The sequence below is a fragment of the Mus musculus genome, chromosome 10 (assembly GCF_000001635.26).
Source record: "Mus musculus strain C57BL/6J chromosome 10, GRCm38.p6 C57BL/6J".
Lineage (NCBI taxonomy): Eukaryota > Metazoa > Chordata > Mammalia > Rodentia > Muridae > Mus > Mus musculus.
Genome location: NC_000076.6, coordinates 117,394,313 through 117,538,491, shown reverse-complemented (window position 1 = coordinate 117,538,491; position 144,179 = coordinate 117,394,313). Strand labels below are relative to the sequence as shown.

General features: G+C 45.3%; 3 long non-coding RNA genes and 1 pseudogene across 5 annotated transcripts; 2 read left to right on the top strand and 2 right to left on the bottom strand.

Moving 5' to 3' along the window:
* Positions 1–77,697: 77,697 nt before the first annotated feature.
* On the bottom strand, positions 77,698–81,978 carry Gm51783. 2 transcript variants are annotated; one of them, XR_003948948.1, is made up of 3 exons: positions 81,315–81,978; positions 80,430–80,600; positions 77,698–78,487 (listed from the first exon to the last, which is right to left on the bottom strand). It is a non-coding gene; the product is annotated as a predicted gene, 51783 (long non-coding RNA). The 2 variants fall into 2 exon arrangements; XR_003948949.1 differs by lacking the exon at positions 77,698–78,487 and adding an exon at positions 79,863–80,214.
* Positions 81,979–91,056: 9,078 nt separating this feature from the next.
* Positions 91,057–92,469, top strand: Gm32141 (predicted gene, 32141). The gene is made up of 2 exons (NR_152734.1): positions 91,057–91,174; positions 92,166–92,469. It is a non-coding gene; the product is annotated as a predicted gene, 32141 (long non-coding RNA).
* A 15,906-nt stretch (positions 92,470–108,375) lies between these two features.
* Gm9002 lies at positions 108,376–108,874 on the bottom strand (annotated as a pseudogene).
* Positions 108,875–120,386: 11,512 nt separating this feature from the next.
* Positions 120,387–137,706, top strand: Gm40770. Of its 2 annotated transcripts, XR_001779648.1 has the most exons (5): positions 120,387–121,045; positions 121,604–121,671; positions 122,572–122,662; positions 124,627–124,766; positions 128,298–129,553. It is a non-coding gene; the product is annotated as a predicted gene, 40770 (long non-coding RNA). The 2 variants fall into 2 exon arrangements; XR_872063.3 differs by lacking the exons at positions 120,387–121,045; positions 121,604–121,671; positions 122,572–122,662 and adding an exon at positions 136,959–137,706 and having other exon boundaries at positions 124,040–124,766; positions 128,298–128,487.
* Positions 137,707–144,179: the final 6,473 nt, after the last annotated feature.

Here is a 144,179-nt window from a genome sequence, read left to right as displayed (position 1 = left end):
CAAACCAGTAATTCTTTTGACCTACCTTTCTCTCTCTCTCTCTCTCTCTCTCTCTCTCTGCTTATTCTTCTTAGCATTTTTCTGTGCCAACATTTCTCAATAGATATAAAGCATCAACTATCTATGTATAAGTTAATTCTACCTCTAGAATATGTTTCTTTGAGATTTGTTGACTATCACTTCTTAGGAGAATTGTAACAGCAGCTGCCTCCAATTTTCCTGACTACACAGTTCCCAGAATCTTGCTACATTGTATTCAAATCCTGAAATTGCCTCTATTTAAATGCATTGCCTGGAATTTTTTCTACTCTATAACATTCTATGAATTTTCATCTTTGCCTTGCAATGTAAAGTTTCTAAAAGCACTGTGCATGGTGTGCATACCTTTAATCTCCTAACTGACAGGGCAGAGGCAGGGAGATCTCTGGGAGTTTGGAGGCCAGCCTGGTCTACATAGAAACTTCTAGGCCAGCCAGGACAATACAATGAGACCCCAATCTCAGAAAAATAAAAGAGAAAGGAAAGCTACTCTTTGCTCTAATTCTCATTAGATGTTATATGAATTTTATTTTATATTTGCATTTTAGCTGTTTCCCATTTACTCTGCCATCTCAAGATTCAGAACAGTTTCTGTTTTCTTATTAGAAATAATTCCAGTACTAGAAGACAATTCTTAACCTTATAATTTAGTAGTACTCCAAGTTAGTCATCTCTGCTTTTCTACAGTAAAGAAATTAGATATCCCATTAGTTTTTTAAAAAAGAAAAGAAAACCCCTTTTTGGAGAGGCTCGCTCACATCTGTCAGAAATCTCTTACATCATAGAATTAAGTGACTCCAGCCATATATTCCGTTCTCCAGGAACTTTCAGTGGTGACTCAATATCCAAAGTATCCAGTAAAATCATCCCACGGTAGACATCAAGGCCCAAAAGTCTGGCCCCAAATCGCTTTTCCAGGTTTGTTTCCCAGATGAACCTACATCACCACTCTAGCCTCGCTGCCCAGTATGGGCCTTTCTTGCTTTCCTGTCCCTAGTCAATCAGGAGTGCACCGGTGCCCTGCTGCATTCTGGGAGATGCAACACACCTGCCACTTCCCAACACACCTCCTAAGCCCCTCCCACCGAAACGCCCTTTTCTGTTATCATTTCCTTTCATCTTGCCCATTTCCACCCCTCTTCCTCTGTTACGCTTAGGTTATGGCACCTCATCCCTTTCTTGCCTGTAAACCAGCGGTTCTCCATGATTGAGACCTACCGTTGGAGGTTGAGCAGCCTTTCACAGAGGACCGCCTAAGACAATTGGAAACCACACATACATTGGGATACATAAGAGTAGATACATAATTTACAAGTAGGAAGTAGCAACAAAAATACTTTTATGGTTGGGGTCACCACAGCATAAGGTCTGTCTTAAAGGGTCATGGAATTAGGAAGGCTGAGAACCATTGCTATAAATGCAAGGCAGATGTGTCCTTCTATAGCGCAGGTGTCCCCAACATGTTTGCTGAGCTGTACTGTCAGAGGACACCTAACTACTGAGTGAAAGTACCAGAAGCGAATACCCGATTTCTAAATATCTGATCTGGCATATTGGCTCAGCAGAATTAACCAGAGCGCAGGACCACAAAAATGCATGGCACTATGGTCTGCATCGTAAAATATTTTAATGTTCCTGATCAACTTCCTTCTTGTTGCAAGTAATCCCTCCAGATGTCAGCCAAAAGTAGCCCTGGTTGATCACTCGTATTAGAAACAAGACTCCCAATGCTCTCACAGGTCTCTGCCATGTCCTTGCATGACTGTAGGGGTTGACCTCACGGGGGCAGCAAGGGAGGGAAGAAAAGACAGATAACACAGACACCGAGACAAGCTGGAATCAGATGGACTGGGCAGAAGAGAGATAGGTGGAGTTTCTGTTTCTGGGCTTGGGGTCTGAGCAGGAGAACATGCGGGAAGAGAGAAGATGCTGTGGCATCAGAGATCATGAGAACTGGCCATGAGAGCTGGCCTGACTGAGTGACCAGTGACCCAAGCAGGACATGGCAAGTCATGTCCCAGAGTAGACATAACAGCACAGAGGGTAGACATCGGCCCAGCTCTGGTGCTTTAAAAGCTTATTAGACAGGGCTGGTGAGATGGCTCAGTGGGTAAGAGCACCTGACTGCTCTTCCGAAGGTCTGGAGTTCAAATCCCAGCAACCACATGGTGGCTCACAACCATCTGTAACGAGATCTGATGCCCTCTTCTGGAGTGTCTGAAGACAGCTACAGTGTACTTACATATAATAAATAAATAAATCTAAAAAAGAAAAAGCTTATTAGACATATAAAAGTGCTGTGTCTTTTATCTGGGAACTGAATGGTCAATGCCTAGGTAGCAACCCCCAACTGAGATTAAATATGTACAGCAGCAGTTCCCCTTGAGCCTGCCCTTGAACACTTAGGTCTGTTTTGCTCGGAGAGAAAACTGCTTACGTGACTGGGAACTTATAGTTCCCCAGGGTGGCCCTTGGCAAATGATTTCCTGGTTTTAGCTAAAGTAGGAGCGAGTTGGTGTGAAATACTAACTAGCTGGCCTCCATATGAGAGAGACTGAGGTGCGATCTCTATTTCTGAGCTGTTCTGCTGAGGAGCTAGCAGAGTTGGGACTTCATAGCTAATCACCTTGGCTTGCACACTGCCATCCCATGATGTCATAGCTAACCACCTTGGCTCGCACACTGCCATCCTACGCCCTATTTCTCCTCAGGTTCCTCCTGGTGGCATTTTCCTAGAATGCGAACTGGGAATGAATCCTCACCTCAGGGTCTTCTCCTGGGGTGTGAGTTTTGCTGCAGGCCATAGAAGACTAAGCAAGAGTTAACTTTGCTCAATGAAGATCAAAGTCAAGTGGAAAGTCTCAGTCTATGGACAATTTACTTTCCTAGGTGACTCTCTTTGGCTAACAATCCGAAGTATCCAGAATTCAGAACGTCTAGTACAGATAACAGGATGTGTGATATGGAAGGAATTAGATCCATGACAGTCAATAGTAAGTCGACTGTATTGAGAGAGACCTGGAAGATTAGGAAGAAAACCTCTGGGTGGGTGTGTGACAGTGTGTCTCTAGGGCTGATTAGATTGTGAGGACTCTGTCTTAATCAATGGTATAATCCATTGATGGATTCAAATTTTGAATTGGGGGTGGTAGGTCTGGGGAAGGCGGGGTGACGTGAAGGATGGAACGTGTAAGGCGTGCCTTTGGAAGGTGAATCCTGGCCCTCGTCCCTTCCTGTTTCCAGGCTGTTATGGGGTGAGCAGCTTTTGTTTCAAGGGTCTTTCTGGATTAAGCACTCCAACCAATGCCAATCAGAACGGGAGATCTCACTAGTGGACCAAAGGCTCCCTTCCCAGGTCTAATTTGTATTCTCAGTTTTTTTACTCTAAAACCACAAGGAGGGGTGAGCAAACAAGAGAGTGAGATTTTCCTGAAGCAGATGCGGCAGTCAGAGGGTTACGAAGGGCAATGGTCCTTTGTTTCAGATATTTTTCCAGGTCTTCCTGTTTCGGTAGTTAGTGAAGTCGTGGTTGGTAATTAGGTGGTATGGGCAGTGCTTTAAGTAGATCACTAAACAAATTAACTAATAAGTATCTAATAATTTGTCTTTTTTTTTTTATCTTATTCTACTTCGTTTTCCTCCACAATGTACTAGTCCCGTGATGTTTCTACATACAGAAGTCCTGAAGACAGTGGAGCTAACTGACCAAGGACCGGCACCTCTGAAATGTGAGTGAATGCTTTCTCCTGAAGTTGTTGTCCTAAGGATTCTGCCATGCATGAAAGCTCTGAGCAACACGTTGATATTATGTTGGTATCATCCACATGTAGCCTCATTTCCTGGGTTTTCTTTGTTCACTTGTTTTTTTGTTTGTTTTTGTTTTTTGTTTGTTTTTTGTTTTTTTTTTAGCTGCCCAACTTTTCAGATAGAAAAGGTGTGTGGAAATCCCTGCCATTGTGGGGAGCTCTTGTTCCTGCTTTCATGAGTGATGTTTGACTAGATCTACTTTCTTAATTGGAAAAAAAGAAGAAGAAGATTGTTACTGCAGCAAAGACAGGGTTTAGAAAGCAAAATGTGGGCTGTCAAGGTGGCTCTGTGGGTGGAAGTCTTTACTGTGCAGGTCTGATAGTGGAAGTCTTTGCTGTGCAGGTCTGATAGTGGAAGTCTTTGCGGTGCAGGTCTGATGGAAGAAGTCTTTGCTGTGCAGGTCTGATGGAGGAAGTCTTTGCTGTGCAAGTCTGATGGAGGAAGTCTTTGCTGTGCAGGTCTGATGGAGGAAGTCTTTGCTGTGCAGGTCTGATGGTTCCAGGTCTGATGGAATGGGCTCAGTTCCTAGAACCCATGCTGGAAGGAAGCAACTGGGTCCTAAAAGTCTCCCTCTGACCTCCACATGGGACACACTCCTGTTCACATTGTATACGCCCCCTCACACATGCAGTACACAAATAATAAATTAAATATTTTTTAAAAAGAGGTAAAGTGTCTGTGGAAAACATTGGAAGTAAATGTCACTTCACGTTTGCAAGAATGCCCTCACATCCTGGGACACTCATATTTCCTAATTGCAGAAGTGTTTTCTGTGAAAGAAACGGAGAAGGGTTGGGTCTCCATCAAAGACAGGGCTCTCTTCTCAAGTACTCCCTGTTGAGTGATCACGTGACACCAAATACTCGTGCAACTGCTGCTGGGAGCACCTGCTGTTGGAGCTCATAATGTCTCTGCCCCTGTGGGAAAGAGTGCTTTGCCCTTGGTTGCACTCCCAGAACCCAGCACGGTGTCTGGCACAAGCAGGTACATCCACCCATCCTGACTATACATGAGAGCCAGAGACGGAGGCTGGGCCCCTGGAATCCTAACCATGTAGGGCTTGTCTTCTTGAGATAAATGTAGGTCAGAGGATGCTGGAGTTCAGTAGGTTTCCTTGCAGAGCATAATTGTCCTGTGACTGCCACATGTTGTTTCTTTGTGCTGGCTGGGTTTGTGTCAACTTGACACAAGCTAGAGCCATCTGAAAGGAGAGACCCTCAATTGAGAAAATGCTTCCACACTATCCAGCTTGTGGTGGTTGGAATATGCTTGGCCCAGGGAATGGCACTATTAGGAGGTGTGGCCTTGTTGGAGAAAGTGTGTCACTAGGGGGTTAGGCTTTGAGACCCTCCTCCTAGCCACATGGAAGCCAGTGTTCACTTATTTGCCTTGAGAACAAGATGTAGAACTCCCAGCTCCCCCAGTGCCATGCCTGCCTGGATGCTTCCATAATTCCTGCTATGATGATAATGGATTGAACTTCAAAACCAGTAAGCTAGCTCCAATTAAATGTTGTCCTTCATAAGAGTTGCCTTGGTCATGGTGTCTGTTCACAGCCATGGAAACCCTAACTAAGACACAGCTGTAAGGCATTTTATTGAAGAGATTTTATTAAAGAGGCCCAGCCTCTTGTGGGTGGTGCCATCCCTGGGCTGGTGGTCCTGAGTTCTATAAGAAAGCAGGATGAGCAAGCCATGAGGAGCAAGCCACTGAGCAGCACCAATCCACGGCCTCTGCATCAGCTCCTACCTCCAGGTTACAGCCCTGTGTGAGTCCCTGTCCTGATTTCCTTCAGTGATTGAACAGTGATGTGGAAGTGTAAGCTAAATAAACCTTGTCCTCCTGACTTGCTTTTGGACATGATGTCTCATCACAGCAATAGAAACCCTAACCAGAGAATAGCTGTTTCCAGGCTAAGTGTGAGCGAGAAGCTTCGCAAAAATCCCAGGAGACACAATTGTCATTAGACTTAAGGAGTCTTTGGGGAACGCTCAGGGCTCAGCCTTTGAGAGTCCTGGATTATAAAAGAAACCAATTGGAAGAGGTCTAAATTCACTGTTCTGAAACCTGTAAGGCTGAGCCGTGGCTAGGTCAACCGTCCTATTTTATTGGAAGTAGGTCTGTGGTACAGAACAACGGGCACCAGACTGGAAGAGGGGTCTGGAAGGTTGTCGCTGCCTACTGTTCCTCTTTGTACTTTCCCTTCTGTGCAAAGCAATGCCATCAAATGCCACGGGAGTTAGATGCCACGGGAGTTAGATGCCATGGGAGAGATGCCTTCCCTCCACCCGTGGCCCATGTCTTTGACTGAGCCACCTGGCTCAACCCATTAATAGAGCTCTTTCTTCAGCAGTGTGTGGGGGTGGGGGGGGGAGCCACAGAATCCAGACATGAACCAACAAAACAGCTTGCCATCAGGGTCAAGCACTTGGAAAACAAAGCCCTAAGCGAAAGAAGAAACTGGGGCCTTCTGTTTCCACTTAATTTGCATGCTACATCTGCGGGGGGTGGGGTGGGGGGGGGCTTGTGAAAAACCACTAGTTTCAATGTTCTCCTCTGCTCTATCTCATACCTTAACAGTTTCACTGATCTCTGGTTGCCAAAGACTAATGAGAAGCAGTGAGTTCCTCCCCCCGCCCCCCCACCCCGCCCAGTGTCCCAGATGTTAGGAGAACAGAATGCTGCCCAAAGGGAAGATTACGCAAGGCTTCATTTTAACTTATTGCTAAAGAAATGACACACTGCTTAGCAGGTTGTTGTAAGTGAGCATGATGCTCAACTTTACCTGCCCGGTGCACTGAATGGTAGTACCACATGACTGCCATGACTCTGCGGGTCTTAGATTTGCTGTCCATGTCAGGACGTGGCTTCCTGCCTTCTTTGGTGTGCTTGGCATTGACCCAACCACATAGTCCAGAGTCAGAGTTTGGAAAAAGAAAAACTTCCTTCAGATTTACTTTTTCGTTTTTTGTGGGTTTTTTTTTTGTTGTTGTTGTTTTTGTTTGTTTGTTTTTGTTTTTTCCCATTTGTCTCACTTGGCTCCAAAACAATTAAAAAAAAAAATGCCGTGAGCCAATGTTCAAAGTATACTGCCACCACTATGTCGCTAGAAAGTGGCTTGGACTCTCAGTTTCAAAAAGGGAAAGAGTCCAAGTCCAAGTTTCTATTGTTTCCCTGGAGCAGCTTTGGTCTTAGCTAATTGCCCTTTTTGGGGGGGGGGGGACACTACCTTCTGCTTTGAAAAAAAAAGCCATTTAGTTGGCGCATGTTGGGTGTGAGTGTTTTAAAATAGCCACAAATCTGTAAATTGACAAAGTTATAAATGAGGTTGCCAGCTTCCCTAATTCATCAATCTTTCCTCCCATATCTGTTTCTTGAGCACCTATTATCTTCCAATAACCACGTGCCAACTTAAGCTAAATTTAACTTTACTTCAAGGTAAATGTAAATTTACTGTCACCTTCCAGACAGCGCCTATTACGGAAACATGAACAACACTAGATCCCAAAATAATCAATCCTCTTTAAATGTTTTTATTCCGATTGATTAGAAGCTGACTGGCTCTATGAGAGAAGCAACAGGCCTTTGATAAAGAATTATGCAAGCTTTTCTTCTCAGATACCTTGCCCTTATACTTCTTTCCTCTTGGTAATCATTGGAGTACACAAAAGATGACATAAGCAGGAAGCCAGAAGATCCGATAACACCGAATGCCCGCCCCTCTGTGTGTGTCAGGCACCTTTAGGTGGTTTCCCCAGGATAAGGATTTCTGATGAGAAAATAAATAGTAAACGAGGCGTCTGTGGAACAAAAGCGTCCTGGAGGAAGGAGGCAACCCCAGGGTCATGAATGTGGCTACTAAGTTTCTTCTATGGTCATTATATTATGCGTTGTTTCTTTGTTTCTTTTTCTTTTTTCTTTTCAGTGCTGGGGATTGAACCCAGTCCTCTCACTGATGCTCTGTCTCTGAACTGCATCTCCCACATAGATTTTGTTTTAATTCACTTTACATCCTGATCACATTGCCCCCAGTCCCACCCTTACAAATTCTTCCCCCCCCCGCCCCCCATTAACCTCCCTCAGAGAAGGGGAAGCCCCACCCTTGGTACCTTCCCACCCTGGACATCCATTTACAGTAGGTGTAAGCACATCCTCTCCCACTGAGGCCCAACTAGATAGATCAGTTAGGGGAAGGGGATCCAATGGCAGGCAACAGAGCCAGAGACAGCGTCCACTCCAATTGTTAGGGGACACACATGAAGACCAAGCTGCACATCTGTTACCAATGTGTAGGGGGCCTACTTCAGCCCATGCACATTCTTTGATTGGTGATTCAATTTCTGTGAGCCTCCGTGGACTGGGTTAGGTGACTCTGTAGGTCTTCCTGTGGTGTCCTCGACACCTTCCCACCCCAACCCCTCCCTGCCCCCCCCCCACCAGTGAGCCCGATCGTTCATATTCCGTTTGGATTTAGAAGCACTAAGTAAGCCACATAAGTGGCGTGAAGAACATAAAAACACTTGATATCCTTTGTCAAGGATGTACTGAGCAGTAAATAGCAAGGAAGGGACTGTGCTTGGTGCTCAATGTATTCGAGGTGCCTGGGACTCCGGTTCTGCCTCTGGAAGCACGCAGTCCAGCAGGATCCGCAAACAGCATGATGTGGTAAGTAGGTCTGTTGGGGGGGGGTGCCCCCTTCTGTGGCCATGAGAGGAGAAGGGAGGATCAGGGAAATTGGTAGTGGGGAGGTGACTCTGAGTCTGCCTCTGGGAAGAGGAGTAAGTGTGAGTCAGAGGGAGGAGGTGAGAAGGACCTGAAGGCTTGGGATTATTCAGAAGGAAAAGCTGCTTCCATAAATCAAGTAATGAAGGTAACTAGTGGGCAAAATACTATTAATAGTAGGATTTACCTGTCTAGGAAAGATACTTTAATGCAAATGTATAAAGAGACTATCAACAATGTTTCAAATAGGACAGCCAGGGCTACATGGAAAAACCCTGTCTCTAAATAGATAAATAAATAAATAAATAAATGAATAAACGAATAAACGAATAAATGAATAAATTAGAAAGCCACCAGGCAATATCCAGTAAAGATGTGTGTGCCCAGAGAGATCAAGTTGGGATTGAGCTGGAGACCGTAGCCGAGCTGCCTCCTAAACATTACGGTTTTGCCCAGCCTTGTGTTGCTCTGGGGCTAGGGCGGAAAAGCTTCATTTTTTTGCATGGAACAGATGTTAATGGTGTCTCACAGCTGGTGAGTGATGAGAATAAAATGGCTGGCTTGCCTTCATAAGATATTGACATTACATCCTTAGGGCTCAGCAAGTGTCATAGCAGTTGAGGAAGAAAGATCAGAAGAGGCAGAGGTGGACAAAAGAGCCCGTAAAACAGTCTCATGGATCCAGCACAACTGTAGCATGCGTGTCTGTGTATGTGTTTATATGTATGTGTGCATCTGTGTATATATGTATTTGTTTGTGTGTGCATGTGTGTGTTATCTGTGTGTATATGTATTTGTCTGTATGTGCAAAAGTAGGTGAGATATAAAAGGGTAAGAGTGATTATGAACACACGCATACCACACATGTACATAATTACCAAAATTAAGTAGTAAGAATGTGTGTATACTTTGACCTACTATCCCACTCCTCCTGAGAAGTTATAAAAATAAAATAAAAACCCCATGGGCCTACAAAGACGTGTATCACAACCTTTCTCTTGGTGGGGAAAGCCTAGAAACAATGTGAATGTCAATGAACGGGGAAGAGTCCGGTGAACAACTGTGGTCTTGCTCACACCATGGATTAGCAGGAGGCTCTAAGAAAGACGGAATCACAGCTGTTCAAGTTGGTTAAAAAAAAAAGTCTAGAAAGTCACACTAACATGACCCCATCTTTGTAAGAAAAACATAAACCTGTATGAAATGTATGTGTACAGATGTGCTTGCATTTAAACAGGATTAGACAAGCACTGACAACACTTCTGGGGATACAGATGTGGAAGTGACATCGTTCTCCTTGGAAGACAGTTTGGGTGAGAAAGGGGAACAGAGAAGACACAGGGAGACACATGGGAGAGGAGTGGGGATATAGCTCAGTGGCAGTGTGTTTCCTACTGTGGACCAGGCTGGCTTTGAGCTCAGTGTGTGTGTGTGTGTGTGTGTGTGTGTGTGTGTGTGTGTGTGTATGTGTGTGTGTGTGTATGTGTGTGTGTGTGTGTCTGCCTGTCTGTCCATCTGTCTAAGGAGAAAGATGGGGAATAACAAAAAGTTGTGATTACATTTGAGCATCTGTATATAAATATATATGTATAATTCATATGTGTACGTGTACACACATGTAAGTAAAGACAAACTGTGTTGCAGGATTTTCCCTGTCCAGTCACATTAGGGCAGCAAGAGGCCTGTGACTGGAAAAGGGAGGCAAAGCTAAGAGTGGCAGAGACAGCGAGCGTCTTGGGGGAGAAGGAGGAAGGCAAAATGGAGGCAGACATGAACCAGCGTGGTTGGAACCAGCCACAGGTAGTTATGGTATCATAACGTTAGGATAATTGGGATAAAGCTTTTGTCATTATCAGTTTGCTCTGAAATTGTATTGGCGTCTTGTAAATTGTGATTTTATTGATACATAAACCTGATTGGTTTAAGATAAGGATAAGGTTTAAGATTGGATAAGATTTAAGAATTTTAATTCTACCGGGTAATTGGGTGTTGTGATGGCTGACTCTGGGGTGTGTGGAGCTTTGCGTGGTAGCAAGAGGAACTCAGGGGCGGGGCCCTCCCGAGAGTTGGTGGGCAGAGAGACCACCAAGTTGAGATCACCCGGCTGGAGCTCTGTGGCCTGCAGGAGCAGCACTGGCATGGGAACCTGCCGGTTCTCTCTCTCTCTCTCTCTCTCTCTCTCTCTGTTTTTTTTTGGGGGGGAGGGGGGTTGTTGTTTTTTTTGTTTTGCTTTTCGAGACAGGGTTTCTCTGTGTAGCCCTGGCTGTCCTTACTCTGTAGACCAGGCTGGCCTCAAACTCAGAAATCCGCCTACCTCTGCCTCCCAAGTACTGGGATTAAAGGCATGCGCCACCACTACCCAGCCGGTTCTCTTTTTTAATATTTCCCTTAACAAAACTGAGGTCTATTCCAGGCAGATTAACAACCTTGTATGAAAATCACCACTTTTACAAAGGATTTTAGTGCAAGTGGAGGCCATAGCCCATCTTTTACCTCTTCTGTCCATCGTATCTTATGTTCTATGTGTCACCTCTAAGAATAGTTAGTAACTCACCCTCCTGTTCAAGTGGACTGATAGCTTTTCCTTGAAGAGTTTCCCTCCCATGTCTTGACACAGCTACAAGGATTTCCTCCCCACAGGAGGAAGATCGCATTCAAGTCAGGGCTATTTGAATGGTGTAGGCCTCTGCATGGGCAGCTGAAACCCAGAGGAAGACACTAGTCCTACTGAGCCTTGACTCACTGCTGCCAGTTGAATCTGTTTACTTGACTTCTGGATGTCAGCAGTCCCGGGAGAGGCTCTGTTGTGTGCCTTGGAGGAAAGATAAACATATGAACAAGAAGCTTCATGAAGAACCTTCATGCCCTCATGCCAACTATGTGATGTCCTCTGTCCCCGGCTCCCCTGGGGGCTCTTGAAGAAAAGTGTCCCCTGTGTCTAACTGAATAACACACCTTTCATAGACACCGGAATGTGTTTACTAAATCAGTTTTATAGACTGCTTCCTGAATGTCACACCTGTTGTGGCCACAGTCATATGAATTATCACTTCAGATGAAATATAAAGCAATCATTGTTAGCTTGGAAACCGGGCTGAGGGACAGAGAAAGGGGCCAGCCAGCCTGAACCGCAGTGGTGACATAAATTCTTAAACACAGGCGAGAACCCAAAACCACATCCAGACAGAGACGGTGGGGGAGTGGCCTTAAATACATGAAGTTGGATAAACACAAACAAAAGGGCAACATGAGGTAGGGAGGGAAGACGTGGACCAAGGTACGAACATTACCCAGGAGCCTCTGCAGCAGATGAGGAAGGGTCTGGCCACTGCCTGTTTACTGTGCCGTTGATGACAACCAAGGGCTTTGCTGTTTTGGTGGGGGTGGTTGTTACAGGTCTCTCTATGTAGCCTTGAACTTATGTTTCTTCGGCCTTTGTCTCCTAAGAGCAAGGATCACAGGTCTGGGCTACCCTGATCAGCTCTTGCAGCTTGTGCTATGATATAGTGGTCTAAGATGTGAGCTCTAGAGCCAGGCTGTCTTTGTAGGTCTGTTCTGCGCTGGTCAGCACTCTCTGGACCCCTTGCCCCTCGGTTTCTCCACCTGTATAAAAGGTGACAACGATGATGATGCTATGTATGATAAAAGGCTACTATCAAAGATAAAATAAGTAGAGAGAGAGATGCTAACTGTCTGCACAGCTCTTGTACAGTAGGGCAGCCACTGGGAGTCAGCCATTACTGTTTCCTGGAAAGAGACGGTCCCCATGCACACAGGCACACCGATAACGATTAGCAAAGAAGAGAGGCTATACATCTGAAGGCGAGTGGGGATGGTTGGGAGAGACGGGAGAGAAGGAAGAGAGGCTGTAATTACATTATAATCTCAAAAATGGGTTTTAAATATGAGAAAAGAAAAAGTGATGGGTAAGCAGAAGACAGCAGGCACCCTGGACCCTTTTCCCCGAGGCAGGTAAGATAGTTAAATATTTGGAACAAAGGGGGAAAAAAAGCATGTAATGTCTGCAAAGCCCCTGAGACGACTCCCTGCCAATCCAGGAAGTTTGCTTGCCAGCTATTTAAAGTTTTTTGTTAAAGGATGCTGTCTCAAAAGTGGAGGGAGACTCAGGGCTGCCTTTTAAAAGCCAATGGCTGAACTTCTCCTGGTTTATAATTTCTGACCCAAAGTTACTGAAAGTGAAGAGAAAGCTATCAACCTCACTGGACGTCTCTGTGGTAATGTGTGTGTGTGTGTGTGTGTGTGTGTGTGTGTGTGTGTGTGTGTGGTGTGTGAGTGTGTATGTGTATCTCTCTATGTATGTATGTGTGTGTGTGCCTGTGTGTCTATTTCTCTGTGTCTGTGTGTGTGTCTCTCTGTGTGTCTGTGTGTGTGTCTGTGTGTGTCTCTCTCTGTATGTCTGTGTTTGTCTGTGTGTGTGTGTGTGTGTGTGTGTGTGTGTGTGTGTAAGAGAGAGAGAAAGAGACCTACCTTAGATCACCTTGGCAGAGAACACAGGAAATGTCTGAAGCCAGCTCTGTCTGGCGTAGGAAATACAGAGACAAGAAAAGCCTTTTGAGTTTTGCCTTTTCCCACCGTGATGTTCTTCTTTGCAATGATCTATTGAGGTTTGGATGAAAGCGGTTGAACGTTGAGCCTCGGTGGGTACGCATACCTCATATTGTAGAGTTGAGTATTAAAACATCTTGTCCACTTGACAGGAAGTGTGTACTAAACGCTTTCAAAATACACTCTAGGTTCTCAACACAGCTCACTGGTAGAGCATTCACCTGGTATGTGTTCTGTTCTCAGTACCACAAAACAAACACAAAATGCTGGGCGTTGTAACACTGTAATCCCAACACTTAGAACAGAAGGCAGGAGAATCAGGGGTTTAAGGCTATACTTATCTATATAGTAAATCCAAGGCCAGTCCAGCCTTTAGGAGACTCTGTCTCAAAACAAAACAGTAAAATATTTGCATTATTTTTCCATCAATTCTGTTTCTAAGAATTTATTCTGGAAAAAAAAAAAGTAAACGAGCAAAACATTTAAATGCTATTCCAGAACATTTCCTGTAAGCTTATATTTTAAAATGACATTTATTTATGTCTGTGTTAATTATGTCCGCAAGTGTGCGTACTTAAATCAGAAAACAACTTCCAGGAGTCACCAGTGGGTCCCAGGGATCCAACTCCCATGGTGCGTCTTCGCAGCAAACACCATTACCCACTGAGCTACCTCTGGCTCTGCAATCTTGGTTTTTTTTTTTTTTTTTTTAGTAATCAAAAGTTTCAAACAACATACATTTTCAACAATAAGAAGGTTGTTGAATAAATTATGCTTCACGAAATTTTTCAGGCTTCTCAAGAGACTAAAAATGTAGTTTTAGGAAAATATTTATTGGTGTCGGAAAATGTTCATAAATTAGCAGCAAGTGAAATACGAGGATGGTCTCCGTGGGAATGAGAGGAATCCGCACTCAGACCCCCACTTCACTTCTGCATTTCCACATATATGGAGTGCTTGCCACATGGGAAACTGGCTGTCTATGGGGTATAGCGGAGATAGAAAATGGGAAGGAAAAATAAGTGCCTGCCACATGGTCCTAACCCTTAACCACATGTTTTCCTGGTCAGGCATTCTCTCTCCGTGTTGTGGACCAAATGTTTTTGTTCTTTTAAAATTCATGAGCGGAAGCTCTGACCCTTGGTGTGATGTTATTTGGAAATAGCCTTTGGGAGTTTTCAATGAGGTTAAGGAAAGGAAAGAAATGAAGGAGCGAAAGAGGGGAGAGGAGATGTGGAGAGGGGTGGACAGAGAGGAAAGGAGAGAGAGACACACATAGAGAGAAAAGAGAGACAGACACACAGGCAGAAGAGAGACAGAGAGAGGAGGGGAGAGAGAGAGAAGAGAGACAGACACAGAAAAAAGAGAGATAGATAGGCAGACACACAGAGAGAAGAGAGACAGAGAGGAGGGAGACAGACAGAAAGACAGAGATATAGAGGGGGAAGAGAGAGAGAAAAAAAGAAAGGAGGGGAGGGGAGGGGAGGGGAGGGGAGGGGAGGGGAGGGGAGGGGAGGGGAGGGGAGGGGAGGAGAGGAGAGGAGAGGAGAGGAGAGGAGAGGAGAGGAGAGAGACACACAGAGAGAAGAGAGAAATCCTCTTTAAGAAAAAGGCATGTGAGGACATGGAAGGATGAGAAGAAAGCAGCATCTGTCTGTATCCAGGAAGCGAGCCCTCACCAGAACCCAGCCCTGCTGGGCTCTCGGACTTCCATCCTCCACCAGTTATCCAGTTCCCTGGCTGTTTCCATTTGTTTCAAAGCTGCACCTGGTTTCCTGGTTACAAATTCCCTTACTAAGCCGGGGATGCCACAAAGAAGATGCAATGGAGTAGGTAGCCTACAGGACAGCAATGTACTTTCTCACAATTCAGGGGCTGCCAAGGTCATCCAAGGCCATCCACGAGGTCATCCAAGATGGAGATGGGTGGTGACGGATGTGATGGAAGGCGACTCTCAAATGATCCTGGATGGAAGACTTCAAAATATTTCAAGTTTGATGAGGGGAGCCAAAGAGTCAGAACCACAATGATCCTACCCCTGGCCAGAGCTCACCTCTGTACACCCAGTACCCCATACTTCTTTTTACCTGAAGTTGCTGGGCCCCAAAATACACATATATATGTTAATGCTGATTGGTTCTCTGGTAGACCGTGGGTCGTTCCTTCTTTCTCTCTCTTTCTCTCTCTCTTTTTCTTTCTTTCTTTCTTTCTTTCTTTCTTTCTTTCTAAAAGGTTTTTGCTATGGCTGACCTAGAACTCTCTATAGAGAACTCTCGCTCCACAGAATTTTTCTCAAACTTATAAGACTCTTCCTGCCTTTGCCTCCTCAGAGCTAGAATTATAGGCATGAGTCATCATACCCAACATATATGTGTGTACACACACACACACACTCACACTGATGTCAACACTCTTGCTGTACTCTGTATCCTGGATTCTACTTCGTATGGAACATGGTCCCTCCTTGAAGTCTTGATGGATGAGTAACAGAGTTGGGAATCACCTGGAGATGAAGGTGCCAAACTTCGGGGCCTTTCTTCCTAGGAAGTCAAATCCCAGCTGAGCTCCAAAGGCTCCCTCAGGGTTGGGGAGAAGGTGGGTCAGTACACTGTTGATGCCTTGGGGCAGAGGACAAAATGTCTCTCTCCTCTCCTCTCCTCTCCTCTCCTCTCCTCTCCTCTCCTCTCCTCTCCCAAGAAGACTGCATCCTGCGGGGTCTAGGGGGCAATCAGGAAAGCCAGTGGAAAGTTAGGAATCCATCTTGGTCAAGGCCAGGGAAGCCTTCCTAGGGAAGAAGACATCGCCTCTAAGATCATTCAAGATCCAAGGGAGGTTGACTCCAAATAGAGACTCATGGCCAGGCACCAGCTCACATTCTTGTGACTGGTAGTAGTGTGGTTTCAGGTTTGGTTTATTCACCACCAGCCACTTCTAGCTCTCCATCCCACAACCCCACAGAGTTTCACACCCACGAACATGTGGACACCACACCACACCTTCTCATTGAGCCAGCATATATTACTGTGCCCAGGGTCAGAGGTCACACTAGTCAAGTCATAACCCAAGCTGACAGATTTCAGAATTGGTTAAGTTTCCAAAGAAAAGAAAGATTCCTGGACTCGGGGTGCTGCTAAGAGACAACAAGCTCAATGTCTGCCCAAAGTCCCCAAGATCCCAGGTTTCATCTCCAGTCCCCGGGGAGTGGGGAAGCCTGCCTTTGCACTTAATATGTTGTGTGACCTCAGGCGAGTCGGTTCCCTTTCTGGGCCTCGGTTTTCTTACGAATCTGTAAACCGAGCCAGCTGAATCATAGTACTCATAAAATTTCTTAAACTGACTTGTGACTGAAAATGTTGGCTTTTCAGGGGTGCATGAGAGGAAGGTGGCTTGAGATCAGAGGTTCCAGGTGTGCACCTCATTAAGGAGAGAGGCAGGGGCCGTGCTAGAAACTTCCATTTTCCCTCTCCAGCAAACCCGACACGTTTTAGAACGATACCTTTTTCTTTGAGGGGTGGGGATGACGTAATTGTCAGTTCCCGACTTAATAGGTGCTTTGTGAGTGCTCCTTGAGAACCGCCTGCCTGCGAGGGTGGTGATTAAGTCAGGGAGGACCTCAGAGTCACCGGAGCTCTGAGAGCTCTGCAGGGAAGTGACTCACTTAGGCACCCAGTAAAGGTTTACGAAGCGTGTGCCTGAGTTATGCTCAATTCCAAGTTCTGAGGCAGTAGAGTACCCAAACTACTCTCCGTCCTAAAACTCACTGAGATCGCATTATTTACCCAGAGGTTCTTGGTGGTCTCTTCCTCAGCAAACAGGAACCTCAGTGCAAGAGTCTCAGGCTGGGTTCACGGCACACGCGTGCTGCTGATAGAGCCTCAAGGGGGCATCTATAGGTTTTAAGAAATGCCAAATCTTCAGCTATCTAGTGTCAAGTTAAAGAGATCTGATGCCAGCTTCAAATCAGACCAACAGGGAGTCCAGCTGTCTGTCTGTGTCCTCAGCTTTTTGCATGTGTTTTCAGAATGTTGAAATTCTCTCTCTCTCTCTCTCTGTTTTCAGTATTTCTGAGTCTATTTCACATTGCAGTGGTATTCACAGTGGATCTCTTAGCCATCTTTCTCTTCAGTGCCGGGGATTAAACCCAGGGCCTCGATACCCACTGAGCTACACCTCCAGATACTGTCCACTGAACTTCCCTAACTAACCCATTACCTCGCCGCTCCAATCAATTCTGTGTTTCCCTTTCTGTGTTTCTCTCCTGGCTTTTTCTGTGCAGCTACGTAATTTTTATGTAATTGGATTTTATAGCTGACCTATGATTTGGGGGGGGAGGGAGGCTCCCTGCTTTATCTCTTCCACATTATGGCTGAGACTTGATCCAAACATTACCTTACTATCTTTATAAATGTCTACTTATAATGGCTTATAATGCCCTACCACATAAATAGATGCACGTGCTTAGAAAAGATACACACTTTACAGAACTGTCCTCAGGCAACCCAACCCCCCAGTCACCTACCTCCCCACTTTTGTTAAATTCAGGTTCTGGGATGCGCTGGCTGGTCTTACGTCAACTTGACACACAAACTAGAGTTATCTGAAAGGAGGGAACCTTAACTGAGAAAATGTCTCCATAAGATCCAGCTGTAAGCCATTTCCTTAATTAGTGATTGATAGGGCAGGGCCTATAAGAAAGCAGACTGAGCAAGCCAGGGGAAACAAGCCAGTAAGCAGCATTTCTCCATGGCCTTTGCATCAGCTCCTGTCTTCAGGTCCCTTCCCTGTTTGAATTCCTGTACTGGCTTTCTTCAGTGATGAACAGCAATATGGAAGTGTAAGCCAGATAAACCCTTTCCTCCCCAACTTGCTTTTGGCCATGGTGTTGAGTCACAGCAATAGAAACCCTAAGTAAGACATGGGGAGACCCAAAACTCTCATTTTGATGTGTAAAAATTTACTCAGTGACAACTGGATCCTTAGGACAAATCCTACCTTGCTTTTCCCTTGAACAAAGATGATTTTTGGAAGAATCCATATTTTAATTATTGACATCAATAATGCTGATGGGGTTTTATAGCCCCCCCCCCCCCCCCGGTGGAACAACTAGGAAAGAAGGGAAGGCTTAAGGGAAAGAGAAATGGAACAAAGGCTGGGCAGATGACCCAGTCATCCAACCACCTCTGGCTTGCTTGGTAGTTTTTCCTAGTTATTACCGCTGTCTGTGTTTTGAATGGAAAAGCCGAACTCACTGAAGGTTAGCGTCTGGCCAAAGGTCAAAACGCCAGCCTATGGAGGAGTCTGCCTGAGAATTCCTGTCTCCTGGCTCACTGCATTGAAACAATGTTTCTCATCAGAGCACTTACACCATTCATCCAGAGCCTCCTGGACTCCCACAGCTGGGCTGACCTCCCAAGCTGAGACCACAGGCTGTTTCTAGGACGAGTTTGCTGCCACTGCCATTCTCAACCCTTCCCATCAAATCAGGCTGCTCCATTCCAAAGTTAAAGAACATCTACCCACTCCTCATCCTTCAGGGGTGACTCACCTTCCCCCTATGCCCGCCTGCAGGCCTGACCAAGAGAAAACAAGGGAACAGTTTGTGACTTTACGGGCCCTTTGAGGTAGGAAGAAATGCTGGGCAAGGCAGTGTAATGTGAAACAGGGGAAGGGAATCAGCTGTCTGGCTTTGACCAGCAAGGCTCTCAATAGCCCATGCAGCGCATCTGTCCATATTAGGAAAGCGGATCCCCTCTAGGTGGGTGCAGCCTTATATGAGAGATGGGGGGTCGGGGTGGGGCTGGCACCTTTCTGAGTAGTAAATGACTTACACAGCCATATGTAAATGTTCTTTCCATCACAACCTGAGGCTGCTCAATGTTTCTGAGCCTGTTTCCCTAGCTTTAATATAAATGCATAATAAATAGGCCCTCCTACTTCAGGAATCCTGAGAGAGTCAAGTGAGCTACAGCGTGTTAGGCACATCTCGGGAGTATACAGGGATTTGGTAAAATGGTAGCAGTCATACTTAGCTGCTAAAGCTATGACTTGGCTTTATAAAGGGGGAAAAAAACCTTTCTCATGCTGTCTCGGAAACCTTGATTTGACTAGAAATAAACTTCGTAAATGGAAGACAATTATGAAAAAAAGGGGAGGGAGGTTGGCAACAGATTGCTTGTTATCATTTTAATGTAAATGGATTTTTTTTTTTTGGCTTGCATCATCTGAGGCAGGCATATCTGATACGGATTTCTAATTACCTGTTTAGTTCAGGAGTGGGTAATTTCTAAGTCCACACCCTGACACACCTGTGCCTTTGGAGAACACTTCCAGTTCCTTTGGATGTCTTGGGCATCAGGATAGACGACCTTTTTTGAGTCACTTGGTGAAGGTTGCTCTCTGCCTTCGTGCCAGTGAAGGTTGGAGCCGCACAGTGACTAACTCAAAAGCAAACACGGTGTCGCATAGCCTCGTAAATGAGCCTCCTCAACTGGCTTCGGGGAGAAAATCCTTTTTAAAGAGCTGTCTTGTGCTCTTCAGTCCAGGTCAAGTCCCAGCATGCTCTGGGGCAGCTCTTTGCTGGGATGAGATACACTGACTTTCATTCTTTTATCATCTTGGTTGGAAGGAGGCATTCATAATTTAGCCCAGAGAGAGAAAAAAAATTCCTGACAATGAATAAATAGAATAGGGTTTGTGTGTTCTTAAAAATCACCAGAGGGCAGAGATGAACTGTCAGCTCACCTAAAACAGGACGCCTGCCTCTTCTAGATGAATTGGCATTGTCTTCCAGGGCGCATATCTTCCATAACTTAGCGTACTGCTTTGAAAGGCAGCCTGTTGTCCTTAAATAGCTCTGTGGTTCTCTTGCTGGAGTATTCATTTCAATTACTCTCATGGAATATTTTAGAATCAAGTAATTACACCAACAAACAAAGTGTAGACTAATGGGTAAGGACCGCACTGGAGATTCCAAAGGGAGCCCACTTCACTTGCAACTCTAAATGAAGTGACAGGGACAGTTAAAAAAAAAAAATCATCCGGAGAAAACTTTAACAAAGTGTTTGGGAGCTGAGGCAGGAGGATGCTGAGTTCAAGCCAAGCTGGGATAGCTATGTGGTGAGACTGTGTCTTCAAATAGGCAAAAACGAACAAACTCAATAAAACAGAAAAAAAAAAAAAAAAAAAAAGCAAAACCCCATGCCACCACTAACAACAACATCAAACAAAACAACAACCAAACCCGTAAGTAGAGAACACTGGAAAACTCATAGACTCAGTGTTTCTGTGGTCTCCCAGCTGTGGTTCCTTAGCTTCTCTGCTGCTCAGAGCCTAATGAGAAGAAAGCAAATTTGGAAATGTAAACACAGAATTGGTGACCTGAGCAAGACCCTCCGGGCTTGGCACTGGCGACGGCTTCTCTCACAGATATCTGTGCTTGCAGAAGGGAATTCTGGTAAGCGTTTATTTTCTGGTCAGAAGAAGAGAGGAATCTTGTATCTGGCTTGGAAGAGGGGGCGGGGTGGGGGGAGCAGCGGCGACAGTGGGGGGAGGGGGTGGGGGGGGGAGATGCCAAGGAAACACAAGGGGAGAGTATGCTATCCTCTGTCTCTCGCCCACCTACCTCCAGACAGCACTCACAGCGGGTCGGGTCAGCGGGTCGGGCTGACTGGAAATGCTGACACAGACCAGAAAACACACACCACACGTCTTTTCAAGCCAGGGCCTTTAGGGATTCAGCTAACAAATGCAACCTTCCAATATCTACTTTGCTTTAAAACCAATCCCAGCTCTTGTATTTGAATGCAAGGTGACCAGAGAGGCCAGAAGGCTTCCTTCTCCGGTAGGACATTGTCATAATTCAGCATGAGTGACTGTGTGTCCCTGTCTGCATTCATGGGCTAAGTCTGGTAAGGTCCCAGCTCTGGCGATTAGAGCTATAAGCGCTAGTAAATGGCTTTAACAGAAACAAGCTCATTCAATCTCCATCCCCCTTGGAGATCAGAGCCCTGCTGAAGTGGTGGGCCAGGGACCATAAGTCTTTCAGTGACAGAGTCAGCGTGGGCTGGGCTGGGGCACAAACTCTGGTCCTTCATGAGTCTGGCATTCTGGCTACCTGAGGAGTCTCGCCCCACACCACAAAACACATCACATTGAGTGTTGTACGGATTTATTGTTTTTAATGTGTCTTACCTGTATGCTTTGATGGGGTCACACATTGGTGTTTTATAATGGCATCGATTATGGGTGCTGTGTGCCTCTGTGTGCCAGGTGTCTGAAGAACACTCTCTGATCATGTGTGTAGCTCTGAGGTAGAAAGCTTGTCAGGTATGCTTGAAACCCTGAAAAGAAAAAGAGGAGGAAGAGAAGGAGGAAGAGGATATAGGAAAAAAAATCAATAAATTAAAATCCTGAACCCAATAACAATCAAATTTTACTTCTAAAATTAATTTAGAAAACTAGGCATACACATCCTTGATCCCAGCACTTGGGAGGCAAAGGCAGGAGGATCTCTGAGTTTGAGGCCATCCTAGTGAGTTCCAGGACAGCCAGGGCTACACAGAAAAACCCCACCTCAAAACAAAAACAAAAGCAAAAACAATAAAATAAAATCAGAAGTCTTAGTTGGTCTGGAGAAGTAGCTCCACGGTCCGATGCTTGCCCAGTGCGAATGCCATTCTGGGTTCAATCCCCAGCGCGCCAGAGCAAAGAAAAAGAAAGCTAGTAGGAATTTAGGGTGTCAAGAGCTAGGTATACGTGTGTAAAGAGCTAGGTATACGTGGGACATAGAAGAATATATCAGAGGTCATCGTCTTGTTTTTTAGCCTGAGATGGGAACCCTGGAGGTCAGACTGGGGGTTGCCATACTGAAATGTTTATTTATTCATCTCTGCCCATCTGTCAGACCCATGTAGGGAAATATGCAAACCATGGAGCCTGAAGCCCCACCCACTGACTGGGGTCAGACCCATGTAGGGAAATATGCAAATCACGGAGCCTGAAGCCCCACCCACTGACTGGGGTCGTTGGAATTAGAGCTCTGTTTACATTTCTTCTCCATGCCTACAAATGTATGCAGCTCCATTGGGAAAGTGCTTGCTTAACATGCATGAAGCCAGGGGTTCCGTCCCCAGTCCCCCCCCCGTCCCCCCCCCCCCCCGCATACAACCTGGTAGAGTGAGTGGCACACACTTGTGATCCCAGCATCCTGAGGTAGAGGCAGGATGGTCTGGAGGAGCTCAATGCTAGACTGCATGACACCCGTCTTTAAAGGGAAAAAAAAAATTCCAAATAATTCTAATGTATACCAAAGTTAATTTAAGGAAAACCCAATGAACCAGGAGCCCCTGCAGAAAGCAGGAAATGCCCTCTAGTGGCCAAGAGAAGCCATGTTCCATTGTGCATGCCTTTAGGCCCTAGGACTCAAGCTGGCCACTTAAGGGAGATGAGAGTAAGGTATCTATGGCAAAGCATATTTTAGTTGACCAGTTCCACTGAAGTGCCATGGAAATTAAGGTATAAGACCTATTGATGCGGGGACCTTGCTCTCGTCCCACCGCCGGGGATCACCTACCATGGTGCCTGACCCACTGTGGTATAAAGCCTAAAACGAAGGCTCAGTAATATCCACTGCCTTGACATCTGGTAAAATCAGGAGGGCTGTCCCGAATGGTCTAGCTGCGAGCCTCTCTCCTCTTCTTATTAAACTGGGTAGGCTGGCATTGTGCTTCTGTATTCCTGCACAATGGGCTCCCTGCTAAACCATGGAATTACTCCAGCAAGCCAGGCACGTGCGCCCTGGGAGCCAGGGGTCCTCTCTCCCTCTTGATGCTACAACCCCTCCAGAATGTAGCCGCTGTGTGGCCCTGTGTGCCCTACTGAATGTTCTACCCTCGGGCTGGGAGTACAAGGGACTAATGTGGTATCGGTCCCATGTGCACAGTGCAGCCTTGTGTGTGGCCGGCCAGCTTCATGGGCTTAGGGAGAGAGCCATGGGGTAAAGAAGAGCCACTCGAGATGGCCATGAAAGGTGCTCAGTAGATATTTGTTAAACGGAGGAACGGATGGGACCAAATGCCTCTCTACAAGTATAACCGTCTTTATGTTACTGAGTTATTGTTCATTCAAGTAAACAATGATAGGTACAGATTGATAAGTGAATGATTAACACCCCTTTAGGAGTGCGTGAGAATGTGAATGGACAGATCTAAGGGCCCAAGTGTGCACACACAGAGCACAGATGTCCATATATAGAGCATTTCTTTATCGCTTTCTACCTTATTCTCTCTCTCTCTCTCTCTCTCTCTCTCTCTCTCTCTCTCTCTCTCTCTGTGTGTGTGTGTGTGTGTGTGTGTGTGTGTGTGTGCGTGTGTGTGTGTTTGTGTGTGTATGCAGATGTGCATACCTGTGAATGTAAAGGTCAGAGGAAGGCATTGGGCATTCCCCCTCTGTGATGGTTTGTATATGTTTGGCCCAGGGAGTGACACTATTTGGAGGTGTGACCTTGTTGAAGTGGGTGTGTCACTGTGGGTGTGGCCTTAAGACCCTCACCATAGCTGCCTGGAAGTCAGTCTTCCACTAGCAGCCTTCAGATAAAGATGTAGAACTCTCAGCTCTGCACCATGCCTGCCTGGATGCTGCCATGCCCCACCCCCCACCCCACCCCCGCCTTGATGACAATGGACTGAACCTCTGAACCTGTAAGCCAGCCCCAATTAAATGCTGTCCTTTGTAAGAGTTGCTTTGGTCATGGTGTCTGTTCACAGCAGTAAACCCTAACTGAGACACCCTCTCTGCCTGTCTCCTTCGACGCAGGATCTCTAGCTGAACCTAGAACTTGATTTTCTGTTTCTGTTTTTGTTTTTCCTTTTTCCAGCTAGGCTGGCAGAGAGAAAACCACAGCACTCTCCCTACCTCTGCTCACTCCATGCTGAGATTACGGGTGAGCTTGGGAGCACGCCTTGTTTGTGACACGCATGCTGGGGTCGGAATTCTGCTCCTGTGTCTGCACTTCTGAACTATCTCCTCGGCTCTCTCTACTTTATTTTTTTGAGGCAGGGTCTCTGCCTGAATCTGGGGCTCACTAGCTTGGCTAACCTGTCTAGCTACCATGCTTCTGGAAACTTCCTCCCTCTGCCTCCAAAGTGTTTGGATTATAGGCATGCACTGCCGTGTCCAACCTCACACACAAAAGCTAGGGATCTGAGTTTAAGTCTTTATCTTACCTCATCTCCTCTCATCCTATTTCTGCCACACCACCTCCAGAGGATCTGTGTGACAAGTTCCACAGACTGAGGTGATTGACCTCAAAAGGGGGAGGCCTCCTGGAACCTGTTGTAGAACTCTTCGTCAGAGAAAAATTATGGAGTTGTTCTTGTGGCAATCTATCTGTTTTGTTTTCTCTCATTCCTTTTTTTATTTACATGTTCCTGGTAGCCTAGGGCAAGATCGTAAATGGAGAATAATGGGCAAGAAACCATCCCTAGAGATAGGGTCACTAACATGACTTTATCCCTGGGGAAACCATCACTTTACTTTTAAAATCATTTATAAAACTATGATAACAGATAAAAACTTTCCCAACAATAAAATTTCATATGGCTACAGGAGTGTCATTGGAGATGGGTTTTGGTATATGGTAAAGAAAGCCTTAATTTAAAAGGGTTAAAATAGTTTAAATTTACACATTGAAGATTTATAAAAAAAATCAGGCACTAGATGTTAAATAATAATTGACCATGGGGCTGGAAAGTTAGCTCAGCGGTTAAGAGCACTGACCATAAAGATTTATTAACCTGCTCTTGGAAATATGCCACCAGCCTTGAATGATTGCCCCCACTGCATCCATCCTTTTAGAATTGTTATATTTTGATGATTTATATAAATGATGTTACCTGTTCTGTTTATGATTCACTGAATACATAGTTTAGAGTTGTAATGCTTGGATGATTTTTGTGCTTTACTGTGCCAAATGATTTTTGTTGATATTTGTGATTGTCTCACTGGATATAATTTCTAAGAAATGTAATGTTTGCTATTTTAATGTTTAAAATTCCCTGCTTGAGAGCTGCAAAATACACTCAGATTCAAACTGCCTCTGTGTTTGTTTCTGTTTGTCACCACCGAATCCTTACCCACCTAGCTTCAAGGACCCTCGTCACAGGGACCCCCATATCTGACTGGGGTCTGTGGCATATTTCTACAAGGATTATTGCCCAGAGGAGACCACAGATTCCTTAAGGAAAAGGACTGTTTTGATTTATTTTGTTTTTAGATTTTCATAGTTCAACACCGAACTCACAAGAAGCACATGTCTATTCAGTAAGTGAATAAACACACAGCTAACTGAGTGGATTTCCCCAAAGCGCATGCGAATTCATGGTGCTGTAAACACTCAGTCTAGAAATCAACCCAGCAGATATTCATCAAAGTCTTCCATCAAATAGTGTCTTAGTTAGTGCTCTGACAGCGAAGGTTGGTCATAGGCTAGGGTTATAAAGACAACAAAGAGACAGTCTCTGCTCTTTTGTTTGTATGTTTTTATGTTTTGAGACAGGAGTGGGGTAGGGATAGTCTCAGTAAATATCCCACGCTGGTCACAAATTCACTGCAATCTTCCTGTTTCAGCTTCCTAATGCTAGAATTGTAGGCATGTATTGCCATGCCTGGTGCTGTACTTGCCTTTAAGGAGGGTGATGGCTAGTTTCAATTGTGGCCTGGAAAGGGAGTTATCTACATTGTGTTGGCCTGTAGGTTTGTCTGTGGGGCGACTGTCTTAATTAAGTCAAGTCAAGTGGAAAGAACCAGGCCCCTGTGGGTGGCACCATTCCCTAGGTAGAGGGAAAGTGGAGAAATGGAGCTGAGCACAAAGAAACAAACAACCACAGCCATTGATCTGGACCTCTGTTGTCACGCTCTGACTACAGCATGGTATTGGGTTTTCTTCTGTAAGAGTGAGATCCCATAGGACTTTTGATAATAATCAAGGAATTCTGTACTTGTGTTGCCAAACATGGCAGACATTAGTCCCCATGAAGTTATTGAACACTTGAAATGTGGCCAATGGGCCTAAAGAACTGCATTCTCGCTGCACTGGGATGGCTGCATGTCTGACAGCACTTACAGAGCATGTGCTCCTTGTCCTAGGTGCACTACCCTTGCTATAATAAGACACCCTGGCAAGAAGAAGCCAAGGAAAGTAAAGGTCTGTTTGGATTCCAGTTCCAGTCCCAGCACTTCACTGTGGGGCAGTCAGGGCAGGAACTTGCACATCTACAGTAGTCAAGAACAGAGAAATGAACACATGCATGCTGCTTGCTCAGCTCAATTTCTCTACTTTCCCTCTGCCTAGGGAATGGTGCCACCCACAATATACAATATCTATCTGTCTGTCTATCTATCTATCTATCTATCTATCTATCTATCTATCTATCTATCATAAATGTAAATACATTTATAAATACCTTTAAGTATAATATAAATATATCTTACATTTATTCCCTTGCTGAAGCAAACAGTGTTAATGAGTTCATTATAAGCATCAGAGCCTATTTTATTGCGTTAAATATGCCATGATTTATCTATTATACCTGTGGTACAAATCTGGCTGGTTTCCAGTTTTCACAATTACCAGCAGGGTTGCGATGAACGTTCTCATGTTTTCTTATGCAAACGTGCAGATCATATTACTAGTAGGACTCTGAAGCCTGCGGTTATGCACACCTTCAGCTACTGTAAATATTGAAACGTGGATTTCCAAGGGCACGGACCAACTCCCATTAACACTGTGTGAATATTCTCATTTCCTCCCTTCCTTGTCAACACTCAGTATTGTCAGGCTTTTTCTCTCTGTCAATCCAATAAGAGGGAGTATGTTATAGCGTGATATCGCCTAGGACATCAAAGATGTCAAAATAAGGGAAAATACTGGACTAATAGTTGTGGCATTGAGGAAAGAGGAGCCTAACACAGTTTTAAGTTTTTGTGTTGTGGTGAGATATTTGCCACTAGGACCACAGAGGTAACTGGCCTTCAAGATGAGCAAAACTGTGTTCAAAAAGGTGTAAGATAGTTTTTTTGGGTTTTTTTTGGGGGGGGGGGGTTTGCATCTGTGATGATTTGTATATGCCTGGTCTAGGGAGTGGCACTCTTAGAAGGTGTGGCCCTGTTGGAGTATGTGTGTCACTGTGGGCGTGGGCTTTAAAGCCTGTCATTCTAGCTGCCTAGGAGTCAGTATTCTGCTAGCAGCCTTCAGATGAAGATGTAGAACTCTCAGCTCCTCCTGTACCATACCTGCCTGGATGTTGCCATATTCCCACTTTGATGATAATGGACTGAGCCTATAAGACAGACCCAATTAAATGCCCTTTATAAGACTTTCCTTGGTCATGGTGTCTATTCACAGCTGTAAAACCCTAACTAAAACAGCATCTTAAACCATCTTGCCTGCATTGGCCACAACAAGAAGAACTTTTTTAATTATATGAGTGCACTGTAGCTCTCTTCAGATACACCAGAAGAGGGCATTGGATCCCATTACACATGGTTGTGAGCTACCATGTGGTTGCTGAGAATTGAACTCAGGACCTCTGGAAGAGCAGCTAGCTACCTCTCCAGCCCCACAAGAAGAACTTTTAAGTAGGACTTGACCATCAGAACATGTCCAGCACATTTGCAATGTGCTGTAAATTTCCCCAAACACAGAGTCACATCCACATCTGTCCTTTTTAGGGTCCCCTCTCTCTGCTGTTTTTTTTTTTAAGATATTTATTATTATATCTAAGTACACTGTAGCTGTCTTCAGATACACCAGAAGAGGGTGTCAGATCCCATTACAGATGGTTGTGAGCCACCATGTGGTTGCTGGGATTTGGACTCAGGACCTGAGGAAGAACAGTCAGTGTTCTTAACCGCTGAGCCATCTCACCAGCCCTCTGCTGTTTTGTCTTAACTTAATTCCTGATGGAATATAGTACTGGATAGTAGAAGCTGTGCCAACCAGATGTCTGTTGGTGGGATATCTTAGCAAGCCAAAGGATTGCCATCTTGATAAGAGGCAAGGACTGTAGTCTCTGTCGTGACATACTTGGGCTTGGCTAATTCATGTAGATTTTATAAGAGCTTGAATCACAGAAAACGATCCCATACTTTAGGAACATATGACTATTTGATGTTAACAAGATTTTCCAGTATGATTCTAGTTAATACTCAAGGGACCAAAAGGAACCGATCCAGAAGGGCTTTGGAGCCCGGGGCAGTGGGAAACACCCATGACTCCATTTTCCCCCAAAGTAGTTCTTTGATGGAAATAAAGTATCTCTTAGCAACCTTTCATTATTGACTGTCATACTCGTGGGAAAATTTTGAGAGAAGGCCGACTTTACCTGTGGGAAATCCTCCCGGCATACTAACTTGAGATTTTTAAATTGTCAAAATGTCAAGGAATGTTGTTTTTGCCTCTTCACACGAACCAGAGAATTGTCACAGAGGAGGAGGATCTGTCAGACTCTGCAGTCAACAGGGATCAGAAGAAACATTTGAGACTAGAGCTCAGATGAACCTGTTGTTTTCTGTCTACTGCTCAGAATTCAACCTTTGGTTTTCTTTTCCGGGAAGATTTATGTCATCTCTGGTGTTCTTTGAGGATAGTGGCCTATAAAAAATAATATATATTTTTTTCATTCAAAAAGCTGGTTGTTGGGTTTTTTCCATGATCTTCACAAGTGGTGATGCCAGGGTTCATTCCACAGTGGAGCAGACGGCCATGAAACGCTAATGGATGTTTTCCCTGGGAGATGAAGGGAAAAATGGTATTTATAGTTTCTTTGGAAAAGCATGCAATTTAGGTGCATTAAAAGCAGAAATTAAAGGCTGAAAGTTGTATTAAAGTTAATGACTTTGACAGTAAACTATGTAGGCTCAAATCTTATTTTCTGCCATTGAATAATTTCCCCATCCTCCCTGTATCTTCTTTTTATCACGGCTGTGAGGCTGCTAAGTGGTTCTGAGACTCACTGACTCAGCAAATGCCTTCCCCTTGATGCTGTTTATCCTTGATGCCAGGGAGAGAGGGCTGAGTAAATATTGTTCCCGTTCTCCTGGCTTTCATTCTAGCGTAGATGGTGAGCTTCAGATAGATGAACAGAGCCATCGGAACTGCCTTTAGATCTTGCTGCTGTGGGGTTGCCTGGGAAGGCCTGCACAGCTGACATCTCAGCTGGTTTGTGAATGACTAAAGGCAGTACGCTCTGGGAAGACAGGTGAATGTGTGATCTAAGAAAAGGGAAGACAAAGAGAAAGGGCTGAAGTTAGATCCAAGTAGGCATGCCTGAAGAACAGAAGGAAGTCCAGGATGGCTGGAGTGATGGAGGAAAAAGACAGAAGCAATCTATATCAGAGCAAGGAGCTTGCCTTTATCCCTCATACAGCAGCAGGGAGCCATTACACTGTTGATGTGGTTATTTTATTATTATTATTATTTATTGATTATATGTAAGTACACTGTAGCTGTCTTCAGGCACTCCAGAAGAGGGAGTCAGATCTCGTTACGGATGGTTGTGAGCCACCATGTGGTTGCTGGAATTTGAACTCCGGACCTTTGGAAGAGCAGTCGGGTGCTCTTACCCACTGAGCCATCTCACCAGCCCGATGTGGTTATTTTTAACCACGTGTATTTGGAGTGTATAGCATGAAATTCTTATACACCTATACATAGTAAAGTTATTACAATAGTCAAACAAATTCATGTGCCTGTCACCTTTCATAATTATGGGAGTGGTGTGTGTGTGTGTGTGTGTGTGTGTGTGTGTGTGTGTGTGTGTGTGTGTGTAAAAAACACCTAAAATATTTGAGGAGCAGAAGAGATGACTCATTCAGGAAAGTGTTTGCCAATCAAACGTGAAAACCTGAGTCTTAAAAGTCAGGCATGATGGTGCATCCAAGAATACAGGCAAAGTGAGGCAGATTCCTGGGGCTTGTCAACCAGCTAGTAGAGCCAAACTGGTGAGCTAGAGGTCCAGTTAGAGACCCTCTCAAAAAACAAAGTCTAGAGAGATTGGCAAAGACATTTGATGATGATTTCTGGCCAACATATACACTCAAACACATACATACATTCACACACTCACATACACACACTCACACTCTCACACATATACACTCATACACTAACATACACTCTAACACTCACAAACATACACTTACACACTCACATACACTCACACATATATTCACACACATACACTCACACACTCTCACACTCATACACTCATATACCCTCACATACTCTCTTCTCTCACACACACACACTCACACACACTTACACACACATACATACAGTCACACATACATACACTCACATACTCACACTTATACACTCTTACACACTGACATACTCACACACTCACACTCCACATACACTCACACACATACTCTCACACTCACACATACATGAAGTACACACACAAGAGCACAAGGCTCACACAATGCACTATGCATTCCCTCTTAGCAGATGTTTAGATATGACGTGATTAATATAGTAACTGTGATATGCATTACACATCTAGGCTTTTCCATGCTCACAAGTGCAAAGGTGTGCATCCACCTTTACTTTCCCTTCCCCTCTTTTCTCTTCCCCTCATAACCATGGTTCTACTTTGTTTCTGTTCATTGAACTCTTTCATAAAGAACTCTTCATTACATAAGAGCATCGTGAAGATGCAAATCTAAGCCACCATGAAGTATCACCTCACACCTGTTAGAAAGACTGTCATCAAAAATCGAAGGGATAGCAAGTATTGGCAAGCTCGTAGGGAGAAGATAACCCATGCACACTGTTGGTGGGAATGTAAATTGGTTCCGCCATTATGGAAAACCGTATAGCAATTCGTCAATCTGACTGGCATTGAGAAAGAAATGCATGAAGAAATTATTATATAAGCATAGTGTACTGGCTGGTTTTGTATCAACTTGACACAAGCTGGAGTTATCACAGAGAATGAGGAGACTCCCTTGAGGAAATACCTCCATGAGATCCAGCTGTAAGGCAATTAGTGATCAAGGGGGGAGGGCCCCTTGTGGTGGCACCACCTCTGGGCTGGTGGTCCTGGGTTCTATAAGAAAGCAAGCTGAGCAAGCCAGGGGGAAGCAAACCAGTAAGTAACATCCCTCCATGGCCTCTGCATCAGCTCCTGCTTCCTGACCTGCTTGAGTTCCAGTCCTGACTTCCTTTGGTGATGAACAGCAGTATGGAAGTGTAAGCTGAGTAAACCCTTTCCTCCCCAACTTGCTTCTTGGTCATGATGTTTATGCAGGAATAGAAACTCTGACTAAGACACATATATTATATGAATATTATTCAGCACTTAGAACATAGGCAATGCAACCTATGACAATATGGTTGAGTCTGAAAGACTTTGTGCTCGACTAAAAGAAGCCAGACACAGAACGCCAAGTTTGTATGAGCTTGCTTACATATAGAATCTAAAATAAAGAGCATTGTTGTATGAAAAAAGACCATTTGGATTTTCCTGGGAGAAGAACACAGCCCAGTAGACAAGGAGTCAGACAATTCTTATGAGAGTACACTGAAGTTATCCACCAGGGATTGTGAGGGTCTGGGCCTGGGAACAATGAGGGAAGAGAGAAGTGGGTAGATTTTGAGTATGTTTTGGAGGCAGAACCTTCAGGATATGGTGACCGGTGGATATGAGGACTAGAGAGGAGGAGCAATGGTCACTTCTGTGCTTTTGGCTTGACCAACTAGGCTGATGGCTGTGGCAGCAGTTAGGTTATGCATTGTCATTGGTCCCAAACTCACTTTTCTGGTCCCTGCATTGTGATGACAGGGGACAGGAGACTAGAAACTACTTACAGCCTCACCGGCTGGTTCTTTATTAGACTCCATCATGTATACAAAATATACTGTACAGTCGTGCACATGAAAAACTTACAGCATGAAAACCAAAGAAGGGTGGTTGCCCCTTTGCCTCTTTCTTATGATTATCACACTGATCTGCCTCTGTTTTCCTCTTAGCAACCTCTTCTATCAAGAATTTCCTCTCCCCCCCCCCCAGACAGGGTTTCTCTATATAGCCCTGGATGTCCTGGAACTCACTCTGTAGACCAGGCTGGCCTCAAACTCAGAAATCCACCTGCTTCTGCCTCCCAAGTGCTGGGATTAAAGGCGTGTGCCACCATGCTCGGCTCTTTCCTCGTTCTTTCTTATGATTCTTAGACACATAAAGCTGGTTCAGTGGTACCGCACTTGCCTAGCATGCATGAGGTTGTGGTTCAACTCTCAGTATGGAAGAAAGACAGACAGAAAAGAAGGGAGGCAGGGAGGGAGGGAGGGAGGGATGGAGGGAGGGAGGGATGGAGGGAGGGAGGGAGGGAGGGATGGAGGGAGGGAGGGAGGGAGGGGGGAGAGAGGGAGGGAAGGAAGGAGGGCAACTTCCATGAATGTGTCAAGCATAACAACCTCTGATGCCACCGGGCTGTGAATCTAAGGAGAACAGCTAAGACAAAATGAGAAGGTGCTACAGTCACCAGAGAGAATAAGGAGGCAAAGAGGGAGGAGAGGCAAGTGAACTGAGGATGCCCCCTGAGAGTCAAACATAGGGAATTCTCAGTAAGTCCTTCAAGACTGAAAATTATCCTGGAGCCAAATCCTAAAAGATCAGAATGCTAGGTAAAGTTCCTCTGAACTAAAAACAAAAGAAAGGGAAACATCTGATTTCTGGGTGTTAAGGAATCGAATGCCCTATTTCTTATGTAGAAAACAGAGAGACAGTCTGATCTACAGTTCTTAGCGATGTGCAGAGAAGTCCGAGGCTCAGTGCTCCATCAAGAATCCACTGAGCAGGTCCAGTAACAGGACCCATAGGCAATTCTCAGGGTGAAGATTGGGACCCTTGTTTTTTAGCACAACCCACAATAAGCAACACACTCTTTGCCTTTACTCCTGATACTAGGGAGGCAGAGGTTTCGGAAGGTAGTTTCTGAAGGAACTCTGTGAGTTCGAGGCCAGCCTGATCTACAAAGGGAGTTCCAGGACAGCCAGGGATGATATGTAGAGAAACCCTATCTTGCAAAACAAAAAACATAAAAGGGGGATGGAGAAACATACTCTCCTCTGTGTATGCTACAGCCACTCCTGTGGGCTCCCAAGAGCAGGCTGACACATTTTCATAAAATTTATCAGCCAGTTCTTAAACTCACTCACTATTAAAAATCGAATTGCCTAAACATACCAAGAAATAAGTTAATCTGAAAACACAAGTTACAGATCTTCCAAACTCACTGTGCCCTCGTTCTGTTTTTACTGTGCCATTACAACCTCTGGCTTTGAGATTGTATTTCTCGAACCTGTGTACAGAAGTATGAGATAATGAAATGCGACATCATAATTCTTTCAAACTGTATTGATGCCGCAGTGATAACGTGAAACAGTTGTGGTGGGAAGATTTACATCACAGAAGCAGGCAAACACTGTAGCAATATAGTTTCTTGTATTCTGCCCAGGAAAGTGACCCCAATCTAGTTTGTACCCAGATACATTTAAAGAAAACAGGATAAAGAAAGTGATACAGAAAATACTAACGGTGCTGGTTGAGTTCTTAAGTGTCCATAGCTGTTACATTGTGACTATCACAAACTACTGGCAAGGTATTTTTCCACTGTTGTATTTGAAATTGTATCTTATTGCACAGGGACTCACTGGGTCATTGATGAACCAGTGAGGTTCAACGCCTCTTCATTGTTTCCTATTACTCATTGGCACAAATGCAAATGTCAACTGATGTTTACACATGAATACTCGCTCATCACTAATACGAGGGATTTCTTTTCTGAATTGGTGAGTCGTCAAGATTCTATTCTCTGTCTTATTTCATTAAATTAGAGTTGATTTGCAATTAACACTTGAGCTATAAATACAATTGGGGCAAAAATCAGTGAAAGCTTTCCTTGAGAATCAATTGGCTACAATGAAATTTACAATAAAGCCTACTAAATAATTATTGGCTGTAAATTGTGGCTAGCCATCCTTTATAACAGTAAGATTTATAATGAATGTATGCATATATCTCTTCTCCCACAGAACCTGGTCATTAAACACTTTCCAGGGCACCACTACCACAACCCACACACAGTTTTCACAAAGAACACAAATACACTTACCCTACATACCTTCTGAGACTCTACAACATTTCATTAAAGATCAACTCATGTTTGGGCTCTCAAATAATTAATTTTATAGCCCACCAACTGCTTATCATCTGAAGTCTGAAGACGTCTTGTCAGGGAGGTCACCAGCCGTAGGTTCTGAAGGAAGTTTTGGAAGAGATGTCCTCAGAGGTGGTGACCAAGTGGCCTTTTTTATACCAAGAGCTTAACAGCAGCAACTCAATAAATACGAAGCAGAAAACTTAAACACACACACACTAAAAACACAAACCCCTATCAAGGCAGAATTGGAAATCTGAAAGCGAGACTTTACAATAAAGACAATTTGGCAACTTTTCATGGTTCTGATAACAGACGCCTTCATTTGCAGCTTTTGTCCCGAAAGCCTTCTCTGTAACTCAGAACCTGTCGTTCCTAATAATCCTTACACGTCCATTCTCCACATCCATGGAGGTGAGCACGGTTGTGGAAAACTCTCCACTCCTGCGCATCTGCCCAAGTAGGTCGGGGTTGTCGCCAGCACACTCAGCTAAGCTGGCCATCGGTAAAAAGACTTCAGCACTTATAGAAAATGACTGTATGAGTCCACCTGACCACCCTGCTAAAAACAACGAAATGCGTTAAGATCTCCACTGCATACGAAAGAGACCAAATGAATCAGCCGTCTGCAGTTCCCCTACGATAAAGCAGCAATCTGTCTGTCGCTAAATTGATGGGTAGGGACTAGAAGGGGCTCTTTGCTTTTGAAGATTTTGACAAGTCCTTGGGGAAAACTTAGCCTCGTGGGGCTAATATGTGGCCTTTTGACAATGTCAGCCAGCAGCCCCTTTTAGAATTCCTGTCACTGTAACAACCCCTATGTGGCTAGATAAATGGCCTCAGGCTCCTCACCTCCTGGGCTGCCAGGGTCCTGGGGCCAACGGCAACGGCAACCAAGCAGCAAAGGTTGAGAAGGCAAGCTGAGTTTCTCTAAATCTGTACAGAAACTTTGATTTTTATAAAAAAGAAAAGAATGCATTTTAACCTTTCAGGGAGGGGGAGCCACTTGAAAAACACAGCCTTTTTAGAATAATCTCTTATTCAATCTTGAATGCAGAGTCTCTTCAATCTCCGATGATATCCATTCCGGGTTAAGGAACTCACAGTTGGTCAAAGTGCAGACAATAAGGGTCTGTAGCGAACTTAGCCACAAATGGGGCGTCTGTCACCCCTCTACCACCACTACGGCCTCAGGGGCCATCACAGAAGGGTGGGAAGAAAGATCGTAAAAGCCTGAAGCCAAGGTAGAACCATATCATATTTTCCGGATGTGACCATTTCTCCCAGACATGACCATATCTTCTGCTCTCGTGAACTCACCACAGTTGTGACTACCTATACAAGCCCTGCACAAAAGCAAGCCAGTCAAGACTCTCACTTCAAGGAAGAGGGGTTCGCCATCCCCTCCCTGTAGCAGAGGACCTATTGGCCATTGATGGCTTCTGGCGGGAGGGAGAGTCAGTTTTCTTTATGGGTGGTGGGTGGCCCCTGGTAGATAGCCCATGCTCCACTGGATGGCCCCACCCCCAGGAGTACATAGGCAGCAGGGTGGACTCCATGGGTTATGGGGGAGAGGGGAGTTGGAAGGATGGAGGAGCTGGAAGGTACAAAATTCTCAAGGAATTAATAAAAATACCGTCTTTAAAATAATATAACTTAAATGGAAAAAAAAAAAAAGGAAGTCTGCTTTAGGACAACCGTTTCCTAGTAAAGACTCTGCAAAAATAGTGAACAAAAAAGACCCGTTCAAGACCCCTAATCACCGAAAGTCCAACTCCTGAGCACTGTGTGCCTCTGAATCCTCTCTATCAGCTAAACGATACTCACAGATTGCAACGTCTTATCAGAATGCTGGAAAGCTGGGCACATGGGTCTTGTCAGAGGAGCTAGGAAAGACATAGTACATCAACACTGTTCTTTTATGGGTTCACTCTCAGGGCAAGCACCGGAGACTTTCAAGGGAGGACAAACTGAGAGAAAGGTTGCTATAAAGATGGGATGTGGGGGGACAGACTTGATTACCAGGGTCAGGAGATACCCAGGGTGGCCCCACCCTCTCAGAGGAGAAGGGGAAGGGATGGGGTAGGGACTCTCCGAGTGGGGGGACTGGAAGGGGGTCAGCAATCAGGATGTAAAATTGATTGATTGATTGATTGATTGATTGATTGATTGATTAAAAGGAAAAAAGATGTAGGTGTTCCAGTTCCATGGGTAAAGATGCTTGTGGCCTAGCCTGACAGCCCTGAGTTCAGTCTCTAGAACCATATGGTAGAAGGGAAGACTCCATTCCCAAACACAGTCTTCTCATGTCCATGCTCACATCATGGTGTGACACACATACACACAAACACACACACACACACACACACACACACACACACACACTGATCTGGGCATCATTGGCACAGTCCTGTAAACTCAGCATATGACAAGCTAAGGCAGGTGTATGGTGCACTATCTATCCAGGCAACTTAGCAAGATCCTACCTCAAGGCAGAGGCAAACAGATGTCTATGAACTCAAGGCCAGCCTGGGCTATGGAGCAAGTTCCAGGACAGCCAGGGCTACACAGAAAACCCTGTTTGGAAAAACAAAACAACAACAACAAAACCCCACCACCATCATTAGCAAGAGACCCAAGGGGTAGAAGAGACCACAGTGCTCTGCCCAACCATAGACTCAAAGCCGTGACAGGTTCAGCCCCCAGAATCTATCATTGCCCCACTTCGTTTTTTTTTAAAGATTTATTTATTTATTCTATGTATATGAGTACACTGTAGCTGTGCAGATGGTTGTGGGCCATCATGTGGTTGTTGACTTTAGGCCCTCTGCTCACTCGGGTCAGCACTGCTAGCTCAGTCCCTGCTCGCTCCAGCCCAAGGATTTATTCATTATTATAAATAAGTACACTGTAGCTGCCTTTAGACACACCAGAAGAGGGTCTCAGATCTTATTACAGATGATTGTGAGCCATCATGTGGTTGCTGGTATTTGAACTCAGGAACTTCGGAAGAGCAGTCGGTGCTCTTACCCACTGAGCCCTCTCGCCAGCCCCACCCCTACTTCTTAATTAGATAATTGATATTTTCTAGATAGCATGCTGGGCAAAAGGTCTATCACCAAAACACATCCCCAGCCCAAGCAGTTTTGAGAAAATTCTCTCTTTTTAGCTCTTTCCTGTATTGAAATGCGAAGACCTGCAGTTGATGGAATCCAACCATATGCTGTTTAGCATGAAACCTTCAACACCCCACAACTATCCTAAGATTCACACTGAAGGTGAGCTACTCTCTACTGCTCAAAGTAAGAGCTGCCTGCAGTACAGGCAAACTAAAAGCCAACATGCCATGCCAGCTTCTAGATAACAAATTCATTTTGAGTCAATAATTTATGGAAAATAAAATATTTGGAGAGCCAAAAGCTGGCTGTCTTTCCAAAGCCCAGCGGGATCTAAGCACGTCAAGTTGTCCCTTCTGGGATGGACTTAGTCACTGGCCCCCAACTGGAAAAGGACACCCAGCATAACTTAGTAGAGAGGGCACTCCTGCAGAAGGGCTGTGGCCACTCTCCCTTGGTTCTCAACTATTGATGCATGGCACCTTCCATTGTCTCTGGATTGTTTGAGTGTTGTTGGACATCAAATAACCATCTGGCACCAGGCGAGCTAGACATTTTAACAACAGAGATATTTTAGACTTCTGAATAAGCTGCCCTACGGGTTGTAAACCACAGACACAATGCAGGATGGCCATCTTCCCTCTGGCTATAGATTCGAAGTGTCATGTTTTGGTTCCAGTCCATGGATCTCACAAAGGGTAAGAACACCACGGTAAATGGATATATCTGGGAAACATGAAGGATAAACACCCGCTGTGGGGGGAAAAACCATATGCTGTTTAGCATGAGTTCCTGTTTCTGAGACTCTAGAATAATATAGAACACAACTGAAGTTTGTTATACTATAAATACAACAGCTCTTTCCCAATTACAAATAAATTTACCCCCAAAAAATGGATGGATGGTTTTCCTGTATCTTTAATCTTTATATTTCTCTATGAATGTGTAGGTCAGTGAACTCAGTGAATTTCAGGGAGTATAAACAAATGGTAGATCTGGGATTTGCTTTGAAGCACTAACCTAAAGGCATCCCTCATCACCGATACATGAAATAAGGACAAATTGCAGATAATTGTGAAAGTTGAGAGGCTGGTATGTGGGAGGCTCTCATACTTTTTATATTTGTTTGAAATATTTTTTTTTTTAAAAAAAAGTCGACGTGATAGGCCCAATGATCAAGAATTAACATCTAAATGCTGTATAAGGCTGGAGAGATGGCTCTGCTATTTATAGCACTGGCTGTTCTTGCAGAGGACCCAGGTTCAATTCCCAGCTCCCACACTGTGGTTCACGACGATCTGTAACTCTACTTCCAGGGGCTCTGGCTTCCTCTTCTTACCTCTGCATCACCAAGTAGGCATGCGGTACACCCACAGGGGAAACATCCAGACACAGAAAATAAATAAGTGGTTAAAAATGAAAACTCTTAAACACATTGACTTAGAACCTCACCCCTGCTCCTGTGTGTGTGTGTGTGTGTGTGTGTGTGTGTGTGTGTGTGTGTAACACATATGTGCTTATATCCACATGTATATAACATGAAAGCAGACCAGAGGATGATGTCAGGGAGGAAACAGGGCTAGGGAGGTAAATATGAGGAGAGTCTTGATTACATGTAGATGCAAATCTTGTATTTTAAGACATTTTAGGCAGCAAGCTGTTTCAGCAGTTACAGGCACTTGCTATAAAATGCCAACAACCTGCGTTGGACCCCCAGATCCACGTAAAGACTGAAGGCAAGAACTGACACTTCAAAGTTATTCTCTAGTCACCGTGTAGCCACCGTGTGACACACTCAAGCCCCTCCCCCAATAGTAAATAAAATAAAAATGAAAATATCGTTTGTACCAACAACAACTCCTAAACGCTAGACTAGAGTCGCACATTAGAAGACCATCTGACCAATCTTGCTGGCGTATTTTGGTTAAAATGAAAAACAGTGTGTGTGTGTGTGTGTGTGTGTGTGAATTTAATCAAAGGAAGTCTCTCAAAATGGCATGGCCTTTACTTGGTTAACTTGTAAGGTGGAGTCGAGGCAGAGGAAGAACGGAGCAAATGCTGAGTGAAGGGTAGGTGGTCGATCCCACTATTCAACCAAACAGTGTGGGAGGGGCCTCAGGAGGAGAGGCTGGGACCTCCTACGGATGGAGCAGAGGCTAGCCCAGAGGAAAGATGTTAGGAATGAGAGGGAGGCCAGGCAAGATCAGAGACAGAGAGGGGAACGTCTATATTCTCCTTGGCATTTTCACAGAGCTTTCTACTCGGCCCCACAATGGGATCCTCCCGACTCGGAAGGAGTCCCTGCCCTGTGGAAGACCTAGGACTGGGCTCTGCCCCTTGTCAACTCCTGTAAGGAAGGCAAGTCGTTTGTCCCTTTCTCATGGGGCTTAGGTAGAGGGGCTCAAGAGGCTTAGTTATTTAACCTGTGCAGAGAAACAGGATCCAGCTGCTTTGGAGATTAACTGCAGGGGCCCATCCTGAGGTGTACAAAGGAAGGCTAAGTCTCTCACCAGGGCCAGGAGATTCACTGAGTACTTGTCTAGGACAGGGCACGGTGCTGAGAAAACCCTGGCACAGAGGTAGGCTAAACATCTCTCCTCTCACTGTATATAGCTATTCACACAAAAGACACTACGATCTTATCTCCTTATAGAATGTCACTGATGAAGAGGAAGAGCCCCCAAGGGCCTCCAAGACACCTGATTGTCTCCTTGTACAAAGAATTTTTTTGTCCATAACAGAGGTAGGAAAAAGTGTCAAGTGCCAGTATTTCTAGCCAGGACAGGCTCTGAGCGAAACCAACATGCCATGGGAATCTGTTTTCCTGTCTATGAATTCTTCCCCGGGCACAGGGTGGTGTGTGCCAAGTGAGCTAAACCCTTATCTCCCTTGCCATCTACACACCGTGCTGCTAAGCACCAAACTGCTGCTACCCGCTGCATACTTCACGTGCCCCCTCACTCTCCAGTCAAAGCTGACGGGAGTTGAGCTATTATCCATTCACAAGGCGTCACCAAAACCAAACAGTTGGAAGCAAAGTCCAGAAGGGAGCCGTGGCACCAGATCAGGATGTTTGAAGGGCACCGAGGATGGACAGGAGGGTAGAACTCTCTCCAGCTTGGAGAAATCTTACCAAGGCTCTTCTCTGTGAAGATCAAATGGGGTAGTTTTCTGTTTTGGTTTTTAGCTTAGATATAACTTATCCATAGAGTAAAAAGTGTATTTTTAATGTGTGCAACGTGGTTAAAAATGTATGTAGTCTATACCTATGTAACAACCATTCTGTCCATAGGTAAACTGCTTCTGTTCTCCTGTGGTGCTCAATCAGGACCCCTACAGTCTGTAAGCCCTCGAAGGTAACGTCAGTCTGCGGTCCTTCTCCATGGACTTGTTGACCCCGAGCTTCCTGAAGACGGGATCGTGAGCTACTTATGGTACATGTTCTTCTGCTTTGGCCTTCTTTCCCTGGATACTAAGCCTATCGGTTCACAAGCCCTGTTGTGTGAGCACGGATTCATTCTTGTTATTACTGTGTGGCGGCCCATTATACAACCATCCTAGAGTTTATTATCCCATTCTGCTATGGTTGAACAGGTGAGTTGCTTACAGCTTTGTGTTATTAAGAAGAAAGCACCAGGGCTGCAGAGATGGCTCAGAGGTTAAGAGCACTGACTTCTCTTCCAGAGGTCCTGAGTTCAATTCCTAGCAACCACAAGGTGGCTGACAACCATCTGTGATGAGATCTGACGCTCTCTCCTGGGGTGTCTGAAGACAGCTACAGTGTACTTACATGTAATAAATAAATAAACCTTTGGGCTAGAGCAAGTGGGCCTGGAGAGAGAAGAAAAAGTGTCTGAAGACAGCTACAGTGAACTTACATGTAATAAATAAATAAATCTTTCAAAAGAAGAAGAAAGCACCATCAACCTTTGTTGTATATGTGTTTTCTGTTGAGTAGACGACTTCCTCTTCCTCTTCCTCTTCCTCTTCCTCTTCCTCCTCTTCCTCTTCCTCTTCTTCTTCCTCTTCCTCTTCCTCTTCCTCTTCCTCCTTCTCCTCCTCCTCCTTCTTCTTTTTTTCCTCTTGGAAATAGAACCAGGAATGAAATCGCCAGACTGTATGGTGATTTATAATTGACCATTTTCTTGACTTAGTACACTTTACACACCCATCCAACACACATGAGCGAACGTTCCAGTCTGTCCACATTCTCACACTCACTTGGAATTGTCATCCTTTTTTTATGTTCGCCATTCCGTGGGATGTGAAGTGCTGTTCAGCAGAGGGAGACACCGGGGAAGAGCCTCGCCGGCCTCCAGCTCCTCAGTTACCTCCTTACATAAAGCACTCTTTAGTCAAAAAATAGAAGTAGACTACGGATGTTTTAAAGTGTATTTCTCTGGAGCCCAGTGATGCTGACTGGGTACAGCTCTGTATGAACACAGTAGTCACTTAGGATCCATTTCCCAATGAGAGTCACAATGGTTTTAGAAGTCCGTGGGAGGAAATCAACTGCTTTCAGCCTTATTGTCCTCTGCTCTGCCGCTTTATTGTGTTCAATAAATACTTGTGAATTTCCCTGACAAAGTGAGGCTTTCACTCAGTCCCCACTCTATATTCTCCTTAGAGTGCAATCAAATGAACAAGAAATAATGGCACGGCATGCTGTGGCTAGCTCTGGGGTTTCGCCTCATTGAATCCTGGTTTCCCTGAGAACTATTCCAGACTTGGGTTCATCACGTGTGTGTCACGTGATGTGACCCCCTGCGTCTATAAGTTCCATTCACGCACCAGGAGAGCAGCCCAGCACAGAGAGAGGCTTAGAAAGCTCCACTATAGACAGAGAGGACTGGAGAGGATATGCACAGAGTGAAGCAGGAAAGCAGTCAGCGGGCAGTGCAGCAAAGAGACACACGTGGTTCTGGGGTTCCGCTCCTGCTTCCATGGAGCCTCGGCTGCTTTCCTTCCTCACGCCTGTTCTTGGTTCTCTGAAATCCCTCAGAGTCGCCATTTTGAGGGATGCTAATGTGATGGCGCTTTTATTACTCCCTCACACAACTCACTGTGTGAAGGAGCTCTCGAGCTTCCAGGGGTGACCTCCATTCCAAGGCCCCGCCTTCAGGCATACCTTGCAAAATGCTAAATGTTTTACATTAAATTCAGTAAATGATAGGAACGAAATTAAAACTAGGAGAAGACAAAGAGAGAGAGAGAGAAAGAGAGAGAGAGAGAGAGAGAGAGGAAGAAGAAGAAGAAGAAGAAGAAGAAGAAGAAGAAGAAGAAGAAGAAGAAGAAGAAGAAGGAAAGGAAAAGGAAAAGGAAAAGGAAAAGGGAAAGGGAAAAGGAAAAGGAAAAGGAAAAAAAGAGAAAGAAACCATAGGGTCTCAGTTACATTTTTCTTTTCCCTATTGTGGTTCGTTGTTTGTCAACTTAACACAGAAAAGTTATCTGGGAAGAGGAACCTCAATGGAGAAAAAAAAAAAAAAAAAAAGAATGCCTCCATCGAATCTCCTATGAGCCAGTCTTTAGGGCATTTTCTTGATCAGTTTGATAGGAGAGGGCCCAGCCCGCAGGAGGCAGTGCCAACCCTAGGCAGGCAAACCTGGGTTCTATAAGAAAGCAAGCTGAGGCTGGTGAGATGGCTCAGTGGGTAAGAGCACCCGACTGCTCTTCCGAAGGTCTGAAGTTCAAATCCCAGCAACCACATGGTGGCTCACAACCATCTGTAACAAGATCTGACGCCCTCTTCTGGAGTGTCTGAAGACAGCTACAGTGTACTTACATATAATAAATAAATAAATCTTTAAAAAAAAAAAAAAGAAAAGAAAGAAAGCTGAGCAAGTCATGGGAAACAAGCCAGCTAGCAGCATCCCTCCATGGCCTCTGCATCAGCTCCTGCCTCCAGGGTCCAGCAGTGACGGACTTTGATTAAAACATATAAACCAAAGAGATCCTTTCGTCATAGGCAGGTGACTAGAGACACTGTATTTGACCGCGGTGTTTGTCACAGTAATAGAAGGTGGACCAGGACGCCCACTGTGTGCCTTTGCTGCAGTCTTTATCTTCTTTAACTTTCTTTTTCCTCCTTTTTTTCTTGGCTTTGGAAAGCATAGAGTGTCCTCAGAAAAAGAACAGCCATAAAACGGTCTTGCAGCGCGAGTTGATGTTCTCCAAACCCTGGGCTGCTATATTTTTGTTTCCTATGAGAGAGGAGCCCTCTGCAACTATTGACTAAAGAGAAACCGTGCCTTGGTTGAGAGTTTGTCACCTTGTAGAGATAAAGGAATGAACCAGGTCCTCCATGAGCCCAGCCCAGTTGAGAGAGTGAAAGCAAACAAATGGGGGTCACAGCTCTAAATCTTAAGAAACGTGTCTCTTGTACTATTCAACGAGTTTCACAGTCTGGTGGTCTGGCTGTAACCCAGACCTTTGTTTGGAAGATCTCACGGGTCTGTGTACGCAACGTTATCACTATACCACGTGACCGGACCGCCTTCCCCAATGTTACAAAGTGTAAAAAGGCCAGCGGTGAAATCGATCTGAGATTCCAGCCCGAGAAGAGGAGGAAGAGGCAGCTTTGAAAAGCTTATGCTGTGCTCCAACAGAAAGAAAAATCTGGATGAAAGCGCAGACCACAAGCGGCAGCGTGGCCCAGCTTTCTCACATGTATCGTATTTGATTCCCTCGCTTGGTTTTTAATTCCTGCACGTATACACCTCTTTCCGTTGAAAAGATTCTTTCCTGCCTGATGTTAAAGGAAGGTGGGGGAGACCTTGGTGAGTGGGTGTTGCCTCAAGGATGCTTGAGGAAGCCTTGGAAAGTTTTAGTTATGAGAGGCAGGCTTTTAAAGGCTGAAAGTACCACTTATTAAACTCACCCTCTCCATCCCCCCCGCCCCTCCCCCCTGCCCCCTCCCCCCCCCCTCCCCACGCGCACTCGGCCCTGCAACCGGATCCTGTGGTTTCTGCTAGGAAATTCCATCCCATCTTCTGAGAGGCATTATCTTCTTTAAATGAGTAAAGCGAAACAAGAAAAAAAAATCCTTTCTCAGGTACTCCCTTTAATCCTTAACCTACTTAGCCTTGTGTCTTTCAAGTATCAAAGGGAATTAGTGCTGAGGTATGTGAACATGGGTCTGTTGAAAAAGTTACTCTGTATATAAGGAAGGTATTAGCTACAGGCTGAAGTCTTTTTCCTGATGCCAAATGTGTGTGTTAGTTCCCCTAAACAGAATGGAGCCAGAGGCCAGACAGCTTCTTAGTTTAGGGTCCTCAGTGAGATTGTCCCAAAGATACATCCAAATATGCTGCTTAGGACATTACAAAGTGTCAATCAAGCTTTGACATTTCTTAACTTTTGAAATATTTTTCTAAGTAATTTTCAAACTTGGTTGTTTGTTTGTTTGTTTTAATATTACCCTTTCTTTCTGGAAAAGACATGACTGGGTAGCAGCCTGTGTCTAGTATAACCCTTGCCTTCTCTCATCCAGAAAAGTTCAGAGTTAGCATCACATTGCTGGATCAGAAACTAGAGGCCTTCAGTCACTGGTGATAAGACTCTATCCATCACTTATTGGCTCAGCCAACCTTTAGGTCTTTGTTTAAATGTCACTTTTGTAGAAACACAAGATTCTCAACAGGTTTGTGTTATCATATTGTAATAGGTTGACTATGCTTGTCTTTCGCCTCCTACTACCCCCTCCTTCAAATGATCAGACCCCACAGTTTCTCTCCAATGGAGAAAATATTCATCTTCATTAGTCAACACACACTTGTGTAGTCGGTACTTAACACATATCTATTGGTGGGATGCATGCAGTCAGGAGGGACAGACACTTGAATGCCGATGCTCAGCCCACTTGCTTCTTTTCTTTTCTTCTTTAAGATTTATTTATTTTATATGTGTGAGTACATTGGTGCTGTCTTCAGACACACCAGAAGAGGGTATCAGATCTCATTAAAGATGGTTGTGAGCCACCATGTGGTTGCTGGGAATTGAACTCAGGACCTCCGGAAGAGCAGTCAGTGCTCTTAACCACTGAGCCATCTCTCCAGCCCTTTTCTTTTCTTTTTATTAAGTCTGGGAACAAGCCTATCGGATGGTACCACCCACATTCAAAGTGAATCTTCGCCCCTTTGTCTACTATTCACAGGGAACACCCTTACAGACATTCCCAATGGCGTGTCTCCTAGGTGATGCTAAACCCAAGTAAGCTGACAATGAACGTTAACCATCACAACTTAATTTAGTCAGATGTGGTGGCACACACCTTTAATCCCAGCACTCGGAGGTCAGAGGCATACCAATCTCTGTGAGTTCAAGGGATGACCTGGTCTAGGTAGCAAGTTCCAGGACATCAAGAGTTACATAAAGAGACTCTGTCTCAAACATTAACAACAACAAAAATAAATTTAAAAAAATTTAAAAATAATTTAGAAAGATGGATGTTGTGTGGCACTCTTCCTAAGAAATACATGAACAAATCCCTACTCACTTCACATAGGGAACCAACAACAGAACAAAGTGCCACCAAAGGTCAACTTGGTGAACCATGAGGTTTATAGGGGTTACATACAGGAGTATGGGTAGGAGATATTTACAGGAGCAGAAATTACTCAAAGACAGCTGCTTCACCAAAGCCTGCTCCAGCATGGGTGATAGATAGCTCATGAAAGGAGGAAACCAGGAGTGAACTTCATAGCCTGCAGCTCAACTTGTTAGTGAGAGTCTCTTCTAGGAAGCTGGCCTCTGCTTCTTCTGGACAGTCAGCTTGTCTGATGGTGTCTCTCAGGAATGCTTACTGCTTACAGCTGCTTGGGAAGGGTGCGGAATCTGCTCAGTTTCAGGGAATTCCTGAAGCTACTTAGTTGGTTTCTTCCTGAGCTTAATGAGCTTCCCTGAACGGATGAAACACTTCTCCCTGACTTTGAACACCCCATTTCACCTCCTTAATGACATTCTATCTCAGTGACTCTCAACCTTCCTAATGCTGTGACCCATTACCACAGTTCCTCATGTTGTGGTAACCCCCAACCATAAAATTATTTTCATTGCTACTTTATTACTGTAGTTTTGCTGCTGTTACAAATTGTAATATAAATATCTGTTTTCCCACGGTTTTAGGCAACCCTGTGAAAGGGTCATTCAATCTCCCAAATGGATCATGATCTACAGGTTAGGAATTGCTGTCCTATCTTAACATAGTCTGTTTTTCTCACTTCCCCTTTAAGATGTTTTGTTTTAAGAAGTCTTTAAATTATAAGAAGGTTTTCATCTCAGAGGAAACTGCTACCCAGCAATGGACACCACAGGTTACTATCAGGGTTTGGTCCAGAGGACATAGGTACTCCTACTGTAGACCTAACAGGATCAAAGCTATAGGAAAATGGACAATGAGATACAGGACAATAGAAGGGTCTCAGGTTTGATTGACAGGTTTGGTGGGAAGCCAAGCACACTTAAGAAGATGTAGCAGTATCATTGAATGAGTCTCTAGAGCCTACACAAGACAGTGTGGGCCATGCATCTGTGAAAGAAACAGAAATGACTCAGACATACATGGCCTTATGGTCTCTCCATAAGAATGCCCTGCTCCTGTTGGAAGATGAATCCTGGCTTCTTCTGTTGTGCCAGAGAAATGTTAGTGATCCCCAAAAAACAGACAGGAGCTGATCTGATGCAACTCACGGCAGGGTATTTATTATATTCCAGCTAGCTCAGTGCCCACCTCCCCAATGCACCACCATCATCCAGGACGGTTTTGGTGATGGGGGAGCCCCAATGTCTATTGGGGCAAGACTTTGTAGTAAGCAGCAAGCAGGAAGTACATGTGCAAGCATCTCATTGGAGAGCTACTGTGCCCTTTAACATAATTGGCTGGTACAGGAAGTCATATCATAAACTTAACTTCTGTTTCCCTCTGCACTGGTGGTCATTAGGCAAGGGGTGGACTTGTAACCTGGAGTGTAGATTTGTTGAGAGAATAACCTGGAAACGCTGGTCTTGCTGGGGAATAGCCTCGAGACTGGAGCTAGGCTCAGGTTTTGTTGGGGGACAACTTGGAAACTAATGGTAGATACCAACCTGCTAGTTTACCTGAGTTTAAACTCAGGCCAGGTTCTCTAAAATAAAATCTGAACTTAAAAGATTTGGCATCTCACTTCCTCACAGATGAAGTTTTCTGAAAACGTGTGGTAAAGAAATATTTTCTTTCAAAGAAGGAAAAGGGATGAAGTGGCCACCCGGGAGGTGGCGAGGTCTGGTGCTAAAGGAAATAAAGGGTAGCGGGGCAGCCCTGACTCTTGCGCGCGCTCGACTCGACCAACAAGAACGACGCTGCAACAGGATCCTTCTGCACACGTTTATTGGGAGAGCTTGATTGCAGAGGCGAAAAGACTTTTTGCCCAGAGCTGGTGCTGCTTTTATAGGCCTAGGAGAGGCGTGTCTCATACCCTGATTGGTTATGCACTAAGCCTCATTTGCATGTTCCTCATCTGATTGGCTACTCTCTCTCAGTACCTCACTGAGCCTCATTATCATACCTCATTTGCATGTCTCACATCCGATTGGTTATACTCTCAGTACCTTACAGAACCTCATTATCATGCCTGGGCCAGGCAGTGTTTTTGCAAAAAACTTTACTGCATATGTACACATTGGTTGTTTGTTCAATCTTATGCATGGTGGCCAGCAGTAGTCAGTGCCACTCAGCAACGGCACATGTGGCTTCCCACATCTCCCCCTGTTTGTGTTTTAATAAAATGAGGCTGGACTAGGCCTGTGCAATTATGCCCATCCGCCGTGGCTCCTGTTTTAGGTTGTTCCTCTAATGTCACAGCCTTACCCGTCATAGGGTAACCCTATCGCCACCGGGCCCCATGTCTTAGGTTGGACTGTGCAAGAGGAAAGTTGCCCGTCTCTGGATACCGCAGTGCTGTGTGACAATAACTGCTAAATGACCTAGGGCGAACTCTGCAAAAGAGGCCAGCCAAAAATTGAATTAGTGGGGAAATCATGATCACCCTATTGATGAGCAAGGGCTGATCAATGATCGTTGAGTCTCTCTCATCTAATCTCATGCTGACTAATTCTTGAGCATAGATAACCAAATTTCAGGGGAGGAGCCGTTTTCAATAGCTAAAAGTGCCTGAGTTATAATCACCTTGTCACGTTTTTGTTGGGTTCTGAATTTGCATACCAACCAGAGCATGAACGCCAGTCCACAGCATATGGCAGCACCAAACAAAATCCCTCCCACCCATTCCTTAAAGTAAGAAAAAGCAGAGGTAAACCAAGAGGTAAAGTCTCCGAGGGTCCCATTAAGGTTCAGGATCTGCATCTGCAGTCTCGTCTGCAACCTCTCCAGCTCCTGCGACCAGTTCCCTTTCAGGTAATTTGATAGGTCTGTACTTTTAATAAAAGAATTATTAATATACTTATTGGGAGTAATGCACACATGCGATGTGGATGCCACACAACTCATTTGTATGACATCCATCATCCGTTCCATATTATGTTGTAAAATATCCACTCTCTGATTCACTAGCATTAACCCTGAGGCGATATGAGAATCCACCTTTTGCAGGGTAAGCAATGCTTCAGAGGATTTTTCTGCTATCTGACTTATGGTGTCAGCAGTATTAACTTGATGGGCCATAGCAGTTCCTGCGGTAACTGCTGATGCCGCGGACATCACAATGGCTGTAATAATGGCAGCTGTGATTCCAAAACCTCTCTTTTGCCGAATAAGACTTGTTATTGGGAACTTCTCTGGATCTGCCTCAACAGGCACAGGGACAAAGATTGGTAGATGAACCACTAAGGCTAAGAATTTGGTTCCATTCCAGCATTGCGTCAAAAAACAAGTAACATTTGTACAATCTAACCATTCTGTATTATTTTGAAATTCAGCCAATATAAAGAAAAATGGAGGATTGACACAAACTTCTACTGGAGAAGTAGTCATATTTCTGATAATTCTATTAGTTGTCACATTATCTAAATGAGTAGAGGTATTGGAAAGAGTGGCAGAAACATTCAATATCTCATGAAAGGTTCCAGTCAGCAATGCAAAGGCTGACAGACTGATACTAGCACCTGCCTCATTGCTTAAAATCCATTGGTAATATGGCCAAATATTTTCTTTCCCTGTAGCATCTCCTTTATCGTTCATTATAGCAAAATCTAGTGGGGGTGACAAAACAAAACCCTTTGCTATTTCTTTTCGAGGAAAAATTTTTGATTGACAAGGTGAAAAAACTATAGGAAATGCGAGGTCCGGATGACACCAAGGCATGCTGCGTATAGCAGTAGCATTGCCAACAGGCCATCGTGATCTTTTGGGAATGGTCACCTTTCCCTTTATCATAATAGTGGTGATGTTTATAGGTGAAGTTATATTATTTTCAACATCACCTGAGCCTGATTGCGCTCCTTGAGCAACTTGCGTTAAAGCATTAAACAACACTCCAGAGCTCACCTTATTTTGGCTAATGGGATCTGCCCAATTAGAGATAATCTTTTTCTTTAAAAATATACAGGGTGTAAAAGGTTTATCCACATTATGCACAAAGCATAGTGTATAATTCAAATGAAAACTAGTACTATTATTCACCCGTGGCTCTTGAGGAGTTTGTCGTGGACAAGGCGCATCCAAATAACATTCTGTTGCAAAAAATAAAGGCAAGGTAGAAGAATTGGAATGTACCGGTAAAGGTACTGGCCATGATCTTACTATGGCCCACAAAGGTATACTTATCCCTGTCTCAATCATCAGGAGCAGGAGAATCATCTTGGGGTTCATCTTGCTCTTTCACGGTCCTTGTCAGTCGCGTCGGGACCCAAAGTGGATTTTCTTCACCCTGTGGGAAAATACAAATAGCTCCCCGGGATCTGATTAAAATAGGATCTGGGCCATACCATTTATTATCAAGGACATTTTTCCATTTGACCATTTCATTGGGCGATTGAGGCCATTGTCCGTGCCTTTCAGCTGGTGATCTTCCAGCATCATCCAATTTTAAAAAATTAAGAGTAAATATTGTAAGGGATAGAGCCATCTTTGGCGTCATAGCCTCTATTCCCCCTTTCTGTTTTTGCAAATATTGTTTCAGAGTGCGATGGGCTCTCTCAATTATGCCTTGGCCCTGTGGATTATAGGGCAATCCAGTAATATGTTTTACTTGCATTTGTTTGCAAAATTGGCTAAATTTAGAAGAAGTATATGCAGGACCATTATCTGTCTTTAACACTAGGGGCTTGCCCCATGCAGCCCAAGCCTCTAAGCAGTGAGATATGACATGAACTGCTTTTTCCCCTGTCAAGGGAGAGGCATGTAGGACACCAGAACTGGTATCGATGGATACATGTACATATTGTAATTTCCCAAAAGATGGGATATGCGTTACGTCCATTTGCCAAACATCTAGGGGTCGCAATCCGCGAGGATTAACACCCACGGAAGGTGCATTAACAAATTCTACACATTTACCACACTGTAGGACAATATTTCGGGCTTCTTTTTGTGTGAGCTTAAACTTTTGTCGTAATGTAGAAGCAGGGACATGATAAAGTTGATGAAAATTTTTTGCACTTTCTATAGAACTTTGTGATAGGAAAACCATGTCTCTGGTGGCTGAGTCAGCAATTGCATTTCCCTTAACCATAGGTCCAGGTAATGATGTATGTGCTCTAATATGTTGAATATAAAAGGGATGCTCAAGCATCAAAATACAATTTTGTATTTTCATCAAAATTTCAGATACAGGACTGGACTGTTTAAAATTTCCGGCAGTCTCTAATGCTAGAACCGCATTAACTACATAAACAGAATCAGAGACAATATTTATGGGCATAGGAAATCTTTTAAAGACTTCTAAAACCACCAAACATTCTACCAATTGAGGGGCTCCTGGTGTAAATTGCAACCTTACAGCCTTTTCATTGATTACATAACTTCCAACTCCTGTTTTGGATCCATCTGTATAAATATCAATGGCTCCCTTTATAGGGGTATTAGCCGTTACCTTTGGAAATATTACTGGATGCAATAACATAAAATGTAATAACGGATGTTTAGGATAATGATTATCAATTAAACCAGAATAACTGCATCTAAGAATGGCCCATTCATCTATAGCAGCACACAATATTTGCATTTGTGCGACAGCATAAGGGACAATTATGCTATCAGGCATTTTTCCAAAGTGAGTGATTGAAGTTTTTATCCCTTTGTGGGCCATATTTGCTACCATGGTGGGATAATGCTCTATAGTTTTATTAGGGGATATATGTGGATGTATCCATACTAAAGGACCATTTTGCCATAACACAGCAGTTGGCAGATTGATGGTGCGTAATATGCATAGGCACAAAGGTTCTTGCTCATTTATACGAGTTAACTGTGCTGTTTGGATCGCCTTTTCCACTTTCCTAAGAACATCAGAAGCCTCAGGTGTTAATTGTCTCAATGAGGTAATATGTGAGTCTCCTTCTAAAATTTGAAATAAAGGTTTTAATTCCGATTTAGGGATCCTTAAATAAGGTCTAATCCAATTTATATCTCCTAATAATTTTTGAAAATCATTTAGTGTCTTTAGATGGTCTTTTCTAATACTAATCTTTTGTGGGGTGACACATTGTAAAGTAATAGTGGCTCCTAGAAAATGACTAACATTAGACTGCTGTACCTTTTCTGGTGCAATACTCAAACCATTATTTTTTAAAGTTTCATTAAGCAAGCCATAAGCTTGCTGTATACTTTCTTCTTCAGGTCCACAGATTACAATGTCATCCATATAGTGACAAATTTTTAAGGAGGGGAAACCATCCCTAACTGGTTGTAAAGCTTTTCCTACATATAACTGACATATGGTAGGGCTATTTGCCATTCCTTGGGGTAATACCCGCCATTGGTACCTTTTATCAGGTTCCATATGATTAATAGAAGGCAAGGTGAATGCAAATCTAGGTTTATCTTTCTTATTTAATGGAATTGAAAAGAAACAATCCTTAATATCTACTACTATAATTCTCCAATCCTTAGGTAGAGCTGAGAGTAGGGGGAGCCCTCTTTGTACAGGACCCATAACTTGCATTTGTGCATTAATGGCTCTTAGGTCATGTAACAATCTCCATTTACCTGACTTTTTCTTTACAACAAAAATGGGGGTATTCCAGGGTGATTGAGTGGGTTCCACATGTCCCAGGTCTAATTGTTCTTGTACTAATCCTTTAGCTGCTTTTAACTTCTCAGAGGGTAAAGGCCATTGAGGCACCTACACCATGTCCTCCGTATGCTACGGGATGGGCACAGGCTCTTCAGTGGCCCCTAGAAAAAACCCAGCCCTTTCTTGTCTGCCTTTACAGTGGCTTTAACTGGTGAAATTCTACCTTGCAAAATTTTTCCAAGACCTAGTCCAGGTATATATCCCATTCCTTTCATCATTTCCTTGCTTTTCTGAGAGTAATCATTAGTCAATATAAAGTTCATAGCTGATAACACATCTCTCCCCCACAAGTTTACAGGTAAAGGGAGTACATAAGGTTGAAAAAGCCCTGTCCTTCCTTCTTTATCTTTCCATTGTAAGGATTTTGCACTTATAGTTGGGGTAGCTTCATATCCTAATCCTTGTAAGCTATGTGACGATTGATTAACAGGCCAAGAAGCAGGCCACCACTTACTAGATATAATGCTTTTATCTGCTCCTGTATCCATTATACCTTGAAAGGTTTTTCCTTCTATTTGTAAAGATATGTACTTTATTTTCAAAAATACTCTTTCTACCCTTTGTACACTGCTTTTGCATATTACCTGTTTTCTTATGTTGTTTAGAATAACTCCAACCTTGGGTTTCCAATTTTTAAGCTAACTTTCTGTTATAAGCAAAAGGCTGCCTGCCCCTTTAAAAGCTCCATTTTCAATCAGCCCTCAGCAGGGCTTTTTCAGCTGTACTTGACTCCCAGCCACTGTTCAGCTAACTTGTCAATTTTTGCTGTGCAGACTGAGACTGCTTTTTTATTTTTCAACATGAGACACAGAACAACAATCATTCAATCATCCAAGCAAAAACAAACACGAGTTGACAGACATATAGACAATTTGGTGCACCAAAAAACAGAAAATAGAACACAGATATCCTATTCGAAGCTAAAAATATTTCCATAGGAGCCAGAGAGGAAGCAGGACGTCTCCCGTTTTCTGTCTGTCCCTAGGAGGGCTCTGAAATAGCTTATTTTCATTTTTTTTTTTCTTCTAGGAATTCTGCACAGTGGCTGCTTCTAATAGTTACTCCTCTTTCCCTGAGAGCTATCTTTAAGCCTTTGATGAAGGCTGCCTCTTTAGTCAAAGTCCTCGAGAGGAGGGTAAATTGACTTAATTTTTTGTTCTTCATTTTTTATATTATCCTTTATATCTTTATATTATCCTTTGTATCTTTACATTTTAGCTTCCTTTCTTTTTCTCTTTTTATATTTCTTAAGTTACTTATTTTTCTGCGCGCGTCTTCTTTTTCCTTTCTGTTTCTGATATGCCTTCCTGGTACTCCTACAAAGTCGCTGCCCTTCCTTAACAGCTGGTCCCACACAAACCCAGCAACAATTACCAGACCCACTGCGTAAGAAAGCATACCTCTCAGAGACTTACCTTAATTTCTTTATACTTACTGGTACCACCGTTCCTCAGCTGAAGAGTTCTGAATCCACGCAGTTGAATCCTTCTCAGCAGTCTGTTTTGCAGGAACCTTTATTAACACCGCTCCCCAGCTGAAGAGTTCTGAATCCACGCTGGATCCTTCTCAGCAGTCTGTTTTACGGGAACCTTTATTAACCGCTCCTTCCCCGCGATGCAGTTCTGAATCCTCCCTGTAGTAGGGGGTCTTCGCTCGTGCCTGAAGATGTTTCTTGTCCCGGGTTTTCGGCACCACTTCTTGCGCGCGCTCGACTCGACCAGCAAGAACGACGCTGCAACAGGATCCTTCTGCACACGTTTATTGGGAGAGCTTGATTGCAGAGGCGAAAAGACTTTTTGCCCAGAGCTGGTGCTGCTTTTATAGGCCTAGGAGAGTCGTGTCTCATACCCTGATTGGTTATGCACTAAGCCTCATTTGCATGTTCCTCATCTGATTGGCTACTCTCTCTCAGTACCTCACTGAGCCTCATTATCATACCTCATTTGCATGTCTCACATCCGATTGGTTATACTCTCAGTACCTTACAGAACCTCATTATCATGCCTGGGCCAGGCAGTGTTTTTGCAAAAAACTTTACTGCATATGTACACATTGGTTGTTTGTCCAATCTTATGCATGGTGGCCAGCAGTAGTCAGTGCCACTCAGCAACGGCACATGTGGCTTCCCACACCTGACCTTTACAGTATCAAATCCTGGGGCAGTTCAGGCACAAGCAGACACAAGGGGAAGAGCACCAGGTGGAGGGGTGATGATGACTTTGAGTTTGGACCTTGGAAGATGAGGGTCTGAGATTTAGTGAGTGTATCCTAACCTCTGAAGCTGGGGGGGAGGGGGCAGCCCTGCATAAGACGTTATCACTACAAAGTGGTCCAGGGAGAGAGATGGAATATTTCTCATAGAGGCAATGGTGACCAGGCCAGAAGGGCAGTTGCTTAAAGCCAACCTATGTGATATGCATTGACCTTGTTAGAGTCGGGAGGGGGAAGTGTTCTGCGACGGGTCCTGATACCTTAGCACAGTTGATACCATGTTAGAGGCATCATTCAGACCTTAGGCCCAGCACACTGGCCCCAGCTCCTGTCCAAACAGGAACAAATACCTAATCCATCAAAGACCTAGTCTGTAGTTGCAAGATCCAGGAAAGATCCAAAACAAACAAACAAACAAACAAACAAACAAACCTTGCTTTTTTGTTTCTGTGGTTTCCCTTCTTGCTGACTTTCCTTGCTAACTCAAGTGTGTCAACTAGGATATGGTTTCTATACACAAAAGGCAAAGGACGGTGAACTCAAGGCTGCATGATATGGGCAAATTCCCCATGCAGTCACTAGCTGGCAATATAGACTTTCTTTTTTGTTTGTTTTTTCGAGGCAGGGTTTCTCTGGGTAGCCCTGGCTGTCCTGGAACTCACTTTGTAGACCAGGCTGGCCTCGAACTCAGAAATCCGACTGCCTCTGCCTCCCAAGTGCTGGGATTAAAGGCGTGAGCCATCACCACCCTGCCAATATAGACTTTCTAATCAGCTTTAAGAGCATCCATCTGTGTGTATGGTCTCCACTGGAGTTACCTTGCAACAGTACTGGGTCATATGAACCAGTGCTGCTGCTTCTTTGCAGGCCTCTGACACAGCGGTAGAGTAAGCCAGGTCTATGGGAAGGAGCTTAGAATGGGGCAGGAGACCTTAAATATCAGGACTGAGGAACCTGGATTTGAAATGAGAAGTGGGCGTGGAATTTGGTCTCACTTAATAAAGTAGCTAATAAAAGTAAAGTAAGGAAAGACTCACTTTCTTTTGTGGCTTTGTAGGTTTCAGTTCAAGAGCTCTGGCATCTATTGCTTTGGCCTGGAAGTGAGATTGAACATCACGGTGGCATGGGTGTGACAAAAAAGAACTCCTCACCTCAGGGCAGCCAAGTAGCAGAGAGGACTAAAGGAAGATGTGGGGGCCAAGATTTACCCTTTGTCTTAGACAGGGTTTCTATTCCTGCACAAACATCATGACCAAGAAGCAAGTTGGGGAGGAAAGGGTTTATGTGGCTTACACTTCCACATTGCTGTTCATCACCAAAGGAAGTCAGGACTGGAACTCAAGCAGGTCAGAAAGCAGGAGCTGATGCAGAGGCCATGGAGGGATGTTCTTTATCGGCTTGCTTCCCCTGGCTTGCTCAGCCTGCTCTCTTATAGAACCCAAGACTACCAGCCCAGAGATGGTTCCACCCACAAGGGGCCTTTCCCCCTTGATCACTAATTGAGAAAATGCCTGACAGTTGTATCTCATGGAGGCATTTCCTCAACTGAAGCTCCTTTCTCTGTGATAACTCCAGCTGTGTCAAGTTGACACAAAACTAGCCAGTACACCCTTCAAACAAACATCCTCTGGACCCCGTTCCCCCCAGCTAGGTCCTACCTTCTACAGTTCTGCTTCCTGGTAGTCAATTCAAATTCCAATGTATCAGTAAATTAAGGAACTAGTGATGTCATAGCCATTAAGATCTGATTGTCTCCAGAAATACTCCCACAGATGTCCCCAGTGGTGTGTGTGCCTAACCTCCTGTTTATCCCTCAATTCAATCAATTTGACAACGAAAGTCATCCACCTGCATGTCTTCCCTGCATCCTTAGCTCCTACCCAAGAGAAAAAATAATATATTTTTTGCAGGTTATATAAGAGTCCTCTGTGCTCCTCAACCTGGGTTCTTATACCAATGAGGGATGGTAGAAAGGTGGGCTGTATTTGAAATCCTAAACTAATTAATAGAGAAAAAGGATATATTTTCTTGTCAGTGACCAACTGAGAAGACAAAACAAAAAACAAAAACAAACAAAACAAAAAACCCAGGAAAAGGATCCAAAAAGACCTGAACGTCTTCTCTATATGGTGGACTGACAAAATTCCTATTATGTGGTAAGGCAACAGGACTTGTGTCTCAACTCTTCAAAACGTTTTTTCAACTTGTCCGTGGCCCTGCACAGCATCTGCTGGGTCCTGAGACAGCCTCAGACTGAAGGTTGATGGGAATGGCACGAGTGATATAGAAAGCAATTGGCTCTCTCGATGGTGGGCAAGTCAGGGTTCTCCAGGAAACACAATAATAAGGATTCTGGTGAAGAGATAGAAAGACTGAAAGTGCCTTGGACAATTATGGGAACCGGCACTCTGAAGTCCATGCAGCAGGCCAGAGGGATAGAAACCCAGGCAGGGCATAATCCTCTTCCTCCTACTTTTCTCCTTTTATCCTCCTGCTCCTCCTCCTGCTCCTGCTCCTCCTCCTCCTCCTCCTCCTCCTCCTGCTCCTGCTCCTCCTCCTGCTCCTCCTCCTGCTCCTCCTGCTCCTGCTCCTCCTCCTCCTCTTCCTCCTCCTGCTCCTGCTCCTCCTCCTGCTCCTCCTCCTGCTCCTCCTCCTCCTCCTCCTGCTCCTCCTCCTGCTCCTCCTCCTGCTCCTCCTCCTGCTCCTCCTCCTCCTCTTCCTCCTCCTCCTAGAAATCATCTTTTCTCTTAAGGCTTTCAGCTAAACACATGAGCTCCACTCACTGTGGAGACTCACCAGCCTGGCTTAACCCTGACACATGTACAAAGTACCTTGTAACAGCATCCAGACTAGCGTTTGACAGTATGACTAGGTCCCGTAGCTTAGCTAAATGACACATAAAAACCAGTATCACAACATTCATCATGGTGGTTCACATTCATAATTTCTGTTCCGGGAACATATCAATATGAGGATTGTGGGTTAGAGGCTAGCCCTGTAGACACCTGTCTCAAAACAAACAAACAAACAAACAAAACCACCTCATTGAGTCATAAAATTCGTGGAAGCATCCCCTCCAGCGGCTGTTGGTTTCTTTCCTGAATCCAGAAAAATTATATATTATCCCACATGCACGGGGGTGGGGTAGGGGAGTGGCATACACTTCCTCCCATTTCCACCAGCCACGCCCACCCAGTGGCAGCCATTGGGGAACACAGTTTCTACCCAGGAGGAGTGGGAGGTAAGTCTGTGATCATCATCTGTCTCAGGGAGGCAGAGTCAATGTTTCTGCCTTCAGGGACTCTCTGGGGAATGTTTTGTTAATCAAGATAAGGCATCTACCATAGGCAGATGTGACCGAAAGACTGAGCTCCGGCTCAGCACAGAGACCCCACCATGCCTGCGGAACACACAGGTAAAGATGTCGGAAGGCAGCCAGACATGAAGGTCTGCCTGGTCCGGGAGACACAAGGTCATTGGAGACAAAAACTTGGAGACTCTTTAGTGAATCAAAGAACAGTGGAGGAACGGGGGTGAAGTGTTAAAGGAACTAGCGGGGGACACGGAGTTGGTGAAGGAGCAGGGGTTGTGTGTTTTTACTTTTGTAGTACAGGCTCACCCATGTAGCCCAGGCTGGCTCTGAATGGGCAGTGATTTTCCTGTCTCAGCCCTAGGTGCTAGAACTGCAGGCACGTGCTACCCACTCCTCAAGGTGAAAGGCTTTTAGGCTGAGCATTGGCTAAGGAGACCAGGAAAAACCTGAGCATGGCGGCTCACTCCTTTAATCCCAACACTCCAGAGGCAGAGGCAGGCACACATCTGTGAGTTTGAGGCCAACTTGGTCCATTTAGTAAGTTCTAGGACAGCCAGGACTCCACAGTGAGATTCAAAATCCAAAGCAAAACAAAAAATAGTTAAGGAAGAAGAACTTCTTTTAAAAGAAAGGAAGGAAGGGAGGGAGGGAGGAAGAAGGAAGGAAGGAAGGAAGGAAGGAAGGAAGGAAGGAAGGGAGGGAGGAAGGAGGGAAGGGAGAAAGGAGGGAAGGGAGGAAGGAAGGAGGGAAGGGAGGAAGGAAGGAGAGAAGGGAGGAAGGAGGGAGGGAAGGGAGGAAGGAGGGAAAGGAGGAAGGAGGGAAGGAAGAGAGAGATAGAGGGGTCAGGAGTCAAATGGTCCAGAAACCCAAAGAGAATTCCTGAGATCTCATTGTCCTTAGAGAGTAGTCTCTGTTTTCTACATTTAAAAGCCCTATCTGAGTTCTCCTCTGGGGAAGATCTGATAGAGCGGTTTACACTAAGATTGTATCTGAGTTCGTGGCACTGGGCTGAGAACAAGCAGTTTTCTTCCCTTTTTTGCCCAAGATATGAAAGAAAATGAAGAACAGAGTGTGGTGCTCTGTGTCAGAAGGAGGGAGGGCAAAGGTGTAGGGGCAGGAGACAGAGGTGGAACCCTTGTCTGTGGTAGCAGGAAGTCAGTAGCCAATGTTCCAAGCTGACTAGTCAAGAGATACTGATAAGAGACATGAAAGTAACCATCTAATCCCGGTATGAACTGCCCCCACCCACAACTGCTTAATAACAACAAATGCAATAATAAAAATGCCAAAATAACTCATTCAACTGTGTGTCCCCGTGCTGGGATTAAGGGGGTGCCCCGCCATTCCCAGCTTTTCATGTTTCATCAAGTCTTTTCATAGCCAAGGAAACCCAAGCTCACGCTGGAGGGTCACCGGTTTGAGTCCAGAACTACAGAGTGAGTTCAGGGCCAACCTAAGCAACTTAATGACACCCTGTCTCAAAGTAAAACGTAAAACCCAAAGTGGAATGGAGATTTAACTCTGCGATGAGAAAGCTTGCCTATCTTGTATAAAGGCCTCCTATATTTCACCCCAATTACTGCCAACAAAACAAACAAAAAGCCAAGAGCAACACTTCCACCACAACCAGCAGTACAAATGTAGGCGTGCTGCTGTTGTGAGCATGCGTGGAGCTGGGGCGGGTGGGTGGGAGGGAGGGCTGTATATTATGGATAGGTTCTCCTTGTACATGCTCCATCACTGAGCCCGGCTTCTCTGGTGTTGCTCTGATACTCCACGTCTGCTGGGTGCGTTACCAGGAGAGAGCAGGATGGAGTCCCTTCATCCCTCTGTGTGGAAACAGCGCCGCCGCCGTTTATGCTCCAAGGTCACACAAAAACTCCTGGAAGCCTGAATCCTGAAGTCTGAACTGCGCATTGGCCGGCCTGTCTCTTTGACCACGGCTGTCTGAATCAGTACAGCGTTCCCGGCTCGCCTTGCAGAATCAGGGCTAGGGTGAACAGGGACGCAGCGTGAACAGTCATGCGTGAAAGCAGCTTACAGCTCAAACAGAAAAGGAGCTGAGGAGGAGGCAGAGACGGAGTATCCGGAGTTAATGACCTCTTTCAGAAGGAACCTGATCCCAAATGTGACTTAATCCCAATAATCAGCTTCTTACCTTTGCCATGGGAATATTGTTGGTTTCTCTTCGGGCCATTCGGGGCGTCTGCAGACATTGTCTGAGCATTTACAACATGTCAGCCATTCCCTAGGCCAGCGGTTTCTCAGTCTTCCCTAGTGCTGTGGCCCTTAATACAGTTCTTCATGTTGTGATGGCCTCCAACTGTAAGATTATTGTTGTGGTCACTTCATAATCGTATTGTTACTACTGTTCTAAATTGTAATGTAAGTATCTGGTGTGTAGGCTAACTGATATGTGACCCCTGTGGAAGGGTCGCTCGACTCCCACTAAGGAGTCACAGCCCACAGTTTGAGCACTGCTGCTCCAGGCCTTGGGGTGGAAGAGGAAAAGTAAGAAAGTCTGGAAAATGGATACAGTCACAAGGATAAAGGTCAGGTGTGGACCATTAAAGAAGTAACCAGGACACTGGTTGTGGTAGCACACAGCTTTAGTAGCACACACACTGGGGAGGCAGAGGCAGATGGATTTTAGTGAGTTCAAGGCTAGCTTGGTCTACAGTGCAAGTTCCAAAAGGGCTACACAGAGAAACCCTGTCTTAAAAAAAAAAAATAAAAAATAAAATAACTTGGAACAAGAGACCGGTCAATGAAAGCAACTACATTGGAGATCTGGACAAGTTATGTAATTTGCTGAGCGCAATGAAAACTGAAAGGGACTCTTATTGAGCAGCTACTAAGAATTTTGAGATGGATCTGGAGAGATAGCTTAGTGGTTAAGAGTACTAACTGCTCTTCCAGAGGTCGTGAGTTCAATTCCCAGCAACCACATGGTGACTCATAGCCATCTGTAATGGGATCTGACGCCCTCTTCTGGTGTGTCTGAAGACAGTGACAGCATACTCACATATATACAATAAATAAATAAACCTTTTTAAAAAATTAATAATTTCTTACCAGTTGGGACATCTTCTGGATATATGCTCAGGAGAGGTATTGCTGGATCCTCCGGTAGTACTATGTCCAATTTTCTGAGGAACCGCCAGACTGATTTCCAGAGTGGTTGTACAAGCCTGCAATCCCACCAACAATGGAGGAGTGTTCCTCTTTCTCCACATCCACGCCAGCATCTGCTGTCACCTGAATTTTTGATCTTAGCCATTCTGACTGGTGTGAGGTGGAATCTCAGGGTTGTTCTGATTTGCATTTCCCTGATGATTAAGGATGTTGAACCAGCCAGAAGCTGGAAAGAACCCAGATGCCCCTCAACAGAGGAATGGATACAGAAAATGTGGTTCATTTACACAATGGAGTACTACTCAGCTATTAAAAAGAATGAATTTATGAAATTCCTAGGCAAATGGATGGACCTGGAGGGCATCATCCTGAGTGAGGTAACACAATCACAAAGGAACTCACACAATATGTACTCACTGATAAGTGGATATTAGCCCAAAACTTAGGATACCCAAGATATAAGATACAAATTGCTAAACGCATGAAACTCAAGAAGAACAAAGACCAAAGTGTGGACACTGTGCCCCTTCTTAGAACTGGGAACAAAACACCCATGGAAGGAGTTACAGAGACAAAGTTTGGAGCTGTGACAAAAGGATGGACCATCTAGAGACTGCCATATCTAGGGATCCATCCCATAATCAGCTTCCAAACACTGACACCATTGCATACACTAGCAAGATTTTGCTAAAAGGACCCAGATATAGCTGTCTCTTGTGAGACTATGCCGGGGCCTAGCAAACACAGAAGTGGATGCTCACAGTCAGCTATTGGATGGATCACAGGGCCCCCAATGGAGGAGCTAGAGAAAGTACCCAAGGAGCTAAAGGGATCTGCAACCCTATAGGTGGAACAACATTATGAACTAACCAGTACCCCAGAGCTCTTGACTCTAGCTGCATATGTATCAAAAGATGGCCTAGTCGGCCATCACTGGAAAGAGAGGCCCATTGGACACGCAAACTTTATATACCTCAGTACAGGGGAACACCAGGGCCAACAAAATGGGAATGGGTGGATAGGGAAGTGGGGGGGAGGGTATGGGGGACTTTTGGGATAGCATTGGGAATGTAATTGAGGAAAATACGTAATAAAAAATAATAAAGTATATGAAATACAAAAAAAATAATAATTTCGAGATGATGGTGTCAGTACATTAAAACAAGCCTGGGCCCTTTGAAGTGTAGAGTGCTATGTGTTGCTCATGAAGCTGGCCCTGTTGGAACATCCACTATCCAGACAGATAATAGACCAGCCCTGGGAATACACCTCAGTATTTATGAAAAAAGACACTCAGGTAAATCAGAATAACCTCCTCGCTGTTACTGCACAAGGAGACAAAATTATTATGAGACTGAGCCTCACGGTGACAATACAGAGGGATACTGGTGTGCTCGTGTGTATGCCTGCCCATTAGCACCTACGTCCCTTTGGAGTAACCAAAGGCGTTTCCAAGACGGCTAATTTGAAGTTTGGCTCTAAAGACTGTCATCCAGCTGAGATCTTTCTTTGGTGAGACTCACTGCTCCACGGTGTCTGCAGCCAGGCTCCCTGGGTTCTCCCTGGGTTCCACTTTAGATGCATCCACTGGAAGGAGAAGAAACAGAGTTGAAAAACAGTAATTTATCCTCCCAGCACCTGGTACCCACTGCAGATAAACAGTGCCAGCTGGGTCCTGGAAATGCCCGCCTCGGTCCAGTGGGAAACCAAGAGCGGAAAGTGATGTGGAATATGTGAACAGCTTTAGTAAAAGTGGAAGAGGGCTTAATTAAAGAAGCAATTAGCTTTGTACTCAGGGAGGGACCAATGGAGGGAATACACAAAATGAACGAAAGTGTGCAGCAATAACTTTTAGTTTGCAAGTTTGGAATCTGGTTTACAAGGAGACTCGTCTCAGTATCTCCCACCTCCTGTTCCACCTTACGAGAGGAAATGTTTGACCATCAAGGACATAATTGTATCACAATATAAAGTTGTATATCTTAGTTAGGGTTGTTATTGCTTTAATGAAACACTGTAACTAAAAAGAACATGGGAAGGAAAGGGTTTATTTGGCTTATGCTTCCTCATTACACTCCATCACTGAAGGGAGTCAAGACAGGAATTTAAGCAAGGCAGAAACCTGGAGGCAGGGACCAGGAGGCAGGAACTGATGCATGGGATGCTAATTACTGGTTTGCTCCTCATGACTTTCTCAGACAGATTTCTTATAGAGCCCAGGACACCAGCTCAGGGATGGTACCATGCACAATGAGCAAGGCCCTTCCGCATCCATCACCAATTAATGAAATTCCCTGCAGGCTTGCCTGCAGCCTGATCTTAGGAAAGCATTTTCTCAGTTGAAACTTCCTATTCTCTGATGATTCTAGCTTGTGTCAAAGTGACATAAAACTAGCCAGCACAGGATGGAACTTTTCTTTTAAAGGCCAAGTCTTACTCTGTCGCCCTGGTTATCCTAAAATTCAGTATGTAGACCACGCTAGGCTCAAACTCATAGAGCTTTCCTCTATTTCCTGAGTTATAGGACTAAAGGTGTGTGCTATCAAGCCCAGACCAAGGATGGAACTTGGGTATAACTAACAAAGAGACTAAAAGCACTGACTTGTCAGTGACTGATCTGTTTGCATTTCTACCTACAGGCATATACTTTTCTCTACCTACTTTAATAAAGGTTCAACCTCCTCTCTAGCCCACCATCCACCAGAGGCAGTGGAAAAGAAAGGTTATTAGGACTTGGGGGAAGAAGACCTGTTTAGCAAGAGTTCTTTGGGACGATTCCAATCTTCTTTGTTCTCTGTCCAGTCTACTAGCAAACACCAAACACGAAGCAGCAGCTGCCAACCAGTCCACTTGGCAGACACCACACACGAATCAGCAACATCAGTTCAATCCAGAAGAAACCACGAGGCTCACCTCAAGTCCACGGAAGCAGAAGTGGCAAGAAGCCACAGGAATCTTATGGGAAGCTCTTTGGTGAGTATCTCCCTCTCCAAAGTCACCACAGTGAAGCTCAGCAACACAACGTAAGGCGAACCAATACATGTGGATGTGTGAAGACTATTGAGTGGGGAGCAAAGTGAAGCTCTAGCTTCCACTGTCTGTGGGGTCATCTTTATATTCCTTCTAAACATCACGTATCCTTTCACATGTCTGCTGTAACAAAACATCCTTTCACCTGTTTGCCCCAGCCAAAAACATCATTATAACCTAACTGAGTCCCCAAAGAAACTAGAAATTTCTACTCTACCTACCTCTTCCTGTGTTGCCTTCCCTGGATCCTTCTCTTATCTGTTCAGTTAATGCAGTAAGAGACGTCAGGCGATCCTTTGCTTTGGAGAGACATCTATCTAGATAAGGCCAAATTCTGGATAGCAAAGGCCAGGTCTCCTCCAGTTTTCCTTCAGAAATACTCTTACCTCATTCCCGTTGGTTTGGCCCATTTTGTTACCTAGTACCTGAAATCCAGAAGATCTAACTAATGTCTGTGATGTAGGAGCTCAGTGTAGTAGGAAAGTACCAAGACTGCTCATGTCACAGGTCTCGTGTTAGGAATGCCAAAGGAGGGTCTTGACAAACCTACAAGGCTGACCTCATCTAGTAGGGCTAAAGAGCTTGAGGCCTTGTGACCTTGAATCTGATATTGCTATAGAGTAGTGGTTCTCAACCTTCCTAGTGCTGCGACCCGTTAATATAATTCCTCATGTTGTAGTGACCCCAACCATAAAACTATTCCCGTTGCTACTTCATAACTGTAATTTTGCTACTGTTATGAATTATCATGTAAGCATCTGTGTTTTCTTGTCTGAGGATAGAACCCAGTGTTTTGGGCACCCTAGATCAGATCAGCTTCCTGACCCAAGTGCACCAGAAGCCTCAGTATATCCCCAGCCGTGTTCTCTTTTGCTTTTATTTATTATTTTTAATAGCATGTGAACTGATCTTTTATTGTTATTATTTTTAATTGTGTACATATATGCGTTGGTATGTCCACTGCAGTGCAGATGCCCAGAGAGGTCAGAAACACTGGCTTTCCTGGAGTGGGCAGGCCCTAATTGAGTCTCAACCCATAGATTGAGAATGCTATATAGAATGTCCCTCTTTCCATCTTGTAAATAAAGCAAGCACCATGGTCTTGTATGAAGCTATAAAGCGTCCCTGAATTATACCAGCAACTGGTTCTTTAGTGATGGGGTCCTGGACCAAAAGATAAGAGGAAAGGGAAGTTTGGGATCAGAAGGTCTTGCACACGCCGTGTCTTATGCCAAGCAAGCTTACTAAGAAGCATGGCATCTTATATACGATTTCCAGGAAAGACATGAGGCAGGGTTAGCAGAAGGCTACCATACAATGAAACAGAGTCAGCAGGAAGTTCATCAAGCAATGTTGCACAAAGGGAATGTGAGTATCTCAAGAGTGGTCACAGATTAAACACACAACAGCCTTGGGACTGAAAACCATATCCCCTTAGCTGGGTTCTCAGTGTCAAAAGCCATTGCTCCCTCAAGACTCTGAGTCCAGGCCATTACTGGCTCTACCGAGCATATTCCTGGTTTTAGAAAAGAAACTATGTTCCTTCTCCATACAGCAGGGCCTCAAGGAAATGTTCCCCAGGCTATTTCCAGCTCTGCTACGTAAGATCCTGGTTTTTGGGGGGAGGGGGGAAGTGTCCCTTTTCTATATACATCAGAGCCTCAGGGAAAGTCTTGGACTCTATAGCTTCTTGTAACTCAAACCTGATGGCACTTAGGAGCCCAGTAATGCCGGCAGCATGTAATAATGGCTCTGCTTTAAAGGATATAAGGAAACCGTTTATTCTGAGCTAAAGAGGAGTGAGCATGGGCTGGGAACAGGGGTCCAAGTTACCCGGAATGACCTGCTCCCTCACATACACTCCCACCACGGGAAAAGAAGCATGAACTGTCATAGCCACAGAACAAAAGCTTCATAAACCAACACATGTAGCAGGCATGTTGGCGGGAGCATCCGGCAGGTGTCCTGACACTAAGCAAGGAGATTGTTTCTATAGGATTCAGATACTATCTTGTAACATTCCTAGCTTTGGGGGTTAGCAGAGACCATAGATCTCTGTTAAAGTTAGAAATACTTCCCAAGAGTTTCCCACCCCACCCCCACCCCGCATTCGCAGGATGTTGGGTCAGACACAAAGGTCAAAAGAAAATGGCTGTTAAAAGGAGTGAGATAACCCCAGATTGTTTGACTCTTGATCTGCAACATTGTATCTCTGGACCGGCTGGCTGTTTTGCTCAGCTGAGGTCAAACTTCCCATCGGCTCTGTACCAAAAAAAAAAAAAAAGCAACTCCTTTAGAGAACTTGGGCTTCAGAGTGAGACGCGATTAACCAGAAATAATTTTGTATTATAACAGGGAGGAAGTGAATTCTTTTAGACTTGTTTTGACAATTACTCACTCGTTAGCTTTACTTTGACATGCTGTTCTGCATAAAAATTTGTCTCAGTCCTTTCAAAAACAAAACAAGTTTTATGACTGAAATTTGGCCAGGGCCAGGAGAAATGAGTCTCATGCATCATAATTCATGGGTAAAATCAAAGAAGAAGCTAAAGGGCATTTGATTAAAGCTGCTAAGCCGAGTTAGCCCCATCTCTGACCTTCCTGTCCGTCCACCCACCCTCCTTCCCCCCCCCCCCCCCCACCAGGGTTCTCAGTAAGAGACCCATAGAATGTGTGTAGCCTGTTATTCCAGATCGGGTTACACTTCATGTTCTATTCCTCTCCTACTCCATTTGGTCCAGCAGCCTAGGGTCTTCTTATTGACATTGTATTCCTGAAACTCTTGAAACTCTTGTTGTCCTTCCAAAAATTAAAATAGTTCTCGAGGCCTGTGTCCTTTCCTTGAGTCACCTCCTCTACTTCCTGGCTTTAGCTGACATTTGTATTCCCCCAGAGGCTTCTGTCCCTTGCAATCCAGCCCTCTGAAGTGGAAAAGCTCGTCTTGCACACATACATATCCAGATGGCCAGAGGTAGGTCTTGTGTCTGTACCTTACTGCCCACAATGCACTGCTCTTTCACACTCTTTGAAAATGCCATCCTTGGGGGTGGGGGTGGGAGATCTTATCAAACAGTTTCTCTCTGTATTAGTTGATTTTGCTGGAAAAACAAATCAAAACAAAACAAAAACAACCCACCCAAACCAAACAGGTTTTAAAGACTACAATTTTATTATCTTACATTCTTGGAGGCTGGAAGTTCCAAGTAGGCTTCCCTGAGATAAAAATCAAGGTGTCACCAGAACTCAGCTCTTTCTGGAGGCCCCAAAGAGAATTGGTTGATAAATTTAACTTACTTTCTTAACTGCTAGAAGCTGCCATGTATCCTAGTTTGAGATTTCTTCCTCTGTCTTCAGAGCCAGCAATCCCATAACTCCAACCTCTGGTCCCTTTATCTTCATATTTCTTTTTTCTCTGCTCTTGAATTTTGTGTTGGTTTGAATACACTTGACCCAGGGAGTGGCACTGTTAGGAGGTGTGGCCCTGTTGGTGTAGTTGTGGCCTTGTTGGAGGAAGTGTGTCACTGTGGGGGTGGGCTTTGAGACCCTCTTCCTAGCTGCCCGAGGAGAGTCTGCCCCTGGCTTCCTGTGGATGAAGACGTAGAACTCTCAGCTCTTCCTGCATCATGCCTGCCTGGATGCTGCCATGTTCCCACCTTGATGATTATGGACTGAACCACTGAACCTGTAAGCCATCCCCAATTAAATGTAGTCCTTTATAAGAGTTGCCTTGGTCATGGTGCCTGTTCACAGCAGTAAAACCCTAACTAAGACAACTTTTCTTTCCAAGTGTCTAGGAACCCATATGATCATGGTGACCTCAAACCCAGATAATCCAACACAGCCTTCTCATATGGAAGTCCTTAGTCATATCTATGAGACCAAAGACATTAATACATATGTCCTGGGGTTTTAAAAAAATGGACAATTCATCTTTCTTTCTCTAGCTATAACACTCTTGTCTCCAGAAAGTCCATCATTCCTGGTTCTCTAGTGTGCCCAGAAACAGAGAGGATGTGAGACAGGAAAGGGTCCCTTTACACTGCTTGTTCTGATTTCTATCTCTTGTGACTGGCACTGAGAAGTTTTCAAAACAGACCAGACCACATATGAAAGACCCATTCCCCTATAGCGAGCAAATGGTAAACTCACAAGATGTAGCAGTTTCAATGAGAAAAATCTTCCAGAGAATCTCAGATGCCTTGATAATCTGAACAGAGAGAGTATAAGGGGATTTTTATTGCAACCACACAACACACAGTACATGGTGAGTATATTTCTCTTTATAAATGTATGTGTAGTTTACAGAGTTAATTTGTGTATGTTCAAGAGAATCCAGCAGCGGTCAAGAGGTTTTTGAAATAGGCTGGTGGAAATTAAGCAGGGTCTATATTGATACAGTAACAAACCAGAAACCATCTGCAGGGAAGAAGGTGCTACAGGCTGTGGGGGAGTCAGGGTTCACAGTGATGCTGAAGAATTGAGTCCAGCTTCTAGGTAAAAACAGAAGCAGGTCCAGATGGGCGAACAGGTGGATGGGCAGATGAACGTTGAATAGGCCCGGTCAGCAATGGGGGATGAGCTAAGGTGAAGTCCCAGGGACAGTTCAGAGTTCTGTCTTTCCCTCCTTGGTGTACATACACACTGTGTATTGGATAATAGGTCAGTGTGTGTCCATTATTATTGCTATGTTAGGTGTCCATCATTTTAGGGGGGGCCAGATGAGGAAGTTACACCTTTCCTTGGTCTGGCCTGTCCACTAAGTTCTTCAGTGTGGTTTTTCCAATATGATTTTTTTTAATGCACCCTTATTGGCCTACAATCTCACTTTGCCCCATTAAGTCACAGAGTGGCACCTTTTCCACTCTGGGGAATAAGTCATGTATCACCCTGGGCACATGTGTAGTGCCAGAGAGATTGTGGTGTTTGTCCCCCCAGGAGTGAGATTATTCCCCACACTCAAGATGGAGTCAACCTTAAACCAAAACCTTAAGCCAAAACCAAACCAATCCATTGTTTTATACAACGTGAAGTCACTCAGAGTATGGACATAGCCTGATCTTTATGACTCCCCTTTCTGAGATGAGACACTTCACAAATGATTGTTACAAAGGTTTATGGTCCAAATAACATTAAAATTTTTAATGTTTTCTTTCAAGTACCTATTTTACATAGTTCTGTATTAATTGTGAACTTGGATATAGTCTTTGACTGCAAGGATGTTGTACGTGAAATATGTGCCATTTAATAAAACTACATAATTTGTAAAATTTCTCCATATACTGAGCTTTAAGTCACAAAACATTGAAAATTTGATAATAAATGAATATATTCAGTAAAAAAAAAAAAAAAACAAAGGTTTATGGTCTATGTGCCTAGTCCAACTTTCTTGTGCCAGATATATAGGCAAGGTCCCTTTGATCAGTGTTTTCTCCCCATTTGCAATCCTATCTAAAAGTCTCTACAATGTACCCGAAACAACCTCCTCCTCAAGGACAAAATGCCATGGGAGAAGGAGAGATAGAACATTCCAGCACATCCTTTTCCTAATACCTAAACTTAAAGATTGAGTAGCTTCAAAGCCCAAACATCACAGGCTCAGCCACTGTGAGGCACTTGGATATATTTCTCTGTTAACCCCTGCATCGGCTGCTCGTGAAATCAGTGGCTCTCAACCTGTGTGGCTGCGACCCCTTTGGGGATCAAATGACCCTTTCACAGGGGTCAACTAAGACCAGCCGGAAACACAGATATTAAGATTCATAACAGTGCCAAAATTATAGTTGTGAAGTAGCAACAAAAATAATTTTTATGGTTGGGGGTCACCACAGCACGAGGACTGTATTAAAAGGTTGCAACATTCGGACAATTGAGGACCACTTCCTTAAATGTATCTTGTCTTGAGACAGGCACTTAAAGCCTGTTCGTGTTTAAAAGCCCCGGCACTTCACTGGGGCCTACAGGGCAGCGAAAAGCTTGACAAAAGCCTGGAGTCTCTACCTTCATGTCTGTCTGTCTGTCTGTCTGTCCTACTGTGGCTGAAGGCACAGACCGGAGTCATTGTCCTTAGCTTCTCATGTGTCACCTTGGATGAAAATCTTTCCAAGTGGAACCCTCCTCCCTCCAGATGAGGGTAATTATCCATGAAGTCATGGCAGAGCAGAAGGGACAGATCGATTGCCTCGAGTGATGTCAGTTGTCTTTTGGATCACGTTTCCTAGTCAGAACTGCGACAGTGCTCAGCCAGGCCACACCGTGGTTAGCATTGCCTGGTTATGCACACCCCAGCCACCTGCATGAATTTAATTCTCCCTAAAGCTCACGTCAGCACCTCAAAGATGGACTTAGGGGACACTGGTCCCTTTTATCTTCCGTGTAGTCCCACTGGGTCTCCTCTCTTTGCACGCACCATTACTGGCCTCTTTCAGTGGGAACTGGACATGGATGTGTGAGCCTACCCTCTCGGGCCTCTCAGGCCTGCTAGAACCTGGGCCTTTCACCTAAGAAGGTCAATTAGAGTCTTCTGTTTAATCCATAAACTCTTTTCTTCACTATGCCTCCTCATGGAATGCTTTTCTGTGGTGTTATGTCGAGAATCGATCTGCACATGAGCTGAGGGCCCCGGTATCTGAGGGGAATTCCTCAGACTGCACAGGTGGCAGTGTTTGGTGAATATCCTGCTGCCAGTGACGCGGGATCTGTCTTCAATCCTGGCCTTGTCCTCAGAGGTGACATCCAGCCCCACTCTCACTCACATCCGTGAGCATGTGTACTCGCTCTCTCTCTCTCTTTCTCGCTCTCTCTCCCTCATCTCTCTCTCTTTCTCTGTCTCTCTGTTCCTGTTTTTCTATGTGTATTTCTCTCTTCCTCCCCCCTTCCTCCCCCTCCTTCCCCCTCCCCCTCCCTCTCCCTCTCCCTCTCTTTCTCTCTTCCATGCTAGCCTCAAACTCTTAGGCTCAAGGAATCCCCTTGCCTCAAAGGTAGCGTCTGCTATGTACTACCTTTGGTTGATTCTACTCAACTGAGCCTTATTCTCTGGGTTTCTTGTTTGGTTTTGGTTTTTTTTTTTTTTTTTTTTTAGACAAGGTTTCTCTGTATAGCCCTGGCTATCTTGGATCTCACTCTGTAGACCAGGCTGGCCTTGAACTCAGAAATCCACCGGCCTCTGCCTCCCAAGTGCTGGGATTAAAAGTGTGCACCACCACTGCCCAGCTACTCTCTTGGGTTCTTCTCCTGTTTTCTTGGGTTCTTAATCTCTCCTGGTTTCTTCTACACTGAAGTCTCTCTCAGGGTGTCACACAGGCCTTACCACCACTGGTACCTCCTCAGCTCTGTTTCAGAACTCCTGCTCAAGCCCCTGCCTCTTCTTTCGTAAGTGTTCTTCCCACTAAACATTCTCTTTGAACTCACTGAGAACTTCAGTCCTCAAACCCTAATGGACAAAGACCCTGCTCTGTGGTGAATCCCTCCAGCAACTCAGATTTACTAGCAGTCCTTCCTTCCTCTTTGACTTCCTCCTTCTCCTCCTTCAGTTGACCTGGGTCCTGGAGGAACCAGAACCTGAGAGTTTCAGAAGGATCGGACTCTCTCAGCTGCACAGCCTGACACCCTACAAGCTTCATCAAAGCTGCCTAACAGGGCTCCAGTGAGCGACCTCCTCACATGCCTCAGTCCTCTGTCTTACCACAGTGTTTCCTCTGAATCCAAAAAGAAAGCAGGGCCCACAGGAGAATCTGAAATGCCACGTAGGCATGGAGCATGCCCAGAGTACTTCATTACTCACAGAGAACCTTGCAGGCCTCAGAGGAGAGGGTCTGGCCTCCTGTGATTCTGTGTGTGTGCATATGTGTGTGTGTGTGTGTGTGTGTGTGTGTGTGTGTGTGTGTGTGTGTGTGTGTGCATGTATGTGTGTGTGTGTGTGCATGCATGCATGTGTGTGCATGTATGTATGTGTGTATGTGTGTATATGTATGTATGTGTATGTACAACCTCTGGTATCATTTCTCAGCTAGCTTTCACCTTTTGTTTGGGACAGGGACATTTATTGGCCTGGTCAGTAAGAGGTTCCTTAGAGTTTACTCTTCTGGATATACGTGAAAAGCCATGAAAAGCCCCTTTGGCTCCTTTACTCTCTCTCTCTCTCTCTCTCTCTCTCTCTCTCTCTCTCTCTCTCTCTCATTTCCCCCAGTTGTGTCTTCTGCATGAGACTACCCCAATGGCTATCAAACTTGAGGAAATTACCACGTCCCTCTATCCAGAATAAATAATTTGTTTCTCAGAAAGTATCTTAGGTACAAATATGTGTTCGCCCTGTCAGTGATGTGCCAGTTAAGGATCCACACTTTCTCTTCAAAGGGGACCCCAAAAGCCTACTTGGGATAGACAAATCTGTGAGCCTGTGATACATTGCTCCTGGTCAGTGTTTCCTCTGAATGCAGAGAAGTAAAAGAGGAATAAGAAGACTTGAATTTGCTCACAGCTGTTATACTTAAAAGTCCCCAGGCCCTGGATTACTGACCAGTGTTGGAGACGGTCCTTGTGCCATGTTGAAGGAAGTAAAAGGAATCGGGACAAACGCATCAAAACCCCCGAAATGTCAGTGATTTTCAGCAACAAGGAAGATTGGTGGAATCAGAAAAAAATGTCTGGTCATGGCTGTGCCTGTACGGCTTCTGTGTTGTTCTGGGACCATTTATCAGCATTTCTTTCTTGCGTTTGACCTCGGCATTTTTAACCTTCTTGTCAAATTTATTTCTTCTGGGGTTCAACAGTTCTATCTCCAGATGGTGCTTCCTCTCCGGACACGCAATACAAATAGCGCATCCAATCAGTGCCTGCATATGGTTCTCTTTGGGAGGTTGCTGCATTGTGGGGGGTGGGGTAGGAAAAAAAGCTCATCATTGAGAGGCCCAAAAGGAAATGGGTTCCCAGTGCAAGCCTGGTCCATAAGCCATCTCCAAAACAGAAAAATCATGGCTCCGTTCAACCCAAATAGCACAATGCATAATAACGAGAGCAAACAGAATTAGCCACACCCTGATACCACAGAAGCACCCTCATTTGCATACTGGGAATTGCATTCTGGGAAATTGCCCTTGAAGTAGTTTCCCCTAACCAAAACTGCACTGGTGATTCTGTCACTTTCATACTCGGGGGCTCCTTTTGGTGCACTAAATAAACTTCTTTTCTTTCACCTTTGATGTAAAATGAGAATTCTTTTATCAACATGGCGAAGTCCTCCATCACAGAGCGATTCTCCCTCCTTTCTGGGCTGAGTCTTACTGCCGCTCCTTCGCTATCTGATGTTGCCTCTTTTACCAAACGTTGGGCTTCATCTGTTCCTCTAACTCATAAATATTCAAGCTTTCCTAGTGGGAACATGGAAAGGAAGGAGATGGGGAAGAGGGGAAAGAAAGAAAGAAGAGGAGGTGGAAAGGAAGGAAGGAAGGAAGGAAGGAAGGAAGGAAGGTAGGTCATGTGGTGGTTTGAATATGCTTGCCTCAGAAAATGGCACTTTTAGGAGGTGTGGCCTTGTGGGAGGAGGTGTAGCATTGTTGGAGGAGGTGTGTCACTGTGGGGATGGGCTTTGAGACCCTCATTCAAACAGCCTGCTTCTGGCTTCCTTTGGAACAAGATGTAAAACTCTCAGCCCCTCCTGCACCATGCCTGCCTGGATGCTGCCATGCTCCCACCTTGATGATGATGGACTGAACCTCTGAACCTGTAAGCCAGCCCCAATTAAATGTTGTCCTTATAAGAGTTGCCTTGGTCATGGTGCCTGTTCACAGCAATGAAACCCTAACTAAGACAGGAAAGAAATGCCGGGCCTGGTGGTGCACGCCTTTAATCCCAGCACTTGGGAGGCAGAGGCAGGTGAATTTCTGAGTTCGAGGCCAGCCTGGTCTACAGAGTGAGTTCCAGGACAGCCAGGGCTACACAGAGAAACCCTGTCTGGAAAAACCAAAAAAAAAAAAAAAAAACAACCAGGAAGGAAATGAAAGGAAGTCAGTACAAAAATGACTGATAACTTATACAGTCTGAGTAATGGGCTCTCCTGCCCAGACTTCATGGCTCCCTATACATCTGCCTGTGTCCGGTGTGGAGCAGTGCTGTGAGTGGCAGGCTCTGATGGCATGGAGGGATTGCATGGTGTTTGAGAAAGGCATTCTCAGGAGCTCGGCTACGTCACTGCTAGATGTCACAATGATTTAGGAGCATATCACACAGTCAGATTTTCCCATTTTCCCATGTGCTATGTGACAGCATGTGTGTGCATATATGTGTGTGCCCATGTGTGGAGGCCAGCAGTGGACTTTTGGGTCACTTTCTCGATCGCTCTCCATTTTCCTCAGTAAGGCAGTGGTGCCTGTGAACCTGCAGCTCATCAATTTGGCTATCGTAACTAGCCAGGTTGCCCTGGGAATCCCGTCTCTACCCCCGGACCACTGGGATTAATATCAAGTTATCAGCCCATTCCTCCATTCACATTTCTTGCACAGATTTTTCCTTTTAAAATAATATAATCTTTGTAAAATATTTATTTACGTTTAAAATATACATTAGTAAATATTTTACTGAAATATTTATAGTGAAATATTTTACTGTGAATTTTTAGTTAACGGGAAAAAAAAAAAAGGAAACCTAAGGGAAGTGGTGAATGGGCATAGCAAGTTGCATATAGATAAAATGTTGATCCCGTGTGAGAAGCACTACATCAAAGTGCCAGAGAACAATCCAAATGTGAGCTGAAGAGATGGCTCAGCCAGCAAGGCACTCGCTGCAGAAGCCTAAGGATGTGAGTTCGATCCCCGCAGCACCCATGAAAGAACCCTGGCATGGTGGCCTGCCTGGGAATCCCGTCCCTAGAGAGACAGAGACAGTGTGTCCCTAGAGCTTGTTGGAAAGCCATTCTAGCCAATCTGTGAGCACTGAGGTCAGTAAGGGACCATGTCTCAAAGCAAGGAGGAGTGGGATTGGTAGAAGATCCCTGATGCTGATCTCTGACCCCCACGCACAATGGCATGTGTGCACACACACCCCTAAGCACTCACACATCCACAGGAACACATACATACAAACACAATCCAATCTGGGGCTGGAGAGATGGCTCAGCAGTTAAGAGCACTGACTGCCCTCCCTTGGATCCTGAGTTCAAATCCCAGCAAGCACATGGTGGCTGGGTCCTGAGTTCAAATCCCAGCAACCACAAGGTGGCTCACAACCATCCTTAATGAGGTCTGATGCCCTTTTCTGGGGTGTCTGAAGACAACTATGGTGTACTTACATATAAAGAAATCTTTAAAAAGAAAAAGAAAGAAAGGAAGGAAGAAAAAAGAAAGAGAAGAGAGAGAGAAGAAAAGGAAAGGAAAGAAAAGAGAAGAAAAGAAAAGAAAGAAAATCTGTCACTGGACTTCATGTCTGCCCACGGAAAGATGGCTATGGATCATGGACACCTGAGATAGTCAGCAAATATAACTAATAATGGAGCTCACACTCCCTGGCAACATTTTAATTATCATGAGGCACTGCCTACTGACTATAATGTTCTCATTAACAAACCACGAACATCTGGCTCCCTTTGTAGTATATTACTCAGAAACAATTAATTAATCAACATTCTGGTTTTTTAAACATAAGCTCACAGGAGCCTGCAGACCCTTGCTCTGGCAAGCTTGGTTCTGGGCCTTCAACACTGGAGAGGAGGGTGTCGACTGGAGATAAACTTGCCAACATGACATCATGCATATGCTTGCTACAGTACCAGCCCACCACCCGTCCTTCCTCCCTCGGGGCCTATCTAACCTTGTTGCATGGTTTATATCAAACCACAGCCTCATCTTAACATTTGCTTTCTGCCTTTGCTCCCTGTCTGCTAATGCCGTGTGCCTCTGCGGTCTCCTAGCTGTCTGACCACAGCTTGTCTCCAGAACTTCTTCCTAATGGCCTCCCCTTATCTTTGCAGGCCTTTGAGCATTTGATGCCCTCCATCTGGCTTCTAAGAATCCCTTTGGCTTTGTTGTTGGTCCGAGGTCAAATGGTTTCTCCTCGGGCTCTTCTTTCCTTACCCCTTGAACATAAATATGTCTGAGGGACAGATCACACAGGTTTAAATTCACCTGTCAATTATGTAAGCTTGGGAAACTCTCTTAATATCTCTCTGTGCCTCCGAGTATTCATTGGAAAAAGACGGTGGCAATAGTTTCCCCTAAACAACATTGCTGGCCGTGGATAACACACAGGAACATACAACTGGACATAGGACAACCAGCCGATAGCTGATGGCTCTTTGCTCCCTCTGTTTATTGCCTGACTTCAGTTACCGTACGGTAACCGTTCAACTTTACCCACATTCTCCGTTACCGTACGTACCGTTCAACTTTACCCACATTCTCCCAGAACTCCAAATCGGTGTTCAAGCTGCCTGCTGACATTCCCCACGGGCCCCTCAAAGTGGGCATGTCTAAACCGGAATTCATCAACACCCCTTGGGCCACTGTGTCCCATTTTCCCCCCAGCCAACAGTCTCTGTTTCTCACCTATCAGTCCCTAATGCTGACAAGTGTTGTACCGATCTCAGGCATCCAAGCAGAAGATTAGAAGTCATTGTTAGGTCTCACCTCACCCAAATATCCCCTTCATCTCAGCCATCAACTTGAGTTCTCTCCCACATATACTTCCTAGAAGTGGCTTTCCTGTCTTAGCTCATACTCTGCAGTACTACCTGGATTTTCTCTTCCGTCTAGAGATTATGTAGCAGCTCCATTCTGCATGGTCCCCCACAGGCATTTCACATTCTGATCACAATTTGCTTCCTCTACTCTGCCCCACCCCCAACCTGACCTGCACTCGCTTGGGCTTCCCAGTGTTTTGACCTGCAGTCTTCTCTAGTTTGGAATTTGCTATGTGGCTGTCCTCCTGCCTCAACTGCCACGGGCCCTTGGTGTGTACACCCTCAGTTCTTTCTCTCTTTCTTCCTTTCTCTCTCTCTCTCTCTCCCTCTCTCTCTCTCTTAAAGATGTATTAATTATTATATCTAAGTACACTGTAGCTGTCTTCAGATGGACCAGAAGAGGGCGTCAGATCTCATTACAGATGTCTGTGAGCCACCATGTGGTTGCTGGGATTTGAACTCAGGACCTTTGGAAGAGCAATTGGTGCTCTTAACCACTGAGCCATCTCTCCAGCCCCTCTCTCTTTTTTTAAAAAGACTTATTTATTTCATGTATGTGAGTACACTGTCGCTGTCTTCAGACACACCAGAAGAGGGCATCAGATCCCAATACAGATGGTTGTGAGCCACCATGTGATTGCTGGGAATTGAACTCAGGACTTATGGAAGAACAGTCAGTGCTCTTACCCGCTGAGCTGTCTCTCCAGCCTGACACTCTCAGTTCTCTTCTCCCGGCAAACCCCGTCTCAGATTTGATGTTCATCTCAAACACCACCTCCCCTGAGACAGATCCTCTACATGACAACTCGCCTTGTTTCTTAAAGCAGCACTGACCGTTGACCATGTTGTAGTGGCACTGTGTTTGTGTGTCCTTTACCCACCGTGAGATCCTTGAGGGCCTACATCTACTGCAAAACACTGAGATCCCAGCACTGTCCCTGACACATGGGCACTGCAGCAGAACTGGCTCTCTGGAAGCAGCTACCAGCAGCTGTCCTTGGCTAAGTGACTGCCATCTTCTGGTCTTCCCTTGTGTGATCCTGTGTTGTGTCACTCCCTGCTGCATCTTCGGTGACTTTTGCCCTGAAAAACTCTTCCCCAGGATCTTCAGCCACCAGGGTTGTCATGACGAAATGCCACAGGTCAGGTAGGTGACTTTGAGAACAGAAATTCATGGCCTACCAGTTCTTGAGGCAGAAAGCCTAAGGTTGTACTGGGAGGGATGGTCGCCCAGGAGGTTCCTCTTGTGCTTGGCACACAGCCAGTTTCTCACTGGTCCCTCACACCGCCTTCTGCACATGCGTAGAAAGGGACAACTTGTGTTCCTTCTTACGAGGACACCAGGATTAAGGCCGCACTTTCCAGTACCATTCAACTTTTGTTTCCTCCTGCTAGGCTCCATCTTCAAACAGTGTGATGATATCTGTGGTTAGGGCTTCAACAGAGGACTCTTTGAAAGGACACACTTCTCAATCCGACATATGATGCCCTGATTCGGCTGTGTCCCAGCAACCAGACAGACTCAAGAAAAGCCTCGCCCATACCAAGTAGTCACCTTAAACTTAGGATCTCTGGACCGGTGGAATAAATAGCTGAGCAGGTTAAAGCTCTTGTTACCAAGGCCCATACTTGAGAATAGCCCCCCACCCCTGGTTCTACCTGGTAGAAGAAGAGAATCAACTCCTGTCCTGTGACCTTCACATGTGTGTACATACATGCCCAAGCACACACAAGACACAACACAAATATACACAAATAGATAGATAGATGATAGATAGATAGATAGATAGATAGACAGACAGACAGGTAGGTAGGTAGGTAGGTAGGTATATAGATAGATGGATAGACAGATGATGGATGAATAGCTGGATAGATAGATGATGGATGGATAGATGGATAGATAGATAGATGATGGATGGATAGATGGATAGGTAGGTAGATAGATGATGGATGGATAGATAGATAGATAGATGATGGATGGATAGATGGATAGGTAGGTAGGTAGATAGATAGTTGATGGATAGATGGATAGGTAGGTAGGTAGATAGGTAGATAGATAAGTATAATTGATTTAGAATATCAACGTTCAAGAAGCCTTCAGCCCACAAAGCAAGCTTATCCCATATTCCTATCCTATCCACTCCCCCACATCCAGCCAGAGATGACTATTTCCTATGCTCTCTGTCTGCCAACCTTCAGCACGACATCCTCCCTCCTGGTCTCAGCCATGTCCCACTAAGAATACCAAGACTCCACTGTTAGCATTCTGTCTAAATTCCACCCCACAGTTACCTGGCAACAGCCAGGTATGCTCCTCCCCACAGTTACCTGGCAACAGCCAGGTAGGCCTGACCCACTATGAAAGGGGCAACAGATCTCTTGTGACAGAGTCATAGATGGCTGTGAGCCACCATGTGGAAGCTGGACATTGAAGCTGGGTTCTCTCTAAGAGCAACAAGTGTTCGGAAGAGCTGAGCCACCTCTCTAGCCTCCTGGGTGGTTTTTATGGCGTAAAGGGAACCCTAAGGGAAGATATTAAGGGGAGCTTTGTGTGTAACACTAAGCCTTTGCCTGTGAGCTCGGCATGTGACCGCTGCCCCCAATTTACTGTTCATCTTTTATCTTCTCATGCCCAACTACAATGTGGTTTATTACACAGATTCTCATTGAATAAGCAAACTCCCGAAGGTGGGCTGGTGAGATAAGGAGAGATCCTCAGGAGAGCGTTGTGTGTAATAACAACATTTAACCTTGCCTGTGGGCACAGCATGGAATTCTTCTCCCTGGCTTATTGTTCATCTTTTGTCCTTTTGTGTCCAGATACAACATGTTTATTGTACAAACTCTCAGAAGCAGAGTGAACTCTGTGTGTTCCAAGGTTGACTTAAACCACTGAACTAACAGAGGGCCAATCACAGGGTACTGTTGTGAACATCGTACACAAAGGTACTGGGACCTTTAACTCACCTATGAGTTATCTTGAAGTTGCCCAAATATACACCAGGGGTTTAAAGCATGGAGAGGGACAGCGAAGAAAGAAACTGGGCCTGCGCACTGGTGGCTAACTCAGGAGGCAGAGACAGACAAGTCTCTGAGTTCGAGGCCAGCCTGGTCTACAGAACAAGTTCCAGAACCACCGGGGCTACACAGAGAAACCCTATCCTGGAAGAGAAAAAAAAAAGGAAGGAAAGAAGGAAGGAGAGGGAAGGGGAGAGGGGAAGGAGAAGGGGAGGGGAGGGGAAGAGGAAGAGAAGAGAGGGGACAGGAGGGGAGGGGAGGGGAGAGGAGGGGAGGGGAGGGGAGGGGAGGGGAGGGGAGGGGAGGGGAGGGGACAGGACAGCAGACTGGGGAAAGAAAAGCAGCCTGTGGTCTCTTACCTGGGGAGAATGGTGTAGAGTCCATCTGAGTCGTAACCTGATTAGTCAGACACCAATTGAGTATTTCTGTTTTTCCTTGTTAGGCATTGTTCTTCTCTTCGATAGTTCCCAAACCACACAGGAGAAGAAAACAGTGTAAAACCCAGCTTAAAAAAGACAATCAAGGTTCTCCTGTGGAGAAGGGCAGGGAACAAGAGCCTATAAATTAAGTATGTGGATTTAAAAAAGGAATCAGTCTGCATTTTAAGGGACTTTATTACATCGAGAATATTCTAAGGCCTGGGCATAGACCGACAGGGAGATGAAGCAGTCAAGGTAAGTCTCTCCCCATGTGGCCAATCCTTCACAACTTCACAAAATATCCTGTGGCAGAACAAATCTAATTTGTTTTTGGCATCAGGCTGCATTTCCATAAACTCCTCCTTGGCATTGGCTCTGGTGTCCCAGGAAATTAAAATTTAGAGCCAAACTCCCCTTACACATAATAATAACCTCGTTATGGAGGTGCTCGCAAACGGATCACGAGCGGGAAGCAGCTCTCTCCCGTGATTAGTTTAATTAGCGCCTTCCTCGGTCTCATCAGGAATGTTGAGGTTCAGCTGGGCAGGGAGTCCGGCAAAGTGGCTGAGCTGCCTCCGGGACACGCGGAGGGCGGGGTGGGGTGGGATAGGGGCTTCTGAGAAGGCTCTGAATTCCGGAACCCCAGTGGCCTCAAAGATAGACCAGTTCCTGGTCCAGAGGAGACACACAGGCTCCCTGGACAGTACAGGTTCAGACACCTGGCATTTACTTGGCAGATCCCTGTTAGGAGTGCTCCCACCTTTCATGCCTCCTCCCTTCCCCCCCAGATTTCAGCTACAGTAGAATCTAGGCATCTTCACTCACCTAGTCTTTGTGTCAACTCAGGGTGAGAATTACTGAGAGTGCTGAAATTCTAGACCGTGCCGGAACCTCCCACACAAGACCACATTTTCTTTCCACAATCTACAGCCACTTCCAGTTCACAGGCCAGGGTGGGAACTTTAATAAACAGTAGAATTTGCCAGAGTGGCAGGGGCGGAAAAGGAGGTAGAACAGGGGAGCCCAGGACAATGCGTTGTCTCCAGGCCATGGGGACACAGAAGGTCACCTGAGATGGCACATTGTAGGTCAGAGAGAACAGGGTAAGAGCAAGTCCTGACGTAGGAACGAACGGTAACAGCTTAGGGGATCTTGTATCAGGTATAGGCCTTCGCAGGGTGGGGTTGGAAAGTGTAAAGGTTGTCAGAGAGAAAACAGAGTCACTTAGGTCAAGCTGGAAAGCCCTGGAGTAGCGACTGTCACCAAGTCCTGGATAAAAAGGACTGCCCTCCAAAGACTGACAGAATCACAGCCTCGAACAAGGGCATCTACAACCTTACACACTACACCACGATTGTGCAAGGACATTTGATCCGCCGTCTTCTGTTTAAATTTGGACTGACCTCTGACCTTTGAACGCCCTTGTCCACTAGTCTGCCTGGCCAAAGGATTGTTGCAACAAAAGAGGTTGTGTGATCTTTCTCATTTTTGCCTTTAGAAGCCTTCCTTTCTGTAACTCCAGCAACGAATACACTAAAAGCTGGCCCTGCCTCACGACCCTCTGGGGTGGCCACACTCAGAGTTTACCATGGCACACATCTTCTTGCAATGCCACTATTCCTGTTGGCCTTTGGAGAAGCTTTGTGTTGGCGACTTGGCTTAGCAAAGGCCTCTCCCCCAGATTCTGAGCAGCAGGTGTGCAAGCAAGATGGTCCCGAAACTTCCAGCTCCTTATTCCCCCTGGTGAGAAAGTGTTTCTCCTCCAGGTTTCAAGCCGTTCCTGGGCACAGAAACAGGAGCGCTTCAAACAGGGTAATTGCAACTATGTCTCCATTTACCCAACCCTTGTGCTTGTGCTAAAGGACAGGTGTCCGTGCAGCACGAGGCCATTGAATGTTTGACCTCCAACTTCAAACAACATTCCCTTCCTTTTGCTTTATCTCAGATGTAGATTTACACTGTTTAATAATTTACTACAGGAGAAGTCCTTGAAACAAATCTCGGGAGATAAGCTGCTGCAGGGGAGTTGCCCAGACTTGTTGAGTTTGCCAGTATTCTTGTTTAATCATCTCTAGCCACTTGTTATGATTTGGACCTTAAGTGTCCCCTAAGAGTCCGTTTGCTAAAGGTTTGCTCGCTCACCTGTGGTGTTCTTGGGAGATGATGGAATGTTTTAAAAAATGTCAAGGTTAATACTGATCATTAAAAGGGCTGGAGAGATGGCTCATCAGTTAAGAGTACTTACTGTTCCTGCAGAGGCCCCAGGTTGGGGTCAGAGCATCCATAAGATGGCTCAGTCCTAATTCCAGTTACATTGGTTTCTGGCGCCCTCTTCTGGATTCTAGAGGCACTACATGCATGTGGTGCAGCTATAACAGGCAAAACCCACTCATACATAAAATTAAAATAAATAAATAAAAATCTAAAAAAAAAACAAAAACACCCTCTTCGATCATCAGATTGGCAGGAACTAGAATCACCTAAAAAACAAACCTATAGCATGTTTGTGAGGGATTTCTAAGTTGGGCTGAGGTGAGAAGACCCGTCCTAATGTAGGCTATGGGCTGGGACCCTTGACTAAACGAAAAGGATTAAGTCACGTGACAGCATTCAAGGCCCTCTACTTCCTGCCTGTGGATGAAATGTGACCGGAAGCCTCTTGCGTCTGCACTGGACCTTCCAACTATGATGGACTCTGAACCCAAACTGAGAGCCAAAGTTAACCCTTTGGAGGACCGTAGTGTCTACAGCTGCTGTTCTCAACCTGTAGCTCGCAACCCACCTGGGTCAAACGACCCTTTCAGAGGATCGCCTTAGACCATCTGCATATCAGATATTTACAACATGATTCATAACAGTAGCAAATTTACAGTTATGAAGTAGCAATGAAAATACTTTTATGGTTGGGGGTCACCCTAGCATGAGGAGCTGTCTCAAAGAGTGGAAGTGTTAGGAAGGTTGAGAACGGTTAGGAAGGGGGATAAAGGAACACAGGACATTGGGGTGTGCCCTTGAAGAGGCCCTGGAGGCACACATTTTTTTTCCAGCCTACTTTTAAAAAGGTTCACCCTCTCCTCTAGTCCACCACCCAGCAGAGGTAGTGAAAGAGAAAAGTTATTGAATATGTGCATCTCAGGTAATGTGCCACATCACTGGAACCCTAACTCAGCCCTGCAGAATTTTCTCTTCCATGCCTTCATTCTCAGCTTCCGAGGTGATGAGACTGGCAGAAACCCTTGGTCATTGGCAAAATCCTGAGCCTTCTTTCCTTCCTAAGACAAGCTGGTCAATCTCATCCACCCTCAATGTTCTTTTTCTTTGTTTTAAGATTTATTTATTCATTTTATGTATATGAGTACACTGTAGATGTACAGATGGTTGTGAGCCTTCATGTAGTTGTTGGGAATTGAGGTTTTAGGACCTCTGCTTGCTCCGGTCAACCCTGGCCCAAAGATTTATTTATTATTATACACAAGTACACTGTAGCTGTCTTCAGATGCACCAGAAGAGGGCATCAGATCTCAGTACGGGTGGTTGTGAGCCACCATGTGGTTGCTGGGATTTGAACTCAGGACCTCTGGAAGAGCAGTCATTGCTTTTACCTGCTGAGCCATCTCTCCAGCCCCACCCTCGATGTTCTACTGAAGTTTTTGCCATCTATTTCTTCTACAGAGGCTATGGGTGTGGCTTTTAACAGCCCCACAGTACAGGCCAAGCAACACCAAATTAAAATGAAGGCTGCTTTCGGTAAAGGACAGGGTCTCACTGTAACACCCTGGGTGACAGGGAACTCACTATGTAGACCAGGCCAGCCTAGATCTTGAAGAGTGTGTCTCCATCATTGAGAGATACTAACTTCTCTTAGAGCTCAATGATGTGGTAAGAAGAAGAATTCTCTCGGGAAACATTTTCTTACTAAAGAAAACAGTGAGAATTGTCTCATCTGAACGCAGAAAGTGAGACATCTCATTGTGAGTGGATATCCTCTGCTAACCCCATCCCCCTGAGGGAGGCAGGACAGCAGTTGGAGGTCGTCGGGCAACAGGACATGAAGTGCCTGGGTGATATTTTTCACACAAGCTGTGAACATGGTAGGCTTGCCAGCATATTGCCAGTAGCAAGTGTCCCTAAGAACCTCCCAAACCAAGGCTGCTGACAGGTCTGGCATCTTATTGGAAGTGGATTTTGTGACTGGCAACATCTGACAGTTGCCAGGTGGTTTGGAACACTGGTATAGTTTCCTGTTGTTCAACTCTAAGATCTCATGGATAGATAGATAGATAGATAGATAGATAGATAGATAGATAGACGGATAGATAGATAGATCTTGAAAACAGAAAGGTAACTCCTATTTCTCCATCAGTAGTGATCAATGTACTGCACAATTGGTTTGGTGCAGAGATTCTGGAGACCCAAGCCTGGGCTTCAGACAAACTCTCTGTCATTGAACGGACTTGTCATTGAAGGGACCTGTCAGTGCCAGCCCTGTACCATGTAAATTACAGTGACTATAAGATTTTTAAAAAATTCTTCTGTTTATAAAGTTTTAAACAAACAACCCCCCACCCTCCTCACTACAGAAAACCAAGAGCGGTTTTCGGAAACACACCAATGGATACAAGAAGAGGCATGCTTGTGTTCATGTTGGCATAGCCTCGGGCTTTGAGCAGGGGGGCCCACACAGCAGGCTGTACAGCTGTTGAAGGGTAGAAATGGGTCGCACAACCTCACCCTGCCATCGTTTTCTGAGCAGACGCTGTCCTCCACCCCACAGTTCGGGCATTCTGTCTTTAATGTGACATCTGCCCCGCTGTGCCACGCTCAGCTCTGCTCATCTTATGCTAAACATACTTCACCCTCTCCATAGGTGACATCACCCTCTCCATGGGTGACATCACTCTCTCCGTGGGTGACATCACCCTCTCCATAACCTGTGACACAGGTAAATTTTATTAGCAGAGAGCAGCTTACTGGTCCAAGGGGAGCATTTTGCTGAGCTGGAAATCTGTTTCAAATAGTCCGGCTTTAGGATATGCGTGCCTAGCTGCACTTAACATCGTTCCTGTTTTCAGTGGAGATCAAGGAAAGGGTCCCAGATAGATCAAACTGGAAATTAGGGCAGAAGCTGGGCAGATCTGGACTGGGGGTGTTTTGCTCCACTGCAGCCTCCCACTGATAACAGGGGAGAATCAGGTGCCCTCCTCCATCCCTGTACTGTGACCTTTCCCATAGCCCACCTGCCAAGTACACCTTACACTTGCTTGTTGTGTTTCTGAGTATTCTCTGGGCACCCTCTCCCACCTCAGGAAGATACAAGCAGCTAAGAGCAGGTTTCTTATCTGTTTGGCTCTCTGAGGTTCCCCAACCATTTAGAGCTGTGCCCCCGGCCCTTCATGTGCTCCTGGTATCTGTTCAATAAATAACACCTTACCACTTGGTAGGTTAGCGGGGATGAAGGTTTTCACATTTGTAACAGAAAGCACAGCGGGTGGGCCATTAGGAGGCTGAAGAAGACCCCACAGAGCATGGAAGGCCTGGAGGCTGTTATCAGTCGGAGTAGGAGGTGCTCTAAATCAACACCCTCCTGGCCCAGGGAGATTATCAAGTAAGTAAGACAATGGGACCAGACAGAAAGGCACCTGGAAATGAGCCAGCAGGAAGTGGGGAGAGAGTGGTTTCTGGTTTCGATTTTCTTTGTCTTCGTGGGTTTGGTGTTTCACTCTAATCCCTTTTGATCCCCTTGGTTAAATCCTATTATTTAGACACTTGATTCTAGTAGAATCTTTTTTTACCAATAAAAAAATCTCTGTGGTGTCTGTGTGTGTGTGTGTGTGTGTGTGTGTGTGTGTGTGTGTGTGTATGTGTGGGTGGGTGTGTGTAGGCCAGAGGTCCACATAGGCCTCTTCTCCACAATTCTTCTTTCTGAGACAAGGGCTCACCATGAGGCCCTGGCTGTCCTGGAACTCACTACATAGAATAGGCTGACTCCAAACTCACAGAGATCTGCCTGCCTCTGTCTATGTGCTAAGATTGAAGGTGTGTACCACCCATCACCATGCCTGGTACTCACTTAATTTTTTTTAAGACAAGGTCTCTCACAGAACCTGGAGGATACTGATTTGGCAAAATCGGCAGGCCAGGAAGGTCATGACCCTTCCTGTCTACCACCAAGGCACTGCGGTGCCAGGCATAGCTTTTTTGTTGTTGTTGTTTTGTTTGTTTGAAACAGGGTTTCTCTTTATAGCCCTGGCTGTCCTGGAACTCACTTTGTAGACCAGGCTGGCCTCAAACTCAGAAATCAGCTTGCCTCTTTCTCCTGAGTGCTGGGATTAAAGGTGTGCATCACCACGCCCGGCCAGGCATAGCTTTTTATGTGCTTGCTACATCCATGGCAGCCATTTTACCAACTGAGCCATAATTGCATAACTTTCGAAGGTTGTAGGAGGTCGGAGTGAAGCTACACTACTTTTACTGTAGCTTGCCATTTCCTATTGAAAGAAAATGAGATTTTGTAACTTGTGATTCATGTAAAAGAGTTGTCTATGAGCCCGCGGCCTGGGGCCGAGAACAAAGCAGAACAGACAGGGCTGTTAAGACATTCCTAAGAACAGCTTGATTGTACAAGCAGGGCTATCTTGTCTGGGTCAACACCACCTGGCCCGAACCTCCCCTCTGTCTACTGCCCCTTGACACTGGGTAAAGTCATACATCAACTGGTTGCTATGTGAACAAGATAAGCCCCCAGCCCACAGGAACAAAGTCCTGATGCCCTTTTGCTAACATGTAATCTTTCTGTTAATGTTTAAATAAGCTAATAGTGTGTCACTATGCTGAATTCCACACCCCTAAGCCCCTTACCCCATAAAAACCCCTAGCTTTCGAGCCTCGTGGCCGACATCCGTTATCTCCTGTGTGAGATACATGTCAGTCCGGAGCTCCGTAATTAAACGTCCTCATGTATTTACATCAAGATGGTGGTCCTTTGTGATTTTTTTGGGTGCACGCCGAATTGGGAATTGGGTAGGGGTTTCCCCACTAGGTCTAACACTATGGATGCTGAACAAGGGATCCCTACTCACAAACTGAGTCAGGAAGACCTGGCTGAGAACTGACTCCCAAGGAGCCCAGACCTCCTGTCTGTAGAAGACCGACCTCAGCAGCTCTCCCCTGCACTCCTTACATTCTATGAGTAGGGCCCTTGTGGCAGGCCTGGGCAGGTTTTGTCTCCCTTTCTGGCAATCCTATCCCAGGATTGTTGTGACTATAAAAAGATAAAGAGAGGAGAGATATGTTCTATGTAGGTGTGGGGGAAAGGAGTGCCTCAGCGGACCCATGCCAAGGCATTCCTTCCCCCTGAGGGACCAGCCACACAATGGTATAGTATAGAATAGAGTTTATTAAGGGCATGGGGAAGGGAGTTTAAAGGGTAGTAGTAGTAGGAGGAGAGAGAGAGAGAGAGAGAGAGAGAGAGAGAGAGAGAGTATAGAGGCTAGCCATGACCATGACCACTTGGAGAGAGTGGGAAGGGAATGGGGAGAGGGGGAGCAAGAGGCAAGGGAGAGAAGTAGGAGTAAGAAAGAGAGGAGGGGGCAAGCAGCGGTTGGGCCAGGCAACCTGGCTGTTGCCAGGTAACTGTGGGGAGGAGCCTACCTGGTTGTTGCCAGGTAACTGTGGGGGCAGAGTCCAGATAGAATGCTAACAAGAATAGGTTAGCATAGAACTATAGAAATTTTTGGAAAACTGCATTCCATACAACAACTGCTAAAGATTGTTTATTGTGAGTCTCTGACATCTGCCCATAGTGGGTCCTCAGTATGCCCAAAGTGGGTGCTCCTAACACAGGGTGTCTCACACAGACTTTGTGACTGTAGATAAATGGCTCTCTCTGGAGACTGGACTTAACCCAAAGATATCGAAAGAGAGATGCTTTCACACATAGTGGTGGTTTGACTGAGAACTGTCCCCTCCACCTGCTGCACAGGGTCACTTATTTAAACACTTGGTCAGCTCCTGGCTGGTGGCTCTTTTGGGAGGAAGTGGAACCTTTCTTCATGAGGCAAAGCCTGCTGGAGGAAGTATACATCACTGGGTGCAGACTTTTGAACTTTGCAGTCTGGCCCCACTCCAGTTCATCCTGCTCCGTGTTTTCATTTGAAGATGAGGTCTCTCAGTTCTGGGCCACAGTGTCTCCCTCTCATTATAGACTCTCCTCCTGGAACCCTATCCCCAAATAAACTCTTCCTTCTTCCTTCTATAACTTGCCCTGGTCATGGTATTTATCACAATAAAAAAGGAACTAATACACATTTATCATTAAGAACCCTAATAGTTGGGACTGGAGAGATGGCTCAGTGGTTAGCACCGCTAGCTGTTCATCCAGAGGACATGGGTTCAATGCCCAGCACCCACATGGTGGCTCATCATCATTTGTGACTCCAGTTCTAGGGGATATGACATGTTGTGGCCTCTTTGGGAGCCAGCCACACATGGTACATAGACATACATGCAGGCAAAACACTCATACACATAAAATAAAATAATACTTAAAAAAAGATTTATTTATTATTATACATGAGTACACTGTAGCTGTCTTCAGATGCACCAGAACAGATGCATCAGGTCTCATTACAGATGGTTGTGAGCCACCATGTGGTTTCTGGGAATTGAACTCAGAACCTCTGGAAGAGCAGTCAGTGCTCTTAACCACTGAGCCCAACTCTCCAGCCAAATACTTTTTTAACTTATAAAATACCCCCCCCCAAAAAATAAACAAAACAAAACAAAAATCAGACAGTGGTGGCGCATTCCTTTAATCCCAGCACTTGGGAGGCAGAGGCAGGCAGATTTCTGAGTTCAAAGCCAGCCTGGTCTACAGAGTGAGTTCCAGGACAGCCAGGGCTACAAAGAAAAACCCTGTCTCAAAACAAACAAACAAACAAACAAACAAACAAACAAATCCTAGTAGGAAAAGCATCATTAATTGTAGAATGAGAGGCTAAAGATCTGTGCAGGACACAGGAAGAAAAGCAGCCTGAAATCTGAGCTGCCTGCCGTCTACGGAAGACCCTGCTCTGGGTCACAATATACCTGAGATATAAGATACAATTTGCAAAACACATGAAACTGAGGAAGAACGAAGACCAAAGTGTGGACACTTTGCCCCTTCTTAGAATTGGAAACAATCACCCATGGAAGGAGTTACAGAGACAAAGTTTGGAGCTGAGACGAAAGGATGGACCATCTAGAGACTGCCATATCCAGGGATCCATCCCATAATCAGCCTCCAAACGATGACACCATTGCATACACTAGCAAGATTTTCCTGAAAGGACCCTGATATAGCTGTCTCTTGTGAGACTAGGCCAGGGCCTAGCAAACACATAAGTGGATGCTCACAGTCAGCTATTGGATGGATCACAGGGCCCCCAATGGAGGAGCTAGAGAAAGTATCCAAGGAGCTAAAGAGATCTGCAACCCTGTAGGTGCAACAACATTATGAACTAATCAGTACCCTGGAGCTCTTGACTCTAGCTGCATATGTATCAAAAGATGGCCTAGTTGGCCATCACTGGAAAGAGGCCCATTGGTCACGCAAACTTTATATGCCCCAGTACAGGGGAATGCCAGGGCCAAAAAATGGGACTGGGTGGGTAGGGAAGTGGGGGGTAGGGTATGGGGGACTTTTGGGATAGCATTGAAAATGTAATTGAGGAAAATACGTAATAAAAAATATTTAAATATATTTTTTATATATATGGAGCTGGAGAGATGACTCAGCAGTTAAGAGCACTGGCTGCTCTTCTGAAGGTCCCGAGTTCTAATCCCAGCAACTACATGGTGGCTCACAACCATCTGTAATGAGATCGAACACCTCTTCTGGTGCATCTGGAAAAAAAAACAAAAAAAAACAGCTACAGTGTACTTAAGTTAAATAAATAGATATTTTTTTATGTACATAGATAATGAAAATATCTGCACAATAGAGCCCTAGGTGCTTAGTAGAGTCTCTCACTAAACCCCATGTAAAGCCCATGAGTTAACCCTGGTCAACCCCGAGAGAACTATCAGACAAACGTACTCTGGGTGGTATGGCACAGGACGCCTGCTCAGACTCCTTGAGACTGTTGGAGTCATGGGACAGGAGAAATCTCAAAGATGACACAGCCCAGAGAAGACTGGAGATGAAGTGTGGTTTCTTGACTCCCAGAACACAAAGATGACATCAATGGAGATCGGGCCAATGAAACAGACTCAACACTTTGTTTGACACATGTCCCACGGTAATGCGAGTTGTAAGCAGAGGAGGTGCTATCCTCTTCGAAGCTTGGAAGTTGCTCCAAAACGAAGACTGTGTGCACACACAATACTGGGGATTGAACCTGGGGCGTAGCCTACCCTAGGCAAGTATTCTACAACCGAGCCACACCCCCGGGCCCCAGACAAGCCTTGTGAAGTAGATTCTGTGACTATTTCATCACACAGAGCTATAACTTAGCACAGTTTGGTTGCTCGGCATCACAGCTGCAAGGGAATTCCAGTTGGCTGGAACAGGATTGTGCCGGGAGTTACTTCATCTCTTAACTCTTGATCCCCAGGGGGCCACTATCCGTGGTGGCTGGAAGGACCTGAGCTCCGTTTGTCCCAGCCCTCCGTTTGATTGGTAACTGTCTCTTGCATTACTGACTGTGAGTTCTAGTTTATTTAATCCCCAGGACAATCCTACAGCACATCTATACATACAAGAAAATGGACGCTGGAGTTGGGGTGGGGGTACAGGAACTTGGGACAGGAAGATTCCCTCTGCGTTACCACCCCCTCCACTAACAGATAAAGCAAGTTAGACTCACAGAAACATAGAAACAACTTGAGCTTGGGAATGACTAAGGTCTCGGGTAGAGCCAATGTCTTTTGACTCCACTTCTCTGCTTTTGGATCGAACTGCTAAGAAAGCAAAGCCCGTGCCACATGTGATTTTTCTACCATGTGTGATTCTCTAGAGACTTCTGTGGCTTGCAATATTTTGAGTCCAGTGAGTACAGGCATTTCTCGAGCAAGGAGCTAATTTTTAAAAGCATCTCACATCTCATTCTTCTGCTGGATTCTGAGACCAGCAACATGAGTGTTTTGAAACAGATACAATGTTTCTAATACTATGGGCACAAATTTGAACTCCTCGATCTTGGAAACGTTTGTTAACAGACACCCACTTTCCAGGACTCTACAGCGGCAGGTGCCTGTAGCTAGTCGGACTCCGTGTTCCATACAGTTAATTACCACCTCTCCAAGCACTTACACATTTTTAAAACTTGATTTATAAAATTAGGCATATGAGGCTGGGCGTGGTGGCACACGCCTTTAATCCCAGCACTTGGGAGGCAGAGGCAGGCGGATTTCTGAGTTCGAGGCCAGTCTGGTCTACAGAGTGAGTTCCAGGACAGCCAGGGCTATACAGAGAAACCCTGTCTCGAAAAACCAAAAAAAAAAAAAAAAAAAAAAAAAAAAATTAGGCATATGTGTCAGATATAACCTATTAATTTCTTTGAGACAAATCCTGCACAGAGTGGGTTTCCTCCACCCTACCCAACCCTGCTTTTTCTGGTAGGTTTCCACGCTGCAAAAATAATTTGAAAGAACAACCCCCTTTACGTAATGAATAACATTTGCTTGGTTATTTAGTCAGCAGGCATTTGCCCAGCACCTACTCCGTGCCAAGCCGCCAGAACACAGAGGATGGCAGAGAGTCCACCTGCTTAAGTTGGAAATCTGTGCACCACGAAAGTGAAATAGGGTGCCTTGATGAAATTGGATGATTTTCATCCACTCAGGGTGAGTGACCGGCAGCCAGGAGCTGGGTCGGAGAAGATGGTGGATTTCCGTACGTCTGATGGACGACTCCGCGGGTTCCGGCTAACAGCCTTTCTGTTTTGTGCCTATTTCACTGTTTAGATTTAACATTGCCAAATACTAGAAATTTTCTCCATGTGGAGATGTTTTTGTGTGTGTTTCTGTATTCATCTGGTGCTTAGAAGGTGGGTAGTAAGGTTCATTGAACTGTGAAATCACCGTCCACTTTTTCCTCGTCTCAGAATAGCTGCATTTTCTGCAACAAGATGCTGGCCTTGAAAACAGGCCATTTGGTCTGGAGGTGCATGGGTTCCTTGCCTGATAAGATGGACAGAATAAAACCCAAGAAAGACAAACCATTTCCCCTCTATCCTGTGCCCAAAGCAAGCATGCCCAGTGGGAAGGAATCCATCTCCACTCCATCATGATTCTTGAACAACATGCATCTCTTTACAGTCTGAGGACACACACACACACACACACACACCCTGAACTCAGCTCTCCCCTGCAGGGATGCCTGGGTGATGTGCAACTTCTGAATGTGAGTTTTCTCTTTGAAAAAAAAAAAAGTTTAAAAACATGCACATTACAACCCAGAAAGTCTAGTCGAAATGTGGTCCTCCATCCCCTCTAACTGGGTAACAGAGCAGGGGAGGGGAGAGGACCCAGACAAGCCCTGGTTCCTGGGTCCCACACTGTTTGTTTTTTGTTAAAACAGTGGCATGATGGACACTTGGAGACTGTCAGAGAGGAGTAAATTGTCTTATTTAAAGGATAACTACTGAACCGGAGTGGATACTCAATGATGGGGAATAGAAAGACAAGTAAAACATGATTTCCTAATGTCCAGTGTGATTTAGGCGGTAGATAGACGTGAAACCAATACATCCTGACCAACTGAGACGAGAGAGGACAGGAAGTGTTAGGTTACATTCAGTTTCCTCATAACACAGACAGACTTAGGTGGTCACCCGAAACTACAAAACCTATTCAACAAATGTGTGTCTCCTAGAAGCAGTTTTGAGTGAATGACCTCAGCCCTGTTCTTAAAGAGATAGGTGCGTATTTGTCCAGGCGTCTTCACTGATGGACGGTGTGCAGGAAGGTAGGGAAAGCTTCCAGACGGTGAGCTCCGTCCTCACCACAACTGAATCACAACATTTTGCAAGTTTTATTCGACCCACAGAAACGTGACATGAACAGACACAAGAGAGGTCTAACGAGCCACAAAGGAAAGCTGAGCCTATACGAGGACCTTGCGTTGATACAAAGGGTATAAAGGAAAATATAAAACTGCTTCACTACTTACAACTTTTTTGTTTTGGTCATAGGTAAGTGCATAAAATTATATTTAACACTCAATGTGTAAGATTAAATATGGGACTCCACAGCTTCTGCTGTGAGCTCCTATTCTAACTGTACAGAAATTCACTGAGTTGTGGAGACCTTAGGATCTGGTTAATTTTGGCACATGAGAATATTATTCATTTGAAAGTATTTTTTAAAGATTTATTTATTTATTTATTTATTTATTTATTTATTTATTTATTATATGTAAGTACACTGTAGCTGTTTTCAGACACACTAGAAGAGGGTGTCAAATCTCATTACAGATGGTTGTGAGCCACCATGTGGTTGCTGGGATTTGAACTCAGGACCTCTGGAAGAGCAGTCAAAGCTCTTAACCACTGAGCCATCTCTCCAGCCCCTACAAGTATTTTTATAATGAAATTTATTTGATTTTTTTTTTATACAGTGTCTCTCTGTATAGCTCTGGCTGTCCTGGAACTCACTCTCTAGGCCAGGCTGGCCTTGAACTCAGAGATCTGCTCACCTCTGCTTCCCAGGTGCTAAGCTCAAAGGCCTGTGCCACCACCACCTGGCTTAAACATTTTTAAGGTATCTTAAAAATAAATTTTAAAACTAATCCTTTCCTTTTCCCAATAAGATATCTGAAGTTAAGGTTCAGTAATTTGTTCAAGGTCCTGCAGTTGGTTTGTGTCAGAGGCCCAAAGCTCTGGGCCCCTGGTTCCCTGGTACTTTCCTGCAGAGGCACAATTTAGTAAAGAGAAGCAGATTATCCCAGGCATCATGGGCACACCTGTGATCCCAGGACTGGTTGAATAGAGGTAGGAGGATCAGGAGTCCAAAGCTGCAAAGCAAGTTCAAGGCCAGCCTAGGCCACAAGAATCCCTGTCTCAGAAACAAACATCTTCCGGATATAGAAACACAGATGCACACGTGAGCTCACAGAGACTGCAGCAGCGTATACAGGGCCTGCACAGGTCCAAAACAGACAAAATCTCAGCACTGAGACGGGCAAGTGCACACAAAGCCCTTCCCCTGACCAAGAAACCACTTGCAATTGATACCTTCTGGGAAATGAGAAATCTGTTTTCTCTCTCTCATGGAGTGGCCCTGGGTGTGTCAGCTACACCCCATGCACAGGAGGAATTGACTGACACAAGATGGACTCCATGTTTGTTGCAGGATATACTGTGAACCCCAAGATTGTGTTATTTACTGGAAAAAAAAAACTTCCTAGTTGTGATGTGGCTCAGCCTTAGCACACACATTTTATCCTTCTGCCTGAAATATAGACATGCCCTTAGCACACACCTTTAATCCCAAACAATGAAGGTAAAATGAGTTTGTAGAAGGAAGCACCCATGTTTAAAAGTGATGTCTAATTGAGGGGCAGTCAAAGTGATGAATCAGAGAAAGATTTGACAGAATAGGATCTGCCCAACTCCCAAGAAAAGAGAGTGGAAAGAGAAGCTACTTAAGAGAGGAGTGCAGAGAGAGGGGAAGGAGGCAGCTTTACCTGGACAGCTGTACAGAGACAGGTTGCAGAGAGAGAGCAAGCTAGACGCAGGTGAAGCAAGCCAGAGAAAGCCAGAGAAAGATAAGGAGCCAGAACATTAGTGTTCTAATTGTTAGAGTTAGTTTGAGGCCAAGCAGAGCAATCCAGAAGCCAGGTTGAATCAGTTAGCTTTGAGAGGAGTTTTGAGCCACAACAGCTGAGTTGAACCAGCCAGCCAGAGTTCAAGAGAACTAGAAAGGGTGAGCTTATTCAGCAGTAAGTCTCAGAGGCTGAAAACATTCTAGGCCTAGATAAGATTGTATGGAGAAGCTTCCAGGACTAGGCCTAGGTTAGCAGTCTGAGGCAGTGAGCCTCAGAGAGGACAATTACATCATGCATGTGAATGGAAGATACAGTTACACCTTTTTTGTTTTTGTTTTTGTTTTGTTTTTTTTGTGGTTTGTTTTTAGGATTCTTGGGGATTTTGCACTTTCTTGTTTGTCTTTTTTGTTTTATTTTTTTGTTTGTTTGTTTTGTTTAGTTTTCGAGAGGAAAGAAGATGAAGTTGAGTGGGCAGAGAACAGGGAAGATCTGGGAGGAGTTGTGGGAGGGGAAATAATATGATCAAAGTACATTTATGAAAAAATTAATTTTTGAAAATGCACAACGAGAAATGAATGAACTGACAAAAAAGCCCTTTTTAGCCCATGCACACAGTGAACGCTGACCAAGCCTTGCACAACAGACTGTTTAAAAGGAGAGAACTGGCAGTTAGGTGTCTAACTTGTTCCTCACATCCCATAGTTCTTAACTGCAGAGGGCTCTGCCCTGGCAGGCGGGGTGTGGCATCCAGAAGTGAGACGTGCTATTAGTGACGCTGGTCAACCATGTGTGTGCTGATGCTGGGGCTTTGTTCTTGTTGTTTGTCCTCTGAGGAGAGTCATTTTCACATGCACATGCGCACACTCGTAAGTGCAGAGACAGTTTCTCACTGTCCTATCCTTTAATTGGTATGGGTTAGGTATGGATTCGGCAATCTGCATGGTGAGGTCTTGGTCAACAATACCAAATCACTTCCGGTTCACCTTACGTTCCAAGCTAAACATTACATCTCCGTTTTACTTCACCTTGTCTTCAAGATGACGGAACCATCAACCGGTCTCTGTAAAACCTTCCACTGTCTGACATCTGCTTTCCTTTCTTCAATTCCCAAAAGGAGGCGATCATAAACAGAGCTTCCAGAATTTTCTCCTTCGTCCGTCTCCAGGATTTTCACTGCTTCTCCGATTTTGCTCCTGGGGATCTATTTACTGACTGTTTATATTTGTGTTACCTAAGAAATAAATCCTCTTAATGAAAAAAACAAAGTCTGTGGTGGCAAAGTTCTAGGCACCATGCAAATGTCACCTGATTAATTCCGTTCACTGAGATCTCCAACGAGCAAGCAGTAGCCTTGAGCGCGTTTCGCCCACTCCCTTTAAGCTGCAAACCTACCAGTAACAGCGACGATGAACAGTAGAGGATGTGTGCGCCTGTTCTCAAGCCAGTTGTTGAAAACAGAATCCCTTGCTTCGCTCCACAAAGAGGTTTTTTTTTTTTTTTTTAAGGAAAGGGTCTTTTTAAAACTCCAGACAAAGGAAATCCCTTCAGCTTAGGAAGGGGATTTAGATGCTGGAGTTGTGCCTGATCAGGTCCTTAAAGCCAGGCTCTGTTTCTGAAACAATGACAAACTCAGACCACCGCTTGCCCCGAAGACCACCAGGAAAAGGCTGAGCGGCAGGGGGCGAAGCCCACACTGTGAGCGCAGCGTGCGAAGCATTGCATCACGTTATGGGACCGCGGGGTGGGGGTGGGGGGTAGGGGGGAACGCCTCCTGTGGATTTCTGGACCCCAACGTGGGGTCCACCGTGAGAAGTTACTTATTTCTTAAAAGTGAAATGGGAGGAAAGACACCTCTTTTCTCATTGGATCTCAGGATGAGCTGAGACAACTCCTATACACCCAAGCCCTGATCCCAGCAGACACTGAGGATAATAAATGTCAGAGTGGGCTGCCCTGGCAGCGGAGGTAGGGGTGAAACAGACCAATGAGCTAGGCTTAGAGATGAATGGGGAAAAATATCCCATACAGAGTGAATCCAAGCCAAAGTGTCTGCCCCGGACAGGCAGAATGGCTCAGCAGGCCCCATTCACCCAATATGGCCCAAAAGGATTCTGGCTAATTTTAAGATTTATTCAATCAATTATAGACTTAGAGGATAATCGAGCATTCTTTGTTTCTCTTGGCAAAGTCCTGATTTGCAAAGTCCTATTTGGCAAGAGAAAGGCTGAATTCTTTCTTTCTTTCCTTCTTTCTTTCTTTCTTTCTTTCTTTCTTTCTTTCTTTCTTTCTTTCCTCCTTCCTTCCTTCCTTCCTTCCTTCCTTCCTTTCTTTCTTTCTTTCTTTTCTTCCTTTTTTTCGAAATAAAATTGTTTTAGTAACAAAATATAGATTGCATGAACAACCGCAAAGTCCCTTCAGGTCAAAACGATGTGCCCTGGTGTGGAGCAGGTAGGAAGAAGGACAGACCTGAGCTTCAGAGTCAGACAGAGGAGTCTCACTGGATGCATCCCGCTCAGACTGCAAGGAGACGGTCACAGACTATGGGCTGGCTCTCTGGGGCCTAGTTTCCTTCACCACAGTGAGTGGAGATCGGAATACCTACCTGGTGGCCTGTGGTAAGGGCTCAGTGAGGGTGAGACATTTCTAGCATGATCCTCACACATGGTCTTCACAAAGACTCCGGGCAGCTTGTCCTGAGTGTGTCTCTAAGAAGCTCCTAAGAGACAATTAGAGATGCAGTTGACCCATTGCCATGGTCCCTATATGATGTCTAGCTTAAACAGCCTCTTGAGAATTTTGGGGTTTTTTTTGGAGACAGGTTTTCATACAGCCCAGACCCACCTCACTGTGCATCTGGGAAGACCATGACCTCCTGGCCCTCCTGACCTCACTTTCCAAATGCTGGGGTTCCATGTGTGTACCTCCTCCGTGCACGGCTTTATGCAGCTCTGGGGATGAGACCCAGTGCTTTGCAAAAGACACAACAGCCTTCTACTAACTGAGCCACTTCCTTGCAGTTCATTTTATGAAGGAAATAAGAGAAGTCAAGGAGAAAACATTAGGCTGACATTTTCACGGTGCTGGGGCCAGCTGCCTTGGGGCCCTGCTTTCAATAGCTGCCCACAGAACAAATGTCTACAGAGCACATATTTATTTTAGAATTAGGTTGGGTGATAGGGAAAGTACAGTGAAAAATAATCAGACTCTCCCACCCCCACCCCAAGAGTGCACAGCCCAGGACTGTAGAGAGGGCTCAGGGGTTAAGAGCACTTGCTGTTTTGCAGAGGACCCAGGCTTGGGTCTTAGCACCCATGTGACAACTTCCAATCATAGGAACTCCATTTCAAGAGGATATGATGCCCTCTTCTGGCCTCCTCGGGTACTGCACACACGTGATGCACATGAACACATACAAACATGCACATATACATAGAAAGAAAGAAAGAAAGAAAGAAAGAAAGAAAGAAAGAAAGGAAGAAAGAAAGAAAGAAAGAAAGAAAGAAAGAAAGAAAGAAAGAAAGAAGAAAGAAAGAAAGAAAGAAAGAAAGAAAGAAAGAAAGAAAGAAAGAAAGTGAAGAAAGTGAAGAAGTTTCATAGTTCACTGAGAGAGACAGAAAGACATGCAGGGAATTAAAATGCAGGCGAGTGTGATGGATGTTGAATGGAAGGAGGAACAAGGTATATGTCCCTGAGGCTAGCAGCTTCCATGGCCTCATATTTACTTTAGGTGAGCAGAGACACTAGATTGATTGATTGATTGATTGATTGATTGATTTTGGTGCTTTACCTGTATGTGTATCTGTGTCAAGCTGTCAGATCCCCTGGATCTGGAACTACAGGCAGTTGTGAGGTGACCTATGAGTGCTGGGAATTGAACCTGAATCCTTTGGAAGAGCAGCCAGAGTTCTGAACCACTGAGCCATCTCCCCAGCCCCCTACCCCTCCAAAAGTATGCTTTCTTTTTGAATTTACTTTTTGACAGAAAAATATAAAGGCAGGATGGTGGTAACCTGCCTGTTACCCCAACATTCAGAAATCTGAAGTAAAGGGATTGTAATTTGAGGCCAATCTGGGCTAAATATGGAGTTTCTGGAAAGCCTGAACTATAGGGCAAGACTTTGTCTCAAACTAAATCAATAAATAACTAATAAATAAACACAATGAGTCCCAGTATATCTACTTACCATTTTAAAAATATAGGATTGGAGAGATGGCTCAGCAGGTACAATGCTGGTTATACGAGCACGGGGATCCTAGTTCAATGCCTGAACCTATCTAAAAAGGCAGACTTGGTGGCAGGTTTGTAATCCCAGAGCTGGGGAACCAGACACAAGTAGATCCCATGGCTTGCTGGCCAACCAACCTAGCTTAATGGGTGTGTTCTGGTCAAGAGAGAGAGCCTTCTCAAAACATAGTTCCTGAGGAATGACAAGTAGGTTTGCCCTCTGTCCTACACACACACAGACGCACACAGATGCACACAGACACACACACATAGACACATGAACAGATACACACACAGACAGACACACATACACACACACAGATACACAGATACACATGCAGACAGACACACACATACATACACACACAGACAGACAGACACACACACATAGACACATGAACAGATACACACACAGACACACATACACACACACAGATACACAGATACACATGCAGACAGACACAGACACACACATACATACACACATACATACACACATACACACACACACACAGACACACACACAGATACACAGATACACATGCAGACAGACACACAGATACATACACACACAGACACACAGATACACACACAGACAGACACAGACACACAGATACATACACACACAGACACACAGATACACACACACACACAGACACAGACATACACATTCATACACACACAGATACACACAGACACACACACAGACACACACAGACACAGACACACAGGAATATATGCAGTCACATGCACAACTGTACCCTCATGTAAACATGAACATAAGCATACATACGCAAATAATAACAATAATAAAACAAATTATAGGCTGCTGATGTAGCATGGTGGCAGAGTCTGGTATGTATAAGGCCCTGGGTTCAAGCCTTAGCAAAGGTAAACCAACATGCATATATGTGCATACACACACACATACTATGGCTTGAAAATGGGTAGTAGTTTCCAAAGACCACTGTGTTAAAGGTTTAGACTCCAGGAAAGTATTATTGAGAAGTGGGGAAACTGTGAGGAGGTGAGGTTTCATAAAACCTTCGGTCCTTGGGTCACTAGAAACATGTCTTTGAAGGGGACTCTGGGACCCCAATATCTCAGTGTCTTTCAGATGTAGGAGGATGGCCTTGCCACATCTTTTCAGAGCCGCAAAGATTAAGGCCATCTGGTTCTAGGCTACCTACCACTTGTAGAGCTATAAGCAAAAATAAACCTTTCCTCTTTGTAAGTCGATTGTCTCAGGCATTTCGTTACAGTAACATGAAGCCCTCTGATATACCTACTATTCGAAGAGAGTTGAAATCTCCTGTGTAGCCTCCTTCCTCATTTATGCCTTTATATTTCCACTGCATAGGTCTCTGTCTTGTGTAAACAGTCATTTTGGAGCAAAACAAATTTCAATTTAACAAAGACTTCGTTTGTGGACATTTATTTAACTGGCTGACATTGCTTAACATTGAAGAGACTAGCCGAAAGTCAATGCCAGTCAAGGCTGGGAAGACGTTTCCCACGGTGCTCGAGTTTCGCTTCTGTTGAAATTATTAACCGACTGCTTTGGAATTTTTGAAACGTCACTTTTCTGCTAAGACCGGGTATAGATTTTTCTGAACTTCCCAAGTTCTTAGGAGAAACACTAGTATTTTTAAGTTCTTATGTAATGAATTCGATGATTTATTCACTGTAAATATCACCCTGCTCTTCGCTTCCAGGACTTCTGCTGACGGGGCGGCTGTTGCATAAGCACCCCGTAAAAAGGCCCTGTGGAAACGGGCCTGTGATAAAGAGAATGTTATTTCAGTAACTCGCTGCAGGACTCCTGGGACCAATTTATGTCTCTAGTTACATAAGCAGTCCGGTTTGCTGCGATCCTTGGACCACCACCGTGGGCACCTGGAAGGGCTGCTGTGAGCGCATAAAAGCCAGCTCAGCTGGACACCAGGCTTAGAGATGGCTGCCCACGGGGCTGGATGGAAATGTAAAGGCCAAGTGGAAATTACAAACCCAACCGTGAGAGGCAGCCAGAGGGGGCTGGGAGTGGGGACGAGGGCGCTATTTTAGGTCTAATGAGAGGAGAATTTGAAGCAGAAAGGGCAGGACACATTTGGACAGTAGGTGGCGCAATATCGTCCTCGTGTTGCTAAGAATTAGACCTGGAGGTGATGAGAGGAGTCAGGTAATCCAGGAGCAAACTCAATAGACAATTGCCGTGGAATGCATACATTTACACACACACACACACACACACACACACACACACACACACACACACACACACACACAGAGAGATATGCTTAGAAACCTGTGGATAGAAGTAACAACCCTACTGTAAAACTTGAATGCATTAATGCTCTCAGTGTAATTGTCCCCTATCCCTCCACGATGTTCCCCGGAAGTGCTCTGTCTACTCAACAATGGACCAAAGTGCTGACTGAGTGCATCACATCCCAGACACTTGCTGTTGACACAGGAGAGTCCTGTGCTCCAGGTCCTCTCTGAAGGGTGTGCCCTTTAACGGAGAGAGGACCTCATTCTTGGTGCAGCCACCATGCCATGGAAAACAGATGCCCATAGCCGGGGAAACCTGGCTGGCTTGAGGACCGCCCTGGCTTTGTTCTGGAATGGGTGGAGGTTTGCTTCAGCAAGAGTTTGGGTTCTTCTACTTGAGATGCTGGCGATACGGAAGAATCCAGAGAGGACAGAGGGAGTTTGGGAGAACAAGGCTTGCCCTTCTGGGACAGATGGCCAAAGGCCAGCCACAGCAAGGAGATTTGATCCAGTGTTAGACCTGCCGCTCAAAGGCTAAACAGAGCGTGGGACCCCTAACGGCAGAACCTGGACTAAATGGTAGGTAACCAGGCATCTTGTGAAAACGCAGAGTGGGTGAGCCAGGTAGTTCAATTTTAAACTGAAGCAAGGAGCTCAAGAACTAGACGTGTCCTCAGAGAGAAGCGAGTGTTTAGCAGTTCCTGGAGTATCTAAAGGAGGCCGATGCAGAGCAGAACAACGTGGATTATTCAAGAGATCTAGAAAAGGAAGGTGTCAGCATAGTGCCGCGTGTGTGCGTGCAGCAGCATCACCAGAGAGCTGGGCCGGCGCCACATTCTGGGCTCTTGTAACTGTATTAGCCTTGTGCACTATGCACAGAGCAGACGGAAAACTGCCCCGAGGACTTGAAATTAATCTGTGTGGAATAAACATATTACACTGGATGCTCACAGGTACACGGTCAGTTCAGATAGGTAAGGCAGGCAGTACAGAGGCCAGCAAGATCAGAACTGGGGGAGGGCATCAACAAATCCAGAAAATATGAATCCAGTGTGGGGACGCGGACCTGCCCTTCCCCTTTGCTTGTATGTCACAAAAACTGCACGTTTCCTGATCACAGAGACACCCTCTTCCGACCTCAGCTTGCGGTGAGGACGTGGACTACCACACGGTGGCGCTGCCGTCTAATCGTTTGTCTCTTAGGTCATCCCGTTTGTCGTGATGGCCACCACGTGTGCGTTGACCGCCTCTTCTTCTTGTTAGCTTACAGGCTAAACGAGATCTGGGAGCCACCATGAAAGGGAGAATTCTCCCTGATGGAGTCGCAAGATTCCGGCCCTCGTCGCAGTGACATTTTTCTCTCATTGGTATGCGTGCTCTTCAGTCCCTCGGGACATTTCAATGATAGAGGTCAGCACAATCAACAAAGTCATATACTGTCACTGCTGAGGTCAGATTCCGGGCCACGGGAAGGCCTTCGGGTCATTTTTATTTACTCTGTCTCTTTGTTAGCGCAGAATTCTGAAGCTCTTACTGAGCTGACCCTGGTTGAGAGCATCGTGGCTTGACTTCCTCTTCTGCCCAGTCTTGCAGCTGATCCTGAGGGTACTCTTTAATAAGCACACTGAAAACAAGTCTGAAGCACCGCCATTATTTGAGAGAATGAAGTCAACACTCAAAGAGAAGCGGAAACCAGAGAGAGAGAGGCTGGGCACAGTCAACCGGAGAGCCAACTCTAATGCAGGCTTCCTGTGGTTTGACTTGTAACAACCAGATGGTTCACGTTTGAAAATATTCTGTCTCCAGGCTGGTTTGAGCCGGCTCTTTAAACAGATAAGAGGCGTCTGAACACACTGTATGGGCTATTCTTAAATATTAGTTTAAAGGATCCCTCGATTTAGACAGCTTGTTGAAATTCTTGTCTGATAGCACATACAAGCTACTTGAACATTCTGCATTTTGATTTCTTTTATTTTCTTTAAACTTTTTTATTATTAATTAACTTACTCATCTGTGTTGAGCCAGGGTCTCAAGTACCCCAGGCTGGCCTTGGACTTTCTATATAGCTGAGGATGGCCTGGATCTTCGGATCCTCCTGCGTGCTGGGATTACCGGCACGTGCGACCATACCTGCTTTCTGGAGAATAGGGAATTGAGCTGTGGACTTTGCACAAATTTAGCAAGCACTCTGCCAGCTCCCCCAACCCCAACCCCAACCCCTCACCCCAGCCTTGCTTGGTTTCTTCAGTGCTGAATTAACACTAGCAAGGACCTACTTCATGGCACTATTGGACGAATTAGATGAAGAAATACACGCAGGTTGCCTGGAACAGGGCTGGACACATTAGGAACCTCTTCAAGTTATTGGCTCCAGGTTCAGGTCACCCGTTACCTGGGACTTTCTAAGAAATACCTTTGCTGCTCTGAGGATTGGTAAAATCATGGCAAAAGATGACCAAGAACTCGTCTGGAGTTCCAGGAGGCGAATGCCTAAGGGAGCGAACTCAGTAGCAAGACCGAGGGACTCTGGCACAGGGGGGAGCCTAGGTCTCCTCAAGCTGTCCTTGGGCGGTGCTGCCAGCACCATATGCAAACAAGGTTCTGTCTTCACCAAAGCTGACTCTCCCCACCCTCACCCCCAAGTAGTACATTTCTGCAACATTGGCTAAACAAAAAAGGGCAACGAGAATGCACCTGCCAACCGCTAGCCTGAGGTTTCCGTTGAGCAGCGTTTATGGGGCAGTATATTATAGAGCAGGATTTTTTAATAAGCTATTTTTAAATAATAAATGAATATAGATTGTATAAAATCCCGTTGATGAGGTTGCTGTGAGGACAGCAGTCCTCCAAACCCCCCACCCCCTTAGGTTCTACGCCAACAATCATGATGCCATAAACAATTCCATTACTCCTTATTTATGTACTGTATCCAGTCTTGGTGTTTGTGTTGTGTTGTGTTGTGTTGTGTTGTGTTGATTTTTGGCTTTGGTTTTGTGTTGAGACAGGGGCTTTCTATGTAGTCCTGGAAGTCACCATGTAGCCCAGGCTGGCCTTGAACTCACAGAGATCCATCTGCCTCTGCCTTCCAAGTGCTAGGATTAAAGACCAAAAAAGATTTTGTAATGACGAGTTAATCATAAATCCTTTACAATTCATTCGTTGACTTAAAACATGAAATTTTAAGTTTCCTCTAGTTAATTCCTCATTTAATCTTATAAATTTTATATTTTTTAACCTTGAAAATAAATAAAAAAACATCACACACCAAAATTAACCAGGTCTGAATCTGTACAACTCTGTGAACTTCTATACAGCCCCGCCCCTCAGATGGAAGTACGCCTCCTGCCCCGCCCCCTCAGATGGAGGTGTTCATCCTGTCCCCATTTGCTGAGATTACTCACTTGGGCCACCATGTGCAGCCTAACTGCTTTTAGTAACTCTGAAAAAGTTGAATCAGCAGGATTTAATCAGAACCACAACATTACTTGACAGAAAGATCTAATACAAAGATTTTTTTTTTTTCAACAGCTCTGCCTGTCCTGGAACTCTATGTAGACCAGGCTGGCCTGGAACTCACAGAAATCCTCCTGCCTCTGCCTCCCGAGTGTTGAGATAAAAGGCGTGCGCCACCACAAGTGGTTTCTTCCTTCCTTCCTTCCTTTTCAAAGGTGTTTTGTCTCTGCATAGTCTTAATAGTATACCAATGATGGCTTTGTAGTACATGTCATCTCTAACTGAAGGGGTTACTGTAAACCAGGGTTTCCCGGCCCTGCTATTGGTGCTACACTGGATGGAATCCCTTGTAGGAGCCTATCCTGTGTATAGTAGGGTGTTTATTTCAAAGCATTTCAGCTCACCCAGCAGATGAGAGCAATGCTCCCTCACCTGCCCTGCGCCTCTCCAACTCTTGGCAAACGTCCCTGCCTTAAAGTTAACTCAAATGAGCGAAGGTGGGGAGCAGCTGCCACCCACAGCGCTCGGAGAGGAGAAAGAGAAGAGGCCGGAATTGCTTAAATTAGAAATCTGCTGATGCTCGTTCTCTGCATCGGGCACGGCGAACCCAGTGCTGCCAAAACTGCACACCGGACTCCACTGTTACTAGAAAGGGGGCTGCGGTTTGTGGGACAAGTCTGCGCTCTGCAACTGCGGCGGCCCTGACCTCTTCGGCCTCCCTCGAGCGCCCCCTATAGGCAGAGTCTCGCAGGGAGCCAGCCTGTAAGACGTCTTTAACGGAGGGGAATGGCTAGAATTGGTTCTAGTGGAGACTGCTGAAATCATTCATATATTAGCCCACGTGATTCTCAAACTTTAAAGAGCTAACCAACCACTAGCCCGAGGCAAGGCTGGAAATCTATGCGGGAATAACGGGAGATCACGGCAAGTTTGAATTTATGCCTGTGGAGAGAAAAAGCGCTTTTACATACTTAAAGGCAACAAATTAATCACGTTTGCCTAGTGGCTAATCCTATCCTCTGTGAATTGAGTCTTACTGGTCATGTTCTCAGCGTAACCTTACTTCCGATCTTAATCTTCCGATCTTGTCTTAATCCATCTGTGACCACTGTCCCTAACGGAGCCAGAGGCTAGCTCTCCGAGACTCCCAGAGCCTGCTGAATTTGACTTTTTGTCTTTGCTGGTTAAATGTTTCTTTCTCCCACAAGACTTAATGCCTCGGCAAGAATAGCGTTTTATTGATTTTTGTTTGCCCACAGTCTAACTTACTAAGTATTCCTTAAAAGCCTAATAACGGATGAACTGTCTGGAAGAAAAAGAACAGAAAATATAAATGTGTTTGCAAACAGGCATGTCCCAGGGACAGCCTGGGCTCTCAAGATGGCAAAGGAATTAAAACACTTTAAATGAGCCGGGCGTGGTGGCGCACGCCTTTAATCCCAGCACTCGGGAGGCAGAGGCAGGTGGATTTCTGAGTTCGAGGCCAGCCTGGTCTACAGAGTGAGTTCCAGGACAGCCAGGGCTATACAGAGAAACCCTGTCTCGAAAAAACAAACAAACAAAAAACACTTTAAATGGCCAGGCACAGTGGTGCATACCTTTAACCCCAGCACATGGGAGGAAGAGGTAGGTGGGTCTCTATGGGTTTGAGGCCACCCTGGTCTGCAGAGTGAGTTCCAAGTCAACAAAGGTTAAATGGTGGTGGTGGTGGTGGTGGTGGTGGTGGTGGTGGTGGTGGTGGTGGTGTGTGTGTGTGTGTGTGTGTGTGTGTGTAGAAGGAGGAGGAGGAAAGATGGGGCATCTGTGTGCCATGTTATCTGTGTGGAGACTTGTGGGAATCCATTCTCACCTTCCTCTGTGTGAGCCGGGATCAAACCCAGCTTATCAGGTTGTACAGCAAACGCTTCTACTGCCAACCCCTCTCAGCTGCCCTCTCCTCAGCTCTTCTGCCTTTTTCAATTCACTCCTTATTTTCCACTCCTGCAGAGCCTCAGGCTGGACCTGCCCAGTGCAGTGGAGCTGTCTGTGCAGCCCCTATCTGACCCTCTGCTTACGGTGACTTCCATTCCTCTAACACCAGCAAGGCATCCTGAACTGCCTGGCTCCTGGCTCCCACCACATTACCTGAGAGACTCCCTAACAGCTAAACAGTTAAAAGGCCATGGAAAGAAAGCATAGCTAGAGGCTAGAGAGATAGATGGCTCCTCTTTGAAAAGTGGTCTTGGGGGCTGGTGAGATGGCTCAGCGGGTAAGAGCACTGACTGCTCTTCTGAAGGTCCTGAGTTCAATTCCCAGCAACCACATGGTGGCTCACAACCATCCGTAATGAGCTCTGACACCCTCTTCTGGTGTGTCTGAAGAAAGCTACAGTGTATTTACATATAATAAATAAATAAATCTTTAAAAAAAAAAAAAAAAAGAAAAGTGGTCTTGCTGAGGGCCTGAGTTCAGTTCCCAGCACCCAGGTCTGGTGGCTCACAAGTGCCTGAAACTTCAGCTCCAGGGGGATCCTATGTCTCTGCACCACCACAGGCCCATGTGTGTGTGTGTGTGTGTGTGTGTGTGTGTGTGTGTGTGTGTGCTCGTGCACCAGACACACACACATGAAACTAATAGAAACAAATATTTAAAGAACAAACAAGTATAGCTTTGAGGCTGACAAGATGATTCAGTGGGACACAGGCTGTGGAGAACATTCTAGATCCAGGTTAAAGCAGCCTAAATTATCTTGTCCTTGCAAATTACTGTGATCTCTGTTACCTCGTGGCCTTCCAGTCACTCTAGTTTAGTTTTCTTAATGCTCTTTGAACGGGAAAAGCATGTTTCTACCTTAGGGTCTTTGCACAAGCTGTTCTGTCCAGAATATTCTTCCACAGATATATGACTGTCTCGCCTCCTTTTGATTTTTGACATAAATACTTCCCTCCCTGCCTCCCTCCTCCTCCTCCCTCTTCCTCCTCCTCCTCCTCCTCTCCCTTCTCCTTCCTCCTCTTCCTCCTTCTCCTCATTTTTTTTGTTTGTTTGTTTTTGTTTTTTTCGAGCCAGGGTTTCTCTATGTAGCCCTGGCTGTCCTGAAACTCACTCTGTAGACCAGGCTAGCCTCAAACTCAGAAATTCACCTACCTCTGCCTCCCAAGTGCACCGCCACTGCCCAGCCAGTCTGAAGTTTTTATTCAGTTCGTCTGTGTCTAGAGGAAGGTGTTGGGCTTCTTGGTGGTGAAGCGTGGCTTGTGCTGGCGCTGCATGGGGCAATGGGAATTTGCTCTTGGAGTAGTGGAAATACTTGAGAACTGCAATCTCTTCCACCTTTATGATCTGGATGGAGTGAGTTCGGGCATGGTATCCGGGCCCCCATGTCGCGGTAGCACCGTGTGACTGCACCAGCGGTGGTCAGATCCTGGTAGGTACCCTCTGTACTTGTTGTGTGTGCCACTGTGGGAGTCGGAGCGCAGCCAGATGCCAAAGTTCTTCACACGCAGGGGTGACTTTTCAAACACCTGCCCGCAGTACACAATCTCCCCAGATGACTTCTCCAGCTGTGACACAAAGTACACAAAGCGGGAATTTGGCCAACACAAGGGTGGGTGCAAAGGTTTGCATTTGGTACAGTGGTGATGTGTGGCATTTGAGGGCTGACAAGCAGAACCCCACCGACTTGTACTCCCAAAGTGTGCCCAACGCCTTCATGGCACTGCGTGCTCATTCAACGCCACTCACAAAAGGCCCTCTGTCTCTGTCTCTCTCCTTCTCCTTCTCCCTTCCTTCCTTCCTTCCTTCCTTCCTTCCTTCCTCCCTCCCTCCCTCCCTCCCTCCTCTTCCTCCTCCTCCTTCTTTCTCTTTCTTTCTTTCTTTCTCTCTCTCTCTCTCTCTCTCTCTCTCTTTCTTTCTTTCTTTCTTTCTTTCTTTCTTTCTTTCTTTCTTATGTTTTTGGGGTTAATATAGGCCCTGTGATGGTTTTTATATCCTTGGACCAGGGAGTGGCACCATCTGAAGGTGTGGTCTTGTTGGAATAGGTGTGACCTGGTTGGAATGGGTGTGTCACTGTGGATGTGGGTATAAGATCCTCACCCTAGTTGCCTGGAAGTCAGTCTTCCACTAGCAGCCTTTGGATGAAGACATAGAACTCTCAGCTCCTCCTGAGCCATGACTGCCTGGATACTGCCATGCTCCCACCTTGATGATAATGGACTGAACCTCTGAACCTGTAAGCCAGCCCCAATTAAATGTTGCTTTTTTATAAGACTTGCCTTGGTCATGGTGTCTGTTCACAGCAGTAAAACCCTAACTAAGACAGAAGTTGGTACCAGAAGTGGGGTACTGCTGTGATAGGCCTGACCATGTTTTTATTTGAAAGAATGTGGATTTTGGGACTTTGTATTTGGAAAGCAATGGAATGCTTTAAATGGGGCTTAATGGGTCATCCTAGTAGAAATATGGAAGACTTAGTTGCTAGGAGTAATTTGAACTGTGTTGACCTGGCCCAAGAGATTTTAAAGGAGAAGAATTTCAGAATGTGGCATAAAGACTGTTTTTGTGGTATTTTGGTGAAGAATGTGGCTACTTTTTACCCTTGTCTGAAAAGTCTGCCTGAGGCTAAGGTGAAGAGACTTGGATTAATTGCATTGACAAAAGAAGTTTCAAAAAAGCCCAGCAGAGACTTTGTTCTCTGGTTAAGTCTTATAAAGAGAAGTTTGAACAAGCATAGCGAGTTTAGAAAGGAAAAATATAAAATATATAGTTCGAGTATTAAAGGAGTACCAGGAAGTGAAATGGAGCAAAATCTTGTGTTCTAGGAGATAACAGATTAAGGGAGTGGGACCTTGGGGCAAGATTCTACCCAGCTTAATTAGATCCAGGCATGGTGGTACACACCTTTAATCCCATGAGACAATCATGCTGATCTCTTCATTCAAGGTCAATCTACAGAGCAAGAACCAGGATAGCCAAGCTTAGGCAGTGAAGGATTTAGAAAACATAAAGCTAGTGGTAATGTAATAGTACAAGGGGATTGTTCTAGTTCCTGTAAGCAGCAGAACTCGGCAGCTTCAGCCATGTGGCTCTGGCTCTAGAGTTAAGAATGGGAGGAACTACTGGGAAAATTGATGCTGGTTAAATGGAGCTAAGGAATTAGCAGTGATTAAGAAGAGACCAGCATCACTGAGGTGAAATCTTCTGGAAATTGTTTTCTGGGAGGACAAAGAAGCTGTGTTCCAGAGAATATCCAAGGTTGTACCTCATGCTGCAGCTGGACTTGGTAATGTGTAAGAGTCACTCAGGTGTTACTGCTTGTGAAGGAATGAAGGGATCATGGAGAGAAGCTGAGGCTTAGCATTGTGAGAGGCCAGGGAAGGCCATTGGAGAAGGTGAAGCCTCAGCTGTAGTTGATGGCCCAGGACTGAAGGGGTCAAGCAAAGGATTTGAGGCTTGGCACCCTGAAGAGAGCCTATGAGAGGCTATTTGTGAAGCCTAGTTGGAGTGGAACACCCCAGTGTATTGGAGATGTCAGTACCATGGGATGATCACCAAGAACAGCAGCCGTAGTGGAGTGGATCAACCTGACCTTAGAGGGCTACAGAGGGCAGAGCTGGAGAAGTGATGCCAACCCTTAGGAGGAGTCCAAAATATCAAGTGGAATCCCAGACACTGAAACAAGAAGCTGTAACATTGAAATTGCCTTGGAGACTCAAAGATGTTAAAGATGCCAGAGCCATGGGTTACATGCTGAGGAAAGCTGCTAACAGGGAGTGGAACCAACCCAGGAGAAAGCAGTTTGTTGCAGTCAACAAAGATGAAAAAGGAGTGGAGATCTGAAGACCGCTTTGACATCAGCTATGGAGATGCAGAGTTTGGAGTTTGCCCAGCTAGTTTCCTGTCTTGCTTTGGGGATGACAGTTAATTAAGTTGAATGAATCTCAGAAGAGACCTTGAACTTTGGACTTTTAACATTGTTGCGACTGCTATAGACTATGAGGACTTTGAAAGTTGGACTAAATGCATTTTGCATTATGCTATGTTTAAGTATGGCCCCCATAGACTCATGTTTTTGAACAAGTCTATGGGGACCAGGGAGTGGAATGTGATGGTTTTTATATCCTTGGACCAGGGAGTGGCACCATCTGAAGGTGTGGTCTTGTTGGAATAGGTGTGACCTGGTTGGAATGGGTGTGTCACTGTGGATGTGGGTATAAGATCCTCACCCTAGTTGCCTGGAAGTCAGTCTTCCACTAGCAGCCTTTGGATGAAGACATAGAACTCTCAGCTCCTCCTGAGCCATGACTGCCTGGATACTGCCATGCTCCCACCTTGATGATAATGGACTGAACCTCTGAACCTGTAAGCCAGCCCCAATTAAATGTTGCTTTTTTATAAGACTTGCCTTGGTCATGGTGTCTGTTCACAGCAGTAAAACCCTAACTAAGACAGGCCCTTAATATCTAGGAAAGCACTCTACCACTGAGTTAACCACCCATATAAATACTTAAGTTTTTAGTCAAGGGCTCAGTAAATTGCCCAGGCTGGCTTTAAACTCACTACAGGGCTCTGGCAGGCCTTGAACTTGCAAGTAATCTATGTCAGCTTCTTGTAGCCGAAATTGCAGCTCTATGGGGCTATTGAAATACACTAGAAGGAGTTTATTTGCTACAGAGTGTCTGTTCTGGTCACTGGATTCAGAGCCTGTATTCTAGAAACTAGAACTTGTACAGTCTAGCACATAATGGGGTGTTGTTATGGTGTGGGGAATGCCATGGGTGGAATCCCACTGTGTACTAGACTCTGATTCGGGTTCTGGATTCAGTGACCAAAACAGAGACACCCTGTAGTGCATAAGTTGTTTGTGACTGCAAGGACATAGCAGAGCTCAGAGGTCTGTTCTTGGAGCTGAGGAGACCTAGCTAGACCACTGAATGTACGAGGACTAGATACAAGCCCATTTAGCCATTACCCATCTGTGCAGTTGCTTTTGCAGAGATTCTAGACTTCAGGATTGTTTTGTCCAAGCTGAAGGCTGAATATCGCTATTAGCTACTGCTACTGCTGATGCACTGTCATGGCTCTGAAAACATCACAGTCTTCCTCTGCAGATGTCGAAGAACCTACCCTCCCTGAACTTTCCCAAGGAAAACTTCCTATCTGTACCTTAACCTAGCCTGGAGTGCAAATCACAGCCACCAGTGTCTGCCACTCAAACACCAACACAATAGGGCCTCACACAGAGCTGTGAGATGCGGTTGCCATGGTAACCTCTATTCCCAACATCTCGAACCAATTGTTCGTTTTTTAAAACTGCGTGCTCCTAAGGTTCAGTGCGCTTCTACTCCGCCAGACCTCGCTGGCAGGAAACTAAATGATGTGTTATTATTCCTCATAATTATTTGCCAACAATTTATATTTAGAAATGGGAGAGTATATGAAAGGAGATTTTTCAAGGGGGGGGGTCTTTTCAATTTAGCTAGGGCTACTTTAAATATTGGCAACATTTTTTTTTTCTTTTGTTGGAAAATTCTCTTTATTTTGATGGCCCCCTAAGTTGTACTCCCCCCCCCCACGTCACATACTTCTATCTTTCGAAAATATTTGCATTTCCAGATAAGAGAACTTCATTGAATTGGCCTTCTTGGTTTTATTCTTTAGGAGGCCCCAAAGAAAAGAATTGTGGGAAAATATATTACCAATGTGATTTAAGCCATGGGAGGGGAAGAGCAAGCCTGTTAAAGGGAAAATGATTCAGCCAAAAAGTCTCCAAGTTCTCTATTATTTGGAAACAGAAAACACATTTATATTGTGTAATTGATATACTAATGCAACCAATATATTATGTTTTTGAAAGTATACTTATAGTAACTTAAGTAATAAAAATAAATGAAGATTTTCTTTCTTTTCTTCTGACCACCCCTCTTTGAGGCAAGTTTCCACTGCGTAGCCAAGCTGGCCTCAGACTCAATCAGCCTTCCAACTCTATCCCTTGAGTGCTGAGATTTCAGGTACTCAGAGCCACGGGCGGTTTATATAACCGTTTCCATCCCCCCCCCCAATACTGTAACTGTTATACTTAGATACTTTTCCTGCTGATGGAATGCACTATCTCCTTCTCTACTTGTGTTCTCACTCCTCCATTTTCAGTTCTAACCTTAATCCTCAGCCTGAATCTTGGGGCCCTGAACTGTCATCCAGTGTTGAGGTTGATCGAGGAGAGATATGAGATGGATATAAAATATCTTGCTCTGTTCCTGCTGCTAAAGAGTTATATTTATAAAGAGTAGAAGTTGATTTGTATTCTATAATGTATATTTATTCCTATAAACAACCAAGTCTAAGTCTCTCAGGGCAGTGGTGATGAATGCCCTTAATCCCAGCACTCAGGTGGCAAAGGCTGGTGGCTGGAGTTGGAGGCCAACCTGGTCTAGAGAGAGTTCCAGGACAGCCAGGGCTACACAGAGAAACCCTCTCTTGAAATAGAATAAGAAGAAAGAAAGAAAGAAAGAAAGAAAGAAAGAAAGAAAGAAAGAAAGGAAGGAAGGAAGGAAGGAAGGAAGGAAGAAGAACAAGAAGAAGAGAAGACACTTCAACAAGGCCACACCTTCTAATAGTGCCACTCTCTATGAACCTCTGGGAACCATTTTCATCCAAACCATCACAGTTGCCTTGAGACAAGGTCCCTCTTGGAAAGAGCCTCACCATTTTGGCTAAGCTGGCTGACCAGTGAGCCTCAGGCTATGCTTGTATCAACCTCTTCCTATCTTCCCACAATGCTGGGGTAACAGGCATGCAGAGCTGTGGGGCAGGCACCCTGGTCTCCAGTTGAGCTGAGGTCTTGAACCCTGGTGAAACCCTGTGGTGGTGATTTCTACCTACATGGAATGGGAGGCATTTGATCATGTCTCCTGAACGCCTGGCTGCTGTCGAAGTTACCACCCCCACAGCCCCCACAGGAGGGGCATATGGATATCAGTCACATAGACAACATCCCAAGCTTCTGACCTTCTGGCTAGACTCCTCCCCACAGTTACCTAGCAACAGCAAGATAAGAGGGGCTGTTTGGCCCCTCCTCACTCTCTTACTCTCTAAGCTTTTACCTCTCTCTCTAAGCCTTCACCTTTCTTACTCTCTAGCTCCTTTTCTCTTCTCCCCCTCTCTCTACGTGGCCATGGCTGGTCTCTCTCTCTCTCTCTTTCTACCTTCTCCCCTTCCCCCCTGTCTTTCTACAGTAAAGCTCTAAAACCATAGACTGTCTCTGTTCATCAAGGTCCAGACTAAGGACTCTCGCCTGCATGGGAACCACCCAGTGCTCCCCTCCCCTCCTGCCCTCTCTTCCCGTATTTCCGGGGCGAGTGCCGCCCCAGAGCCCCTATTCAGTTCTCAGCTCCTCTGTCGTATCCAGTGTGGGATGCTGGAGACTGAGAACCTGGTACCAGGAGCTGCCCCTTGCCCACCCTCTGCTGTGTAGGGTCAGTGGATTCACACAGCCAGATGCCCATCGAGGCCACGTGGAAAGCATCCAGCAGTCCTCCTGCATCCAACTGTCCAGAGCCCTGGAACTCTGGCCGGATGCGGGCTCTCTCCCTCCGCCATCTTCCCCTATACCCACAGCCCCACACAGAGCCATGCCAGACATGGGTTCTGGAATTCAAACTTAGGTCCTCGTGCTTGCCCAGCAAGCGTTCCCAGCCACCAGCCATCCCCACAGCTCTTCCGTATATGAAATTTGGAGAGACTCCAACATTCAGATCATAGCAGAAGGTGAAGAGAAAAGCAGTTGACCTTCAGCACTCCATCGTGAGTGGGAGAGTATAGGTTAATATTGGTAGCCATTGAGTTAGGGCATCTATTCCAGAATCCCTGTACAAGACAGAGAGTCCAGAGGCGCATGTGGCCTGCTGGCTAATGAAGTTCAGCAGGCAGGTATATGAGCCAGCCACACGACGTCTCAGTGGTTAAGAACACTTCTTTCTCTTGTGGAAGGCCTGGGTTCAGTTCTTGGCACCCATACAACAGCTCAAAGCTGACCACAACTCCAGTATCAGGGAGTCTAACACCTTTGTTTGGCATCCTAGGACACCAGGCACACATTGGTACACATACATACATGCAGGCAAAACACTCATACACTTGAATAAAGTAAATCTTTTTTAAAAAAATGTTTAATAATATGGTCACTCCTTTCTTTCTTTTTTTTAAAGATTATTTATTTTACTGGTCACTCCTTTCAAAGGAAAATAAATGAGCAGATCAAAAGCTTGGGCTGTGGTGTGTTCCCTGGGAAATTACCCCTGTTGAATTCAGTGAGTTCCCGTTCCTCTAACCCAGAGCCCAAATCCCACCCCCCCCCCAATAGTCTCAGCACTAACTGATCCTCAGGGTTTCCTCTCAGCTCCCTACGCCGCCTTCCTCACACTCCCTTTATCTACTTAACTTCTCAGTGTAGCCCTGGCTGTCCTGGAACTCACTCTGTAGACCGGGCTGGCCTCAAACTCAGAGATCCACCTGCCTCTGACTCCCAAGTGCTGGGATCAAAGGTACTTGCCATCAAAGACCAGCAAAGAAATATCTTTTAGCATGGTAAGGAAAGGAACTCTGAAATAAACAAGCAGCTTTGAAATTTCATTGCATATATTTATTTTGTGCATGTGGATAAAGAATAATTTTGTTCTTCATGAAAAAATAACACAGTGTTCGCCTGTAACATATAATAAGGAAATTACTGTTTTCAGTGTCCCTCGATGTTCTAAGATGCCTTCTGACATCCTACATTTGAAGCCCAGATGACTGCACAGGACACTGAAAGCAGCATCAGTTGGACCGTAGCTTCCCACTCAGCCTACTGCATGAGGAGCTCTGGAGAAAATACTGATGCCGGACCAATTACAACTGGTTTCCTGGAGGTGTAACCCCAGTGTGCATGCTTTCTAATGCCTCCAGGAGATTCCTTACACAGCTGTGGCTGAGAACAGCTGAAAAGCACTCCATTGCTTTCTTGCCCTGCCTTCCCCCACTCCCTTAACAGGTTGGCCGGATCGTGGTCTACAAGCAGAGACAGAGAGGCATCTTTTTTTTTTTTTTAAGATTTATTTATTTATTATATGTAAGTACACTGTAGCTGCCTTCAGACACTCCAGAAGAGGGAGTCAGATCTCGTTATGGATGGTTGTGAGCCACCATGTGGTTGCTGGGATTTGAACTCCAGACCTTTGGAAGAGCAGTCGGGTGCTCTTACCCAGTGAGCCATCTACCAGCCCGAGAGGTATCTTAAGATTGTGATTCTGGGCTGGAGAGATGGCTCAGCCATTAAGCACATTGTCTGCTCTTCCAGAGGTCCTGAGTTCAATTACCAGCAACCACATAGTGGCTCACAACCATCTGTAATGGAATCGAATGCCCTCTTCTGATGTGTCTAAAGAGAGCAACTTTGTACTTACATATAAAAAGAAAAATTGGGATTCACTGGGCTGGCCTTCAAATCCATGCACTAAAGAGACCCTGCCTCAGCCTCCCGGTAGCTGAGACGACAGGCACGCAGCACCATGGCAGGTTGAGCCTTCCTGACACTTTCAAAGTATCCTCTGCTGTCCCCCAACTCACAAATCAATTATGCTTGTACCTGTGTGCCTTCCTGTCAGCTCAGATGGTTTTGTGCCTTGTAACAGGCACAGTGCTGGTTTAGTAAATATATATGAATGTGGCTCAAGGGTACAGTGATTGCCTAACATATGTGAGGATGTGGTCTCCACCACCATAAAGAAAGAAAGAAACAACAATGACAAAAATACACACACACACACACACACGAATATGTATACACATAAGTCATAAGGCAGTTTCAAAGTGTCTTCAGGTTAGATGGTAGAAACTGAAAGGCTTTTCCCCTCTCACACTACCCAGTTCTCCTCTTCTCCAGCATTGCCTGAGACCCAAAAGAGATCTATAAGGAAACTCTTTCCACTACAGACAGTCTATTCCAGAACCTGTGAACCAAGAACCAGGGACAGAAAAATCAAGTGTTAACTTTTACTGCAACAAAGACACACAGGGATATATGCCCACATCTGTGTGTATGTAGGTGTATGCAATACCGCTCCGAGAGCAAACAGGTTTGCTTGATGAAGCAAGACTATGCCTTTCTCACCTCTCCATCCACTGCAGACAGCCAGCTGGAAAACGGGGAAACCTGAAGCTTCAAATTCTACAGCAGGCCAGTGAGAACAACAGAAGCATGCAACTTTAGATGCATTTCTTTAGAGGCATAGGAAGTCTGACTATAAGAAAGGATGAAGAGGGCAGGGCTGGAGAGATGGCTTAGTGATTAAGAGCACTGACTGCTCTTCCAGAGATCCTGAGTTCAATTCCCAGTAAGCACATGGTGGTTCACAACCATCTGTCATGGGATCCAATGCCCTCTTCTGATGTGTCTGAAGACAGCGACAGTGTACTCATCATATATACAAAATAAATAAATAGAATCTAAAATGAAAGAAAGAAAAGATGAAGAGCCCCCATTCTCCTACCTACAGCAACAAGAGGCTTTCACTGAGGTTCAAGGACAAGTACGAAGGCTTAACCAGACCTGCGCTGTCCAGACCAGCCCCAAGGTAGACTCTGATTCCTGAGAATCTATGACATTTTGACCCTTAAACATAGTAACTTTCAGGAAAAGAAAAATAAGAGAGGGGGGAAGTATACGATCTCACTTCACAAACAACAGCAAAACAAAAACCAGAATCAGTGGATCGATGGTGAACTTGATAGTTCTTTACTTCAAGAATTCGTACAAAAGCAAGGAATGAATGAGACAGGAGGATGGCTTGTTTGAGAAAAGCCAAGGCTGCACAGTAAAGCCTTCTCTCAAAATTTAAAGAAAATGAAAATGAAAAAGGAAGGGAGGGAGGAGGGAGAGAGGGAAGGGAGGGAGGGAGAGAGGAAGGAGGGAGGGAAGGAGGGAGGGAGGGAGAAGGTAGAGAGGATGGACACACTTAAGTTAGGGATAAATGACTTGAAATAAATGAATACAGCGCTTTACTTACAGGCCATCTCATGTGTATAAAGGCTTTCAGAATTTGAATGTGGGAGTAACAGGTTCATTTATAAAATGCCTCAGCTGCATGATTGATTTAATATTTGATAGTCCGTGTTTGATGTCTACAAGGTCGATTCTAAACATATGCACGTGCCACTGCAGATATCCCCCGCCCCCCCCCATCTAAATCCAAAGCCAGAATGCACAAAAGGAAGCCAAGGACACGTGAAGAGCACACACAGCCTGAACACTCAGGGACCCTTTCTCTCTTTCAGTATGTCCATTCACTTCTTGAAGGCACGGGCCTGAGTTGTGTCACTTAGCACAGAGTTTTGTAAATAAATAAAACTAGCAATGAAAACAAGTATTTGCAATTGCTTGAAAGGGGACAAAAAATATGAAAGCCCCTTTTCATTGTTGTTGCTGTTGTATTTCAAGACAGGGTTTCCCTGTGTGGCCCTAGCTGTTCGGAAACTTGCTTTGTAGACCAGGCTGACCTTGAACTCGAAAATATCCTCCTGCTTCTGCCTCCTGAGGCTGAAGCCACCTGGCTGAAAGCTCCTATTTGCATAAATATCTAGAAATAAGACTTCTGACTATACTTTTCAAATAGAGTAAGTATGGTTCTTTGAGACCTTCATCATATACTCTGTATTTTAATGTCACAGAATTGAAGCAAAGAAAAGATTTTATAATTTCTAAGTTACTCAAGAAATTTTATTCTGCTGGGTACAATATTGCACACCTTGAATTCCAGTGCCCAGGAGGCAGCAGAGGTAATCAGATCTCTGTGAATTTAAGACCAGACTGGTGGGCATATAATGAGAGCCAGGCTAACAAGGGCTACGCAGTGGCTCCTCTCTCAAAAGACGAAAATAAAATAAAATAAATAAAAATAAAATAAAAAATAAAAAAGAAAGAAAGAAAAGGGGGGAAAGGAAAAAGATTTTGTCATTGAATCAATTATGTCTTTACAAAACAATTAAAGATTACAGATGGGATCAATGGAAGCCAACCAAGAAGGCTATGAAGAGTCATTTTTCTCTTAATCAATAGAATACCACTATGTAGACAGGGGTTTGTTTCCAACTCCTTAAAGCCTCCTATACCACACTCCCCTCTCTCTAACACACGCACGTGCGCGCGCGCGCGCACACACACACACACACACACACACACACATATCAAACCACAAAATGGAACATGTCTTCTAATAGGATCCTCCTGCGGTGTGAATGCGGCCGTCAGGGTGTCATGTGACCCTAAGCATCGGAAGCACCCAGGCAAGTCTCTGAACGTGCTCCCTTGCTCCATCTAAAGTCCTCCTAAGACAGGGATAATCGTCTCTCAGCTCCGTTGCCACCTGCCCCGACACTTTGCCACCTGTATCTCTGCCACGTGGCTGAGCTTCCACTGGATTCCCAAGGCAGCTGTGTCAGTGTTCTCACTGTGACAGCCTACAGGAACAAGTGAAACATACCAGGAGCAAAGCACGGAAACGAGGGCGTCCGCACTAAGTCCAGGACAGCCATCACGACCCGGACTCCAGGATGGACTGAATAATAACAGACTAAGATAGATGTTGCTGATTCTGGTCAGACAGACAGGGGCAGTACAGACGTCCCTGGCAATGACCAGTCTGAACCTTGGTGGTTCCTACCCATGAGGAAAACAGCTTGCTGTAAAAGGAGCGGATCTTGGATCTTCCATTGACCAACTGTGTAATTCCCCACAGGGTGTATTTAATTCCTCTGAAATGGGTCCACATTTGCAGGGACAGATAAGCTCCACTACCTAGCCCCCCACTCCCCCACCCAGTGCTAAGTAAGACAGGAGTGGATCACCTTTCCTGGTCACCTCTTGGGGGACTTCATGTCAAGCCAAGGAAAATGCATTCTTCTGAATTCTTGCTGGAGTCACAAACCCGGGGTCCCTCCGCGCTCCCCAGCCTCTCCCTCGTTCTGTTTTTCGTTCCTGGACTAGCACACCATCTGTCGTACTCAGACATTCCACGCACCTTATGGGTTGCTATTAGGCTCTCACTGATGAGTGAAGTGGGCGTGTCCCTCACGCTCATGAAATTTACAAGTCAAATTAGAGAAACAGATAACCAATAATAACACTGTTCATGACTGAGTTGGAGGAAACGCTCTGGAAAAGGAACACCAGCCCTACCGGAAGGAACTCCACGGAGGCTTCTGTAAGGAAATGAATGGCCTGAAGCATAGAGCTAAAAATGAGAAGTTAAGTAGATAGAGGGAGTGTGAGGAAGAGGCAGCGTAGGGAGCTGAGAGAAAGCCTGAGGAACCCGTTAGTGCAGAGACTATTTGGGGGGATTTGGGCTCTGAGTTAGAGGAACAGGAAATCACTGAAGGGCTGCAGATAATAAAAGTGGGCTTGCATTTTAAAAAGCGCTAGGATGCTTCAGGTCACATGACACCCTGCCAGCCGCATTCCCACCACACGAGGAGCCTATTGGAAGAAAGACACATTCCATTTTGTGGTTTGATCTCTCTCTCTCTCTCTCTCTCTCTGTGTGTGTGTGTGTGTGTGTGTGTGTGTGTGTGTGTGTGTGTGCCCAGCAAGAATTCAGAGGAATGCATTTGCCATGGCTTGACAGAAAGTCCCCAAGCACCACTCCCTCCCCAGGTGCCACGCTTCACCCCTGCAAGCGTGAGGACATCACATTGCACGGATGAAGGAGTAGAAATGGAGTAGAAGGCAGGAAGCTGACGCCTATGGTCAGGGTAGGGGCACGTGACCTCCTGGACTGGGCGGGTGAGCTCAGTATGCTGTACACCGACGAGCTGAGCGCTGAGGTCACAGACTGGGCAAAATGGAGAAAGACAGTAAGCCAACCATCCCGACCGGGATACATACAAGGAGAATGGAGATACAGGGGAATGGAGATGCCCTGGCTGTCCCAGAACTCATTCTGTAGAGCAGACTATCCTGGAACTCAGAGATCTGTCTGACTCCACCCCTTGAGTGCTGAGATTAAAGGCCACAGTATGTGTCAGGGATTGGAGTTCTCTGAATAGACAAGCAGAAGTTCTAAAATACCTCCGCCGCAGTATTCTGTCCCCTTCTGGGCTGGAGCCTGGCCCTGCACAGCCCCTTCAGATAAGCCTTGCTCATTTTTTCCCCCCAAAGATTTATTTATTATATGTAAGTGCACTGTAGCACTGTAGCTGCCCTCAGATACCCCAGAAGAGGGCATCAGATTTCGTTATGGATGGTTGTGAGCCACCATGTGGTTGCTGGGATTTGAACTCGGGACCTTTAGAAGAGCATTCGGCGCTCTTAACCACTGAGCCATCTCGCCAGCCCGCCTTGCTCCTTGAATCCCAGCTTAGAGGCTTAGGGTTCTCACCTCAATGCTAACTAGGCTCATTCCTGTCTTTCAGAGTATCTCTTTGGAGATTTTACTTCTTTGAGAACAAGAAATGGGCACCCGCTTAGTTCTACAATTCCGGTCTGTATCTTGCATCTCTCCTTGGCAACCTTAGGTTCAGAGAAGAACCTCTGAATGTTCAGGGATGCCAAGTAGGAAAACCTGTGAAAACGGCAGGCCCAACGAGGCTAGCATCCCATCACGTGACTCGCCCAGTGAGGGCTCCCAACATCCTAGCACCTAATCCACTTGGAGAGGGGCAGTTTCCAGCATCCAGGCATCCCCAGTACCTGATTCACCCACGGGGCGGGGGGGGGGGGGGGGGGAAGGGGGGGAGGAGCCAGAGGCGATCTCTGCCCTCTCCTCTCAACGTTCCTGCAGCTGAGTCCTACTGGCTCCAATATAAAGACAGGAGCACCCTTCCTTGAGCAAAGGTTTCTTACACCAAATCTGTAAGGACACTTTTTTTTCTGAGCTAGGTGACTTTCTGGAAAGGACAGAACTTCCAATGGAGTCACATTAGGTTTCAGAGCACGAAAGGGGAAGAACAAACAGCCCGCTAAAACTCCTGGGATCGTGAAAGTAAGCTAGGAGAAAGAAAGAAAAATGGAATTTTACAATAAGCAGTTAACCGATTTTGGTGCAAACAGATTCGCACGATAGGCTTGCAAGGTAAAAACCGACCGCTCTGAGTGTTTAATGTGCATCGCTGAATGGTAATTTACACCAGTGCTCAGCAATTCATGCAAACTTAATAATGAGAAGCTTGAGTAGAAAATAAGACTCTGGCTCAGTTAGAATAATGATTAATTCCCAACTGTAATTAGCACCTCAGAAGGTCTCAACAGAGATGCTAGCTGGGTACACAGCGTTGACGTAACTCAATTGTCTGTGTCTGGACTGAGCCCTACTGATGGTGTTGGGGCAGGGTACAGACTGTCTCCTTTTTTAAAAATATATTAATTTATTTTGTGTACACAGAGGTTAGAATATATCTCGTGACACTCAGTTCTCTCCTACCATGTGGCTCTTGCTCTGAGGATCAGACTCGGGGTGGCAAGCTTGGCGACAGGTATGTAAATTCAGATTTACACACTGAATCACCTCACCAGCCTGACTCTGTGTTGTTGTTGCTTGTGTGTATGGGTGTTTGCCAGCATGCATGTCTGTGGACCACATGTATGCCTGATGCCTGAAGAAGCTAGAAGAGAGCAATGGGTCCCCCTGGAGCTGTAGTCACAGTTGCAAACTGCCATGTGGGTGCTGGGAACCAAACCAGGGTCCTCTTGAAGAGCAACAAGTGCTCTTAACTGCATAGCCATCTCTCTAGTCCACCTCCACCCCCACCCCCATTCTTTTGTTTTTTTCAAGGATGGCATTTAAATTGTTTTTTTAGATTTATTTTATTTTATATGCATGTGTATTTTCTTGCAATATGTATCTGTGTATCATGTGCACCTTGGAACCGATGTTGTTATGAATGGCTAGGAGCCATCATGTGGGTGCTTGGAATCAAACCAGGGCCTTCTACAAGAACAAGTGGTCTTAACCACTGAGCTATCTCTATTCTTTACTTTTTTTAGATTTATTTTATGCATATGAGTACATACTTACATCTGCATTATGTATATGAGTATGTCTTCATGCCCCCAGAAAAGAGCATCAGATCCCATTACAGATGGTTGTGAGCCATCGTGCTGTTGTTGGGATTTGAACTCAAGATCTCTGGAAGAGCAGTCAGTGCTCTTAGCCACTGAGCCATCTCTCCAGCCCATCCATCTCTATTCTTAAAGAAAAATCTTAGCTCTTGCAGAGCTAAGTTCATAGAATGGTTTGTAGTAGTGTCTTTTGTGTGTGTGGGGGGTGTGGGGGGGTTGTATTGCTGTGAAGAAACACCATGACCACAACAACTCTTATAAAGGAAAACATTTCATTGGGGCTGGCTTACAGGTCAGAGGTTCAGTCCATTATAGTCGTGGTGGGAAGCCTGATATCATGCAGACAGACCTGGTGCTGGTGAGGTAGCTGTAGGCAGCAGGAAGGATAATGCCACCACACTAGGCCTGGCTTAAGCACAGGGGATCACATAGCCCACACCAGTGACACACTTCCTCCATCAAAGCTAAACCTACTCTCACAAGGATACACCTCCTAATAGTGCCACTCCCTCTGGATCTCCTTGCCTCTGACTCCCAAGTGCAGAGACTGAATGTCTAACACCCTCACCACACCATCTATTATTGTTTTAAGTGGGGTTCCCAACTGCTAGCCTGGTAGGTCAGCATTGACCAATGGTAGTACATCCAGTAGAAGGCAGATTCTCCCCATGATTTATCCCCAACAGTGACAGAGTCATGAGACCTGCCCTCACCAATAGGAATTTCTGTTCTCATCGCTGTCTGAAATAAAACAAAACAAACCTAACTGTGGAGTTGCTGACAGGAGAAAGGATTCGGTAAACATTCAGTGGGTGGATTTTAAATGATGTCATTGGCTTAGTAACGTGAATCAACACAGAAGTCATCTTGGACATGATGCAGAGAACAAAGAAATGCGTTTCTGTTTTTGTTTTTTTGTTTTTTCTATATAGGAACTGTCCCCCCACAATCTTCTCAGGACTGATACCTGAAGGCTGCACAGTGTTTAAATGATTCTTTTTAAGCTAACACAAAATTTGTATCACTTTGTCAAGGACTCTGGTGGGCTATAGATGCGGCTATCGCTTTATTGATCTGTTATGGGACAGTCGATTCTCACTTCGGGACTTCAGGCCAACTCTGCGTTAAGCTGACAGCAATTCAAATATGATTTTAATATGGTTTCAAAGCATAGCTTCCCAGGCCCTAGAAACAAATGCACTGCTGTCTCCCTGCCCCCTGTGGGTTGGAGCAAGAGAGGCTGCTGGCTCAGGTGGAATGGCTTAATTGGTAACCTAATATCTGTTTACAAAACTGGATGTGCAAGACACTTGGCTTGCCCAAGTCACCCCACAGAGGGGTTTGACCTTAACCAGCTCACAGATCTCAATTTTTGCAGACAAAAGATTAATTAGCACCCGCCGTGAAATGAAGTGGTGTGTGAAGATGACATGTTGCTTCTCTGAGACCTTAGGCAAGTGTTATGTGTTAACTGTCAACTTGACAGAATCCGGAACCACTTGGGAGCTTAACATCCAGGTATGGAGCTCTGGGATTATTTGGATCCTGGGGCGTGCCTCCAATGAATATGTTAATCAGGTTAATAGAGCTAGGAAGATTTACACTAAAAGTGGGGGCACCATTGTTAGCATTTTGTCTAGGCTCTGCCCCATAGTTACCTGGCAACAGCCAGGTGTGCCTGACTCACTATAAAAGGGGCTGCTTGCCCCCTCTGCTCTCTCTTGCTCTCTTGCCTTCTGTCTCCACTCCGTCCTTTTGCCCATCCCCTCCCCCCCTCCACGTGCCCATCCCTAGCCTCTACTCCTCTCTGTCTGTCTGTCTGTCTGTCTGTCTGTCTCTCTCTCTCTCTCTCTCTCTCTCTCTCTAACTTTCTCTGTCTCTACTACCCTTTCAACTCCCCTCCATGCCCAGAATTATACCGGTGTGTGACTGGTCCCTCAGGGGGAAGGGATGCCTCAGCATGGGCTGGGCTGGCAGAGGCACCCCCTTCCCCCATGCCTGGCTACATACACACCCACCAAAACATAGTCCTTCTCTCCTCATCTTTCTTTCTTTTTTTTTTTTTTTAAGATTTATTTATTTATTATATGTAAGTACATTGTAGCTGTCTTCAGACACTCCAGAAGAGGGAGTCAGATCTCGTTACGGATGGTTGTGAGCTACCATGTGGTTGCTGGGATTTGAACTCTGGACCTTCGGAAGAGCAGTCAGGTGCTCTAACCCACTGAGCCATCTCACCAGCCCTCTCCTCATCTTTCTATAAAACACAACAACCATTCCCTGACTTTGGTTTCAGACTATGTAAAAGAGAGAGAGAGACACAGAGAGAAAGAGAACCACCAAGTCCATGCATCCTTATCTGCTTCCTGGGTGCAGATGATGCAATATATGACCAAGTTCCCGTGACTTCCCCCACAACGATTGCACAGTAGGATTGTGACCTGGAATAAACCCTTCCTTGCTAAATAGCTTTCCTGGGGTGTTTTGTCACAGCAATAGGAAAAGAAAAGTAAGACAGCAAGTTAGCAAACCTGGTTTGTTCTTCATAACCCACCTTGTCTGGGGCACTGCAGAAAGGGAGGGAATCCTGTCTACACAGCATCCGACGGTTTCCAAGAAAGAAAGAGAAGGTAATTTACCAATGCCAGCTCTTTTTCTCCACCTTTACTCCTGCTGTCCCTTGAGCACCTGAGAACATTTCTAGAGGTGAACCCATGGCCAACATACCAGAAGCATCACTCCATCTCGGCAGCTTCCTAGCCTCGCCAGGAAAGTGTGAAGTGAAAAGTCACACTAATTTGATTCCCGGTTTTTATTTGTCCCACATTGAACTGTTCATCTTCGTGTGATTACAAAGTGTGATAGCCCTTCTCACACGTTATTTCCTCTCTGCCTAAAACTTCCTTAGGGTAAAAGATTGAAGATCTATACCCGTGGCCACTAAAATTCCTAGGTTGGCCCCCAGGCCTCAGTGTGATGGCGTTACGGGGTGGAGCCTTGAGAAGGGGTTAGTGATAGGTCATTTCTCCGAGGGTGAAATGAGCCGACTCAAACCAGATTAGAGTGTGTTGAAGGCAGGTTTATCGCGAGGCTGCCCCCAAGGATTGAGGCCGGGGAGTCGCTATGGGGCCGGGTGGGGGATGGGAAGAAAGGGCTTGCGTACAGAGAAAGAAGAGAGAGAGAAGAAGAGAGAAAGACCTTGAGATACCAAAATGTCTGGATTATATAGGGAAGAGGCTGTAGGGGAAGGGCAGCCCAGCCTCTGAGCTGGAGAGTTCAGGGTTGGGGGCAGGGTATGACAGGTAGGGACTGAGGGATTCTGGGAGATCCTGGAGGCCAGGTCTGCTTTGTTATGTAAAATATGCACCTCTGCCCCTTGTCCAGGAGCTGAAACCAAACAGTTCATGAGAACGGAGCCTTCTGAATGCCATTAGTGCCCTTATGAAAGGGCTCCAGAAATCTCTGCTGCTTCTGTTTGAACCAAAGGACTACACACAGGGTCGATGCCAATCCATGAACACACACACACACACACACACACACACACCGCCCCATTGCGTCAAGTGGCCTATAGGTGTGTCTCTGTATTTTCTTTTTCTTTTTTTCTTTTCTTTTTTGTTGTTTGTTTGTTTCGAGATAGGGTTTCTCTGTGTAGCTCTGGCTGTCCTGGAACTCACTCTGTAGAGTATGCTGGCCTCGAACTCAGAAATCCCCCTGCCTCTGCCTCCCAAGTGCTGGGATTAAAGGCGTGCACCATCACTGCCCCTGAATTTTCAATTGTCAACCACAGTGCAGAGCAGAGAACTAAGTGCTGGCAGATTGTTTGGCATCTTCCTATCCTGAGCTCTCTTTATGTAAATCCGTGTCCTTATTCACCAGCTCAAAGGACTGGCTCTCTGAGATTACCATGTTAAAAAGCAAACGGAGTTGTTAGTCTAGGCTCTGCCCCAAGGTTACCTGGCAACTATAAAAGGGGCTGCTCTTCCCCTCCGCGCTCTCTTGCCTTCTTGCTCTTGCTCTCTCCTCTTGCTCCTGCTTCCCCCCTCCACTCCCCTCCCTACCCCTCCATGTGTCTCAACTCCTCTCCCCATGCTCCGAATAAACTCTATTCTATACTATACCATATATAGTATAGTATATAGGGTCCCTCACTGAGAAGGGATGCCTTAGCATGGGCCCGCAGAGGCACCCCCTTCCCCCACACCATACTGCTTCTCTTTCTGAAATGTGGCTTTTTGGAGAATAAAGAGCTGGCAGCTTGGGGTGGGGGAGCGGGGATGGAGGGACAGGACAGGAGAGCCACATGAAGGGACACAGTGGCAGGGGTTTGGGGTTAACTTCAGATGGTAGCTGAGGTTCTGTTCCAGCAAAGGCCAACAGCCTTATGGTATACAAACGTCTCTGGGTCTTTATTACAAACCTCAAGCAGGAGTCCCAGAAAAGCCCCCACACTTCTCAGCAGTCACTTCCAGGTTCCAGAACTCAAAAATTCAATGCTTACTGCTTAAACCACTCAGTCCATACTAGTCTCTTACAGCACTCTGGAAACACACTGGGTTACAAAACGCCTCGGGAACTCGTCATCATACATAGTCTAGTCAGAAGCCACTAGATTAAATAAATAAATAAATAAATAAAATGGTAAGTAGAAGAGATTAGGCAGAAATAACAAGAGAATTAAGATAGATATAGCTGAACGTGTTAGGACATGTAGGCCTAGCTACCAGTTAGGTGGAAAGGGAGGTGGAAGGTTTATAATTGTATTTTAGACTGTCCTAAACTATTTTTTTGCATCTGTATTACTTTTACTATAATAACTTTTAACTCTTTAATAAGTAGTGTATCTCAGAGATACCTGTAAGCATGACTGACAGCTGTATTCAGTTAACCCCAAGATTGTCTAAGGGCCCAAACACAATGAACATTCATTTTTCACTCTCAGGGAGCACAGCTCTAGGTGGTGAGCTGGGGGCTGGAGGACTGAGAATCGAGGAGAAGCCTCCGTTCTCCACAGTCCCTTAAGAACCAAGGTTGGCTTTTCCATCTTAGCTTGTTATGAAGGTCACCACCCAGAAGGCAGAAAAAGAAAGAACTCGGGGAACCATGCAGAAGAGGATTATCATGAGATTCACAGCGGGCCATGGACTTCTGCTTACTGATGTAAAACTCAGTCCCTCCACCCCACTAAACTACAAGGAAGCCTGGGCGATATGGTCTCCACGCATTCTCTACGAAAAAGGTCAGCAGTGACGGGTCTGTCAGTGGGTGATCACTGAGCCTTCTCGGAAGACTCCTAGTTAGACCTAAAGACGCTAGCACGAAACCTCATTCCAGAGATAAGAAGAGAGGAAAGGGAGGGTTTGGGGACCTCTCTCAGCTGTCTTTTACTTCAGTGGAAATACAACAGTCCTAAATTCACCAATCGACCGTGTCGCACCTTGACTGGCCAGAAACTAAGCTTGTTTCTTAGCATGGGTTTGAAAGGTTGACATAAACTCCATTTGTCTCCGCTTAAAGACCAAACCTGATTACCAAAAGAAGACGTAAGGCACCAGCTCCAGGAACAGACCGTAAAATCCACAGTAAGCTCATAAAACCCCCTCCCAAAGAGTAGCCTGGGGATAACCACAGAAGTAGGGAAATGTCTTATCTCAGGATGGACCATCTGCGCTGGGCAGCCCTATCTCATCCTATGACTAAACATTCATGACATAAGAATGCAGACCGCTGGCCAGCTGTGACCCCCTAGCACCCAACAGTGCAATTTTAGATTACCCAATCCTTCTAGAGGTTCCCCCAGTTCCCTTCTTATAAGCCCTGCGTGCCTTTGTCTTGGGTCGCCATTTTAAAGAATGGTTAACCCCTGGTTGTTTCTGCAGAAAAAATGTTGTTTGTCTTTGCATACTATCTGAGTCTGGGGTCTTCCTTCAGCAATTTTGAGACTCTTACAGGGATATAAGCAAGGTAGCCTGAAAGTACAAAGGGACAACCAGGGCTATACAGAGAAACCCTGTCTCAAAAAAAACAAAAACAAACAAACAAAAAGTACAAAGGGATGACTGTCCACAAACAAAGCAGAAGGTGAAGTGGGCCTGGCAGGTAGGAGGAGGGTCTGTCAAGGTTTCCTTCGTATCAGCCAGACAAAAAAGAGCCTCGTGCTTCTCTACAGATTAATAGCTCAATGCACTGCAGGGTATTTATAAGATTGGGATAGTACACAGGAATGAGGCAGGAAAACAAAACAAAACAAAACAAAAAAACATTGCTACAAGTAACACATTGGTTGCACAGATATTAAGTTGAGTATAAGAAACAAAAAAATTTTTTAAAAATCTATATTTATATACCATGTAATTCCACTTTTACAAATCCAGAAGTAGACAAAACTAATCAGTGAAGGCCAGACATGGTAGCACACACCTATGACCCCAGCATCTGTGAAGCAGAGGTCATCTTCGGCTACATAGCAAGTTTGAATTGAATGTGGGCTACGTATTCTTTACAGTCCAGTGGATGATCTATATAGCCATATGTCCACTTTAACTGAGTTTGTCAAGAATATAGCAAGCTAAAGGGAAAGAATACATAGCAGGTATGAGACAGCCAGATGGACGGCAAGGAATCTTCAAATTGCGTACTCAAAGCATGTAGCAGGGGCTAGAGAAGTGGCTCAGCGGTTAAGAGCACTGGCTGCTCTATCAGAAGTCCCAGGGTTCGTAACCTAGCACCAGCATGGTGGCTCACAACCATCTGTAACTCCAGTCCCAAGAGATCTGAGGCCCTCTTCTAGCCCCTAAGGGCACCACACGCATGTGGCCCACACATGCAGGCTGAACACACATACACAAGCACACATACACATAAGATAAAGCAATTAGCAGACATCACCTGAGAAGCCCCATTGAGGCGGTCAGTTGGAGTTCCTAATATGGAGAATCCCCAGGCAAAGCAGAGTGTCCATTTGAGTAAAGTTTATGAATAAAAGAAGAGTAATGAATAGAAATGACATCATCAAGTCATGTGCTCACAGAGCCCTGCAGAGGTTAGGGCAGATTCTGGTTGACATTTGTCTCCACAGATGGGCTTCTCATGAGGGGCTGAACACCTGGATTCTCTCAGCACAGGCACTTTTATATCACAGGATAAACAATAGTAATTTCTGTTGGAAATGGTCAATGTTCTAGATATTTTCAAGGACATAATGTTATTGGGGGGATTGTTGATTTGTTTGTTTTTGAGACAGGGTCTAGCTGTGTAGCCCTGGCTGGCCTGGAATTCACTGGGTAGACCAGGCTGGCCTCGAACTTACAGGGATCTGCCCACCTCTGCCTCCTGAGTTCTGAGGTGCTAGGTGGGTACCGCCAGGGCTGGCCAAACGTAGTTTTACTCTTAAACTGTTGCTTTCTCCCTGTCAGTGTTAAGGCAGCCACCCGTCCCCACACAGGGGCCCTTGGAGAATACTTAGAGATAGACATGTTTGGTTCTGCAATGGAGGAAGAAGAAGCCCCAAGTCCAGAACCAGAATCTCAGCGAGCTCACACGGCACATGTCAGTTTACCAACATAAAGTATACTCTCCCTGTCTCAACAAACAAACAAACAAACAAACAACAAAGTAGACCAGACTTGGTGGCAAACACTTCTAATCCCCTAAGCAGTCAGTAGGCAGAGGCAGCTGTAGCTTTGTGAATTCAAGGACAGCTGGGGTTCCATGATATGACCCTGCTAAAACAAACCCAAGCAAGGAAACTAAAATCCACTCTCCAATTAAAAAAAAAGAGAGAGAGAGAAAAAGAGAAGAAAAGGGAAAAGAAGAGAAGGGAAAGAAGTCTAAAATCCTAATCAATGGTGACTGCCACTAGACTGATGGTTCACTCCCAGTGGGGGCGGGGTACAGACTGAGAAGACGCACAGTGAATCTGTGTGCTGGTGGCACAAGTGTGTGAAGGCACATGGAATCAAACCAACCTACTCAGGACTGTGTTTTATAAAAAAAGAATGAAAGAACCAGGATATGTTTGGTAGAGGCACAGTATAGCATGGGGAAAGGAGGTGCCTCTGCAGGCCCATGCCGAGACATCCCTTCCCCCTGTGGGACCAGCCATATGACAGATATAGTATGGAATAGAGTTTATTTAGTGCATCGGGAAGGCAGTTGAAGAGAGAGAGAAAGGCAGAGAGAGGGAGAAGAAGAGGAAGAAGGAGAGAGAGAAGGGAAGGGAGAGGAAAGGCCGGCCAGGAAGGAGGGAGGGGAATGGGGAGAGAAGGGACAGAGAGGGTAAGAGGATAAGAGAGTGAGGATGGGGCAAGCAGCCCAGTTCATAGTGAGTCAGGCACATCTGGCTGTTGCCAGGTAACTGTGGGGCAGAGCCTAGAAGAAATGAACGCTAACACTCAGGATTGTGGCTTTTGTGTTGGACCCCCCATTTTGGCCCTGGTTTGGGCCTTGAGGACAAACCCAATCCTGGCTTGAGTTTTGAGACCTGTCTCAGTCACTTCCGTATCGGGGAGACTCAGCAAGACCTGTCTGGCCCTGCCTCTGCCCTGCCATTGCTGATGTAGAGCTTTGCCCTTGACCCTGTCAGTCACTCCATACCCTCCGTCAACCTTCCCTGCCTCTTACATCATCTTACCCCACCAAAAATCCCTCTCCCTATGTTCCGAACTTATATAAGCAAGAGGCTGATGCCATAAAGTTTATTTCCTGCTTCGACAAGACTCCTGGCTCAGTGTGTTTCCTTTGGGACATCGACACTCGCCATCCCTCTCAGCCCCAAAGAGACCCCAGCGGGATTGGAAACTCTCTCCTCTCATCTGGACTCCTAACCCTAATCCTGCATGTATATTGTCCCTCTCTGTACCTATTTTAAAATTTTGACAGTTGAACTGTTTAGAGAATGAGGGGCCATATTTGCCACAAGCCTTGGGGGTTGCAGAGCACTTCCCATCATAACCAGCTACACCCTGCTAGCCTGGTGTGTGTGTGTGTGTGTGTGTGTGTGTGTGTGTGTGCAGGACCCCAGTGTGCTCTCAGGAATGCTGGTGGAGCTGGGCTCCTGGACGCTCAGAATTCGGTCAAACACACCTCTGGTCATTTGTGGCTCCTTCAATGACATATAAAAGGAACTCAGAACTCCTTGGATTTAGAGTTGAAATCCAATTCCATGGGTGTGATGTGGGGTTGGAGTTTTTATTGCAGTAGCCCGTAATGGAGATCTGGGATGCAACTAACCACATGAGCACAGATAAGGCCAGACTGAAACAGACAAGCTGGAGACCTTCCCTTCCCTTTTCATTTATTGAGGAGCCTCAGTTTAAATGAAGCAACAGATGAAGCCTTTCTGACACCACTGTTATTCATAGTCTAAATAAATTCTTCTGTTATGTGGAACTGTGAAGTCACTCAACTAGACGGCTCTTCTGTGGGTACAAAAAAGTTTTATTGGGGATCAAACTTGTCAAGGCCATGGGGTGGGGGCAGACGGACAGACACACAAAATGATGAGAAAGCAAGCAGGTTTTATATGACAACAGATGAGGTCATTGAGCTGATACAGGCTAAGAATTAGATGCCCTTGCTCAACGTAGTAGACCTTTGGAGTGGTTAAGGAGGGTCCTGGTGGTTTAAGGAACATGCCTGGTAAACAGAAACCCACCTTTAGCCCCCTGTTTACTTAGTACCAGTCATCTTGATAAGCAAGCTAGAAGGGAAGGACATTGTCTCCAGCACCACCATTTGGGGACTGCTCTGAACCTAACACTAAGAAAGTCGGTGTTGGGCTGGAGAGATGACTCAGTGGTTAAGAGCACTTTAGAGCTGAGTCCTGAGCCTGTTAGGTCCATAGATATTTAATGGCCCAGAAAGCTCCCCTGTTCCAGTCTCCCGCTGACTGAATCTGCCCAGCTTGGCAGGAGGCATGTGAGTGAGTGTGTCCAGGTTGGGTGCTTCCAGCCACTGTCCAACTGCAGTTGCATGAACATTCCTGACCATGAACTATCTTACTGAGCCACCAGCCACCGGCCACCATAGCCATGAGCACTCAGAATACTAACACAGACGTCTTCCAGTCAGGAAGTTGTAGCTGGGCATCCATCCCAAAGATGATTTTTCGTTAGACGCTTAACTCACTTTTCCTTCAAAACTCCTAAAAGAAACTTTACAGCCAGGCAGGGGTGGTGCATGCCTTTAATCCCAGCACTTGGGAGGCAGAGACAGGCAGATTTCTGAGTTCCAGGCCAGCCTGGTCTACAAAGTGAGTTCCAGGATAGCCAGGGCTATACAGAGAAACCCTGTCTCGAAAACAAAAACAAACAAACAAACAAAAAAAAAACCCCGAAACTTCACTTGATAGCTAAAGCACACATTAGCACCAAAGGACAGTATAGAACAACCATGCTTCCGCCTTAGTAGAGAGTATATGATGTTTCTCACCCATATTAAATGTCTGGTTCAAGGTGATGCTGATAGAAAACTATGGAATGGGATACGTACAGGTGATTTCTTTGATTTCGTCCACACTTTGAAAGTTTCCAACTCAGCAATATTTCCTTGATGTCTACTAAATTGCTTTCAGTGAGCTATGAAGGCCATGCTACAGCAGCAGTTCTCGACCTGTGGGTAGAGATCCCCGGGGAGTGTCGAATGACCCTTTCATAGGGGTCGGTATATCAGATATTCTGCACAGCAGATCTTTACATTACAACTCATGACAGTAGCAAAATTACAGTTATGAAATAGCAATGAAAATAATTTTATAGTTAAAGGGGTCACCACAGCATGAGGAACTGTATTAAAGGGTTGCAGCATTAGGAAGGCTGAGAACCAGCTATGCTAGAGGTTCATACTATAGCACATAGCTGTGAGAAAGCTTCATACTCTAGCACGTAGCTGTGAGAAAGCTCTATAGAATTTTCGATAGAGCCGGGCAGTGGTGGCGCACACCTTTAATCCCAGCATTTGGGAGGCAGAGACAGGCGGATTTCTGAGTTCAAGGCCAGCCTGGTCTACAGAGTGAGTTCCGGGACATCCAGGGCTACACAGAGAAACCCTGTCTCGGGAGGGGGGGGGGAGGAAAAGAAAAGAAATAAAAAGAAAAAGGAAAAGAAAAGAGAAAAGAGAGAGAGAGGAAGGAAGGAAGGAAGGAAGGAAGGAAGGAAGGAAGGAAGGGAGAGGGAGGGAGGGAGGGAGGGAGGGAGGGAGGGAGGGAGGGAGGAAGGAAGGAAAGAAGAAAGAAAGAAAGAAAGAAAGAAAGAAAGAAAGAAAGAAAGAAAGAGAAAAGAGAAAAAGAAAAAAAGAATTTGCATTAGAACAGTATCCAGGGTTGTTTGCCATATCCCCATAAAGTTCTAAGAATAGAACAGCAGATCAAAACTCTATCTTAAAGTTAATTTCCTATAAATCTTAAGAAACTAAAATAACCATGCCCTGCTTCCGTTTCTTTCAGCAGAAAATCTAGTACCAATTTGCAGCTGGGCTTAGATAATTAGGTGCTGTCTTATTGCTTGAGCATTCCATTCCATTCAACTAACTTGTGTTTGCCTAACGTACGTGTCTCCTGATGCTGGCTTTATTTATTATTTATATTTCCTATTTGCCGCATGTTCTATTACAAGCTTTCTCAAATCCCCGCGGAGGAAGACATAATAATTATAAGGCAAGAAGCAGACGAATATATAAGTGAATCAGTCTTCTGAGACCTCGCCAAATTATAGGCCTCCAATACGCCTGATTTAATGATTAGTTCATTTGCTTCCACACATGGATTAAGCGTCTATTATGTCTAGGCAATTTATTACAGTCGCGGCTGAAAGAACGCTTGAGCCCGTTGCGTTTGCCTTTAACAAAACAGGATGCCTGAGGGCTGCCCAAAAGCTTGAGGTCCAAGTGACAGCAGCTGGTGATTTCAAATGGTGCCATCTCTGAGGTTCCGCAGTTGTCGTAAAGTCAGATCTCTCAATCTTCTCACAAATAAGCCAGGGGGTTGGTAGCGACGAGGTGACTCCTAGCCAGGAACTTCTACAAGTTTGAATTTGTTTAGTTTGAATAGTTCAAACATTTTGAATAGTTCCTCTAGTTCTGGACAAAGTGTTGGTAAAGCCGGCACCTTGGAAAGCGTTGCTGTTTCTACACTGACGGCTGAATGATTCAGGGAGCCCTACCGGCAGCACTTCTCAACCTGTGGGTCGCGACTCCCTTTGGAGGTCGATGACCCATCCTCAGGGGTCCCCTAAAACCATCAAAAATATCAGATGTTTACACAACGATTCATAACAGTAGCAAAATTACAGCTATGAAGTAGCAGTGAAAGTAATTTTATGGTTGGGGTCTCCACAGCTTGAGGAGGGTCGCGGCTTTAGGAAGGTTGGGATCTACCAAGCTGACTCTTGTACCACTCTGGCTTGTGACTTGGCCACTAGCTTCACTTTCACACTCAGTCTTTGCTTCTTTAAGTCACCTGCAGCCTTCACTTACACATATGTCTTTGGGGCATGCTAGACCCTCCAACCATGGAAGCCCCCAGTTTGTCTGTCTGACAATTAGGATGATAAATACAAACTTCCCTGTAACTTCTGCTCTCCTATTCTGGGTATATCATTCTTGACCGCATTTTCTGCCGTTTGTGCTGGCCTTTGCTAGTCCTTGCCAGCAGGGGGCGATCTACGCTTGTTGCCAGGAATGCCTTCTACCTTCTGGGATTTTTTTTTTCCCCCAGAGTGATCATTCTTCACTAGTAACATCTCTGGGATTAATACTCACTATACCTTGGAATCTAGATAACAAAGTTGTTTGATTTGCTAATGTAAAATAAAACCACGCCCAAGCAATGCTGGCCCACGACTGCAACACTACCCTGAAGACGGAGGTCTTCTCTAAGCGTCTGTTTAAGCTCTCCACCCTCTGGACCAATAGCTGGTTGGTTGCTTTCATTTAACTTCTGTGCGTGAGTGTTTTGCCAGCACGCATGACTATACCATACGCGTGCCTGGTACCTTCAGAGGCCAGAAGGAGTCATAGGACCACCTCTGACTGGAGTCAGATGGTTGTGAGTAACCATATAGGTTCTGGGAATCAAATCTAGGTCCTCTGGAAAAGCAATCAATGTTCTTAACGGCTGAGCCATCTCTCTGTTCCCCCATGTGACTGTTTGAAGGATGTAGCTTTAAGAGATACTATTTGGAGTTGGGTACATTAAGTAAATAAGACTTCACGGGATGCTCCTACGAAGGACTATTAGCAGAAGGAAAGCGGGATTTATACGCAACACACTGAATGTCTTTATCCAGAATACTCATACTCACCTTTACAGAACAGATTCCATACCAGCTATTTTTCCTTATCTTCAGACACCACCATTGCCCTCAGAACAAGCCAGAATCTGTAGAAATGATAAGTTTTGGGCTGGAGAGATGGCTCAGTGGTTAAGAGCACGGACTGCTCTTCCAAAGGTCCTGAGTTCAAATCCCAACAACCACATGGTGGCTCACAACCATCTGTAATGAGATCTGATGCCCTCTTCTGGAGTGTCTGAAGACAGCTACAGTGTACTTACATATAATAATAAAAATAAATCTTAAAAAAAGGAAATGATAAGTTTTATGAAAAGCTGTCAAAAATATGGTTTGTTGTTTTGTTTTGTTTTACCTAATAAGGACCAAGAAAATATTCTTAATTGGAGGAGGGAGGCACCATGTAATTGTTTTTCTTTTGTAGGAAATGATTTAACGAAGCCAAATTCTGGAACGGTGGTTCGTGTCATGCAAAGATCCATTGAGGGCAAGCTTTAAGAGGGCTTAGAATTGCAGGACAAACCACAGAGTGGGGGGCACAGAGAACAAGGTTTCCTGCCATCTCACTACTCTGATCGTCTTGGCTGTAGTTCCATCACCTTCCATCACAGACTATTGCCCAGGTAAATGCAAGCCATTTCTGAGGAGTTGGCAAACTTTTCCAGAAACCCTAGAAGACATCCCCTTGGGCCTCAGCTATAACCAAATTGCACAAGCAGCCACTGATACATAACTGACTCCTAGCAAATGAGTTTGCAGCTGAGAGTGATTGTCCCAGTGAAAGTCAGCGTGGAAAATGGAGTCTGAGAAGTGGGAACACTACCCACTCTACTCTCCTACCCCACACCCTTTCATCTTCCACAACTGCCTACTTTACCTAATCCCTTGTTTTGTGTTACTTCTGTTTTCAACCAAGGGAAACACTTTCCCTGAGTTATCTCATCTTCTCTCAAAGAATCAGGAGCCCTCCATTTGAGAATGGCCGCACAGAAGAGGTAATGTGAACTGGAGAGTTGGTGCGACAGTTAGGAACATTTGCTGCCCTTCCAGAGGACATGGGTTTAATCCAGACACCCACATGGTGGCTCACAGTTGTCTATAGCTTCAGTTCCAGGACATTCTATGCCTTCTAGCCTTTGAGGACATCATGCATGCACATGTTCTGTAGACATACACGGAGTCAAAATACCCATACATGTAACAGTTAAAAATAAATTAAAATTAAAAAACTGATATTTGGAATTTGTTTCATAATAGTCTAATGAGGGAAAGGGAAGTGATTACAAGTATAAATGAATTGGATAAAGCTGCTTGTTGGTATACACACAATTTTTATATCAATGTATCCACTTCTGTATACATTTAACACTTGTCACCAAAAAAATTGAAGCATATTAATTTTTTTTGAGTCAGGTTCTCATATAGCTTTGTAAACCAGGCCAGCCTTGAGAGATCCACTTGCCTCTGTCTCCCAAGTGTTAGGCTCAAAGGTGTGAGCCACCACACCAGGCTCTCTATAAAATGTCTTAAGCTCCATTTATTCAAATTAAGATAAAGAATTGAGATTCATGCTACCAAATTTATGCAAAACTCTGGTAGAGTACTCCGTGGTGCCAGGGACCCAAGTTCCTTCTACCTGTGCAGTTCCAAGTACCAGATGGCTCGTACTTTTTTTAAAAAATGTTTTTAGATTGATTTATTTTATGTTCATGAGTGTTTTGTCTACATATATGTACCACGTGCATGCCTGGTGCCCAAGGAAGTCAGAAGAGGGCATCAGATCCCCTGGAACTGGGGCTATAGATGGTTGTGAGCCACCGCGTGGGTGCTGAAAACTAAACCCAAGTCCTCTGCAAAAGCAAGAAGAAGATGGTTCACATTTTGACCAGAATGAAGACAGGGAGAAAAAAATACTATTGCCTTTTAAGAATGCCACCCCAAAGTCATGAACATGAGTTCAACTCAGAAATTAATCACATAGTTGCAAGCAAAGCTATTCTTTGCCCACAATGATGCAGCAAGCTATGTTTTGTTTTGTTTTGTTTTGTTTTGTTTTGTTTTGTTTTGTTTTGTTTTGTTTTGTTTTGTTTTAAAGATGGAGTGTTGTGTTTTATAAAAAAGAAAAAGAAGCCAGGGGTATGTTTGGTGGAGGCACAGTACGGTGTAGGGGAAGGGGTGCCTCTGCGGGCCCACCATGCTGAGACATCCCCCCCACCCCCCCCCAGGGACCAGCAATAGGACAGATATAGTATGGAATAGAGTTTGTTTAGGGCATGGGGAGGGGATAGGAGAGAGAGAGAGAGAGAGAGAGAGAGAGAGAGAGGGGAAGAAGGAAGAAGAAGAAGAGGAGGAGGAGGAGAAGGAGGGAAGGGGAAGGAGAAGGAGGAGGAAGGAAGAAGGAGGAGGAGAAGGAGGAGGGGGAGGAGGAGGAGGAGGAGGAGGAGGAGGAGAGGCTTAGAGGCCGGTCATGAGCACATTGGAGAGAGGAGGGAGGGGAATGGGGAGAGAAGGGACAGAAAGGGAAGAGGGTAAAAAGGCAAGAGAAGAGAGAGGGGGGAGGGGGTAAGCAGCCCCTTTTATAGTGATCCCAATACACCTGGGTGTTGCCAGGTAACTATGGGGCAGAGCCTAGACAAAATGCCAACCTGGAGTATCACTATGCTGCCCAGGCTGGTTCAGACTTACAGGGCTCAAGTGATCCTCTGACCTCAGCGAGGAGTCCAAGTGTAACTGCAGGCATAAACCACAGTACCTGCTTTTTTGAAGAAAGGGACAGTGAGTGCTAACTGACAGTTCCTGGCTCAGTTTGTGATTCTCTTCGCCCGAATATCCATTTCTTCCCATATCTTTTTCCTTTTTGTGGGCAACAATAATCAAATCTCATCCAGTTTCTGAATCCAGACCATAGCTTTTGGTTGTTAAAACAGGGTCTTATACTGCCTCTGCTAGCTTTATGCTCACTTTATGCCCAGGTAGGCCTTTAATTCACCATGCTGCTGTGGCAGTGTCCCTAGAGCTGGGATTGGAGGCATATGCCACAATATCTGCAGGTTTCCGTCTTCCCACCCAGTTATGTGTCACTTGACACAAGCTAGAGAGGAGGGAGCCTCGACTGAGAAAGTGTCTTTGCAAGATCAGGCTATAGGCATGAGGCATTTTCTTAATTAGTGATTCCTGGGGAAGACTCACCCCATTGTGGGTGTTTCTATCCCTGGGCTGGTGGTCCTTGATTCTCTAAGAGAACAGGCTGAGCAAGCCACAGGGTGTGAGGCAGAAAGCAGCACCCCTCCGTGGCCTCTGCATCAGCTCCTGCCTCCAGTTTCCTGCCCTGTTTTCCTTCGGTGATGTACAGAGAGACATAGAAACTTAAACCAAGTAAGTCCTTTATTCCCCATGCTTCTTTGGCCATGGTGTTTTATCACAGCAGTAGCGACACTAAGACAGCATCTTAAATATACCCTATACGTTCACGGAGCCTTTTGTCCCCTGAGCGGCAGTGTTCAGTGGGACCTGTGGGCAGGGAGCACACCCTAAGGACTGAAACATCATCAATGATTGGTCCAATGATGGGTTCATGGATTAGCGAAGCCCGATCTCATGGGGGAGGAGAGGCAGGAAGTGTAGGAGGCGAGGCCCACTTAGAGAATACTATGGTTTCCTGTTTCCGCATCAACCCGCCCTTCCTTCTCTGCTGCCCTGCTACCACGAGCTACATGGTTTTGCTCCACGATGCTCCTGGTTGTGCAGCTCTGCCTCCTCACAGGCCAAAAAGCAGCCGAACCAGCGTGCCATGGACTGAAAGTTCTGGAAACACGAGCCAAATATGCCCTTTCTCCTTTACATGGGTTTACTCTTAGGGGTTGTGTCGCAGCCACGAGAAGTAAGCACATTATGTCTGTTTTCCTTATAAGGTCCACATGATTCCTCAGCCTCCAGCCAATTTCCCTAAGTTAAAAAGGAGAAATAGGAAGAAAAAAAAATTTTTTAAGGTAAGTTTCAGTGTGTGACCTAGGCTTATCTCAAACTTCTGGGCCCAAACAATCCACCATTCAGTCCTTCCACCTCAGCCTATTGGGTAGCTAGAACTAGAAGCAGGCGCCAGAGAAGCCTTCCGTGAGTGGTGAAGTTCTGGGCTGGAGAGATGGCTCAGCGGTTAAGAGCCCTGACTGCTCTTCCAGAGGTCCTGAGTTCAAATCCCAGCAACCACGTGGTGGCTTACAACCATCTGTAATGGGATCTGATGCTCTCTTCTGGTGTGTCCGAAGACAGCTACAGTGTACACACATATATTAAATAAATTAATAATAATAGTAATAATAATAATACTAATAATAGTGGTGAAGTCCTGAACCAACGTCACAGCCATGTCTAGAACCAACTACTCAGGCCCACCAGACCCACAGGCATGGCAAAGCCCTGCCCTCACACCCAGGGTAAGGTTGAGAGGGATGTCAAACCCTTCCTTTGGTCCAAGTTCAAATGGTAACAATGTATCCAACAATTGTTAACAAACCATGGATCATGTGTTTGAAAAAACTAGCTTCCTTCTTTCAGCGGTTTTCAGCCTGAGACTTGTTCCCATGCAGAAGCAAGCTAACTTTTCCGGTCTGTGCTGGCCACCATAAAAGCATCGAGGTTCCAGGTTGTTGCGTAGTAGGGTGTCACTCCATCAGAGTGTGCACACCCACGTGGTCCCGCATGTGTCTGGGTGTCTTTTCTTTCTTTATCCCCCCCCCCGCCCCCCCCCCCACACCCAGTCAGATTTCCCAGCGCAAGTTGTGTGGGAAGTGCGACACCATAGAGCTTAGCTTCTGCTGCTGCTGCTGCTGCTGCTGCTGCTGCTGCTGCTGCTGCTGCTGCTGCTGCTGCTGCTGCTGCAGCTAGTACTGCTTACTGTTTAGAAGAAGACTACGAAGTGCAGAGCAGCCTCTGATTTGTTACAGTCCTCAAATCCCACGGTGTAATTGCTGCAACGACAACGAAGTCTGCTCTGGTAGTGGAGTACATTTCTGTTATCCCACCTGGAATGTCACACAGACTAATTTCCGTTCAGTTTAACTCTTTCTGGTTGTGTCCAGTGAGACAGACGCACTCCCACAACCGGCTGAGTTTGAGGCTTCTTTTCGAACACCTTTAGATCTATTGTATCTGCCAACTGTCTCATTTCCTACTGTATACAGATGCGCTCCAGGACAGGGCTCCACCCTAAGCTGCTCCCCCCCCTCCCCCCCCCCCACTCCTCCTCTTCCCAGTTTCTCCTGCTCCGCCCTCCACATCCTGTACGGAAACCCGATAGCCTACATGATTCCTTACCTATTTCTATATTTTATGGAGCTGTTCCTGTAAGGTGACCGACCTCCAAAGTGGTGATTATGTTGCTCTTCTGAATGTCACAGAGGTGATGCTGCTGCTGAACCGAGCCCGCTGTGCCTTCTCCAACTCAGTCGCATCCTGGATCATTCGATGGTCACTGCTCTTGATCTACTTGAGTTTTTTTTTTTTTTTAAGATTTATTTATTTATTATATCTAAGTATACTGTCGCTGTCTTCAGACACCCCAGAAGAGGGTATCAGATCTCATTACGGATGGTTGTGAGCCACCATGTGGTTGCTGGGATTTGAACTCAGGACCTCTAGAAGAGCAGTCAGTGCTCTTACCCGCTGAACCATCTCTCCAGCCCTAGTTGAGCAATTTTTGCTCGCTGAGTTTATATATAAATTCTCCAATACAGTCACCATGTAGTTTTTATTTTATTTTATTTTATTTTATTTTTATTTTTTACTTATTCATTTTACATCGGGCCCAGTCAGCCCCTGCCACAATCCTTACATGCCCCTGCCTTCTCTTCTGAGTGAGTGGGGGCTCCCCTGGGTATTTCCCTACCATGGCACTTCAAGGCTCTGTGAAGCTAGGTGTTTCCTCTCCCACTGAAGCCAGCATCAGATATTTTAGTGACAATGACCATTAACCCCATTACCAATATGAAGGTCTCTGGAGTAATCACACATATTTTTTTTTTTTTTTGCATGGAAAATACAAGATAAGCCTAGTTTCAAGAGTGAAAATACAATGCCATAAAAACCATTTTGTCAGGCGGTGGTGGCATATGCCTTTAATCTCAGCACTCAGGAGGCAGATCTCTATGAATCTGAGGCCAGCCTGGTCTACAGAGTGAGTTCCAGGACAGCTAAGGCTACACAGAGAAACCCTGTCTCAATAAATAAATAAATAAATAAATAAATAAATAAATAAATAAATAAAGTAGACTAGAATAGATAATATATGCATTAGACTGATGAAAATTTTCTCTCTATAGAAAATTGCACTATGTATTATGTGCTTGGATAGGTGGGGAAAAGATACTTATAATGATGTCATTTAGAAACATTTTATTATTGGATATTAAGTATACAAAATAATAGGGCTGGAGTTCTCTCAGGCAGGCAAATACTATGAGCATAACAACCTCCATCACCTTCTGGCCTGTCCCTGGCACTCCCAGCTTCTTCCTACTTCCACACATCCCACACTCAGATTAAGAGAGAACACACAAGACGTGTCCTTCTGAGTCCATTGCTCCTTTTAGTGTTCTTGTTAGTGTTCTGGGGAGTTTAAGATAGGGTTTCTCTATGTGGCTGAAGCTAACGACAAGCTTGCTGTCTTCCTGTCTCCACTTCTTAAGGGCTGGGGTTATGAACATGGGGTTATATATCTGGCTAGGATACAATTTTGCCAAAAAACACATGGCACATTTATTCAGATCCAATAAAGTACCTGGAAGGAGAGATAGGAAGTATTAGTTAGAATGCCATCCTTCCTTTTGCTTTTTAGGATACATATACTCTATAATTATTGCATATTAGTCTCCTATAGAATATAGATAAAGAGTTATTTCCCGTGGGTGGAGGCATAAAGGGAATTACTCAGGAAGATACACATGCTAACACCAGTTATTGCCACACAATGACTTTCTTTTAAAAAGAATTATTTATTTTACTTATATGAGTACACTGTGGCTGTCTTCAGAAACACCAGAAGAGGGCATCAGATCTGTTTACAGATGGTTGTGAGCCACCATGTGGTTGCTGGGATTTGAACTCAGGACCTCTGGAAGAGCAGTCAGTGCTCTTAATTGCTGAGCCATCTCTCCAGCCCACAATGACTTTTTTTTTTCATCTTAAGTTTTTTCATGTGTTTAAACAGTTTTTTGAGAAAGATACACCGATGGCTTCTTTCTTATTTATGACTTTTTTCTCCTAAATTCTCTTTGACTTACTGTTGGTATAGCTGAGCTATTTCCATTTTACCTGGTATGTGCTTGCTACACCTTTTTTTGTACCCAGTCCTCTCCCCTTTAGTGTTGAAATGAAGCACTGGCATGCTACCTAGGCTGGCTGTGGGAGCCTCTTGCACCAATGCCCTAAGTTACTGGGAACAACAGTGTGCCACTGAGCGCCCCCCCCCCGCCCCCCAGGAACCTGTTAAGTGTGTGTTTTGTTTTTTGGAGCTAAGGTTTCTCTGTGTAGCCCTGGCTGTCCTAGAACTCACTCTGTAGACCAGGCTGGCCTTGAACTCACAGAGATTCACCTGCCTCTGCCTCCCATGTGCTAGGATTAAAGATTCTCACCCCTGTCTTTATTGATG